At 44.4% G+C, this 144,179-nt stretch overlaps 1 protein-coding gene and 1 long non-coding RNA gene across 2 annotated transcripts; one reads left to right on the plus strand and one right to left on the minus strand.

The window, feature by feature from the left end:
- Positions 1–63,904: 63,904 nt before the first annotated feature.
- LOC138641515 (uncharacterized) lies at positions 63,905–103,144 on the minus strand. Its single transcript, XR_011313894.1, has 3 exons — positions 102,691–103,144; positions 64,420–64,538; positions 63,905–64,230 (listed from the first exon to the last, which is right to left on the minus strand). It is a non-coding gene; the product is annotated as an uncharacterized lncRNA (long non-coding RNA).
- A 1,562-nt stretch (positions 103,145–104,706) lies between these two features.
- MYC (MYC proto-oncogene, bHLH transcription factor) lies at positions 104,707–108,948 on the plus strand. The gene is made up of 3 exons (XM_069731894.1): positions 104,707–104,821; positions 106,261–106,961; positions 107,353–108,948. The coding sequence occupies exons 2-3, from the start codon at positions 106,283–106,285 to the stop codon at positions 107,943–107,945; spliced, it is 1,272 nt and encodes a 423-aa protein (XP_069587995.1). The 5' UTR covers positions 104,707–104,821; positions 106,261–106,282; the 3' UTR covers positions 107,946–108,948.
- Positions 108,949–144,179: the final 35,231 nt, after the last annotated feature.

The following is a 144,179-nucleotide window of genomic DNA, read 5'->3' on the forward strand; positions in this document are numbered from 1 at the left end:
CCGCAGGAACTGCGCCAACACGGGAGGTGAGTATAGGCTTTATTATGTTATCGGGGCCAAACATTTTGATCAAGAAGGGTTTGTCATAGTAGTGGACAACCCCTTTAACATTACAATCCTCCTTGTAAATCAATGTCTGACCTGATATAGGGCGATCACTAGGGATATCAGCCAAATCAGGGATGCCCATCTGTAGAAAGCACTGTTCAAAGTTTTTGCACGAGGTTTTGGTTCGTTGGGTCAGAGGGTTCTCATGGCGGAGAAACAGCTGGCTCTCGGATTCTTTCAGAAAATGCTCCTGGAAAAGGGCATACAAATGGTTGTCCTCCCGAAGGAAGAGTATGCCATAGCTTGATGATTTGGGGGAGGCGATGAATTACAGGAACCGGTTTAGCATTGCAGTCCCTACAGCGGCATGTACAGCACATAGCGCGTTTGATGTAACAATTGACCCCTCGTGACGCGATCAGGGCGTGCCATTGGTTAGCTATGACAGGGGTTGGTGTCTACTAAAGACCCTTGTGCCTGTCATGACGGTGGCTGCCATTCATATGAGACCATCAGTTTTTACAATATATCGCAATACTTTTATATTGTAGTATTTATTATAAGAGATAAGATGATCGAAGGCTCAAGTCCCGCTTTAGAGGACTAACAAAGTAAAAAAAAAGTTTTAAAAGGAGAATAAAACATTAACAAAACATAAACCTTTGAAAAACTCCACTTTTCTCCCAGTAAAAATAGATAAATTAAAGAAAAAAGAAAATATAGATTTGGTATCAACGTGTCCATAAACTTCCAACCTTTCAATATATAGAATAAATTAGCCAGATCTGTAAAATTGAATTGCCCAAATTGTGTTTTTTCAGCTAAAACTCGGCAAAAAAAAATGTAATAAGAAGCAATAAAAATTTCGTACCATACAAATTTTTACTTTTTTTTTTCATTACCTAAATTCTAAAAACAAATATATGCAAGTTTGGCATTGTGGTAATCATACTGACCTGGAAAATTATACTGCCCTAAAATCTTTGCTACACAATGAATACCATTGCGATATAAACAAACAAACAAGAAAAAAAAAACGATTGGAGAATTGTGGGGTTTTTTCACAATTTCACCGAACTTCACCGTTTTTCAGTTCATTATATGGTACAATAGATGGTGTCATTCAAAAGTTCAACTTGTCCTGGCAAAAAAAAAACAAAACAAGATGTCGTACAGCTATGTCGGCGACCACCAAAAAAAACCCAAAAGTTATGTCTCTTGGAAAGAGGGAAGGAAAAAAAAGTACAAAAATGAAAAATTGCTTTGTCCTAGAGGCATTAGAGGTGCCGACTGCTCTTCCTTTATAAATACGAATATTCCCCTTCATTCTACCAGATAATAACACCTAATTCTTATCCTGTGTTCATCCCAGGAGGAGGTTGTTATTTTGCCTCGGTGTGAATCCTTAATTACCTATCGTTACCGTATCCACGACTCACCCTCATGATAACAGCGGTGCCGTATATTCGAGGCTATTATTTCCGCACAGTTCGACGTTCAAAATATTTGTTCCTGTCTTATTAGTGGAGATAGGAAGAGAACTTATCAGCTGAGCTTTTAAAAATAGCTTTATCTCAAGAACTTGGCTTCCAGAACAAGAACATTAAACACAGGGAGGTGTTGGCAAATGATACCATTGTTCTAGTGAGGAAAAGCTCCATAGTGCTCTACGGGGTGACACACAGTGCCATAGCAGGGGCGCACACAGACAACTAAGGCAGTGAGGGCCACAGGGGCTAAATTCTCTGGGGTGGAGGTGGTCAATAAGATCTAGGACAACAGGACCAGCTCCTACGAAATTGTCACTGGGCGGCCGGCAAGCACCGGTATCATACATAGTAAGGGCAGATGCGGACGACCGTTTTCTCCACATCTGAGAAAATTGATGCAATTTACCAAGACTGGGATCCGATTTTCTCGGAGGCGGAGAGAAAAAAAAAGTTTCTCCATCTTCTCCATTCTATCAGTCTGTGAAAATCATCCGAGTGCGGTCCAATTTTTTTCCACGGACCCAAAGCGTTGGGCAAGTGCCATCCTATTCTCGGAGTCAAATCGTACATACTGTAAATTTTTTACTTGGACCACTGTATGAATTTCAATGGTATAATGAAAATCGGTGAAATTGCAAATGAAACAGTTAATGAAAGCAAAGGAAGGCAGGAAGGAAGGAAAGGAGAGAAGGAAGGAAGGCAGGAAGATTAGTGTATGAATGTGAATAAAAGTACTGAGTAATGAATGTGATGTCACGACTCTGTTGTCAGGTGTCCCAGTACCAGGTGAGCCTTCCCTGTCCCTACTGCTAAGGGCGCCCTAGGTCGCCCTGTTCCCCGGATTACTTCTGATGGTGAAGATGCCAGGGCCACATACCTTGCCTTAGCTCCTGAATCTGCCCTCAGTTTGTACCCTTCCACCACCCAGGGAAGAGGGGAGCAGTAGTGTACTGTAATACACCGTCCAGGTTAACAAGGTAATATGAACAGGGATAAAGGAAAATACCAATCATACAAATATACTTTCACAAACAACAGAGGTATATATTGGGAAATGGAGGATAGGGTAAAACCAAAGTAGGAGAAGAAAGGGAATTAGCACACACCCAAAACCTAGTAACAGTCACAGATAAATCTGCCAAAAGCCTTCTTCAATAAGAACCACCAACCAACAACCTCCAGCCATGCAACATAAGCTTTCTCTGACAATGAGTGTTAGCCAGGGCCCAGATTATATAGGAGATGGGAGTGGCTAACAGTGAACAGCTGAGGGCCTTAATGCAGGAAAGTTTCCAGGAGCGCTCAACTGAGAAGATTAACCCCTGCACTGCTAAAAGAAACCTGCACCATTTAATATGAAGGTGAAGTGATTCTAATCAGTGCATAAGTAGGAGAAATCAGATGCTGCGGTCTTCTGGCTCCTCTCTGTCGTGGTAAACCTGTAACATGTGAATTAAAGAGGAAGTTAAGTAGATAAAATCTAGTAAAAGATGAATAAATAAATGAATGAAAAATAATACAGCGAATTGACTATTAAATGACTTAAAATAAAGCAGTGAGTGAGTTAAACAATAATGAATGAGTGTAATGAAAGAAAGAAAGAAAGAAATAATACAAATGAAAGAAGGAATTTAAAATAGTGATCTTAAGCGTCATCATGAATGAAAAATGACAGTAAATAAAAGAGTACATTAACAATTGAGTGAATAAACAAATCACAAAAAAATCACTGAATGAAATAATGAAACAAAAGAATGAATGAATGAACATGTACAATTCAAAAACAATTTAAATGATAAATTAATATAATATTTTGATATTAATCCTTGCAGATTCCAGCTATCTTGGCTGCAGACTGATGTATCTTTGTTAGGCTGTGTGCACACGTTGCTGATTTTTCGTGGTTTTTTCGCGTTTTTTTTCACTATAAAAACGCTATAAAACCTAAAAAAACAGCATACATTATGCATGTCATTATTTAGAATGAATTCTGCAATTTTTTTGCACATGATGCGTTTTTTTCCGTGAAAAAAACGCATCGCGGTAAAAACCGCAGCACGTTCATTAATTTTGCGGATTTTTTGCGGATTTCCCACTATATAATGCATTGGGAAATGTCCGGAAAAATCCGCAAAAAAAACGCACCAAAAACGGGGTAAAAACGCGCAAAAAACGCATGCAGATTTCTTGCTGAAAATTTCAGGTTTTTCTGCATCTCTTGACAAGAAAAGCACTATGTAAAATAAACCGCATTTTTCATGCTTTTTTTAAACATACATTTTGGGTGCAGATTTTTCCCCACTCATTTTTAGGCCGGGATCACACATACGCGAGATACGGCCGAGTCTCGCAGATGACAACCAAGCTCTGGCGCCGGCACTCCGGAGCGGAGAGTGCAGCTCCATGTATTGCTGTGCCGCCGCATGCTCCGCTCCGGAGTGCCGGCGCCAGAGCTGGGTTCTCGCCTTTGAGACTCGGCCGTATCTCGCGTATGTGTGAAATTTGCAGCAAAAACGCTGTAAAAATTGACATAATGCATATTTAAATCTGCAATGAAAAAATATGCAACGTGTGCACGAGCATTCAGGAATCTCATTCACTTTGCTGGCAGGAGGAAATCCCACAGGTTTTGTGATAAATCGGCTTAAGAAAAATGCAACAAAAACATGACAAAACTGCAAGGTGTGCACAGACCCTTAGTATTACCGACATCTCTTAACCCCTGGCGCACCTGTCAGCATGTTAATGAGCTCGGCCTAACAAGCAGGGAACTATCAGCTCTTCCTGAGGATCAGGGCGCTACAATAGGGCGATTGTGTCTGCTCTGAGAATGGATCCTTCATGTTCCTGCAGCACAATCAGGTTATGAAAGTTGTTTTTTTTCTTTTGTGCCATGCCGCTATCTTATCTCCGTGCTGGAGTCTAGTAATTAGTAATCTCAGATAAGGGAATATTCAGTGAAACGCTGATCTCTCGCTGCTCCTCGCTTTCACTGTGTGTATTTTTATTTTTTTAAATGAAGCTCTCAAGCAGATGTATGTGTCTCTATGGTTACAGACTACAAACAGTCCCTGTGTAGTCTGATCCTGCTGTCATACTCCATTCAATCTTTTCTTTCCTACTTACAGATAAAAAAAAATGTTTACATTAAAGAGTTTGGACCATGGGTGTATCTATAGGGTGTGCGGCAATTGCAGTTACATCTGGGTCCTAATTTCTGAGGGAGCACCACAATCTCTCTGCTCAGTAGCGCTATCTCTATTATATATACATGTCACATTTGGACATTGGGAGGTCTCTATTGCGGTCCTGGAGCTTCAAAATGCCCCTTTTCTTTGGTTGATCCCATTTTGTAACTTGATCACAGAGTGATCTTGAGACAGCGCCACCACAGGTGAAATGAAGCATTACATAGCTCTATTTACAGGGAGTCTTTCACCCCCAAATCTCATAAGAAACCATTTATACATTCATATAGGGGACTTTTAAAAACTATACTTGTGGTTTAGATTTGACTTTTTGTGTTTTACATAAAAACTGCGTATGTAAGTAAAGGGGCTTTGGTGCACCCTTGGCATGGCCAAAGGTGTGGTACACCATCCTGCCCCCTCTATTCCAATCCTCCCCTTATGTTGATTGGCAGCGCTCACTCTGGAGTACGGCTTGATCTAAATCCTCAGTCCTGCGCACACTGACACTGTATTGACCGAGGGCAGACACAGTGTCAGTAAGCGCATACTCACTACCACGGCCCCACTCCCTTGTCTGTGTGAATGTCCCACTTCCCGGCAGTGCGCCTAGTGTGTGCTCCCCTGCTCTTAAAGGGGCATTTGCCCTCAGGGCCTATTGCTGAGAGGCATCTATAATATAACGCTGGGAGCGTCACTCTGTCCGAAGCCTCTATAGACTGCGCAAGCGCAAGCGCCGGCGCAGTCTGGGCCTCACAGAGCGACGCTCCCGGGAGATCGCGGTATGCGTAAGCACTGAACGCATACAGCGATCTCCACCGGAGAGTCAGGGACCGCCAGGAGGGAGGGTAAGTATACTCACCTTTCCCGGTTCCAGCGCTGCTTACGGCTCCGTCTCCCGGCTCCTCTGCTCCCGGCTCCGGAGGGCGCGGACTGCGCAGGCGCCGATTCCTGCTGCCGGAATCGGCGCCTGCGCAGTCCGCGCTTTCCGGCGCCATTTTCTTGAAGACACACTCCGGCTCCACTGCAGGTGTGTCTTCAAGAAAATGGCGCCGGAAAGCGCGGACTGCGCAGGCGCTGGTTCCTGCTGCCGGAATCGGCGCCTGCGCAGTCCCCGCTTTCCGGCGCCATTTTCTTGAAGACATACCTGCAGTGGAGCCGGACGATAGGTGAGTATGGTATTTTTTTTTTTTTTATATGGCAGCAGCATTCGGGGGCATATAATACAATGGTGGCGCAGGATGGGAGCAGCACATGACAGAACGGGCGCAGGATGGCAGCAGCACATGACAGAACGGGCGCAGGATGGCCGCAGCACATGACAGAACGGGCGCAGGATGGCCGCAGCACATGACAGAACGGGCGCAGGATGGCCGCAGCACATGACAGAACGGGCGCAGGATGGCCGCAGCACATGACAGAACGGGCGCAGGATGGCCGCAGCACATGACAGAACGGGCGCAGGATGGCAGCAGCACATGACAGAACGGGCGCAGGATGGCAGCAGCACATGACAGAACGGGCGCAGGATGGCAGCAGCACATGACAGAACGGGCGCAGGATGGCCGCAGCACATGACAGAACGGGCGCAGGATGGCCGCAGCACATGACAGAACGGGCGCAGGATGGCCGCAGCACATGACAGAACGGGCGCAGGATGGCCGCAGCACATGACAGAACGGGCGCAGGATGGCAGCAGCACATGACAGAACGGGCGCAGGATGGCAGCAGCACATGACAGAACGGGCGCAGGATGGCAGCAGCACATGACAGAACGGGCGCAGGATGGCAGCAGCACATGACAGAACGGGCGCAGGATGGCAGCAGCACATGACAGAACGGGCGCAGGATGGCAGCAGCACATGACAGAACGGGCGCAGGATGGCAGCAGCACATGACAGAACGGGCACAGGATGGCAGCAGCACATGACAGAACGGGCGCAGGATGGCAGCAGCACATGTCAGAACGGGCGCAGGATGGCCGCAGCACATGACAGAACGGGCGCAGGATGGCAGCAGCACATGATAGAACGGGCGCAGGATGGCCGCAACACATGACAGAACGGGCGCAGGATGGCAGCAGCACATGACAGAACGGGCGCAGGATGGCCGCAGCACATGACAGAACGGGCGCAGGATGGCAGCAGCACATGACAGAACGGGCGAAGGATGGCAGCAGCACATGACAACGGGCGAAGGATGGCAGCAGCACATGACAGAACGGGCGCAGGATGGCAGCAGCACATGACAGAACGGGCGCAGGATGGCAGCAGCACATGACAGAACGGGCGCAGGATGGGAGCAGCACATGACAGAACGGGCGCAGGATGGCAGCAGCACATGACAGAACGGGCGCAGGATGGCAGCAGCACATGACAGAACGGGCGCAGGATGGCAGCAGCACATGACAGAACGGGCGCAGGATGGCAGCAGCACATGACAGAACGGGCGCAGGATGGCAGCAGCACATGACAGAACGGGCGCAGGATGGCAGCAGCACATGACAGAACGGGCGCAGGATGGCAGCAGCACATGACAGAACGGGCGCAGGATGGCAGCAGCACATGACAGAACGGGCGCAGGATGGCAGCAGCACATGACAGAACGGGCGCAGGATGGCAGCAGCAAATGACAGAACGGGGACGCAGGATGGGAGCAGCAAATGACAGAACGGGCGCAGGATGGCAGCAGCACATGACAGAACGGGCGCAGGATGGCCGCAGCACATGACAGAACGGGCGCAGGATGGCAGCAGCACATGACAGAACGGGCGAAGGATGGCAGCAGCACATGACAGAACGGGCGAAGGATGGCAGCAGCACATGACAGAACGGGCGCAGGATGGCAGCAGCACATGACAGAACGGGCGCAGGATGGCAGCAGCACATGACAGAACGGGCGCAGGATGGGAGCAGCACATGACAGAACGGGCGCAGGATGGCAGCAGCACATGACAGAATGGGCGCAGGATGGCAGCAGCACATGACAGAACGGGCGCAGGATGGCAGCAGCACATGACAGAACGGGCGCAGGATGGCAGCAGCACATGACAGAACGGGCGCAGGATGGCAGCAGCAAATGACAGAACGGGGACGCAGGATGGGAGCAGCAAATGACAGAACGGGCGCAGGATGGGAGCAGCAAATGACAGGATGGGAGCAGCAAATGACAGAATGGAGGCGCAGGATGGGAGCAGCACATGACAGAACGGGCGCAGGATGGCAGCAGCACATGACAGAACGGGCGCAGGATGGCAGCAGCACATGACAGAACGGGCGCAGGATGGCAGCAGCAAATGACAGAACGGGGACGCAGGATGGGAGCAGCAAATGACAGAACGGGCGCAGGATGGGAGCAGCAAATGACAGGATGGGAGCAGCAAATGACAGAATGGAGGCGCAGGATGGGAGCAGCACATGACAGAACGGGCGCAGGATGGGAGCAGCAAATGACAGAACGGGCGCAGGATGGGAGCAGCAAATGACAGGATGGGAGCAGCACATGACAGGATGGGGGCGCAGGATGGAGCAGCACATACCAGGATGGAGACCATATACCAATATAAATGCTCGCCACCCGGGCGTAGAACGGGTTCAATAGCTAGTTTAATATAACACTGATCAATGCAATCTTTCTGTCAAAAGGTTTTAAAACATATTTTAAGTCAATTTTGGCTGCTAATTACGAATATGAACTCCGTTTTTGGCTATCACATCAGGATTTCGAGATATTTTCAATTTTTGATGAAAATTACTCCTTAATGTTTTATGATAAAAACACATGATTTTCGGTAATACATTTTGTATATTTTTAATCAAGGAATACCAAAGATTACAAAGTCTATGTACAGATAATCACATATACTTACAGAATTTAACTACAAAATATAAAAACCCATATATATGGCTCACAGATGAATGACAAATGGCCGTTATTTGAACTTTCTTTTCTTGGCTGATCTGTGATGTACGGCTTCTGGGTTGTCTCTCATCAAGCTCCAGCAATAGTCGGCCATCATATGCGAGTCCCACCGGCCTTGATACCGTTCTTCCAATGTTTTAATGTCCTGATGAAAACACTCCCCTTGTTCCTCGCTCACATCCCCAAGGTTCTCTGGAAAAAAGTCCAAATGGCTGTGTAAATAGTGAATCTTGATACTCATTCTCCATCCAAGATTTCGCAGACTCACTAGTAGCTCTTCCACAATCTCTTCATAGTTGTCTGCTTTGTTATTCCCTAGAAAATTCTGCACCACATTACACAATGCCTCCAAGCTTCTGTCTCATTCATTGATGTGATAACATTTGGGTCTCTCATAAGTGTTCTGATTTGAGGTCCATCAAATATTCCAGCCTTTTTCTTCTCTTCACTAAGACCAGGAAAAGTTGAACATATGTAGTTAAAGCATTCTCCACTGTGATTGAGAGCTTTGACGAACTGCTTCATCAATCCAAGTTTTATGTGTAAGGGAGGAAAGACAATGTCCTTCCTATCCACTAGAGCAGAGGTCCCCAACTCCAGTCCTCAAGGCCCACCAACAGGTCATGTTTTCAGGATTTCCTTAGTCTTGCCCAGGTAATAATTGCATCACCTGTGCAATGCAAAGGAAATCCTGAAAACATGACCTGTTGGTGGGCCTTGAGGACTGGAGTTGGGGACCTCTGCACTAGAGGATCATGGATGACATTCTTATCGCCAGATGCCAAACTCTGTCGCTGAGGCCATTCAGTTTTCACCCAATGCTCTGCTGTAGCTCTACTGTCCCAGTAGCACAGAAAACAAGGATGTTATCATAACAAATGGGAATTATGCATGTTCAAAGAAAACAAAGATATTCTCACATTTATTGGGAGACTAAATGAAAACTAAATTTACCTGAGTGAACCGTATAAACCGGCACTTTTCATACACTACTTATATTTATCATGGAATTCATGAAAATGGGCTATATACCTATAGCACAATAACGTGATGTGATAGAGAAATTATAAGGTCAGATTTGAATTCAGCACCCTCTAATTATTCTAAAACTGTTCTTAAAGTCCATGCCAGAAAAAAATTTGTTTGTAGACCAGTGTAATTGTGTACTTGCAAGATGGCTCCCAGACAATATTTGGGAGGCATCTTGTATAAAAAACTCCCCCCTTTACGGAGTCGCCAAGTCAAGCAACACAGAGATTCATTAGTGAGTGAGGTGGTCACCTAGTAAAGTTGTGAGGTCCCCTGTTCCTGGGGTGGCCAGTATTCTGAAGCCAAGGCACGTTTAGTCACTATGTAGTGAAGAGTCCTACCAGTGCAGTTGTGAGGTTCCCTGGTCTCGGTGTGGTTAATGTTCAGAAGCTGATGCACGTTTATTCACTAGGTAGTGGAGAGTCCTACCAGTGCAGTTGTGAGGTTCCCTGGTCCCGGTATGGTTAGTGCTCAGAAGCCAAAGCATGTTTATTCACTAGGTAGTGGAGAGTCCTACCAGGGCAGTTGTGAGGTTCCCTGGTCCCAATGTGGTTAGTGTTCAGAAGCCAAAGCATGTTTATTCACTAGGTAGTAGAGAGTCCTACCAGTGCAGTTGTGAGGTTCCCTGGTCCCGGTGTGGTTAGTGTTCAGAAGCCAAAGCATGTTTATTCACTAGGTAGTAGAGAGTCTTACTAGTGCAGTTGTGAGGTTCCCTGGTCCCGGTGTGGTTAATGTTCAGAAGCCAAAGCATGTTTATTCACTATGTAGTGGAGAGTCCTAACAGTGCAGTTGTGAGGTTCCCTGGTCCCAGTGTGGTTAGTGCTCAGAAGCCAAAGCATGTTTATTCACTATGTAGTGGAGAGTCCTAACAGTGCAGTTGTGAGGTTCCCTGGTCCCGGTGTGGTTAATGTTCAGAAGCTAAGGCACGTTTAGTCACTATGTAGTGGAGAGTCCTACCATTGCATTTGTGAGGTTCCCTGGTCCCGGTGTGGTTAGTGTTCAGAAGCCAAAGCATGTTTATTCACAAGGTAGTGGAGAGTCCTACCAGTGCAGTTGTGAGGTTCCCTGGTCCCGGAGTGGCCAGTGTTCAGAAGCTAAGGCACGTTTAGTCACTATGTAGTGGAGAGTCCTACCAGCGCAGTTGTGAGGTTCCCTGGTCCCGGTGTGGCCAGTGTTCAGAAGCTAAGGCTCGTTTAGTCACTATGTAGTGGGGACACCTACCACTGCAGTTGTGAGGTTCCTTGGTCCTAGTATGGCCATTGTCATTAACCCCAACTCCTGGTCCCGATATGGCCAGTGTACTGAAGCTGAAACTCTGGTCCCTGTGTGGCCAGTGTACTGAACCCGATGTCCCTGGTCCTGGTGCAGCCAATCTTGTACTCAATGTCCCTGGTCCTTGTGTGGCCAGTGCATAAACCCCATCCCTCTACGCGGCTGGTGCCAAAACCAGACTGCGAATCTGTCCATTCTGAATGTTTTCCGAATCCGTGTCAGTAACATTCTGTGGATGAGCCAGAACCTAGTAGTCTGAAAGGGCAATAGTCCTTATCAGTGTCAATAAACCTGACCCCAGCGGTCAGCAGGTGCAGTATCGGGGACTGCCTCGGAGTGGTACCTGGAAGCTATTTTCAGCCATACCTGATTCCACCCTCAGGAGCTCCAGTGAACATGTGGGTGCCACTTAGCTATGCCTCTCCTAGTCAAGACAGTGACTGTGGCACAGTGGGTCCACGAACCAAGTGCGCCACCTTCGGGCGTGACACCTACCATGTTTTATCGGTTGACTTTGGAAGTCATTCCTCTGGGGCCATATCTCTGTAAATGTTTTGCCTACGTAAACTGTTCACTTGTTAATAACCGTTTGGATTTTACACCTGTTTCTGGGTCACGTTTTTTATTTCAGGGTTTGTTTGACAATAATTGATACATTTTAATGATTCTCTCAAGGATTGCAGAATCAGGACTGCTTTCTTTTGAAAACAGTGCCAACACCAGCCCGAAAGTTGCGTTTTGAGATTGCAGCTCTGCCCCTTTCACTATAATGGACCTAAACTGCAAAACTAAACACAGCTCAATGACTGGAGCGGCGCTGTTTCGCCAAAGAACGGCAGCCATGTTTTACTAATCCTGGACCAATTCTTTAAAATCTTCATCAATGAAGAATTCTAATGCAAAAGTAAACAGTTTAACCCCTTAACCCCCAGAGCTTTTCTTGGTTTTACATTTTTGTTTTTCGGTCCCCTCTTTCCCAGAGCCATAACTTTTTAACTTTTCCGTCAATTTGGCCATGTGAGGGCTTATGTTTTGCGGGACGAGTTGTACTTTTGAAATACTCCAGTGGTTTTGGCATGTCGTGTACTAGAAAACGGGAAAAAAATTCCAAGTATGTTGAAATTGCAAAAAAGTGCAATCCCACGCTTGTTTTTTGATTGTTTTTTTTGCTAGGTTCACTAAATACTAAAACTGACCTGCCATTATGATTCTCCAGGTCAGTACGAGTTCATAGACACCTAACATGACTAGGTTCTTTTTATCTAAGTGGTGAAAAAGAAATTCCAATATTTGCTAAAAAAAAAAATTGTGCCATTTTCCGACACCTGTAGCGTCTCCATTTTTCATGATCTCAGGTTAGGTGAGGGCTTATTTTTTGCGCACCGAGCTGATATTTTCAATTATACCATTTTGGTGCAGATACGATCTTTTGATTTCCCGTTATTGCATTTTAATGCAATGTCGCGGTGACCAAAAAAAGTAATTCTAGCGTTTTGAATTTTTTTCTCGCTACGCCATTTAGCAATCAGGTTAATTCTTTTTTATTGATAGATTGGGCAATTTTGAACACAGCGACACCAAATATGTGCAGGTTTGATTTTTTTTATTGTTTTATTTTGAATGGGGCAAAAGGGGATGAATTAAACTTTTATATTTTTTTATATTTTATTTTTTTTTATTTTTTTACTTTTGCCATGCTTCAATAGCATTCATGGGAGGCTAGAAGCTGGCGTAGCCTGATCGGCTCTGCTACATAGGGGCAATGCTCAGATCGCTCCTATGTAGTAGAATTACTGCATTGCTACGACCACAGGGTGGAGCTCACAGCAATCTGGCATCAACAACCATAGAGGTCTCCAGGAGACCTCTGGTTGTCATGTTGACGCACCGCTGACCCCCGATCACGGGGATCAGCGGTGCGCGGATTTCCGGCCCGATGGCTGGAAGCGCTTGTTAAATACCGCTGTCAGAGTTTGACAGCGGCATTTAACTAGCTAATGCTGAAAACAGCTGACATGTCACAAAGCGACAAAGCGGGGGGTACTGACCTCGGACGTACTATTCTGGAGCGCCACCAGACACAGGGCCACGGGTTACTCGATCCGGGGTTGTCACGGTGGCTAGACCCGGTCCGTGACCCTGCTAAGGTGCGTCCAATGAAAGGTGATGGTGCGAGGTGCAGGGTGCGAGGAATAACGAGGACACAGGGTTGCAGTCTCTTTACCTTTTTACTGAAGGCTTCGGGATCCACAATCCAGAGCACTGCTAACAGGGCTGGCTGAGACCGGCCGGTCCGAAGGCACATCCAGAGTTCCCTTTGCAGGTGGGGATCAGTGTCTACCTTCTAGCACCTGTGTGTTGTAGTCCTTCCCTGCTGAGCACCACGGGATAGTCCTCACAACTGTCGTATCTGTTCTTCCTCTCTCCGTCCCCCAGATAATATGGATAGGACGCACCTTTATGACAGGTAGGCCTGGAGTTATTCTGGGACCCTAGCGACGCCCCTCTCCCACGATTGCCTCCTATGTCCATGTAGGTGATTTAAGGTAGACAGCCAACCTGTAATTAACTGTCCTGCCGCTGTTTGAAGTAATGCATGGAGTCTGTTACTTCCTCGGTGCTCCGGCTACGCGCCTCAGAAGGATGTTGCGACAGTCTTAGGGACACAACTCCTTCTGGTTCTATCTCCTACGTACTATGATCCCGCTTCTCACTTCTCCACAATATACTTTGCTTCGTGTCCTTCCTTGAGATGCCACCGCAAGGTAGTGCAGGCATGGTCCCGTAACAATCTGTCCTTTCTGCTAGGTACCTGCCAGGTTCCCACTTCTGACAGGTCCTCCCTGGAGCTCTCCCAGGCTGCGTCCTGTCCTAACTTCCTATCCAACCCCCAGTTTTACCAAAGTGTGAGGAGTGGCCTAATACATAGTGCCTTTTGCTCCCCCTGGTGGCCGGAGTGTGAAGTGTAATGTGTGACTGTGATACCTGGTCAGGTGAACTCCTTTAGTGCAATCAGACATAACACCACTCCCCTTAGCGGCAGAGCGACATTACTGCAACGACCAGGACTCTGGGGCGCTGCAATTCCATCTGAGGTCAGTAAGGGGTTATTATAGCTTGATGAAAATCATTGACATTTGACTGTATAGTGTCTTCTTAAATAGGTTGTCCACAACTTTTTGATTGATGGCTTATCGTTAGGATAGGCCATCAATGTCTGATTGGCAGATGTCGGACACCCAGCACCCCCGCTGATCAGTGGTTATCTGTGAGTACACTTATGGAGTTGGCCGTCTTCTAGTAGTGGCCTCCTCAGGTTACTACACATCTGTCTCTTATTGATTTAAATAGGAGGCGGTACAAAGTCTTGGCCACGACTAGAAGACGAAACAGCTCCGCAAGTGAGTACTTCCGGTGTCAGACCCTGGCCAATCAGCCGAGAGCCTAGCCTGCCAGCCAGAGAGCATATCAGCCAGCCATCAGCCATGTCTTCTTCTGGGAGCCCTCCTGAACATCGGCAGCGCACTGAGGTAAATAAAAGTTCTGTTTTTAGAGATTTTTTTTTGCCCTGTCTGTCTGTCTATCTATCTGTCCCATATCTATCTATTATATATACAGTATATATTTTATTAATTAATGTATTTATCAATCTCTCATTTTTGTAGGAAGATGCAGCATAAGAGGTGCTTCCAGAAGAAGACCGAAGGGGTGGAGAGAGACCTGGAGAGGGATCGCAATTGGTAAGTGTCTTGCATGCATCGCGGAAGCACAACCTCACACTACACCCAACACGTAAAAACAAAAGATCCTTACTGAAAGAACACTGCACACAACACATACAAACTGATCATTACAAACATCACACAACCTATACAAAATGATGATTATAGACATCACACTGCACACAACACATAAAAAGCCAATACACAAGCACAGAATTTTTTTTTTCTTATAGTCTTCTAATTCTGGTGCTCGAACCAGAGGTCCTCAGAGTGGCTCCCAGGGTCATCGGCATGAGAGTGCGGGCAGCCGTCATTGTGTAAGCATCTCCTTATTTTTTTTTTAACTTAATGTTGTTTTTAATGTAATGGTTTTTTTTTCTTCTTTTGGGCTTCACAGCGTGCTCCTGAGTCAGACGGTGAGGAGGTCAGGCTAAATATTGACCTCCTCATCGATCTGATCCGAGAGAGGGAGCCGCTGTCGAACATGGCTGACCGCCACCACGCTGATGTCATTGTGTCCCGTCGGCTCTGGAAGCAAGTCTGCGAACAGCTGGTAGACAACTGGGAGGACCTCGATGTTCGGGCCCAGAAGCAAGCACGTAAGTATACACAGTTCAGTTATGTTGATGGATTTAAAGTGTTGTATCCTAACCAATTTGTCTTTCTCCTTTTTTTACAGGTAAAAGGATTGTCAAGCAGTGGCGGTCAATCAGGGATCGCTTTAAGGAGTTCAACAAAGAGATGAGGGCCCCGAGTGGATCTGGAGGACGCAGGAGCAGATATAAATATGCTCAAGCCCTGTCGTTCCACAGGTCAACGATGGTGAGCCAAAGGTAAATATTACCCTCCACATTTAATAACCAATGTTTTACATGTCTAACCCTCTTTTGCTGTTTCAGCCAGGGCCATGCAATATGAGTATATTAATTAGATTTTCTTTTCTCTTTGTTCCACAGCACCGTCGGCAGCACTCGGGAGCCTGCAGCAGAGTTGAACCCTTCTGCGGCGATCCCTCAGGAGTCCGCCACCGCGGGACACTTCATCAGTCTTGGCCCCTCTGCACCTTCCCAGCCTTCCCTCATATCTGATCCCTCGGTCCCATCCACCAGCGCTGGAGCATCCTGGCCGGCTGCATTGCATGAATCTGCTGGTGAGGATATAGCTTTTCCTATACCCCACCCCTCTGATGCTGCCACCTCTACTACACCTGTGGCTTCGGGGCGGCAGCGCCAGAGGGGTCAGGTATAAAGCTATGCGCCAGAGTACTTGCACTTGAATGCATCCTTCCAGAACTGTCTCAAAATTTTGTCCGAGCAAATGGCTGCAGGTTTCAATTTGGTAAATAAAAGCATTGTCGAGTTGCATACACTTCTGCTACGGATGCATTCAGAAGCAAGTCAATCACAGAACCAAACTTTTTTCCGGTCGGTACTCGACCGCATGGATAAGCTATCTCCTGGTCAGCACATGCAAGTAATACAATTGTGCCAGTCTACTCTAACGCTTGTTACCTCTCAAGCCACCACACCTGCCCCCCCTCCTGCACCTTCTCCCCCCTCCTGCACCTGCCCCCCTCCAGCCACTGTCCCTCACTCCAGCCACTACCTTCATCCTGCCCCGTCCCAGCATCCTGCCCCATCCCAGCATCCTGACCCGAACCAGCATTGTGCCTGGTCCCAGTATCCTGACCCATACCAACCTCCTGCTCATGCCCAGTCCCAGCATCCTGACCCGTACCAATATCCCGCCCCATACCAGTTCCCTACAACATCTTCCGCGCCTCCTCTCCCTGCCCACTACCACAGTCTCCTTCACCCATCATGTCACTATCCAAACCCTGTTCTCCACCCATCACCTCTTCTGCCTCCCAATCCATCAACTACACCCCTCCATCATTTCAAATTCCAAATACAACTCCCAGTTTCCTGTCCACCCGTTTACTTTCTTTCTCCACCCTTTCACCGCTACCTACTGATCCTTCATCACCACCACATTCCTCTCTCAACACTCCCACTGTCGAAGTGTCCCAATCTGACAGCCCCTCCAGCAATATCTACACCCCAAATTATGCTAACTTATAAAAGGTATTTTTGTAAAAAAAATTTGTTGAATAAAACTGTTTTGGTAAAACAAAATTTGTATTTTATTTATAAGGTATAGTAATACATTTAAGAATGTGGCTAGAGGTTAAATACTTCAAACAGGTGCATAACCTTGGTAAAAGAAGGTAAAATACTTTGGGTACAACCCAATAGGTACACAACCTTGGTAAAAGAAGGTAAAATACTTTGGGTACAACCCAATAGGTACACAACCTTGGTAAAAGAAGGTAAAATACTTTGGGTACAACCCAATAGGTACACAACTTTATTAATATAAGGTTAAAGGTAAAGTACTTTGGGGGCAACACAAACAGGCACACAACTTTGCTAATACAAGGTTAAAGGTTAAATACTTTGGGGCAACACAAACAGGTACACAACTTGGCTACAATAAGGTAAAATATGGTTAACAAGGTCCAAGAAAAATTGTTCAAACTCTCTCATCCTGACAGTCTACTCTTCCTTCAGGTGAAGTAAAGTATTCTGCGAATTGGTCCCTCATTCGGGAAACTGCCACAGAACTTCTATATGTAATGTTGTTATAATCAGCCAAGGTGGTTTCTTCAGAGTGGTCTTCAATGGAAATATGTTCCTTGGATATCACATAATTGTGCAGGACAACACGCGCTTTCACCACCTCGTCAACAGTGTCAGTCTTCAAGTTTATAGCCGTCAATAGAACTCGCCATTTGGCGGTCAAAATACCAAAAGCGCACTCCACCATTCTTCGTGCTCGTGTGAGGCGGTAGTTAAAAATTCTTTTAGTTCACGTTAATCGACTACTGGAGTAGGGTTTCAGCAGGTGTTCCGATAGTTGGAACGCTTCACGCTTCATCCCCAACACAAACAAAAGACATTGGTGGCCCAAAGGTTTGAGGCAGTGGTTTTGGGGTATGGGGGGGGGGGAATTGGAAGGTGTTTCCATACAGATGGCGCCCCATTGCAGACAGTTTGAAAACTTGGGAATCATTGGAGTGGCCATACGCCCCAATATCCACCGCTATAAATTTGTACTCCGCATCGGCGATGGCCACCAGTACAATGGGAAAGTATTTTTTTTATAGTTGAAATATTCCGAGCCAGAACCAGCCAGTTTCACGATGCGGATATGTTTCCCGTCCACTGCGCCCATGCAATTGGGAAACTGACACACTTGCTGGAATTTCTCAGCTACTTCCAACCAACTCTCCATTGTGGGATGTGGTATAAATTCACCCACAGTGCACGGCAGGTGTGCTTGACAATTCCAGAGATGGTGGAAATCCCAATTCTGGGCTGGAAATGTAGTGACGAAAGGGATTCTCCAGTTGGAATCTGTGAATAAAAGCAAGGCAAACATTATTACAAAATACCAGCAATAACATTACAATTATAAGGCAGTATTAAACAGTAGGAGGTATGATAAAGAAGATTCTAAAAAAGAATTACCAGCAACAACATTAAAGTGTGCTTTACAGGATGAGATACAATAAAAATGGCTTACCGAAGAGTGACCATCAGACGCTCCGCCGGTGAAATTGAGAATCGGCAATACGTATCACTCCTTCGGATTAGATGTCCAATTCGGTCCACCAATAAATCGAAGTTCTCCGCTTTCATCCGCACATATGAGAGAAATTTCTCTGGGTCTCCTCGTAACTCCATGTACAGTGTAGAAAACACCCCACGTGTCATTCTCTGTGCCGCGATGGGGTGGATCCACAAACGTCGTCGGCGCAAACACATGATGCGTTGTCTCTCTCGCTCCTTCTCTAGAACAATTGTTTTCAAGCGATTCGCCTCCACAGTGAAATCCACGTTGCTCTTCAGAATATTCGCAATAACGACATCCATCGTGCTCTCCAAGCACTTGCTCCTCTACAACCTGTCACTGATGGGCTGTAGGAACACTGTATGTATAGTTTTCAGGGCGGCAATCACATTTTGGAGCCTCCCAGGGGCATTTTTAAAAACCGGATCCGTGAAAAAATGGAAAAAACGGATGACAACCGTATGGAAAGGATCTGGTTTTCCGCCGGATCCAGATATCGGATCTGTCGAAAAACCCGATCTGTTCCATATGGTTTTCACAAATTACGCCTACGGCGCAATGCCGGAATTGGCAACGGGCCAAAAACCTGATGTGTGAAAGTAGCCTAATGTGGGCGAGTGCATGGAGCTGATCAAGGAGCGCGACAAATCTGCAATTTGAATATGCGAATGACCTATTTTTCAATAATGGTTCGGCCCTGCAAAACAGTCCCGGTTTCTCATATGGCCCCTTGACAAAACTAATTAAAGAAGCCCTCCTCCTCCCATCAAAGTTTTTATCCTCTTAATATACAGCAGTCTTCATATTATATGGCAAGGTGTACTTACAATTGCTCATTTTGCCTTTCTACCCAGTTAATTTATTTTCCATCACTTTGATTACAAACCGACTGGCTGAATCCTTCTCTGCTCTATGTAGAAACAGGAAGTCTCTTTTCTCTGCATGAGTCATACCCTCTTGAACTCCTGACCCAGCTGCTCTCCCCTTTCCCTTCCAGCGACTTTTCCAGTGATGACTCATGAAAGGAAAAGCGACTTCCTGTTTATACATAGAGCTTAGAAGGAATCAGCCAGTCAGTTTTTAATCAGGTGATGGATAAGAGAAGAATTAACTGGATAGAAAGGTAAAATGAGCACCTACGCCCCCCATAGAAGCACCTTGCGAAACGCGCGTTGGAGCCTGAATCTCCTCTATTTTTAATCAAGTGATGAAAAAAAGAAGAATGGACTGGGTAGAAAGGCAAAATGAGCAATTGTAAGTACACAGTGCTATATAATATAATGACTGGAATATATTAAGAGGTTAAAAAAATGTATGGAAGGGCTTCTTTAATTGATGCCCTAAACTGCTATCCGGCCCACCTCAAGTGCAAAGATTGGACAAGGTAAATTTACTGTTATCCTTGTCCTTCATTGAAATGGAAAAGAACTACACCAGGCCATTTGATAAAACTTATCCAAAGCCATCAATATTTGTGTTTTTGTAAATTATTGTAGGGGTCTCACGTTTCTTCCATAAAGGCAGATGGAAAGTAATAAATAGGCTTGTGATATGTCAAAATCTCAGATTCATGGTTCATGTAGGAGACAAGTTGCAGCCGGAGAAGTTGACACTAGGGTTGAGCGACTTTTACTTTTATAGGATCGGGTCGGGTTTCACGAAACCCGACTTTTTCAAAAGTCGGGTCGAGTGAAATCGGCCGATCCTATAAAAAAGTCGGGGTCGGGGTTGGCCGAAACACGAAACCCAATGCAGAGCATTGGGTTTCCAATGGTTCGCAGGGTCTGAAGGAGAGGAAACTCTCCTTCAGGCCCTGCGATCCATATTTAAGTGTAAAATAAAGAATTAAAATAAAAAATATTGCTATACTCACCCTCTGACGCGCCCTGGTACTAACCGGCAGCCTTCCTTCCTTAGAATTAGCGCGTGAAGGGCCTTAGATGACGTCATGGCTTGTGACCGCTCGCGCGACCAATTACAAGCCGCGACGTCACCGAAGGTCCTTCAAGCGCTGATTCTTAGGAAGGAAGGCTGCGGGAAAGAAGCAGGGCGCGTCCGAGGGTGAGTATATTCCTATTAGGTATGTACTCACCCTCGGACGCGCCCTGCTTCTTTCCGGCAGCCTTCCTTCCTAAGAATCAGCGCTTGAAGGACCTTCGGTGACGTCGCGGCTTGTGATTCGCCGCGCGAGCGGTCACATGGGCGGTCGCGCGACCAATCACAAGCCGCGACGTCATCTAAGGCCCTTCACGCGCTGATTCTAAGGAAGGAAGGCTGCCGGTTAGTACCAGGGCGCGTCAGAGGGTGAGTATAGCAATATTTTTTTATTTTAATTCTTTATTTTACACTTAAATATGGATTCCGATACCGATTTCTGATATTGCAAACATATCGGAACTCGGTACCGGAATTCCGATACCAGATTCAGAAGATCGCCGACCTCATGGCCGACCCCACACAGGGGTCGGGTTTCATGAAACCCGACTTTGCCAAAAGTCGGCAACTTCTGAAAATGGCCGACCCGTTTCGCTCAACCCTAGTTGACACCTATATAATCTGTCTTTCCTGCTTGGAAATTTTGTTTTTAAGAATTGTGATGGCTCGAAACTTTTGGTGAACTGTAGAGGATGAAACTGAACTTGTATGAAGACCAAAATGTTAGCAAAGTCGAAGATCATCATAAAATTGGATGAAGACAACACCCAAAATCCAAAAATATTGGCCTATGTACAGACACAAAGAGGAGACATCTCCTCAAAAACAATCATCAAGTGATCACTACAGGTCCAGCTTATGGAATCCGCATCGATCGACTACTGGATGCAAAAGATACTGGCACCAGATGAGGTGCACAAGCTACAGGACTGACTGGTTGACAAGGAATCCCACTACATGCATTTTATAGAATCATTCTCTCTATCTTACTTCCTTCACATTTTATGTGTCACAAATACAATATAACCATCCGAAGAAAGAATGTCCGTTACTATACACTGATCATCACAATACAAATCCCAGTAACCACATGTTGTGCTCCGGCCTGGAAGAATTGCTGCAACCTGTCAAAGAAAAGAGCCATGTGAACAATATCATAAGAGATAATAGAAATTTCCATAGGCATGTGTAAGACTTAGACTTCATACTATAAAACAGTGAACCTTGTAGACCTCTAAAACAATTACAAAATTTATGAGCACTTTTGGATATTCAATAGCTCCAAGAGGCCTGCTCTCCTATATACAAGAGAATAGTTATGATTAGGGTTGAGCGAAACGGGTCGTTCATTTTCAAAAGTCGCCGACTTTTGGCAAAGTCGGGTTTCATGAAACCCGATCCGACCCCTGTGCGGGGTCGGCCATGCGGTACGCGACTTTCGCGCCAAAGTCGCGTTTCAATGACGCAAAAAGCGCCATTTCTCAGCCAATGAAGGTAAACGCAGAGTGTGGGCAGCGTGATGACATAGGTCCTGGTCCCCACCATCTTAGAGAAGGGCATTGCAGTGATTGGCTTGCTGTCTGCGGCGTCACAGGGGCTATAAAGGGGCGTTCCCGCCGACCGCCATGTTACTGCTGCTGATCTGAGCTTAGGGAGAGGTTGCTGCCGCTTCGTCAGAAGCAGGGATAGCGTTAGGCAGGGTCCATTAACCACCAAACCGCTTGTGCTGTAGCGATTTCCACTGCCCAACACCACCTTCGGTGTGCAGGGACAGTGGAAGCTACATTTTTTTTTTTTTTCCCCTCAGCGCTGTAGCTCATTGGGCTGCCCTAGAAGGCTCCCTGATAGCTGCATTGCTGTGTGTACGGCGCTGTGCAAACCAACTGCTTTTTTCAAAGCACAAATCCTCTTGTTCCTTCCTTTCTGCACAGCTATCTTTTTTGTTTGTCCACACTTTTTATTTCATTTGTGCATCAGTCCACTCCTTATTGCTGCCTGCCATACCTGGCTGAGATTACTGCAGGGAGATAGTAATTGAAGGACACTCCCTGTTTTTTTTTTTTTTTTTTTTTTTGTGGGAGATTAAGATTGACATTTCTGCTAGAGTGCCATCCCTGTCTGTGTCATCTCTCACTCAGTGGGCCATAGAAAGCCTATTTATTTTTTTGCTTGATTTGGGTTCTAAAATCTACCTGAAAAAATCACTACATCAATCAGTGGGAGAAAAATATTGGCCTCAGGGCTTGTGTGCCACTCCTGACTCCTGTGTGCATCATCACTCACTCAGTGGGCCATAGAAAGCCTTTTTTTTTTTTTTTGCTTTATTTGGGTTCTAAATTCTACCTGAAAAAATCAATAAATCAATCAGTGGGAGATTAATATTGGCCTTTGGGCTTGTGTGCCAGTCCTAAGCGTGCCATCTCTCTCTCTCAGATAGTGGGCCATAGAAAGCCTATTTATTATTTTTTTTATTGGGTTTATAAATTTTCCCTGGAACAAAAAAAAAAAAAGTGGGAGATTAATATTGGCCTCTGGGCTTGTGTGCCAGTCCTGAGCGTGCCCTCTCTCTCACAAATAGTGGGCCATAGAAAGCCTATTTATTTATTTTTTTTTGGTTTTATAAATTCTCCCTGAAAAAAAAAGGGAGATTAATATTGGCCTTTGGGCTTGTGTGCCAGTCCTAAGCGTGCCATCTCTCTCTCTCTCTCTCAGATAGTGGGCCATAGAAAGCCTATTTATTATTTTTTTTATTGGGTTTATAAATTTTCCCTGGAACAAAACAAAAAAGGTGGGAGATAAATATTGGCCCCTGGGCTTGTGTGCCACTCCTGACTCCTGTGTGCGTCATCTCTCACTCAGTGGGCCATAGAAAGCCTTTTTTTGTTTTATGTGTTTTCTAAATTCTCCCTGAAAAAATCATTTTATTTTATTTGGTTTCTAAATTCTTCCTGAAAAAATCATTTTATTCTATTATTTTTTTTTCCTAAAGTCTCCCTGAAAAAAAACAAAAAAAACAAATCAGTGGGAGATTAATATTGCCCTTTCTGCTTGTGTGCCAGTCTTGACTCCTGGGTGTGCCATCTCTCTCTCTCTCTCTCCAATTGTGGGCCATAGAAAGCCTATTATTTTTTTAGCTTGATTTGGGTTCCAAAATCTACCTGAAAAAATCACTACATCAATCAGTGGGAGATAAATATTGGCCTCTGGGCTTGTGTGCCACTCCTGACTCCTGTGTGCGTCATCTCTCACTCAGTGGGCCATAGAAAGCCTTTTTTTGTTTTATTTGTTTTCCAAATTATCCCTGAAAAAATCATTTTATTTTATTTGGTTTCTAAATTCTTCCTGAAAAAATCATTTTATTCTATTTTTTTTTTTTCCTAAAGTCTCCCTGAAAAAAACAAAAAAACAAATCAGTGGGAGATTAATATTGCCCTTTCTGCTTGTGTGCCAGTCTTGACTCCTGGGTGTGCCATCTCTCTCTCTCTCTCCAATTGTGGGCCATAGAAAGCCTATTTTTTTTTTAGCTTGATTTGGGTTCCAAAATCTACCTGAAAAAATCACTACATCAATCAGTGGGAGATAAATATTGGCCTCTGGGCTTGTGTGCCACTCCTGACTCCTGTGTGCGTCATCTCTCACTCAGTGGGCCATAGAAAGCCTTTTTTTGTTTTATTTGTTTTCTAAATTCTCCCTGAAAAAATCATTTTATTTTATTTGGTTTCTAAATTCTTCCTGAAAAAATCATTTTATTCTATTTTTTTTTTTTCCTAAAGTCTCCCTGAAAAAAAAAAAAAAACAAATCAGTGGGAGATTAATATTGCCCTTTCTGCTTGTGTGCCAGTCTTGACTCCTGGGTGTGCCATCTCTCTCTCTCTCTCCAATTGTGGGCCATAGAAAGCCTATTATTTTTTTAGCTTGATTTGGGTTCCAAAATCTACCTGAAAAAATCACTACATCAATCAGTGGGAGATAAATATTGGCCTCTGGGCTTGTGTGCCACTCCTGACTCCTGTGTGCGTCATCTCTCACTCAGTGGGGCATAGAAAGCCTTTTTTTGTTTTATTTGTTTTCTAAATTCTCCCTGAAAAAATCATTTTATTTTATTTGATTTCTAAATTCTTCCTGAAAAAATCATTTTATTCTATTAGTTTTTTTCCTAAAGTCTCCCTGAAAAAAAAAAAAATCAAATCAGTGGGAGATTAATATTGCCCTTTCTGCTTGTGTGCCAGTCTTGACTCCTGGGTGTGCCATCTCTCTCTCTCTCTCCAATTGTGGGCCATAGAAAGCCTATTATTTTTTTAGCTTGATTTGGGTTCCAAAATCTACCTGAAAAAATCACTACATCAATCAGTAGGAGATAAATATTGGCCTCTGGGCTTGTGTGCCACTCCTGACTCCTGTGTGCGTCATCTCTCACTCAGTGGGCCATAGAAAGCCTTTTTTTGTTTTATTTGTTTTCTAAATTCTCCCTGAAAAAATCATTTTATTGTATTTGGTTTCTAAATTCTTCCTGAAAAAATCATTTTATTCTATTATTTTTTTTTCCTAAAGTCTCCCTGAAAGAAAAAAAAAAAATCAAATCAGTGGGAGATTAATATTTACATTTGTGCTTCAGTGACAGTCCTGCGTGTGTGGCATCTCTCTCATTTGTTGCCACCAACAACAGAGTGTGTAACATTGTGCCTGATTTTCGTTGTGGTCTCACTCACCTGTAAAGGGGTAGCTAAATCATACTGAAGTTATAGCTCACCGTGTAATTTGTGTGACAGTAACAAATACCGTTAGTTTGTTTACGTTTTTAAAACAATGAGGAAGTCTGGTGGAAGAGGTCGTGGCCGGGGGCGTTCATTGTCAGCTGGTAATGAGGGTAGTGGTAGTGGTGGAGCATCAGCTGGTCGTGGGAAAAAAAATATTGCACCTAAGTCTGGAGCTGTGGAGCCAGGTTCGTCGTCTGGCTACACAAGGCCTCGAACGCTCCCTTTTCTGGGAGTAGGAAAACCGCTTTTAAAGCCGGAGCAGCAAGAGCAAGTTTTGGCTTATCTTGCTGACTCAGCCTCTAGCTCTTTTGCCTCCTCTCGTGAAACTGGTAAATGTCAAAGCAGCGCGTCGTTAGTGGATGTTCACGGTCAGGGACAAGTCGCTTCCTTGTCCTCTTCAGCAAAAACAACAACAGAGAAGAATGCAGCAGGCGACACAAGTGGTTACTCCATGGAGCTCTTTACACATACCGTCCCTGGCTTAGAAAGTGAAGCAGTTAACAGTCCATGCCCATTACAAGTTGAATCTGACATGGAGTGCACTGATGCACAGCCACAGCCAGACTACTATGCTGGTCCTTTGACTCAGACCACAACATTGCCCTCGCAGGGTGCTGATCAAGAATCAGACCCTGATGAGACTATGTTGCCCCATCACGAACGCTATACCACCGACCGACACGGTGACACAGACGAAGTTGCACACGAGCTACAAGAAGAGGTAATAGATGACCCAGTTCTTGACCCCGATTGGCAGCCATTGGGGGAACAGGGTGCAGGCGGCAGCAGTTCTGAAGCGGAGGAGGAGGGGCCGCAGCAGGCATCAACATCGCAACAGGTTCCATCTGCTGGGCCCGTATCTTGCCCAAAACGCGTGGCAAAGCCAAAACCTGTTGGAGGACAGCGTGGCCATCCGGTTAAAGCTCAGTCTGCAATGCCTGAAAAGGTATCCGATGCTAGAAAGAGTGCAGTCTGGCATTTTTTTACACAACATCCAATTGATCAGCGCAAAGTCATCTGTCAAAAATGTTCAACTACCTTAAGCAGAGGACAGAATCTGAAAAGTCTCAATACAAGTTGCATGCATAGACATTTAACCACCATGCATTTGCAAGCCTGGACTAACTACCAAACGTCCCTTAAGGTTGTAGCACCCTCGGCCAATGAAGCTAGTCAGCAACGCAACATCCCTTCCGGCAGTGTAGGGCCACCATTTTCCGCACCACCTGCAGTATCTGTGCAGGTTTCTTTGCCAGGCCAAAGCAGTCAGGGTCAGGGAATCACCAGTTTCTTAGTAGGAAACACTGCATCTAGGGCACCGGCGGCAACAATACCATCTCCCACCGTCTCTCAGTCTGCCATGTCCACCGGCACCCCCGCTAGTTCCACGATCTCCAGCTCTCCAGTCCAGCTCACCCTACATGAGACTATGGTTAGAAAAAGGAAGTACTTAGCCTCGCATCCGCGTACACAGGGTTTGAACGCCCACATAGCTAGACTAATCTCGTTAGAGATGATGCCCTACCGGTTAGTTGAAAGCGAAGCTTTCAAAGCCCTGATGGACTACGCTGTACCACGCTACGAGCTACCCAGTCGACACTTTTTTTCCAGAAAAACCATCCCAGCCCTCCACTAGCATGTTAAAGAGCGCATCGTCCATGCACTCAGGCAATCTGTGAGCACAAAGGTGAACCTGACAACAGATGCATGGACCAGTAGGCATGGCCAGGGACGTTACGTGTCCATCACGGCACACTGGGTGAATGTTGTGGATGCAGGGTCCACAGGGGACAGCAAGTTTGGGACAGTTCTGCCTAGCCCACGGTCTAGGAAACAGTTGGCTGTAGCCGTTCGCACCCCCTCCTCCTCCTCTTCGTCCTCCTGCAGAAGCAAGAGCTCGTCCACAGACCGCAGTCGCACAACCACTCCATCCGCAGCTGCCACTGTTGCACACCAGGTCTCCCATTATGGGGCAGCTACTGGCAAACGTCAGCAGGCTGTATTGGCTATGAAGTGTTTGGGCGACAACAGACACACCGCGGAAGTTCTGTCCGAGTTCTTGCAGAAAGAAACGCAGTCGTGGCTGGGCACTGTAGATCTTGAGGCAGGCAAGGTAGTGAGTGATAACGGAAGGAATTTCATGGCTGCCATCTCCCTTTCCCAACTGAAACACATTCCTTGCCTGGCTCACACCTTAAACCTGGTGGTGCAGTGCTTCCTGAAAAGTTATCCGGGGTTATCCGACCTGCTCCTCAAAGTGTGTGGACTTTGCTCACATATCCGCCGTTCGCCCGTACACTCCAGCCGTATGCAGACCTATCAGCGTTCTTTGAACCTTCCCCAGCATCGCCTAATCATAGACGTTGCAACAAGGTGGAACTCAACACTGCACATGCTTCAGAGACTGTGCGAACAGAGGCGGGCTGTTATGTTTTTGTGGGAGGATACACATACACGGGCAGGCAGTAGGATGGCAGACATGGAGTTGTCAGGTGTGCAGTGGTCGAAGATTCAAGACATGTGTCAAGTCCTTCAGTGTTTTGAGGAATGCACACGGCTGGTTAGTGCAGACAACGCCATAATAAGCATGAGCATCCCCCTAATGCGTCTGCTGATGCAAAGTTTGACGCACATAAAGGATCAGGCGTCTGCAGCTGAGGAAGAGGAAAGCCTTGATGACAGTCAGCCATTGTCTGGCCAGGGCAATGTACAGGACGAGTTAGCGGGCGAAGAGGAGGAGGAGGACGAGGAGGATGATGGGGATGATTATATTTGTAATGAGGAAGCTTTTCCGGGGCCACTGGAAATTGGTGGCGTGGCAAGGCCGGGTTCTGGTTTTTGGAGGGACACAAGTGACGTGGATTTGCCTGAAACTGCCCCTCAACCAAGCACAACCACAGATTTGAGAACTGGAACTTTGGCCCACATGGCGGATTATGCCTTACGTATCCTCAAAAGGGACACACGCATAACTAAAATGATGAACGATGACGATTACTGGTTGGCCTGCCTCCTTGATCCTCGCTATAAAGGCAAATTGCAAAATATAATGCCACATGAGAACTTGGAACTAATATTAGCAACCAAACAATCAACTCTTGTTGACCGTTTGCTTCTGGCATTCCCTGCACACAGCGCCCGTGATCGTTCTCACACGAGCTGCAGGGGCCAGCAGACCAGAGGAGTTAGAGGGGCAGAAATCAGAAGTGGCGTTGGCCAGAGGGGTTTTCTGACCAGGTTGTGGAGTGATTTTGCTATGACCGCAGACAGGACAGGTACTGCAGCATCAATTCAAAGTGACAGGAGACAACATTTGTCCAGTATGGTTACAAACTATTTTTCATCCCTTATCGATGTTCTCCCTCAACCGTCATTCCCATTTGATTACTGGGCATCAAAATTAGACACCTGGCCAGAATTGGCAGAATATGCATTGCAGGAGCTTGCTTGCCCGGCAGCTAGTGTCCTATCAGAAAGAGTATTCAGTGCTGCAGGTTCAATACTAACAGAAAAAAGGACTCGTCTGGAAACCCAAAATGTAGATGATCTAACCTTCATTAAAATGAACCACAACTGGATTTCGAAATCTTTTGCCCCACCTTGCCCGGCTGACACCTAGCTTTCCTATGTAAAGGTCTTGCCTGTGGACTATTCTGAACGACTTTTCCAATCTCGTAATTTGCAGCACCTGATTGTCCAGCATCCGACATGTTAACACCTCCCTAAATGGCCAAAGTCTCCACACGGGGCCGTGGTATCGCCACTTGGCGCCAGCACCCGTGAGAGTACTGTTTGTCTGAAGAGGTGGGTGTGCCCGCTTTTGGTCGACGGCACTGCCACTAGGTCCCTCATAGTACAATAAAGTGTCTGGCGGTGGTGGTGCGCACCCAACGTCAGACACACCGTTGTAATATGAGGGGCCCTGGGCCTGTACCGCCGGCCACAAGACAGTCCCCCCCCCCCCAGGTCAAACAGGGCTCTACGACTTGCAAAATTTTCTCTCACAGCTCCACCAATGTTTAGTCTATGCGCTGACATCCTTCAATGCCTGGCACTGTCAATACCATTGTATTGACATTTTTCTTATGTTAGGCCTTCGAAGCCTGTCTGCGGTCCCTCCTTCCACTAGGCCTCCACTGACCTGTCTACTGCTGCCCGTGTTCCCCTGGAACCAATTTTAAATTGCCTACAGCCAGCCCAATTTATTATGTTAGGGCTTCGAAGCCTGTCTGCGGTCCCTCCTTCCACTAGGCCTCCACTGACCTGTCTACTGCTGCCCGTGTTCCCCTGGAACCAATTTTAAATTGCCTACAGCCAGCCCAATTTATTATGTTAGGGCTTCGAAGCCTGTCTGCGGTCCCTCCTTCCACTAGGCCTCCACTGACCTGTCTACTGCCGCCCGTGTTCCCCTGGAACCAATTTTAAATTGCCTACAGCCAGCCCAATTTATTATGTTAGGGCTTCGAAGCTTGTCTGCGGTCCCTCCTTCCACTAGGCCTCCACTGACCTGTCTACTGCTGCCCGTGGACCCCTTGAACCAAAATCAGAAAATATAAAAATAAGTATTTTGCTTATAAAAAAGAAAATACTGGAGAGATATCAAATGCAGACATTTTAACATTAAAAACAAACACATACAACAAAAATCTGGTACAGTACTAAAAATGGCCACCAGCTACAATAACTTTCTCCTGCAAGTAGTTAACTGAAAGTTTTTTTCAATTTAAAACACAGATATGGCATCCACCGAGTGTTGTCCTGTCGCGTCTTCTTTATATTATTGCCAAGAAGATGCAAAACAATGAAAATAATAAAATCATTATTTAACAAAAAAATAGAGTAAGTCAAAACCACACTGCAAATAAACATTTATTACAAATAAAAAAGCAGGGCGCGTCCGAGGGTGAGTATATACCTAATAAGAATATAATCACCCTCGGACGCGCCCTGCTTCTTTCCGACAGCCTTCCTTCCTAAGAATCAGCCCTTCCGTGGTGTAGAGAGAGGGTTTGTTACACTCCAAGGTGTTCCCCAGGTTGCCTTTCCTGAGCTTCGATCTTCATGCTCTCGTTTAGTAGTTGTCGGAAAGTAGGCTGCATTAGGCCTACAAATTGGGTATCGGGTGGAGAGAGATGGTGTGTTACACTCCAAGGTGTTCCCCAGGTTTCCTTGCCATTGCTTCGGTCTTCCGACTCTCGTTTAGTAGTTGTAGAAAACTACACTGCATTAGGCCTACAAAATGAGTATCGGGTGGAGAGAGATGGTGTGTTACACTCCAAGGTGTTCCCCAGGTTGCCTTTCCTGAGCTTCGATCTTCCGGCTCTCGTTTAGTAGTTGTTGGAAACTACACTGCATTAGGCCTACAAATTGGGTATGGGGTGGAGAGAGATGGTGTGTTCCACTCCAAGGTGTTCTCCAGGTTGCCTTTCCTGAGCTTCGATCTTCCGGCTCTCGTTTAGTAGTTGTTGGAAACTACGCTGCATTAGGCCTACAAATTGGGTATGGGGTGTAGAGAGATGGTGTGTTCCACTCCAAGGTGTTCTCCAGGTTGCCTTTCCTGAGCTTCGATCTTCCGGCTCTCGTTTAGTAGTTGTTGGAAACTACGCTGCATTAGGCCTACAAATTGGGTATGGGGTGTAGAGAGATGGTGTGTTCCACTCCAAGGTGTTCTCCAGGTTGCCTTTCCTGAGCTTCGATCTTCCGGCTCTCGTTTAGTAGTTGTTGGAAACTACGCTGCATTAGGCCTACAAATTGGGTATGGGGTGTAGAGAGATGGTGTGTTCCACTCCAAGGTGTTCTCCAGGTTGCCTTTCCTGAGCTTCGATCTTCCGGCTCTCGTTTAGTAGTTGTTGGAAACTACACTGCATTAGGCCTACAAATTGGGTATGGGGTGTAGAGAGATGGTGTGTTCCACTCCAAGGTGTTCTCCAGGTTGCCTTTCCTGAGCTTCGATCTTCCGGCTCTCGTTTAGTAGTTCTTGGAAACTACACTGCATTAGGCCTACAAATTGGGTATGGGGTGTAGAGAGATGGTGTGTTCCACTCCAAGGTGTTCTCCAGGTTGCCTTCCCTGAACTTCTATCTTCAGGCTCTCATTAAATTGTGGTTAAACGGAACAACTGCATTTGGCGTACTAGTTGGTTTGGGGCCTACTATCGGTGTCTGCCACTCCTTGCTGTTCTCCTGGTTTCCTGTCCTGAAATTCCGTTTTCAGGCGCTCGTTAAGTAGTTGTTAATGTTAGACTGCATTTGGCCTACTAGTTGGGTTGGGGCCTACTATCGGTGTCTGCCACTCCTTGCTGTTCTCCTCCACTGAACAAAGCTGTGCCGCCTGTTTACTACGGTTGCCAATTTTGAACTGCATTTCGACTACTTACTGATTTGGGCCTACTCTCTGTGTCAGCCTCTCATTCCAGTTGTCCTCCACTGCAATGCCCCCTGGTTATTCCTGTGTTACCAATTTTGAACTGCATTTAGCCAACTTTATTCTTTGGGCCTATATCTGTGTTTCCTCCTCATCCTGCCCATTGCCCAGCCAGTGATAGATGAGTCTGCTGGTACTTTGACCCATAACGCAACATTCCCCGTGCACGCTACACAACAACATTGTGACCTTGCTGAAAGTCAGGTTGCTCTTCCCGCATACCATACCACCTTACACGGGGACAAAGAGGAAGGTGCAGATGAAAGTGCAGGTTCCTTCATCAGGTGGGGGGAGGAATACTAGTTGGCGACGTCACTGGCACAGGGCCTCTCATAGTACGCAAAAGTGTTGCTGCCGGTGGGAGGCGCCCCCGCCGTGCAAACACACCGCTGTACTTTGAGGGGCCCTGTGCCAGTGCCAATGCCAACGAGTGGGCCCCCCCTGCTTGCTCAGGTTCACAGCACTTGCAAAGTTGAAATACTTACCTCTCCCTGCTCCACTGCCGTGACGTGGTCCAGATTTCCTGGGCCCACTAATTACTTGAACCAGCCCTACCCACCACAACTTTAGCCAAATGACCCCCAATTTCAAATGCCTTACAATTATTATAAGGTAAATTACGCTTGACAAGCTTCATTAAGAAGAATGGATGGTTTTGACATTAAAATGGGCACTCTAGGTGTTTTCCTGGCCCCCACTCACTGCCGACTATGCTGCCCCATTGACTTGCATTGGGTTTCGTGTTTCGGTCGATCCCGACTTTACGTCATAATCGGCCGATTTCACTCGACCCGACTTTTGAGATAGTCGGGTTTCGCGAAACCCGGCTCGACTCTAAAAAGGTCAAGGTCGCTCAACTCTAGTTATGATAATTCCAACATAGTTCTATAAGACTATAGCCACTATAATACTGCTCCTATGTACAAGAATATAACTACTATAATACTGCCCCTATGTACAAGAATATAACTACTAAAATACTGACCCAATGTATAAGAATATAGCTACTATAATACTGCCCCTATGTACAAGAATATGACTACTATAATACTGCTCCTATGTGCAAGAATATAACTACTATATTACTGCCCCTATGTACAAGAATATATCTACTATAATACTGCTCCTATATACAATAATATAACTGCTATAATACGGCTCCTATGTACAAGAATATAACTACTATAATACTGCCCCTATGTACAAGAATATAACTACTATAATACTGCTCCTATGTACAAGAATATAACTACTATAATACTGCTCCTATGTACAAGAATATAACTACTATAATACTGCTCCTATGTACAAGAATATAACTACTATAATACTGCTCCTATGTACATGAATTTAACTACTATACTATAATACTGCCCCTATGTACAAGAATATAACTACTATAATACTGCCCCTATGTACAAGACTATAACTACTATAATACTGCCCCCATGTACAAGAATATAACTACTATAATACTGCCCCTATGTACAAGACTATAACTACTATAATACTGCTCCTGTGTAAAAGAATATAACTACTATAATACTGCCCCTATGTAAAAGAATATAACTACTATAATACTGCCCCTATGTACAAGACTATAACTACTATAATACTGCTCCCTATGTGCAAGAATATAACTACTATAATACTGCTCCCTATGTACAAGAATATAACTACTATAATACTGCTCCTGTGTAAAAGAATATAACTACTATAATACTGCCCCTATGTACAAGAATTTAACTACTATAATACTGCTCCTGTGTATAAAAATATAACTAATATAATACTGCCCCTATGTACAAGAATATAACTAGTATAATAATGCCCCCATGTACAAGAATATAACTACTATAATACTACCCCTATGTACAAGAATATAATTACTATAATACTGTCCATATGCACAAGAATATAACTACTATAATACTGCCCCTATGTACAAGAATATAACTACTATAATACTGCCCCTATGTACAAGAATATAACTACTATAATACTGCCCCTATGTACAAAAATATGACTTCTATAATACTGCCCCTATGTACAAAAATATGACTACTATAATACTGCTCCTATGTACAAGAATATAACTACTATAATACTGCTCCCTATGTACAAGAATATAACTACTATAATACTGCTCCTGTGTACAATAATATAACTACTATAATACTGCTCCTGTGTACAAGAATATAACTACTATAATACTGCCCCTATGTACAAGAATTTAACTACTATAATACTGCTCCTGTGTATATAAATATAACTAATATAATACTGCCCCTATGTACAAGAATATAACTACTGTAATAATGCCCCCATGTACAAGAATATAACTACTATAATACTACCCCTATGTACAAGAATATAACTACTATAATACTGCCCATATGTACAAAAATATAACTACTATAATACTGCTCTTATGTACAAGAATATAACTACTACAATACTGCCCCTATGTACAAGAATATAACTACTATAATACTGCTCCCTATGTACAAGAGTATAACTACTATAAGGCCGGTTTCACACGTCAGTGGCTCCGGTACGTGTGGTGACAGTTTCCTCACGTACCAGAGACACTGACTCACGTAGACACATTGAAATCAATGTGTCTCTGCACATGTCAGCGTGTTTTCACGGACCGTGTGTCCGTGTGCAAAACACGGAGGCATGTTAGTGTTCGTGGGAGCGCATGGATTACATGGACCCATTAACCCCTTCCCGACCTTTGACGCATACGCTGCGTCATGAAAGTCGGTGCCATTCCGACCCATGACGCAGCATATGCGTCATGGAAAGATCGCGTCCCTGCAGATCGGGTGAAAGAGTTAACTCCCATTTCACCCGATCTGCAGGGACAGGGGGAGTGGTAGTTTAGCCCAGGGGGGGTGGCTTCACCCCCTCGTGGCTACGATCGCTCTGATTGGCTGTTGAAAGTGAAACTGCCAATCAGAGCGATTTGTAATATTTCACCTAAAAAAATGGTGAAATATTACAATCCAGCCATGGCCGATGCTGCAATATCATCGGCCATGGCTGGAAATACTAATGTGCACCCACCCCACTCCTCCGATCGCCCCCCCAGCCCCCCAATCTGTGGTCTGCTCCCCTCGGTCCTGTGCTCCGCTCCCCTGTCCTCCTGCCCGCTCCCCCCGTGCTCCAATCACACCCCCCGTGCTCCAATCAAACCCCCCGCACTCCGATCCCCCCCCGCACAGCGATCCCCCCCCGTGTTCCGATCCACCCCCCCGTGCTCCGACGCCCCCCCCGTGCCCTGATCTCCCCCCCCTTATACTTACCTGGCCTCCCGGGGACCGTCCGTCTTCTTTCCTGGGCGCCGCCATCTTCCAAAATGGCGGGCGCATGTGCAGTGCGCCCGCCGAATCTGCCGGCCGGCAGATTCGTTCCAGAGTGAATTTTGATCACTGAGATAGGTTATATCTCAGTGATCAAAATAAAAAAAAAAAGTAAATGACTTCCCCCCCCCTCTTTGTCACCCCCATAGGTAGGGACAATAAAAAAAATAAAAAAAAAATTTTTTCCACTAAGGTTGGGGTAAGAACTAGGGTTAGGGTTAGGGGTAGGGTTAGGGTTAGGGGTAGGGTTAGGGGTAGGGTTAGGGGTAGGGTTAGGGGTAGGGGTAGGGTTAGGGGTAGGGTTAGGGGTAGGGGTAGGGTTAGGCTTAGGGTTAGGGGTAGGGGTAAGGGTAGGGTTAGGGTTTCGGTATGTGCACACGTATTCTGGTCCTCTGCGGATTTTTCCGCTGCGGATTTGATAAATCCGCAGTGCTAAACCGCTGCGGATTTATGGCGGATTTACCATGTTTTTTCTGCGCATTTCAATGCGGTTTTACAACAGCGATTTTCTATTTGAGCAGTTGTAAAACCGCTGCGGAATCCGCAGAAAGAAGTGACATGCTGCGGAATGTAAACCGCTGCGTTTCCGTGCAGTTTTTCTGCAGCATGTGTACAGCGATTTTTGTTTTCCATAGGTTTGCATTGAACTGTAAACTCATGGGAAACTGCTGCGGATCCGCAGCGTTTTCCGCAGCGTGTGCACATACCTTTAGAATTAGGCTATGTGCACACGGTGCGGATTGGCCGCTGCGGATCCGCAGCAGAGTTCCATCAGGTTTACAGTACCATGTAAACATATGGAAAACCAAATCCGCTGTGCCCATGGTGCGGAAAATACCACGCGGGAACGCTGCGTTGTATTTTCCGCAGCATGTCAATTCTTTGTGCGAATTCCGCAGCGTTTTACACCTGTTCCTCAATAGGAATCCGCAGGTGAAATCCGGACAAAAAAAAATGGAAATCCGCGGTAAATCCGCAGGTAAAACGCAGTGCCTTTTACCCGCGGATTTTTCAAAAATGGTGCTGAAAAATCTCATACGAATCCGCAACGTTGGCACACAGCCTTAGGGCTAGGGTTGGGTTGGAATTAGGGTTGTGGTTAGGGGTGTGTTGGGGTTACGGGTGTGTTGGGGTTAGGGTTGTGGGTAGGGGTGTGTTGCGGTTAGGGTTGTGATTAGAGTTACGGCTACAGTTGGGATAAGGGTTAGGGGTGTGTTGGAGTTAGAATTGAGGGGTTTCCACTGTTTAGGCACATCAGGGGGTCTCCAAACGCAACATGGCGCCACCATTGATTCCAGCCAATCTTGTATTCAAAAAGTCAAATGGTGCTCCCTCACTTCCGAGCCCCGACGTGCACCCAAACAGTGGTTTACCCCCACATATGGGGTACCAGCATACTCAGGACAAACTGCGCAACAATTACTGGGGTCCAATTTCTCCTGTTACCCTTGTGAAAATAAAGAAATGCTTGCTAAAACATCATTTTTGAGGAAAGAAAAATGATTTTTTATTTTCACGGCTCTGCGTTGTAAACGTCTGTGAAGCACTTGGGGGTTCAAAGTGCTCACCACATATCTAGATAAGTTCCTTGGGGGGTCTAGTTTCTAAAATGGGGTCACTTGTGGGGGGTTTCTACTGTTTAGACACACCAGGGGCTCTGCAAACGCAACGTGACGCCCGCAGACCATTCCATCAAAGTCTGCATTTCAAAAGTCACTACTTCCCTTCTGAGCCCCGACGTGTGCCCAAACAGTGGTTTACCCCCACACATGGGGTATCAGCGTACTCAGGAGAAACTGGACAACAACTTTTGTGGTCCAATTTCTCCTGTAACCCTTGGGAAAATAAAAAATTCTGGGCTAAATAATTATTTTTGAGGAAAGAAAACGTATTTATTATTTTCACGGCTCTGCATTATAAACTTCTATGAAGCACTTGGGGGTTCAAAGTGCTCACCACACATCTAGATAAGTTCCTTTCGGGGTCTAGTTTCCAAAATGGGGTCACTTGTGGGGGGTTTCTACTGTTTAGGCACATTAGGGGCTCTGCAAACGCAACGTGACGCCCGCAGAGCATTCCATCAAAGTCTGCATTTCAAAACGTCACTACTTCAATTCCGAGCCCCGGCATGTGCCCAAACAGTAGTTTACCCCCACATATGGGGTATCACCGTACTCAGGAGAAACTGGACAACAAATATTGGGGTCAAATTTCTCCTGTTACCCTTGGAAAAATTAAAAAATTCTGGGCTAAATAATTATTTTTGAGGAAAGAAAATGTATTTATTATTTTCACGGCTCTGCATTATAAACTTCTATGAAGCACTTGGGGGTTCAAAGTGCTCACCACACATCTAGATAAGTTCCTTTCGGGGTCTAGTTTCCAAAATGGGGTCACTTGTGGGGGGTTTCTACTGTTAAGCCACATCAGGGGCTCTGCAAACGCAACGTGACGCCCACAGAGCATTCCATCAAAGTCTGCATTTCAAAATGTCACTACTTCACTTCCGAGCCTCGGCATGTGCCCAAACAGTGGTTTACCCTCACATATGGGGTATCAGCGTACTCAGGAGAAACTGGACAACAACTTTTGGGGTCAAATTTCTCCTGTTACCCTTTGTAAAATAAAAAATTGCAGGCTAAAAGATCATTTTTGAGAAAATAATTTTTTTTTTAATTTTCATGGCTCTGCGTTATAAACTTCTGTGAAGCACTTAGGGGTTCAAAGTCCTCACCACACATCTAGATTAGTTCCTTTGGGGGTCTAGTTTCCAAAATGGGGTCATTTCTGGGGGATCTCCAATGTTTAGGCACACAGGGGCTCTCCAAACGTGACATGGTGTCCGCTAATGATTGGAGCAAATTTTCCATTTAATAAGCCAAATGGCGTGCCATCCCTTCCGAGCCCTGCCGTGCGCCCAAACAGTGGTTTACCCCCACATATGGGGTATCAGCGTACTCAGGACAAACTGGACAACAATATTTGGGGTCCAATTTCTCCTATTATCCTTGGCAAAATAGGAAATTCCAGGCTAAAAAATCATTTTTGAGGAAAGAAAAATTATTTTTTATTTTCATGGCTCTGCGTTATAAACTTCTGTGAAGCACCTGGGGGTTTAAAGTGCTCAATATGCATCTAGATAAGTTCCTTGGGGGGTCTAGTTTCCAAAATGGGGTCACTTGTGGGGGAGCTCCAATGCATAGGCACACAGGGGCTCTCCAAACGCGACATGGTGTCCGCTAACAATTGGAGCTAATTTTCCATTCAAAAAGTCAAATGGCGCGCCTTCCCTTCCGAGCCCTGCCGAGTGCCCAAACAGTGGTTTACCCCCACATATGAGGTATCGGCGTACTCGGGAGAAATTGCCCAACAAATTTTATGATCCATTTTATCCTACTGCCCATGTGAAAATGAAAAAATTGAGGCGAAAAGAATTTTTTTGTGAAAAAAAAGTACTTTTTCATTTTTACAGATCAATTTGTGAAGCACCTGAGGGTTTAAAGTGCTCACTAGGCATCTAAATAAGTTCCTTGGGGGGTCTAGTTTCCAAAATGGGGTCACTTGTGGGGGAGCGCCAATGTTTAGGCACACAGGAGCTCTCCAAACGCGACATGGTGTCCGCTAACGATGGAAATAATTTTTTATTCAAAAAGTCAAATGGCGCTCCTTCCCTTCCGAGCCTTACCATGTGCCCAAACAGTGGTTTACCCCCACATATGAGGTATCGGCATACTCAGTAGAAATTGCCCAACACATTTTAGGATCCATTTTATCCTGTTGCCCATGTGAAAATGAAAAAATTGAGGCTAAAAGAATTTTTTTGTGAAAAAAAAGTACTTTTTCATTTTTACGGATCAATTTGTGAAGCACCTGGGGGTTCAAAGTGCTCAGTATGCATCTAGATAAGTTCCTTGGGGCGTCTAGTTTCCAAAATGGGGTTATTTGTGGGGGAGCTCCAATTTTTAGGCACACGGGGGCTCTCCAAACGTGTCATGGTGTCCGCTAAAGAGTGGAGCCAATTTTTGATTCAAAAAGTCAAATGGCGCTCCTTCCCTTCCAAGCCCTGCCGTGCGCCCAAACAGTGGTTTACCCCCACATATGAGGTATCAGCGTACTCAGGACAAATTGGACAACAACTTTCGTGGTTCAGTTTCTCCTTTTACCATTGAGAAAATAAAAAAATTGTTGCTAAAATATATTTTTTGTGACTAAAAAGTTAAATGTTCATTTTTTCCTTCCATGTTGCTTCTGCTGCTGTGAAGCACCTGAAGGGTTAATAAACTTCTTGAATGTGGTTTTGAGTAACTTGAGGGGTGTAGTTTTTAGAATGTTGTCACTTTTGGGTATTTTCAGCCATATAGACCCCTCAAACTGACTTCAAATGTGAGGTGGTCCCTAAAAAAAATGGTTTTGTAAATTTCGTTGTAAAAATGACAAATCGCTGGTCAAATTTTAACCCTTATAACTTCCTAACAAAAAAAAATTTTGTTTCCAAAATTGTGCTGATGTAAAGTAAACATGTGGGAAATGTTATTTATTAACTATTTTGTGTCACATATCTCTCTGGTTTAACAGAATAAAAATTCAAAATGTGAAAATTGCGAAATTTTCAAAATTTTTGCCAAATTTCCGTTTTTATCACAAATAAATGCAGAATTTATTGACCTAAATTTACCACTAACATGAAGCCCAATATGTCACGAAAAAACAATCTCAGAACCGCTAGGATCCGTTGAAGCGTTCCTGAGTTATTACCTCATAAAGGGACACTGGTCAGAATTGCAAAAAACGGCAAGGTCTTTAAGGTCAAAATAGGCTGGGTCATGAAGGGGTTAAAGTCAATGGGTCCGTGTAAAACACGTACCGCACACGGACGCTGTCCGTGTGCAGTCCGTGTGCCGTGCAGGAGACAGTGCTACAGTAAGCGCTGTCCCCCCCACGTGGTGCTGAAGCCGCCATTCATATCTTCTCTTCAGCAGCGTTCGCTGGATAGAAGATATGAAAAATCCTTTTTTTTTTTTTTTCCGTGTTTAACCCTCTGTCACATACAACTGATCTGACAGGCGCTTCTCTTTTACTTTCATTTCTCCTTCCTCACCAGATTGTGAGGAAACCCCCTCCCTCCAGGTAGTCTCCTGTCTCTTGAAGGTCTGTGAAACCTGATATCACAGTTGGATTTCAGAGCTTCAGGGGAGAGGATATAGCTGCACAGATCTCTCAGGCTCATTGTATGTGAATACGTCACATTCAGTAAGGTTGGTATTTTATGTTTTTATTCATCACAATAGTTTATTTAGCTTGTTTTATGAATGTATAGCACAAAATGTGAGGATATTTCATAGAAATAAGGGAGATTTTATAAAAGAAAGTGTGCTGCTCAGGCATATACAGTAGTTCCCTAACATATTCCTTCTCTTGCTTCAGATTATCTGCTGAAATGGAGAGGAAAATGTACAATTTATCCAAACAACTTGATGTTGAGGAAGTAACAAACATGCTGTTAGATGATAGAGACCTCACACTGAATGAGGATTTAGGAGAGGAAAGTGAGATTGATTCTCATGATGAGGTGGAAGAATGTGTCCTGGATTCTGAAACAGAGCAAGATGGTGACAGTGGTGAGGATGAAGAAGTTGGATCATATTATATTGGAAAAGATAAAAATACTAAATGGAACAAGAAGCCATTCCAGAAAAAACGTAGGGAACCTTTAAACATTATTACTCAACTTCCTACAGTAATAGGAACTGCACGTAATGCAAAAACTGCAGTTGAATGCTGGAACAGTATATTTACAGATGACATTCTGGACTCTATTGTCACATATACCAACCAATATATAGACATTATAAAGGACAAGTACATCTGCAACAGAACCATCAAGCCCACAGATGAAATAGAACTGCGCGCTTTTTTTGGATTACTGTACCTTGCAGGAGCTTATAGGGCAAATAGACAAAGTTTGGAGGAACTTTGGGGTAAAGATGGGGATGGAGTTGAAAAATTTAGCCTTGTTATGTCCATAAACAGATTCAAGATTCTAATTCGTTGCCTTCGGTTTGACGACAGAACTACCCGAACCGAACGCAAAACACATGACCAACTTGCTCCAATTCGTGATATATTTCAAAGATTTGTTGTAAACTGTAAACAAAGTTATTACCCTGGAGAGAATCTCACTATTGACGAAATGCTCCCTGGTTTTCGTGGTAGATGTGCCTTTCGTCAATATATTCCATCAAAGCCAAACAAATATGGAATAAAAATGTATGCCCTTGTTGATGCCAGTAAGACCTACACTTACAACCTGGAAGTTTATGCAGGAAAACAACCAGAAGGTCCTTACTGTGTGAGCAACAAACCCATTGATGTTGTAAAAAGACTGGCTGAACCCTTATTTGGATCGGGTCGCAATATTACAGCTGACAATTGGTTTACAAGTTGTGATCTGATTGATTATCTGAAAATTCAGAAGCTGTCATATGTGGGAACTGTAAGACAAAACAAAAGGGAATTGCCGCCACAGTTTGTAAGTGTGAAAGAGAGACAACAGTACAGCAGTATGTTTGAATTCCATAATGGAAAGGCTTTAGTTTCCTATGTACCACATGCCAAAAAAATCGTACTTCTTCTATCAACACTTCATGATGATGCTGCCATCGATCCTGGGACTGGGGCAGAAAAAAAAACCGGAGATAATTACATTTTACAATGCCACCAAAGGTGGTGTGGATACAGCAGATCAGATGTGCTCCACTTTCAACGTCAGCAGAAACATCAAACGCTGGCCAATGGTCATATTTTTTGCTATGTTGAATTTGGGTGGTATTAATTCACAAGTAATTTATCTTGAAAACAAGCTTGAACCACTCCGTAGACGATTGTATCTGAAAAAATTGGCCCATGAACTAGTACTTGAAGAGCTACGCAGGAGAAGCGTGAAAACAATCGGTATCCCCTCTCGCCTTCAAGTTCAGCTCAAAAGGTTCCGCCCAGAAGATGATGGTGAAAAGTCACCATCTGCACCACCTCACAAAAGGAGATGCACCACCTGCCAAACAGAAAGCGGAACCAGAAGGCTTTCAAATTATGAATGTCTCAAATGTCATAAAGCAATTTGCCTGACACATGCAAAAATGGTGTGTAATTCTTGCTATTTGCTCTGCAAGTGTGACTTTTCTGGGGAAACCTCAGCATCTACTTCTGATTGAATATGTTTTTAATAGTACTTAAGGTACCTTAAAATTAAGTTTGTGTTCAAAAATTTTCTTTGTACATTTTTTTGAGAGAGTCGAACTGGGGACTATTTGGCGGGAGTTTTGAAAAGTTTGTATTTCATAGTTATTAGTTTTATGTTAAGTAAATGTTTTTTTTGCAACTGATTATGTGTAGTCTCTTTTATTACATCCCTATGAAGGTCACTGATCACTTTTAGAGCACTGAAATTGCAAACATTAGATATTATAGGTATTTTTCCAGCAGGCGCCTGACAGGCACATTGTATGTGAACTCGTTAGTCCGAATATTGTATGTGACGGAGGGTTAAAATAAAGATCCCTGTCCCGCACCTTCTCCTGTATGAGCGGTCACGTGGTGCCGCCGATTACAGTCATGAATATGCGGCTCCACCTCCCATAGGGGTGGAGCCGCATATTCATGACTGTAATGGGCGGCACCACGTGACGCTCACACAGGAGAAGGTGGTGCGCGGGGAGGACGCTGTGAGGGAGCCGGGTGAGTATTTTATTAACAGAGGGGGGGGGGCGCACAGAGGGTGGGAGGGGGGTGGGGACAGGGATCTTTATTTTAAACACGAAAAAAAAAAGGATTTTTCATATCTTTCATCCAGCAAACGCTGCTGGAGAGAAGATATGAATGGCGGCTTCAGCACCAGATGCACGGGACAGCACTTATCTCTAGCGCTGTCTCCTGCACGCTCCATGTGGTACCCAGTCAGCACACGGGCGGCACACGTGTGCCGCACGTGTGCCACTCAGATGGCCTACGTGAGCTCACGGACACGGATAATTCCGGTACCGATTTTTCCGGTACCGGAATTATCTGGACGTGTGAGACTGGCCTAATACAGCTCCTATGTACAAGAATATAACTACTATAATTCTGCTCCTATGTGTTATGATCTGGTGGCTTAGGAGCAGCATGTGACGTACTCTGGAGAAGGTGGTACCTGTACTGACCGCAGACCCTGAACCTAGCAGCGCAACTAGACGTAGCCGTGGGATGTACCTAACACTCCCTAGACACCTCGACACAGCCTAAGGACTAACTTCCCCTAAAGATAGAAACGGGAAAACTATCTTGCCGCAGAGAAAATCCCCAAAGGATAGACAGCCCCCCACAAATATTGACTGTGAGAGGAGAGGGAAATGATATACGCAGACATGAAATCAGGATTTAGCAAAGGAGGCCTTTCTAGCTAAAAAGAAAGAATAGGACAGAGTACTATGCGGTCAGTATTAAAACACTAGAAAATATCCACCACAGAAAATACAAAATCTCCACATCTGACTAAAGACATGGAGGGTATATCTGCATCTCCAGAGATACCGCTTGGCTGCAAAAAATCCCAACACAGACAAAGCTGGAAAAGACAAAACATGAAAATGCACAGAACTATAAGGCCCACTGCATGTGGACAGCAAAAACAAAGCCAGAACTTATCTTTGTTGAAAAGAACAGCAAACAGGAGAGACCAGTCAGGGATGTGAATCCTCCAAAAACAATGGACAACTGCCACTGACTAAAGGATCAAGCAAGACTATATAGCGCAGTCCAAATTGCAATTTGTCCAAGTGGACACACCTGATAAATGCTGCGATCCAAAGACAGCAGCACTACCACTCATAACCACCGGAGGGAGCCCAAAGAGCAGAATTCACAACACCTATGTACAAGAATATAACTACTATAATACTGCCCCTATGTACAAGAATATAACTACTATAATACTGCTCCTATGTACAAGAATATAACTACTATAATACTGCTCCTATGTACAAGAATATAACTACTATAATACTGCTCCTATGTACAAGAATATAACTACTATAATACTGCTCCTATGTACAAGAATATAACTACTATAATACTGCTCCTATGTACAAGAATATAACTACTATAATACTGCTCCTATGTACAAGAATATAACTACTATAATACTGCTCCTATGTACAAGAATAAAACGACTATAATACTGCTCCTATGTACAAGAATATAACTACTATAATACTGCCCCTATGTACAAGAATATAACTACTATAATACTGCCCCTATGTACAAGAATATAACTACTATAATACTGCTCCTATGTACAAGAAAATAACTACTATAATACTGTTCCTATGTACAAGTATATAACTACTATAATACTGCCCCCTATATACAAGAATATAACTACTATAATACTGCTCCTATGTACAAGAATATAGCTACTATAATACTGCCCCTATGTTAAAGAATATAACTACTATAATACTGCTCCTATGTACAAGAATATAACTACTATAATACTGCCCCTATGTTAAAGAATATAACTACTATAATACTGCCCCTATGTACAAGAATATAACTACTATAATACTGCCCCTTTGTATAAGAATATTACTACTATAATAATGCTTTATTTTATATGACTTTTATTGCTTGATAAGTCAGGATGTGTCAGTTATGTAAATCTGTATCTTTTGCCTGTTTTATAGATTTCATAAAACACAGGAAATTCCATAAGATGAAAGAATGTGAAAGACGTGATTACTCCTCGGCTCTGCCATTGTCGCTGTCACTCTTGTACGTGGCATTTTGTCTTCTTCCCTTTTTATACCGCTCCGTGTATTAAGCATGAGGAGGTTTCCAAAATCCCTCTCTTGTTCGCCTTTTATTTAATCATTTAGCGCATATAACACTCTGACCTTTCACAACGTTCACTTTTTGAGCAAAACAAGAATGTTAATCCCATCTCAGCACTTTATGGGACGTCATTAGCATACAAATAGGCCATCAATAACCAATTAGAATCTTCATCTTGGAAAGCAAAGACTGCAATAGAGAGAGCTGCAATAACCGGCAGCAAGGAAATGTGCAGCAGAGCGATGTGCAAGCATCACATGAGCAGGCATAAAATATACCGAACCGAAATTCACAAAACTGCTTCATGCATGGCATACTGGGAAATAATCTATCTATCTCATATCTATAAGAAAAAATTGTTACATCCAGTGTTACCTCCAATAATATGCAAAGTTTTCCTAACCACCGATCCAGTGACCTCCAAACATAGAATCAAAAAAAGGAAAACAGCACAAAAAAATTAAAGATTGTAATATCCTTTCTCAAGCCTTGAGAAAGGATATTACACCCAAAACGTTGCCACGCCGTTCAGGCATTAAAGTTCACTTTTTTCTTTAATTTTTTTGTGCTGTTTTCCTTTTTCTGATTCTATCTCATATCTATCTATCTATTATCTACAGGTGCTTATCCCAAAAAAAAGGTCCCTTAGTCTGTTTCAGTAGCTCCACAATCATGGGGAAGACTGCTGACTTGACAGATGTCTAGAAGTCAGTCACTGACACACTCCACAAGGAGGGGAAGCCACAAAAGGTCATTGCTAAAGAAGCCGGCTGTTCACAGTGCTGTATCCAAGCATATTAATGGAAAGTTCAGTGGAAGGGAAAAATGTGGTAGAAAAAGGTGCACAAGCAACTGGGATAACCGTAGCCTTGAAAGTATTGTTAACAAAAGACCATTAAAAAATTTGTGGAAGATTCACAAGGAGTGGACTGCTGTTGGAGTCATTGCTTCAAGAGCCACCACACACAGACGTGTCCAGGACATGGGCTACAAGTGTCGCATTCCTCGTGTCAACCCACTCATGACCAATAGACAACGCCAGAAGCGTCTTACCTGGGCCAAGGAGAAAAAAGAACTGGACTGTTGTCAGTGGTCCATGTTGTTGTTTTCAGATGAAAGCAAATTTTGCATTTAATTTTGAAATCAAGGTCTGGAGGAAGAGTGGAGAGGCCACAAGCCAAGCTGCTGGAGGTCTAGTGTGAAGTCTCCACAATCAGTGATGGTTTGGGGAGCCATGTCATCTGCTGGTGGAGGTCCACTGTGTTTTATCAAGACAAACGTCAGCGCAGCCGTCTACCAGGACATTTTAGAGCACTTCATGCTTCCCTCTGCCGACAAGCTTTTGGAGATGGACATTTCATTCTCCAGCAGGACTTGGCCCCTGTCCACACTGCCAAAAATACCAATACCTGGTGTAAAAAGAACAGTATCACTGGGCTTGATTGGCAACAAACTCGCCTGACCTTAACCCCATGGAGAATCTATAGGATATTGTCAAGAGCGGTGTTTCCCAAACTCCAGTCCTCACGGACCCCAAGGGTCATGTTTTCAGGATTTCCATAGTGTTGCACAGGTGAGTCAATTACTGATGCGTTGATGATAGTTCCACTACTTGAGCAATACTAAGGAAATCCTGAAAACATGACCCGTGGGGTCCGTGAGGACTGGAGTTTGGGAAACACTGGTCAAGAGGAAGATGAGAGACACCAGACCCAACAATGCAGCCGAGCTGAAGGCTGCTATCAAAGCAACCTGGGCTTCCATAACCCCTCAGCAGTGCCACAGGCTGATCGCCTCCATGCCACACCGCATCGATGCAGTAATTGATGCAAAAGGAGCCCTGACCAAGCATTGAGTGCATTTACTGAACATACATTTCAGTAGGCCAACATTTCAGATTTTAAAATCATTTTTCAAGCTGGTGTTATACAGTATTCTAATTTACTGAGATAATGACTTTTGGGTTTTCATTGGCTGTAAGCCATAATCATCAACATTAACAGAAATAAACACTTGGCATAGATCACTCTGTGTGTAATGATTCTATGTAATATATGAGTTTCACTTTTTGTATTGAAGAACTGAAATAAATTAACTTTTTAACGATATCCTAATTTTGTGAGACGCACCTCTATCTATTATCTATCTATATATCATTTCTTTATCTATCTATCTATCTATCTATCTATCTATCTATCTATCTATCTATCTATCTATTATCTCTTTATTATCTATCTATTATCTATCTATCTATCTATCTATCTAGTATCTCTTTATTATCTATCTATCTATTCATCTCTCTACCAGTATATATTATCTATCTATATATTATATATCTATTATCTAATATCTATCTATCTATCCATTTTTCTATCACTTATCTATTTATCTGTCTACATTCCTCAACAATTAAATTACACTTCTCTGGCACCTGATGGAGGAGTCTGTGATTGGTGACTCCAGGAGAACATTACCCCCTGACTGCATTGTGCACCCTGTACATATGCTGGAGGAGGATAATGATATGGGCTTGTTCAAGGGTCGGCCTAAGCTCTTTAGTTCTATTGAAGGAAAATCGTAATGCTTCAGCATAAAAATTGTTTTGGACAACTGTATGATATCGTGTGAGGATCAGTCATTGTCTCCAGCGCTGATGAGTGGTAGGTGAAGGGAAGTAGACCAGAGTCAATGGAGGATAGAAAAAGTTGAGTATAAAGTTTTATTTTTGAACCCCTCTGCTTATTTTTCTTAGGGGTCTGGAGAGATCTTAGAGCTTAATTGTCATGATCCAGACCGGATTTTGAGTCCTGTTTTCCCTTTTTTCCGGTCTGATCATGTCAAGAGCTAACCTAATTCAGCCTCTGTCTGGACTCAGGTTGGCTATTTATCGCTGCTGCTTCCTGCAGGTAATGTCAGTTATAGTTTTTGCCTAGGGCTGCTGTAGCTAACTCTGATTGCTCTGATTTGTCCTTCTGCATTTGCAGTCTGAACCCGTGACTCTGTTTTCCCCTATTCCTGTCTGGACTCCATGTTTCCCTTTAGTGTGCTGACTCCCTGGTTTTGACTTGGCTTGTATCCTGACCTGCTTCTGTCTTTTGTATTTTTGCTCCTGACCAGAAACAGACTTTCTATGGATCCACTCCATACCTTGGCGGATCAAATGACTAGTTTGACACAAGTGATGCAGGATCTGTCTGTGGAACATAGGGCCTTAGCCACATCTCATAACCACCTGCAAAGAGAGCTTTCTGACATGGTAAAATCTTTGCAGGGATCTTCTTCCCAGTCTGTCTGTAAGCACTCTGACACTGTTGATGTCTCATTGCATTCTCCTGAACCTACGGTCCGGCTCCCAGATACTCTCTCCGGGGAAAAGGAGAGGTTCCGTTCGTTTAAGGAGAGATGCAAGTTATTGTTTTCTCTTAGATCCTGATCTTCTGGAGATGAGAGTCAGTGAGTGGGGATAATCATTTCCTTACTTTGCGAGGAACCTCAATCATGGGCTTTCTCTTTACCAGCTTCTGCCCCTGAACGGGTGTCCGTGGACAAGTTATTTGAGGCCCCAGGACCTATTTTTGATGAGCCTGACTGGGTCAGAGTGGCAGAGGACTCAATCATGAGTCTCTTTCAGGGTAAGCTCTCAGCTGAATGATATAGCTCCGAGTTCCATCTATGGTCCATTGAGGTGTCCTGGGATGACTCTACGTTGAGATGTCAGTTCAGGAGAGGACTGTCGGGTCACCTGAAGGATGCTCTAGCTCTCCATCCACCACCGAGCTCATTGGGGGAGGCTATCACTCAGGTTATCTGTATGGATCGGAGGCTGCGGAAGAGTTACACAGTGACAGGTTCCATTGCTCCCTGCTAATCCTGTTGTTTTGCCACCGTCTGAGCCTATGGAGGGGGGCCACCAACATCAAGGAGAAGGAGAGGATACGGCGACATGAAGGAAAGCTGTGTTTTCACTGCGGAGATCCCGGACTTTGGAAAAAGGACTGTTCCCTCCTGCCCACCGACTAACAAGCAGCTGAGTCTGGGTGATTGTCGAGGAGGTCATCCAGACTCTCAAATACCGTTTTCCTCATTCTCCAAAGTATTGTTGGAAGTGGAACTTAGTTGTGAGAGTTGCTTTACGACCACTTCTGCTTTTGTGGACTGCAGGTCATCCATTAAATTTTTTTCACTCTGACTTGGTGACCAAGTGTAAGTTAGGGACAGTTAGGCTGGAGACTCCTATTCATATTGTTGCCATTGACAAAACACCGCTGGCTAAGAATGTCATTAAATTTGTCTCGGAGGAGTTTCTCCTTAAAGTGGGTTCCTTGCACCAGGAACGTATTTCATATTTTGCTCTGGACAAACTGCCTGCGGGACTGTTGTTGGAGTTCCCCTGGTTACAGTTACATAACCCTGTGATAGATTGGGAATCTCGGGACATTGTCAAATTGGCTCCTAATTATGTCAAAAGTTGCCTTACTACTTTTCTTCTTTCATTTGTTAATCTAGAATAGGGCTGAGCGACTTTTCTTTTTATAGGATCAGGTTTGGTTTCACGAAACCCGACTTTTTCAAAAGTCGGGTCAAGTGAAATCGGTCGATCCTATAGAAAAGTCGGGGTCGGGGTCGGCCGTAACACGAAACCCAATGCAGTGCATTGGGTTTCTAATGGTTTCAAGGGTCTGAAGGAGAGGAAACTCTCCTTCAGGCCCTGGGATCTATATTTAAGTGTAAAATAAAGAATCAAAATAAAAAATATTGATATACTTACCCTTGGACGCGCCCTGGTTCTCACCGGCAGCCTTCCTTCCTAAGAATGAGCGCCTGAAGGACCTTCGATGACGTCGCGGCTTGTGATTGGTCATGTGAGCGGTCACATGGGCGTCACGCGACCAATCACAAGCCGCGATGTCATCTAAGGTCCTTCAGGCGCTGATTCTGCTCTTAGTGGGCATCCAGGAATCTTGGACACTCGTAGAGCTATTGCTAGGCTGTTTTGGTGGTCCTCTATGGCTTCTGGTGTCACCGTGTTCTTGGCTTCCTGTGATACTTGTGCTGTGCTAAAAGCTCTCTTAACCGGCCAGTGAATTGGTGCCATTGCCAATTCCGGATAGACCATGGACCCATTTCTCCACTGACTTTATCACTGATTGCCCTCCTTTCAATGGCAAAACTGTGGTCTAGGTGGTGGTGGATAGATTCAGTAAACAGGCACATTTTGTAACTTTTGCGGGACTGCCTAATGCTGAAACACTTTCTAGGTTGTTTGTTGAGCACGTGGTACAATTGCATGGTGTGCCTTTGAATGTGGTTTCAGATACATTCAGGTACATTTTGTGTCCAAATTTTGGAGGGCTTTTGTAAAAGGTATGGATGATAGGCCTTCTCCTCGGCCTATCATCCCAAAACCAATGGTCAGACGGAGAGGACCAATCAGTCTCTTGAACAAATGTTGCGGTGTCTTGCCACGTCCCAGCAGGATGATTGGTGTTCTTTGTTACAAGTGGCTGAGTTTGCTTTTAATAGTCATATTAATCAGTCCACGGGCAGCTCCCCGATCTTTTGTAATTATGGCTTTTGCCCCCTTTTTGGTGAGTTTTCCAAGATGGACTTGGGGTGTCCAGGGGCTGAATCGGCCATTCAGCAGCTGAGGGAGGTATGGAGTGAGGTCCAGATGAACATTGGGGAAGCTCAAGGCAAACATAAACAGTTTGCGGATAGGCGATGATCTGCAGGACCCATATTCCTGGTGGGAGATAAAGTATGGTTGTCTGCCAAGAACATTTGGCTGAAAGTTCCTTCTGTTAAGCTAGGTCCCAGGGTTATAGGTCCTTCTGAGGTAACTGAGGTTGTCAATTCAGTTGCCTTTCGCTCTCATCTACTGTATCTCCGTCGCTTCGGATCCCAAGTGTGTTCCATAAGTCCCTCCTGAAGCCATTTGTTCTTTCCTCTGATGGGTCTCCATCCCCTCCACCTCCGGTTTCTGTGGATGGGCAGATGGAGTATGAGGTGGAACAGATTGTGGATTTGCGCATGGTCTGCAGTTCGCTGCAGTATTTGGTCCATTGGAGAGGTTACGGTCCTGAAGATCGATCCTGGGTCCCGGCGTGATCAGTTCATGCAGATTGATTAGTTTGGGTGTTTCATGCGTGGTATCCTGTGAAACCTGGGGGTCTGGTGGCCCCCCTTGAGAGGAGGGTACTGTGATAATCCAGACTGGGTTTTCAGTCCTATTTTCCCTTTTTTCCGGTCTGGTCATGTCAAGAGTTAACCTTTCTCAGCCTCTGTCTGGGTTCAGGTTGGCTATTTATCGCCGCTGCTTCCTGCAGGCGATGTTAGTTATTGTTTTTGCCTAGTGCTACTGTAGCTGACTCTGATTGCTCTGATTTGTCCTGCTGTGTTTGCTATGTGAACCCGTGTCTCTGGTTCCCCTATTCCCGTCTTGACTCCGTGTTTCCCTTTAGTGTGCTGATTCCCTGGTTTTGACTTGGCTTGTATCCTGACCTGCTTCTATCTTTTGTCTTTTGTCTTATTCGCTCCTGACCATTACTGACTCCCTGGCTTGTCTCTGACCATGAGTTTGCTATTCCTTTGGTACTGCGCTACAGTCTAGGATTTTACCCTGCTTGTTTGACTTTTCTGCTGCAACCTGTGGTAGCCTCACTGCTGCACTGCAGGCCAGCTCTGTTTAGGTGCAGTCCTGGTTCGACTCTACTGCCATCTAGTAGAGCCTGAACCTACCTGCATTGTAGCAGCGTGACATTAATAAATGTCTTTTACTGTATCTGGGCATACTCAACTCACATTGGAAAAAAATTGCACCAGGGCCATAGAGTGAAACAATATTTATGCGCTTGTGTAAAGAAAAAGTCCCATTTGGAAAACCAATTTTGTAAATTAGGATATGCTGGCTTTTATTGGGATTACTGAGTGTCAAAGATACCATTTTTCCACCTAGTGGTGACTGCCAGGAGACAACATAATGGAATTCGAGGAGGTATTCCAATCTCAGTGAATGATGGCAATTCTGTGCTATATTCCATCTCCTAATAATTGGCCAGAGTTCAAATTCTGGGATCCACGCAATTTTGAGAATGAAGAAATTAACCACAAGAGAATGTTGGACCTAAAAGTGAAATGATGATAAAGCTGGAGGTTCACTTTAATATTCCTTTACTCACTCCCCATAACATTAAAGTATGAATTTATTAAGATGGATAATTAGGGATTTGTCAACCCTTAGTTTCTGTGATTAACCCTGTACATAACTATCACTTCCATCCGCCTCCTTGGCACATATAATGCTGGGATGATGTACTAAGCAGCAGATGTTTCCCACAAATCCCTCATTGACTTCAGGAGACCCCGCAGCTCATAGATTCAATGTTTATTTTACTTATTAGTATGCGCTGGCTGTTTAAAACAAAGAGTATCACAACTCATTGACTTCCGAGTCCCCCAGGGCGCTGTATGCAAAAATGTACTCCTGCTGAAGACATATCAGATACAATAAGGTTAATTAATGTCATTTAATATGAAGACTCTTACGGATATTTAAATTATGAATATAATTTGCATAGTGCATTTCATGCAAACAGGATTAAAGGGGATAGTCAAGCATTTTTTTTTCAACCTGAGGTTGGACCCCAACTGTTCGAATAGTCTATATCCTCAGAGAACCCCTGCATGTATGGCCATCTTAAATTAAGGGGTTTGTTAATGGGGTTCTAATATAGTTCTTGATTTGAACTTTGTTTTGGGCAGATTCGATCAAATCAGCCAGCAAATTTGTTTTGGTCGAATAAAATAAATTCGGTCTAAAATTGCATCTGCCCTGAAAAGATGAAAAGTCTTTTATTATATGCTATGAGGTTTCTCCAGAACTAAATCATAATAAACGGAGGGTCAGGAAGAGGTTAAAAATTACTTTCCACCTCAGCTTCACCCCACGGTCTTCCACTCAAAGTATTTGATCTTTAACATCTTCAGTCTTCTCATCTTTGGTCTTCCACTCTTCTCGTCTTCAGTATTCTTGTCTTCAGTCTGTCCATCTTCAGCTGTCTCATCTTTGGTTTTACATTCTTCTTTTCTTCAGTCTTCCTCTCTTCAGTATTCCCATTTTCAACCTTCCTGTCTTTGGTCTTCTCATCACTGGTCATCTCATGTTTGGTCTTCCATTCTTTTCATCTTCGGCCTTCTCATTTTTAGTCTTTTCATCCTTGGTCTTACACTCTTCTCGTCTTAAGTCTTCTCATCTTTGGTCTTACACTTTCCTTTTCTTTGATCTTCTGTCCTGAAAATTTTGGCACTGACCAGACCTCTTAACGTGGTCACATTGATGTGGTCATATTGTGAAGCCTAGGAAGCACCAGAAGATCTTGGACAGAAGACTAAAGACGATAGATATTTCATACCTCGCTGTAGTAATACCATACACAATATCCCACATCCCGGCTTCAGAGGTACACTGCGCATGCTCGAAAGTTAAGAAGATAGCTTCCAGTCATGCGCAGTGTGCTTCTGAAGCCGGGAAGCATACACCGGGATTCAGAGATGCAATGATGTTGCCGAAATGACACAGGGGCGTGATAACATGAAAAGAGGGCTGACTAGTCTGGGGAAACAAATGCCCCATTGACTAGTCAAAGCCTCATTAGCTTAGCAAACAGGGACATTATAAATGCTTTTTTAAAGCATTAATTTAACTGAATTACGTTATACAGGGCTGATTAGGTAGGCAGTTTATTCATACATAGGTGAGTGCTGCTGGGTTAGAGGGCATGGGGGACCTGAGAAGTTCCCTTTAAACTCATTTTACTGTTCAATTCTCTGGACCCTCTGCTCCCAACAGTCACCACTCTGGTTCTCATTGCATCTTCTTATCACTGCCACTTGCTCTGAAATCCTGGGCCTATTCTCACTAGGGCTTGACTTACAGAACTAATGAGACTCAGCATAGTTCTGTGCCTTCACATGCAAGATTGCGGTGTACGTCATGATGTCTTGAAGTCATAACCTTACGCGTGTTTTCACGAAACCATCCTGGGCCTCATCAGAGCCTGTTGTCCAAGACCAATGAGAAGGTGCCCATGGATTTTGTACAAGTGGTGGTGATAAGAAGATGCGACAAGGACCGGACGGGTGATTTTGAAGAGTTGAGGGACTGAAGTAAGGCGAGTATTTTTTATTTTATTTTTTACAGCTAACACTTTTTATACCCTGGATCTGTACAGACCCCACAGCACAATACGAGAAGGGACATTTAATTAGCAAAGAATAACTTCTCTACGAATCAATTTTCAAAGAAAATGTGGACGTACAGCGAACTCTAATTTTGACTTTTATGCACATTTCTACTATGGGTAATTGATGGATTTTCATGAAGTTGGTAGTTCAAGCCCCATGTTGGGTTGAGTGATGAGTAGATGGAGCCCATGAAATCTCAGTATTCCTCTCTTCAAGGTTGGGTTTGTTACATCTTCGACTCCTTTCATATTTCTCCAGACCTTTTTAGAAATGTCTTCTTCCGAATCCTAAATGATGTCATAATCCTTCAGAGGAGTTGTTCAACATATCACTTCTCAGTAAGACATACAAGTACATCCAAATAATTGTTTAGTGAGAGGATTATGGAAACTCAATAGGACTGACAGGAGGGCTCCGAGGTGGATCAAGAGATTATGGGCAAGACATGTAAAACTGTCCTGAACAGTGGAGCCGAAAACAGACTGTATTTCCATAGTGGTGATAATATCGGTGGAGCTCAACATGTCCTCCTTGTCTGCAAATGATCAGGAGGCTAATTTGCATATTCCAGGTGCCTTCTGGGAGAAGCGAAGTCTCCCTAAGCTAGAAGATCGTTGGGTACAGCCGGGACCAGCTGCTTCGAAAGCATCACCAAACCAGGGATTCAAGCTTCAGGAGGCTAATTTGCATATTCCAGGTGCCTTCTGGGAGAAGCGAAGTCTCCCTAAGCTAGAAGATCGTTGGGTACAGCCGGGACCAGCTGCTTCGAAAGCATCACCAAACCAGGGATTCAAGCTTCAGGAGGCTAATTTGCATATTCCAGGTGCCTTCTGGGAGAAGCGAAGTCTCCCTAAGCTAGAAGATCGTTGGGTACAGCCGGGACCAGCTGCTTCGAAAGCATCACCAAACCAGGGATTCAAGCTTCAGGAGGCTAATTTGCATATTCCAGGTGCCTTCTGGGAGAAGCGAAGTCTCCCTAAGCTAGAAGATCGTTGGGTACAGCCGGGACCAGCTGCTTCGAAAGCATCACCAAACCGAATTTTTGCCTTTAGGACATTATTGCAAGAGAGCTTGGCTGAGTAGATTACACAAGAAGGAAAACACACAGCAAGTCAGCAGGATCTAGGAGCAACATGGCAGATGTGACAACCTACATGGTGAGCTGCAGCATGTGCTACATGTTCACAGATCGACCAGAAGAAGAATCCAATTTCACCTGTCAGAAGTGTAGACTAGTGGCCCTTTTAGAAGAAAAGGTGCGGGGTCTGGAAGAAAGAATAGCAACTTTGAAACTCATCAAAGAGAATGAAGACTTTCTAGACAGAACAGAAGCATCTCTACTGGTCACAGAAGGTGCAAAAAGTGTCAGAGAACCTCCAAAAGCAGATGAGTGGAAGCATGTGACCAAAAGAAGCAAGAAGACCATGGAGAAATCACCAACCACACAACTGAAGAACCGATATCAAATCTTTGTAGAGGATGAAGATGGCACACCTAAGAATGAAGCAATACCAGCAAGCAAAAAAGAAAAGGGCACACAGCAACAAGTGACAGCAAAAAGTACAGCCAAGAAGCAACGAAGAGTGGTGGTGGTGGGAGACTCACTACTGAGAGGCACCGAAGCAGCCATCTGCAGACCGGACATAACTGCAAGAGAAGTATGCTGCCTTCCAGGTGCGATGATCAAGGATGTGACCGATAGGATACCAAAGCTCTTCAGCTCCAAGGACGTCCACCCATTTCTTCTGATACATGTAGGCACCAATGACACGGCAAGGAAGGACCTACCGACAATCTGCAAGGACTTTGAAGAGTTGGGGAAGAAAGTAAAGGAACTGGATGCACAGGTAGTTTTTTCTTCTATCCTTCCAGTAGACGGGCATGGCACCAGGAGATGGAACAGGATCCTTGATGCAAACAACTGGCTAAGACGATGGTGCAGACAACAAGGATTTGGATTCCTGGACCACGGTGTGAATTACTGGTATGATGGACTCCTCGCCAGAGACGGACTACACCTCAACAAACCTGGGAAACACACATTCGCCAGAAGACTCGCTACACTCATCAGGAGGGCGTTAAACTAGAAGAAGAGGGGACGGGAAGAAAAACATTAGACTCGAACAAAGACGACCCAGGAAAACATACTCAGAAGGGAGGTAAGAACATTTCTAAAACAATCCACAGTGAGGAGATTGGAACAAAACAAAATCCTCTAAACTGCATGCTCGCAAACGCCAGAAGCCTGACAAACAAGATGGAAGAACTAGAAGCAGAAATATCTACAGGTAACTTTGACATAGTGGGAATAACCGAGACATGGTTAGATGAAAGCTATGACTGGGCAGTTAACTTACAGGGTTACAGTCTGTTTAGAAAGGATCGTAAAAATCGGAGAGGAGGAGGGGTTTGTCTCTATGTAAAGTCTTGTCTAAAGTCCACTTTAAGGGAGGATATTAGCGAAGGGAATGAGGATGTCGAGTCCATATGGGTTGAAATTCATGGAGGGAAAAATGGTAACAAAATTCTCATTGGGGTCTGTTACAAACCCCCAAATATAACAGAAAGCATGGAAAGTCTACTTCTAAAGCAGATAGATGAAGCTGCAACCCATAATGAGGTCCTGGTTATGGGGGACTTTAACTACCCGGATATTAACTGGGAAACAGAAACCTGTGAAACCCATAAAGGCAACAGGTTTCTGCTAATAACCAAGAAAAATTATCTTTCACAATTGGTGCAGAATCCAACCAGAGGAGCAGCACTTTTAGACCTAATACTATCTAATAGACCTGACAGAATAACAAATCTGCAGGTGGTCGGGCATCTAGGAAATAGCGACCACAATATTGTACAGTTTCACCTGTCTTTCACTAGGGGGACTTGTCAGGGAGTCACAAAAACATTGAACTTTAGGAAGGCAAAGTTTGAACAGCTTAGAGATGCCCTTAATCTGGTAGACTGGGACAATATCCTCAGAAATGAGAATACAGATAATAAATGGGAAATGTTTAAGAACATCCTAAATAGGCAGTGTAAGCGGTTTATACCTTGTGGGAATAAAAGGACTAGAAATAGGAAAAACCCAATGTGGCTAAACAAAGAAGTAAGACAGGCAATTAACAGTAAAAAGAAAGCATTTGCACTACTAAAGCAGGATGGCACCATTGATGCTCTAAAAAACTATAGGGAGAAAAATACTTTATCTAAAAAACTAATTAAAGCTGCCAAAAAGGAAACAGAGAAGCACATTGCTAAGGAGAGTAAAACTAATCCCAAACTGTTCTTCAACTATATCAATAGTAAAAGAATAAAAACTGAAAATGTAGGCCCCTTAAAAAATAGTGAGGAAAGAATGGTTGTAGATGACGAGGAAAAAGCTAACATATTAAACACCTTCTTCTCCACGGTATTCACGGTGGAAAATGAAATGCTAGGTGAAATCCCAAGAAACAATGAAAACCCTATATTAAGGGTCACCAATCTAACCCAAGAAGAGGTGCGAAACCGGCTAAATAAGATTAAAATAGATAAATCTCCGGGTCCGGATGGCATACACCCACGAGTACTAAGAGAACTAAGTAATGTAATAGATAAACCATTATTTCTTATTTTTAGTGACTCTATAGCGACAGGGTCTGTTCCGCAGGACTGGCGCATAGCAAATGTGGTGCCAATATTCAAAAAGGGCTCTAAAAGTGAACCTGGAAATTATAGGCCAGTAAGTCTAACCTCTATTGTTGGTAAAATATTTGAAGGGTTTCTGAGGGATGTTATTCTGGATTATCTCAATGAGAATAACTGTTTAACTCCATATCAGCATGGGTTTATGAGAAATCGCTCCTGTCAAACCAATCTAATCAGTTTTTATGAAGAGGTAAGCTATAGACTGGACCACGGTGAGTCATTGGACGTGGTATATCTCGATTTTTCCAAAGCGTTTGATACCGTGCCGCACAAGAGGTTGGTACACAAAATGAGAATGCTTGGTCTGGGGGAAAATGTGTGTAAATGGGTTAGTAACTGGCTTAGTGATAGAAAGCAGAGGGTGGTTATAAATGGTATAGTCTCTAACTGGGTCGCTGTGACCAGTGGGGTACCGCAGGGGTCAGTATTGGGACCTGTTCTCTTCAACATATTCATTAATGATCTGGTAGAAGGTTTACACAGTAAAATATCGATATTTGCAGATGATACAAAACTATGTAAAGCAGTTAATACAAGAGAAGATAGTATTCTGCTACAGATGGATCTGGATAAGTTGGAAACTTGGGCTGAAAGGTGGCAGATGAGGTTTAACAATGATAAATGTAAGGTTATACACATGGGAAGAGGGAATCAATATCACCATTACACACTGAACGGGAAACCACTGGGTAAATCTGACAGGGAGAAGGACTTGGGGATCCTAGTTAATGATAAACTTACCTGGAGCAGCCAGTGCCAGGCAGCAGCTGCCAAGGCAAACAGGATCATGGGGTGCATTAAAAGAGGTCTGGATACACATGATGAGAGCATTATACTGCCTCTGTACAAATCCCTAGTTAGACCGCACATGGAGTACTGTGTCCAGTTTTGGGCACCGGTGCTCAGGAAGGATATAATGGAACTAGAGAGAGTACAAAGGAGGGCAACAAAATTAATAAAGGGGATGGGAGAACTACAATACCCAGATAGATTAGCGAAATTAGGATTATTTAGTCTAGAAAAAAGACGACTGAGGGGCGATCTAATAACCATGTATAAGTATATAAGGGGACAATACAAATATCTCGCTGAGGATCTGTTTATACCAAGGAAGGTGACGGGCACAAGGGGGAAGTCTTTGCGTCTGGAGGAGAGAAGGTTTTTCCACCAACATAGAAGAGGATTCTTTACTGTTAGGGCAGTGAGAATCTGGAATTGCTTGCCTGAGGAGGTGGTGATGGCGAACTCAGTCGAGGGGTTCAAGAGAGGCCTGGATGTCTTCCTGGAGCAGAACAATATTGTATCATACAATTATTAGGTTCTGTAGAAGGACGTAGATCTGGGGATTTATTATGATGGAATATAGGCTGAACTGGATGGACAAATGTCTTTTTTCGGCCTTACTAACTATGTTACTATGTTACTATGTTACTATGTTAACATGGTGAGGCCCATTACTGTGTACAATCTGCAAAACTCAATTACACTTGAAGGGAACATGTCAGCACATATACCGTAGGAGAAAAGGTATGCCTTATAGACACCTATCCTCCAATAACAATAGAAACCTTTATCTTCTAGAACTCCAATGTGCCAGTCATGAGAAATCTAAGGTACAAGCCATTGTACTTCTAATCTCCATAGGGAACGTGAAGCTCTTGTACTATATACTTCAATACTGTGGCTGGAGTTTGTAGCGGTTCCAAGATGGCAGCAACGAGGGCCGTAAATTAGGGGAGGGATGATGGTTGCCCAATTTTGAAGGCACAACTTGAACGTCAATGTCAAAGATTAACAAATGCTCTTAAACAATCAGACCTAGCTGTGATCACTGGTGGCAGTGGCAGATGACAGCTGCTTTGGGCAGTCTCAGCTCCTGAGCCTGCTACATTCAACTGGACATAATAGCAAATAATAAAGTAATACATTTATCAATAATACCACTATACAGGTAATGTGTATTTTCACTTTACATTTACTGAGCAAAGCTCATTATGCAAAAGTCAAAATGACCAACATCGCTATGTAAGAGACAAGTAATACCACCAAACCATGACCAAATTTTAACAGTATGTACCGCAGTGACTGAATAATACCACCATACTCTTTCTGAACAAAACCTAGCATATTAAGGCCAATATTACCAACAATACCGTTATATAAGGGACAAATAATACCACAGTGACCATGACGTGGTAGATACCAGTTGTGCAAACCATGCAAGTGAATATTGTACATTTAAAGAGAACCTGTGACTTGCTCAAAAATAATGATTTGTAAAAATCCCTGCGCTTCACCGATTCTACCACTCTTTTCCATTTTGTGCAGCGTCGCTCCATTGCTGAAATATTCACATTTGTAACTTTTGGAGTGCAGTATGTGAAATCTCTGCTTGCAATTCAACTGGGTATTTTTTCAGCGCCTTCTCTGTGGAGCAAGTGTTTTTTACCCCTTCCCTCCCAAATACAGCCATCACAGCTCAGCAGCTGATCTAGTGGTCCTAAGGCATTGCCAAGCTGTGATTGACAGCATCTAGGAGGGAGGTAATAAAGCACACACCTTCAGAGAAGACTGTGAAGAAAAGGCCGGTTGAACTGCGAAGCGGCGATTTCTATTTTCATTCTATGAATGCATAGAGGGAATTTTATCAAAACTGGCGCAAAGTGGAACAAGTGGCCATAACAGGTCTTTTTTAAACAAAAAAAAAATTCTATATTATTATTTGGCACAATTTGAAGCCAATAGGATTGGCTTCAGTCATCCATTGGCATTTTCTATGCTTTTGGTTGCCAATTTTTTGTAACGTCTGACCTTAGCCCCCTTTTGATGACCCCATATTGTATATACAGTACTAAGTTGAGGAGTGAGGATTTCAGTCACCTAGTTTAGGTATTAGAAGTAATGGCATAAGATAAATGAGTACATATTAGGTAGAGTCAGATGTAAGTGGAGTCTCGGGAGGCAGAAGTCCCATAATCAGAGCACAAATCAATCCAGTAATCAGACGTCGGTGATTTATTACAGATTCCTGCTGTCTCAGGATTCCAGGATTTTTACTTCTACTGTGAGGGTCAATATCACAGTCCTGGTGGACCTAAGTGATTGGCAGCACTGGTTTCTCATCTGTCCTCATTGAGTCTGTTATTGGCACCTGTCTCAGACCCATTATTATAACAATATATTAGGAACAGGCATTTAGGAATGATGATGTACCCAGGACTGAGAAAGGGAAGATGTCTTCTGTCCAAACATCCCGGAAGTCTCAGAACCCCCCGTATAAGCTCTCCTGTCATTCGAATAGACGCCATGTCATAGAGTGCTTTCCCTGTTAGGGCCACATATGGCTAAATTTGGGGGTCGAGTTAGTGGAATGCACACACAGGGACAGCAATAGCAGCTGCACTTGGCTCCGGTGTCAATGGTAAGGGCGCAAGTGTCTCTCTGCCCCGATACCTTCAAAGTCCTCATAAATCTTTCCATACTACTCTGTGCCAATTATCATATGTTTCATCAAAGTTGATTTTCAAAATTGAATATACTGTTATTATATGTAAAATATGGAGTTAAAACTATTGTTAAAAAAACTACAAGAAATAGCACATAATAGCTGGGGGTCAGTGCAAATTTTGTACTGGGGCAAAGGAGAACATAAAGTGTTGTCCATTGCCTTCATAATGTCCCCTATAATGGCCTCCATAGTGACCCCCATTGCTCCAAAATGTGCCCAGTAATAGCGTCCATAATGTCCCTCATTGCCTCATAATGACACCCATAATGGCCTCTATAGTGTCCCCCATAATGGCCTCCATGATGTCCCTCATTGCCTTATAATGACACCCAAATTGGCCTCTATAGTGTCCCCCATAATGGCCTCCATAATGTCCCTCATTGCCTTATAATGACACCCATAATGGCCTCTATAGTGTCCCCCATAATGGCCTCCATAATGGCCCTCATTGCCTCATAATGACACCCATAATGGCCTCTATAGTGTCCCCCATAATGGCCTCCATGATGTCCCTCATTGCCTTATAATGACACCCAAATTGGCCTCTATAGTGTCCCCTATAATGGCCTCCATAATGTCCCTCATTGCCTTATAATGACACCCATAATGGCCTCTATAGTGTCCCCCATAATGGCCTCCATAATGGCCCTCATTGCCTCATAATGACACCCATAATAGCCTCTATAGTGTCCCCCATAATGGCCTCCATAATGTCCCTCATTGCCTCATAATGACACCAATAATGGCCTCTATAGTGTCCCCCATAATGGCCTCCATGATGTCCCTCATTGCCTTATAATGACACCCAAATTGGCCTCTATAGTGTCCCCCATAATGGCCTCCATAATGTCCCTCATTGCCTCATAATGACACCCATAATAGCCTCCATAATGTCCCTCATTGCCTCATAATGACACCCATAATGGCCTCCATAATGTCCCTCATTGCCGCTTGTCCCCCATAATGGCCTCCATAATGTCCCTCATTGCCTTATAATGACACCCATAATGGCCTCTATAGTGTCCGCTATAATGGCCTCCATAATGTCCCTCATTGCCTTATAATGACACCCATAATGGCCTCTATAGTGTCCCCCATAATGGCCTCCATAATGGCCCTCATTGCCTCATAATGACACCCATAATGGCCTCTATAGTGTCCCCCATAATGGCCTCCATGATGTCCCTCATTGCCTTATAATGACACCCAAATTGGCCTCTATAGTGTCCCCTATAATGGCCTCCATAATGTCCCTCATTGCCTTATAATGACACCCATAATGGCCTCTATAGTGTCCCCCATAATGGCCTCCATAATGGCCCTCATTGCCTTATAATGACACCAATAATGGCCTCTATAGTGTCCCCCATAATGGCCTCCATGATGTCCCTCATTGCCTTATAATGACACCCAAATTGGCCTCTATAGTGTCCCCCATAATGGCCTCCATAATGTCCCTCATTGCCTCATAATGACACCCATAATAGCCTCCATAATGTCCCTCATTGCCTCATAATGACACCCATAATGGCCTCCATAATGTCCCTCATTGCCGCTTGTCCCCCATAATGGCCTCCATAATGTCCCTCATTGCCTTATAATGACACCCATAATGGCCTCTATAGTGTCCGCTATAATGGCCTCCATAATGTCCCTCATTGCCTTATAATGACACCCATAATGGCCTCTATAGTGTCCCCCATAATGGCCTCCATAATGTCCCTCATTGCCTCATAATGACACCAATAATGGCCTCTATAGTGTCCCCCATAATGGCCTCCATAATGGCCCTCATTGCCTTATAATGACACCAATAATGGCCTCTATAGTGTCCCCCATAATGGCCTCCATGATGTCCCTCATTGCCTCATAATGACACCCATAATGGCCTCTATAGTGTCCCCCATAATGGCCTCCATAATGGCCCTCATTGCCTCATAATGACACCCATAATGGCCTCTATAGTGTCCCCCATAATGGCCTCCATAATGGCCCTCATTGCCTCATAATGACACCCATAATGGCCTCTATAGTGTCCCCCATAATGGCCTCCATAATGTCCCTCATTGCCTCATAATGACACCCATAATAGCCTCCATAATGTCCCTTATTGCCTTAAAATGTCCCCAGTAATGACCTCCATAATATCCCTCATTGCCTCACAATGTCCCCTGTAATGGCCTCCATAATGTCACCCATTGCTCCGTGATGGGGTTGACTTTACAGACACGTGACTGCTGCAGCCAATCACTTTCTGCAAGTGCTACTATTGCATCACCACTGGGACCAGTGATTGGTTGCAGCTCTCACATTGCCATTCCAACTGGTAGAGGAAGCGCAGAGACTGGTGGAGACACTGGAAGTGTTACGAGAGGAGCGGCGGGGGATCGGTAAAGAAAGTATGTTTTCTGGGTTTGTTTTTTTTCATCATATTAAACAAATCAGAAGTGGAAAACCCCTGTAAAGGAGCTGTACCAACTTTTCAATGTCGTAATCCCCATTTTGGTGGCGGGTCTCCAGAGATCAGGAACTTATCACGTTTCCTATGGAAGTAAAGATACTCGTGACTCCTCTGTTATTAGCATATACCCTCCTGAATTCCCAAATATCTGCATATCTGATTCTGCAAATGTTTTCAGGCTCTCGGATCTGCACAGAATCAGCCTCCGTGTTCTTCTACTGCTTGTATCAGTTCGGTAGAAAAAAAAAGAAACTAACACATAATGAAAAGCAGGACTACATGGGGACGAGCTTGTTGATTAAGCAGATTTTGATCTTTTATCACAAATGCTTCCTAAGCAAGAAAACACCCAACAATATAAATTAGCTCAGCTCATTTACTGCCTGCACAGGAATCCCAAGGTGACAGATTTGCATTTTTGGATGATGAGCTTCGCTCTCCCTCTGAATCGCTGGAACATGTTGTTTGCTGCTGTAAAATTGAACAAAGAATGAAACAATTACTCTATGACAAAAGAACGAGATGGCACGTCCGTTACCCGGAGGAGCCGAAGAAGACGCAAACCAGGGGCCCTTATTGGTTTTGCAAAATCTCCGAATTAATTTGAAGTGGAATTACTGTAGCAAACTTTGTTCAGATTTCGTAGATTTCAAGAGTGGTAACGTGGCATGGGGAATTCTGCAAAAAAACACAAAAAATTGATCAGCACCTCCATATAGTGTGAACAGGTGCAAGCTGTAATGTATAACATACAAAAAAAAAGGGGGCTCAGCAGCACTCTCTAAGGACCAAGCAAGATATATGCAAACACGAGATCTAGACTGCATGGTTGCTGAATAAAATGTACTCTCGAAAAGAAATACTTACAAAAATGAAGGTTCTTAGCGCATAAATTGGCCGATTCCTGTGTGCCCATCAACCACGGCAAGGTGACTCTTCTCTGTTCGGTCCTGTCATCCTAAACATGACTCTCTTGGGCCAGAAGCCTACAATTTAAATGGGGCAAACATTGCTCTTTCGGGTTATAAACCTACAATTTGAAATGACCAGGTAAATTGTAGAGAGAGGCAAGAGAGGCATGCTAGGCTTTCCGCCCCAGAACTTCTAACACTTTTCTTGCCCCTCTCTGGATCATGCTATCCATTGCCTTTGTCTACGCTCACTTTAGGGACACCAAATTCATGAGTACTCAGATCAAAGGTCCACTCTAGCTGCAAGCTCGGCCTTATCTACAAACACTACATACTTACATTCTGATGTCTGTCGCGTCCCTCGGCGTTCTGCTTCCCTGCACTGTCAGCGTCGGCCAGCCGTAAAGCAGATTACAGCGGTGACGTCACCGCTGTGCTTTACGGCCAGCCGACGCTCACAGTCAGTGCAGGAAAGCACAGCGCCGGGGGACAGACACCGGAATGTAAGTATGTAGTGTTTGTTTTTTTTACATTAGCACTGGTAACCAGGGTAAACATCAGGCATATATATATATATATTAAACCCGACAGGGCACACCTGTGAAGTGAAAACCATTCCCGGTGACTACCTCTTGAAGCTCATCAAGAGAATGCCAAGAGAGTGCAAAGCAGTCATCAAAGCAAAAGGTGGCTACTTTGAAGAACCTAGAATATGAGACATATTTTCAGTTGTTTCACACTTTTATGTTAAGTATATAATTCCACATGTGTTAATTCATAGTTTTGATGCCTTTAGTGTGAACGTACAATTTTCATAGTCATGAAAATACAGAAAAATCTTTAAATGAGGTGTGTCCAAACTTTTGGTCTGCACTGTGTATATATCTATATATATATCTATCTATATAGATATATATATATATATATATATATATATATATATTTAGCATTCTCTGGGGTCTAGAAAGACCACAAACCATTATTAGGGGAATTAAATTGGAGGAGAATATCTCCTCTGCCACTCGAATTTCACAGGAAAACCAATGCAAACAGGCAAATTTGTTTTTTGCCTGATCTGCTCATCTCTATTGGAAATGTAAAAGTGACCTCAGCATATCTGACTATATGGGTAAATGGTTGGCAACGGCTCTTCACTCCTGTGCTGTCACACACTATCTCTATTGTTTCTTCAGAGTTTTATTTCCCCTATCTTCCCCCTATATTCCCCCTTTCTTCCTCTATCTCTTTGGCTAAGCTATGATGTTTTATCACTATACAGGTTCACCACAAAAATAGCTTCTGCATTCCCTGCCTTTGCTTTTTCACACGCTGTGATATTCCTTCTTGATCGGATCTGCTATGCCATGTTATGTGATAGCTACAAAGCAGTATGGTGAAGCCCACTCCGATGCACTTAGCTTTCTGTGGCTTCACTTTAGGCTATTCATGAGAATCGATCTGCAAATTGATCAAACTCGCTGGGTTCAGCAAATTCTTAAAAGTTCGACCAAACTGCTTCACTCATCACTAGACTCCACTTTTTAAGGTTGGCAAGAACAATACAGAGCAGTAGTTAGACTTTGTTTCACACAGAGCAAAAGTTAAACCAATGAACAGTGGTTTTCTAAATGGGACAACTTCTTGGAGAAAGCAAGACAAATGGATATAGCAGAATATCCGCATACTTATTCCCGGGCACTGGTGTCATACTATGACGGTCTTTGTTAAGGAAGGGGAACCTTAAACTTCCTGGAACTGGGACCTTAACTATCCCTGTCCTGGTGGTACTCTGGAAGGTAGAGAGTCCTGAGTCTCTGACCTTATTATGCTTCTGTTAAACCCTGATCTGTCCCTTCCCTCACCCCATGAGGCATGGGACAGAATGTAAGGTAAACAAGGCAGAAAAGGCATAGCAGGGATAACAGAATACCTCTACCACATAAAAGCATTAATCAACAATAAGGAGGAGGATAGGGACAGGGAGGAATAAACTTAATGGAAACAGGGACCAAGAGATAAACACACACGTACTACTACAAACCACAGATCACTACTACAAGAACTCTACTCCACTTAGGTTTGGAACACAGCACAGGAAGACAAATCTTTCACCAGCAGGGACAAGAAGGTCTGGCCAGTGTTTATAGGAAGAGGTAATGACCAGACCAGAAGCATCTGAAATGGAGCTGCATGTTTCTGACCAGCATAGAAAGTGTCGCTAACCTCTTCAGCACTAGAGGAAACTAAATCCATTTAATATGGGACACAACTTACACCATTTCTAAAGAAGACCTGCAATTAGTTACCCGACGTGACCATCTAACCCCAGGTCTTCCAGGTGGACGTGACCCCCTCGTGACAACTGGAGATTGTGCATAATTTGTAAAAGCAAGTCAATGACATCTCATGACTTCTACATTTCCTAAACTGTGATGTTAGCCCGTAGAGAAGCCCCCATATTATTTCTGTACGGTCACATTTGAATAGACGTCAGCTCCACTCACTGTTCTGCCTCCATAAATCTTTGTACCGGCTCCCCGTTTATATATACAGGAAACAGGTAATTAACGCCAACTCCATAAAAGTTTATAGATAACCTCAATGAATAAGTATTCCATGTAAATACGACTGTTACATCTTTTATCAAGCATACATTACACAACTTGCTGTCGTTGAACTTTCGGTGGCAGCAGATGGTAGATGGATTTGTAGGATGTATCGGGCGGTTGTCCCTATTATACGGAAACATTCTCCAGAATGTTCAACCGTAATTGACCGGAGGAATAAAACGCTGAGTAAATATGGAGAAAAATCCCTGTAATTATATGACTACTATCAACTCAACTCGTATGTCATGAGGCAGAGTTTCAACATCCCTGGATACCACTAACTTCATGTATAAAACTTGGGAATAAGTTTTCTTTTTATACTGATTTCTGAACAGAAATCTGCACACAAAATTCAATGTTCAATTCCGTAGCAGAAATACAGAAGTTAGTCCAGATTTCTACATTGGATTTTTGGTCAAATTAGTGTTGAATAATTGCAATTTTTTTAAGATTAGTTTTTTTTTTAAATCAAGTTGTGTAAAAATTTCCCATTAACATCAATTCTTTGTGCAGAAATTTATTGCAGATTTTACACTTCGCAATCTGTGTCAAAACCTCTTCAAAAGGCTTTTTTCGTGGATAAATCTGACCCATGTGCTTTTAAAAATCTTGTCCACTTTGCTGCTATTATAATAATAATCTTTATTTTTATATAGCGCTAACATATTCCGCAGCGCTTTACAGTTTGCACACATTATCGTCGCTGTCCCCGTTGGGGCTCACAATCTAAATTCCCTATCATACTGATAGGGAATTTAGATTGTGAGCCCCAACGGGGACAGCGACGATAATGTGTGCAAACTGTAAAGCGCTGCGGAATATGTTAGCGCTATATAAAAATAAAGATTATGTATAAGTATGACTTTGCAATGTGGGAGGAAACCGGAGTACCCGGAGGAAACCCACGCAAACACGGAGAGAACATACAAACTCTTTGCAGATGTTGTCCTGGGTGGGATTAGAACCCAGGACTCCAGCGCTGCAAGGCTGCTGTGCTAACCACTGCGCCACCGTGCTGCTATTGTACTATGCTGTAGAGTTTCCACCTAAAAAAAAACGAAAATCTGCAGTATATTGACCATGTGTGAGTATGGCTTTACCCAAAAAATACAGCAGTTTCCTAAAAAAAAAAATGTAATGCCTGTTGAGATGGCCAATAACTTTTTGGCCACCTTTTTAATACACTAAAAAAGTATTTATCTAGCTGGCACTTTCAGTCAATGAAAAATAATGTCACTTGATCAAAAATTTTACCAAAATTTTGACTGCTTTACAGCTATAGGTTTTGTATTTGTATTCGGACATCAAATTCATTAATCGTCGCACACCACTTAATGAATTCGGTGCAACTTTTGTGTGTCGTGCGCCGTACTAGAAATATTACTCCAGTCGAAAAGTGGAGTAGCATTTCTTGCACCAAAATTTTGTAATTTTTCAAAGCTTTTATGTCACTTTTCTGGCATGAAAGCTTTGATGAATCGGCCCCTATGTACAGGTCCTTCTCAAAAAATTAGCATATAGTGTTAAATTTCATTATTTACCATAATGTAATGATTACAATTAAACTTTCATATATTATAGATTCATTATCCACCAACTGAAATTTGTCAGGTCTTTTATTGTTTTAATACTGATGATTTTGGCATACAACTCCTGATAACCCCAAAAACCTGTCTCAATAAATTAGCATATCAAGAAAAGGTTCTCTAAACGACCTATTACCCTAATCTTCTGAATCAACTAATTAACTCTAAACACATGCAAAAGATACCTGAGGCTTTTATAAACTCCCTGCCTGGTTCATTACTCAAAACCCCCATCATGGGTAAGACTAGCGACCTGACAGATGTCAAGAAGGCCATCATTGACACCCTCAAGCAAGAGGGTAAGACCCAGAAAGAAATTTCACAACAAATAGGCTGTTCCCAGAGTGCTGTATCAAGGCACCTCAATGGTAAGTCTGTTGGAAGGAAACAATGTGGCAGAAAACGCTGTACAACGAGAAGAGGAGACCGGACCCTGAGGAAGATTGTGGAGAAGGACCGATTCCAGACCTTGGGGAACCTGAGGAAGCAGTGGACTGAGTCTGGTGTGGAAACATCCAGAGCCACCGTGCACAGGCGTGTGCAGGAAATGGGCTACAGGTGCCGCATTCCCCAGGTAAAACCACTTTTGGGCTACAGAGAAGCAGCACTGGACTGTTGCTAAGTGGTCCCAAGTACTTTTTTCTGATGAAAGCAAATTTTGCATGTCATTCGGAAATCAAGGTGCCAGAGTCTGGAGGAAGACTGGGGAGAAGGAAATGCCAAAATGCCTGAAGTCCAGTGTCAAGTACCCACAGTCAGTGATGGTGTGGGGTGCCATGTCAGCTGCTGGTGTTGGTCCACTGTGTTTCATCAAGGGCAGGGTCAATGCAGCTAGCTATCAGGAGATTTTGGAGCACTTCATGCTTCCATCGGCTGAAATGCTTTATGGAGATGAAGATTTCATTTTTCAGCACGACCTGGCACCTGCTCACAGTGCCAAAACCACTGGTAAATGGTTTACTGACCATGGTATTACTGTGCTCAATTGGCCTGCCAACTCTCCTGACCTGAACCCCATAGAGAATCTGTGGGATATTGTGAAGAGAAAGTTGAGAGACGCAAGACCCAACACTCTGGATGAGCTTAAGGCCGCTATTGAAGCATCCTGGGCCTCCATAACATCTCAGCAGTGTCACAGGCTGATTGCCTCCATGCCACGCCGCATTGAAGCAGTCATTTCTGCCAAAGGATTCCCGACCAAGTATTGAGTGCATAACTGAACATTATTATTTGATGGTTTTTTTGTTTGTTATTAAAAAACACTTTTATTTGATTGGATGGGTGAAATATGCTAATTTATTGAGACAGGTTTTTTCGGTTATCAGGAGTTGTATGCCAAAATCATCAGTATTAAAACAATAAAAGACCTGACAAATTTCAGTTGGTGGATAATGAATCTATAATATATGAAAGTTTAATTGTAATCATTACATTATGGTAAATAATGAAATTTAACACTATATGCTAATTTTTTGAGAAGGACCTGTATATGGAATTCGTGGGGAATCTGTTGTTTGCCATTTTGGATTCGACCAGGACTTTTTCCTGACTCTGCCTTTAGATCGCTCCATCTCATGGGAACAAATCAAATATACAACAATCATTTTTCTTCTTCCAGCCTCATATATGCACACACTTCCCTATGCTGCTTTGCTTCTACACCCATTGTCATTATCAGTGCCCCATATAAAGTAACAGCGACTCCTGTGCTAGAGCTCCCACATAGGAATAATTCCCCCATTGTGGCCATTACAAGCCAATAAAGGTACCTTTGCCTCACTTCAATTGCACCTTAGTAGAGCAACATGACCTAGTCGTTACTCCCAAAAAATAATTGTTGCCTCCTTTATGCCCATCAAAAAGGACTAATTCCCCCCCATTGAGACCTACATTAATGGCACACCACCTTTTTGCCCTCCACAGCAGTGATCCCTCTTCGTAATAGTAGTAATTCCTTCTTGTGCCTCCCACGGGACATTAATGTCCAAAAAAGCAATTATATGTCCTTTGGTTCCCAAAATTAATTATCCACTTTTTTTTTTACCTTTGTGCACCCCCATGGAATAATATACCTATTTGTGCCCATACACAGTAATGATTTTCTCTGCTCCCAATTCTTTGTGTTCCCCACAAAAATATTATCCATACTTTCCAACAGTAGAGATTTTTCAAGGATAATACTGCTATTGGAGCACAGAGGGGTGAGTATTATCTAAACCCTGCCCAAAAGTGGTTATTTTGGGGGCATCTCAAGTCTTTTTGGGCATTGGGCTTAAATATACTGATTTTACACTTGGAAAAATTGGTATGTAAAACTTAATATTTCCCACAACTGTTCTTATGGTAAGTGGTGCACCTAAAATGGCCAAAACAAATCATGGAGCAGATAGCCAACAACTCCTTACTCCATTATAGTGTTACAGTTCCACCCCTCAGTGTGTTGAATTGCAGTTACTGACAGCTCAGCTGTACAATCTGGTACAAGGGTGTGCTAAAGCTGTCAGTACTTTGATTGACAGCTCAGTATCCAGTCTAGTGCAGGGGCATGTCCAGCTGCCAGCGTTTTGATTGACAGCTCGACCGTCCAATCTGAGACTGGGAGGTGCTGGCTGTCTCCAGGTGTTCATTGTCCCAGGTAACATAGTAACATAGTAACATAGTTAGTAAAGCCGAAAAAAGACATTTGTCCATCCATTTCAGCCTATATTCCATCATACTAAATCCCCAGATTTACGTCCTTCTACAGAACCTAATAATTGTATGATACAATATTGTTCTGCTCCAGGAAGACATCCAGGCCTCTCTTGAACCCCTCGACTGAGTTCACCATCACCACCTCCTCAGGCAAGCAATTCCAGATTCTCACTGCCCTAGCAGTAAAGAATCCTCTTCTATATTGGTGGAAAAACCTTCTCTCCTCCAGACGCAAAGAATGCCCCCTTGTGCCCGTCACCTTCCTTGGTATAAACAGATCCTCAGCGAGATATTTGTATTGTCCCCTTATATACTTATACATGGTTATTAGATCGCCCCTCAGTCGTCTTTTTTCAGACTAAATAATCCTAATTTCGCTAATCTATCTGGGTATTGTAGTTCTCCCATCCACTTTATTAATTTTGTTGCCCTCCTTTGTACTCTCTCTAGTTCCATTATATCCTTCCTGAGCACCGGTGCCCAAAACTGGACACAGTACTCCATGTGCGGTCTAACTAGGGATTTGTACAGAGGCAGTATAATGCTCTCATCATGTGTATCCAGACCTCTTTTAATGCACCCCATGATCCTGTTTGCCTTGGCAGCTGCTGCCTGGCACTGGCTGCTCCAGGTAAGTTTATCATTAACTAGGATCCCCAAGTCCTTCTCCCTGTCAGATTTACCCAGTGGTTTCCCATTCAGTGTGTAATGGTGATATTGATTCCTTCTTCCCATGTGTATAACCTTACATTTATCATTGTTAAACCTCATCTGCCACCTTTCAGCCCAAGTTTCCAACTTATCCAGATCCCTCTGTAGCAGAATACTATCTTCTCTTGTATTAACTGCTTTACATAGTTTTGTATCATCTGCAAATATTGATATTTTACTGTGTAAACCTTCTACCAGATCATTAATGAATATGTTGAAGAGAACAGGTCCCAATACTGACCCCTGCGGTACCCCACTGGTCACAGCGACCCAGTTAGAGACTATACCATTTATAACCACCCTCTGCTTTCTATCACTAAGCCAGTTACTAACCCATTTACACACATTTTCCCCCAGACCAAGCATTCTCATTTTGTGTACCAACCTCTTGTGCGGCACGGTATCAAACGCTTTGGAAAAATCGAGATATACCACGTCCAATGACTCACCGTGGTCCAGCCTATAGCTTACCTCTTCATAAAAACTGATTAGATTGGTTTGACAGGAGCGATTTCTCATAAACCCATGCTGATATGGAGTTAAACAGTTATTCTCATTGAGATAATCCAGAATAACATCCCTCAGAAACCCTTCAAATATTTTACCAACAATAGAGGTTAGACTTACTGGCCTATAATTTCCAGGTTCACTTTTAGAGCCCTTTTTGAATATTGGCACCACATTTGCTATGCGCCAGTCCTGCGGAACAGACCCTGTCGCTATAGAGTCACTAAAAATAAGAAATAATGGTTTATCTATTACATTACTTAGTTCTCTTAGTACTCGTGGGTGTATGCCATCTGGACCCGGAGATTTATCTATTTTAATCTTATTTAGCCGGTTTCGCACCTCTTCTTGGGTTAGATTGGTGACCCTTAATATAGGGTTTTCATTGTTTCTTGGGATTTCACCTAGCATTTCATTTTCCACCGTGAATACCGTGGAGAAGAAGGTGTTTAATATGTTAGCTTTTTCCTCGTCATCTACAACCATTCTTTCCTCACTATTTTTTAAGGGGCCTACATTTTCAGTTTTTATTCTTTTACTATTGATATAGTTGAAGAACAGTTTGGGATTAGTTTTACTCTCCTTAGCAATGTGCTTCTCTGTTTCCTTTTTGGCAGCTTTAATTAGTTTTTTAGATAAAGTATTTTTCTCCCTATAGTTTTTTAGAGCTTTAATGGTGCCATCCTGCTTTAGTAGTGCAAATGCTTTCTTTTTACTGTTAATTGCCCAACTACTTAACTGGACTGTTAGTCCCAGACCTCTGCCAGATGTACACTTAGCTTCTGTGTGGTTTGTCACTCTGTGCCTAGTGTTCTGTTTGTTGATCTTTCGTTGCCTGACCTTGGACCTCGTTCTGACATCTGTGTCTTTAACCCCTTTGCTCTGATCTGCTATCCTCCTGGTATTCTGTTCCCTAAACGTTGCCTGACTCTGCCTTTGTCTCTTCCTTCTGTTTATGTCATACCTTCCTAGCTTTAGATCTCGAACCACTTACCTATCCTATCTCATGGCTTGGCCGTGAGAAGTGACTCAGTGTCACCCATAGTATTCAACCATATACATATTTTGAGGGCGTAAATATAGCTGAATTCATAGTTTCCGAGGACAATAGTCAAAAAATTCCAGGGCATGTGCCCAAAATGCCCCCACTTGTGAAAAAAACCACTGTTCTACAGAAGACAAATGATAGGTATGTCAACATGAAGGACGGTTGAGGTGGAATTCCCCTCTAAGGGCAACTTTTCAGGTCTGATTTCTGTCCATGCCAAGATGAAGAAGCGAGTGTATGAAGTATTCTCCGAAGAGGTAAAAACAGACATATCTAGAAATCAAACTGCTTGGATACTGAGATATGGATTGTTAAACATCTTTCCCTTTCCGAGATGCTTCACATTAAATTTTCATTGTATGCAGATGAAGTCTTCTCTGGCAGACACTGCTCTCCAGTATGTAAAATTCTCATTCCCCTCTTCATTTTTTTTTTTTAATCCTTTCTTGATTTTCATTCACTTTTGTGCAGACTGCGGAGACTTTGATGCTCACGACGGCGTAAAATGTCTATTAACCGAGCGCACTTTGTAAAGAAAATAGGGGGAGGGCATCTTCGTGTAATATTCATGTTGCCTTTTGGCAGCGGGAAATTATCTTGGGAACCGAACAGCAAGCGTGACATCCCGACAAAGATTGCTGTATTATCGGAAAAACCTGCATTATTACTTTAGAATATCCTGACGGCTGGGGATAGTGCCGCTCTCAGAGGCCTCCTATAAAAATACTAGGATGCAATATCCATAAAACGATAATGCTTTCGCCAAATTGCCTTATTTTTCAGTATAAGGTTACGCCGTCCTTCATCTTTCTTTATACGCCTTAAATTATTGAAATGGGAAAAATTGACAAGATTTGGAAATTTAGTTTAGCGAGCGGAACCCATATTTACGACTGCGCTGGGGTAAGGAATAAGAATCCCGTTTCCAATGCTCAGCAGCTTTTCTAGAAGAATTTTGCCAATGTCATAAGCGTGAAGGTAAATACATCAGACTTAAAAGTATTTTTCGCATCTCCATTTTTCGTGATCTCGGGTTGGGTGATGGCTAATTATTTGCACGCCGAGCTGATGTTTTAGTGCTACCCTTTTGATCGCCCGTTATTGTATTTTACAATTATGGTGTTTTGACTTTTTTTCTCGTTACGCCGTTTAGCATTCAGGTTAATCCATTTTTTTATTGATAGATTTGGTGGTTCTTAACCTGGTGATATCAAATATGTGTATGTTTAGTTTTTTTTATTGTTTTATTTTGAATGGGATGAATGGGGGTGATTTGAACATTTATTTTTTTTTTTTTTATATTTTTAAAAACTTTTTTTTACTTTTGGTATGCTTCAATAGTCTCCCGATCGCCTCTCATACATACAGGCCATGATCAGATCGCCTGTATGTAGCAGAATTACTCACTTGCTATGGGCACCGACCACCGGGCGTCGCTCATAGCAATCTGGCAGTCACGACCATAGAGGTCTGCAGGAGACCTCTGGTTGTCATGCCAACTCATCGATGACACGCGATCACGTGACGGGGGTCACCAATAGGTGGATTTCCGTCGCCCTTGCCGGAAGAGCGTTTTGAATGCCGCTGTCAGGGTTTGACACTGGCATCTAATGGGTTAACAGCTGCGGGACGATTGCGATTCCTCCTGCAGTTGTTAGCGACACATGTCAGCTGTTCAAAACAGCTGACATGTGCCGGAAAACATGTGGGCTCGGTGCAAGATCCCACATCAAGGGGAGGGAGTCCAACATCGGCGTACTATTACGTTGGAAAGGGGTTAAAAAAAACTAATTTTCGAGTACAATATTTTGGAGGATATCCATAAGTTATCCTGAAAAGACTGTCTCTGTTCTCGGAGGACTCGGTCCATCTATTCATCTTAGGCCGGTTTCACACGTCCTTATATTTCCGGTACCGGTAAACACAGTCCTGGAGATATCAGTGTCTGTGTGTCTATGTGTCTGTGTGTGTACTTTGTGCGGCACACATGTGGCAACCGTGTGCTGCATCAGTACTCAGTACCACACGGACGGCCGCCGGGGAAGCAGCGCTACAGTAAGCGCTGTTCCCCTGCATGTGGTGCTGAAGCTGGCTGTCATCCCTTCTCCCCTGCTCACAAGCAGGGGAGAATGAAAGAATGAAAAAAATGACATGGGTGCCCCCCCTTAGTTTATTAAACCAACCAGACAAAACTCATAGGTGCGGGCTCCTATTTTCAGGCTGGTAAGGGGCCATGGATATTGGCCCCCTAGCCTAAAAACAGCAGCCAGCAGCTGCCCAGAAAAGGCGCATCTATTAGATGCGCCAATTCTGAAGCTTTGCCCGCTTCTTCTCACTTGCCCTGTAGCAGTGGCAAGTGGGGTAATGAGGGGTTAATGTCACCTTCCTATTGTAAGGTGACGTTAAGCCCGGCTTAGTAATGGAGAGGTGTCAATAGGACACCTCTCCATTACTTATCCTATAGTTGTTAAAAGGTTAATAAAACACAACACAGTAAGAATAAAGTATTTTATTGAAATCAAACCCAACAAAGTTTGCCATCATTATTAGTCTGCCATTCCAAGCGAAGCCCTCGATCTCCTGTAAAAAGAAGTCAAAATAAAAAACCAACAATATACCATACCTGTCCGCCATACAGTCAAGTCCCACGCCGTAGTCCATATCTAGGGGAATGTACAGTTTACAACCGGGAGCAGTGCTAATGCAACCGACCCCAGCTGTAAACTACTGGGGAATTAATAAAAAGCAGTAAAAGTAAATTATTGGACATATGGAATAAAAAATTCAAAAACTTTTTTCTTTTTATTGTACAGACATGCTGAGGATGCAATTGGGTAATTTGCACCCTGTAAAGAAAAAGAAATGCCTCTGAAGTTACTTCTTATGCAGTCATTTAAAGGGAATCAGTCAGCAGGTTTTTGTTATGTAATCTGAGGACAGCATGTTATAGGGGCTTAGACATTGATTTCAGGGATGTATAACTTATTAGGCTGTGTGCTGTTGTTTACTTTGTAGGGGTTTTACTCACTCGGGTGCGACGGGAGGAAAACAGGAGGCTTGTTTCTTTAAAAGTTCATAAACACCAGAAGCAAAACATAAAATAAACAGCCTTCAGATCAGGCAAATACAACACAAAATGTCCATAGCAGGGCTCTGCTCTGCCAGGCCTGCGGGCACACAGGCTCGGTTAGTGTCCAGTTCTCAGGCTCGGTCTGGAGCCAAACACACAGGAGGCCTTCTCCCTTCCAACAAAAAGACCATGTGCCAAACAACAGCCTCTATTATATAGGCTGTAACCACACCCGGAGGTGAGGTATGTGGGTAGCCAGACACACCCGTCTCTCACAGCTACCCACAACCCGGCCCCAGGTGCACCAAGTGCTTACGTGCACGTAAATACTCCGGATTACATCACAGAGAGCAGCCATCTCTGTGACACATACCTCCCATCGACTACACGGCCATCACCCTCCTTACATACCTCCCCTCTCCCTAAAGCAGTGGGGCTTGGCACTTTCTTTTACCTGACAAGGGATTCTTGAGAGGGCATCGGCATTACCACGTATCTTCCCTGCTCTGTGTTCTACATGGAAGTTGAAATCTTGCAGGGCTAAGAACTAAGGGTGACTCTAGCATTTTTACCCTTTGTTTCCCTCATCCACCAGAGTGGGGTATAGTCGGATACCAATCTAAACTTACGTCCTATAAGATAGTACTATAATGCGCCCACCCACCCACTTTATGGCCAGGCACTCCTTCTCTATGACCAAATAATTCCTCTCACATGAGGAAAGCTTCCTACTCATGTAGAGAACAGGGTGCTCCTCCGCGTGTATCTCCTGAGAAAGGACTGCTCCTAAAGTGACCAAGTCCATAGCAATTCTCTCAAATGGTACTTCAATAATGGGCAATGGCACGAGTGGACTTCAAAAGTGAGAGGTGGGGGCGGTTAACTGACATGTAGGGCAGGACCTGCTATAAGTTACAATTTCATGGTGACACTCGGGCCAATAGAACCGGTGCACAATCCGTTCTCTCGTTTTTCCACTCCCATATGTCCCCCCAAGATGTGTGAATGTGCAACACCTACTGTCTATAGAGGCCCAGTACTATTAACTGTTCCACCAACTTCTCCCTCACTTTCGTGACCCAACAGCTTCTCCCTCACTTTCGTGACCCAATACAACTCCAAACTCATCATAAAATAGGGAAAACTTATGTGCAACCCCATTAATGACAGTGACATTATTGAAGGCTTCTTTCAGACTTGGGTCCCTATGTTGGGCAGTCCAAGAATTCTCACTGGTCAACCCTAACTCCGGAATGTCAGAATCAGGGGACCCTTCCTCCTCATCCCCCACAAGGACACAAAAGGCAAATCCATCTGCCTCTGGGTGTGGTGATACCATATGAGGGTTCATTGGTTGCCTATTTGCGCAAGTAAACTCAGAAACCTTCCCCCACAGATCACAAAATAAACAAAAGTCCTGGCCTATAATTATAGGGTATAACAAGTCCTGAATGACGCCGACCTCAGTACCGCTGGCCATTTCAATGTACACTCTGGCCTTAGTGTAGTCCTTAGCATCACCATGAATGCACCGCATGCCGACTTTTCTCTGGATCAGTTGGAGCAGAAAGGTGGCCCTCACAAGGGTCACTAAACTCCCAGAGCCTAGCAGAGCCATTACTTCCTGCCCATTCACCTTCACAGGACATACTTGAGGTCCCTCACTGGGTGGACAGTTCACACTGTAGGCTGAATACTCATAATATGAACATCGGTGTCCTATGTTGCAGTCTATCTGCTCGGGGCCAGGGGACAAAAGGCGGCTATATAACCTGGGCAGTGGCACCTCCAGCAAACAATATCACCCATAGGGATATTGGGCACACCTCCCCCGCCCTTTTGGACCTGTGATGCCCCACCCCTTTTGGGCCTCTGCCCCCTGTTGGGTCCCCCAGTATGGAGTGGGCTGCCTTCCCATGGAACCTTTAACCCCCTGGTATCTCTCGACCAGTCTGACTAGTTCATCGGCATTCCAGGGATCACCCTGGGCAACCCAATTCTGTACGGGCCTCGGCAGGGAGTGCACAAACCAGTTCATCACCACCCGTTCTACAATCTGTGCAGGCGTAGAGGACTCTGACTGCAGCCAATTCTGGACCAGGTGCAACAGGTCAAACATTTGGGAGCACAGTGGTTTGTCCCGGTGATGCGCCAATGGTGAACCTGCTGCGCCCTGAGAGTCATTGTCATCCTCAAGCGTGCAAAAATTTCAGTTTTACGCTTGCCATACTCTTTGGTGTAATGCAAAGCTAAATCATAGTACGCTTTCTGGGGTTCTCCCATCAAGTATGGCGCCAGTAACGCTGCCTATTGCTCTGCCCATTGCTCTGGCGGGAGTTTCTCCCTCTCGGCGACCCTTATTGCCTTCCGGATGTGAGCGTCATCAGCCGGACTTGGGGTTGGGGTGCTCGTCCTGCCCTGGATGGCGGTTGCCAGAAGCTGCATCTGCTGCTGTTGCTCCTTCAAGCTCTGCTGGATCTGCTGTAACAACAGCCTGTTGGTCTCTTGCTGTTGCTGCTGCGACTGGATCAGGGGTTTTATCAGGTCATCCATTTTGTCTGGCGATGCTTGCTGGCTTGCAACAGACTTAACCCAGGACATGCAGTCCCTCCTGTAGCAGTCTCATGTCTCTGCTGGGAACGCTGCCCGCATGTCTAACATCAATTGTAGGGATTGAACTCAGTCGGGTGCGACGGGAGGAAAACAGGAGGCACGTTCCTTTAAAAGTTCATGGGGAGTTTATTGCTTCATAAACCCCAGAAGCAAAACAGAAAATAAACAGCCTTTAGATCAGGCAAATACAACACAACATGTCCATGGCAGGGCTCTGCTCCACCAGGCCTGTGGGCACACAGGTTGGGTTAGGGTCCAGTTCTCAGGCTTGGTCTGGAGCCAAACACAGAGGAGGCCTTCTCCCTCCCAACACACAGACCATGTACCAAACAACAGCCTCAATTATATAAGCTGTAACCACACCCAGAGGTGAGGTATGTTGGTAGTCAGACCTGCCCATCTCTCATAGCTACCCACAACCCAGTCCCAGGTGCACCAAACGAACCTGTTAGTGTTTACGTGCACTAAAGAAAATACTCCAGGTTACATCACAGAGAGCAGCCATCTCTGTGATATCTCCCATCGACTACACGGCCATTAGCCTGTTTACAACTTACAATTAAGGTTTTATCACCGGGACATTATTATTGCCCTGACTAGCTGCCTTGTCTGACCACGCACCCATCGTGTCATAACCAAGTATCATCTCCTATCTCAGCAGTGGGGAAATTTATATTCCTTGAAGAAAGATTTTACCTGTAAACTAAGAATCAGTCCAGAAATGGATTTCTCTTATAAGAAATATTACAAAGTCGCTTATTTTCGTGGGTCCTATTGATTTATAAAAATAAAATTAAAGTGACGGTTACTATTTAAATTACGTTTACAAAGAGTCCCATCACTCCCGGGTGTCCCTTCGTGCCTCTCCATCAACTGCACTTAATAGCCGACAGTGAGATAATAGGGTGCAGTGCAATAGATGCAAAACAAATGCTCTGCTAATATCTCGCGATCCCCCATCAACCTACCCCACAAGCTATGCTCCTCTCTACTCATATAAGTTGACATTAAAGGAGTATTCCAGTTAGATAATTTTTAAACAGCTAGAATGGGTTAAAATATTAAAATAAGTAATACTCACCCTACCGGACCCCCACTCTGACACTTCCCAGTCCACAGTGATCGACCGCAGAAGTCATATGTCATTGCTGTCGGAGAAAGCACCAAGACCGACTCGGAACAGGGAAGCCTCAGAACATGAGAGGTGCGGGATCGGTAACGAGAATATGACTACTGCTATTATTTTTACCTGGCTGGAAAACCCCTTTATATTACAGCCTAAAATCAATGGGCCATCCAAAATGGTGAATGTCATTCCGTGATGGTGTTCTTCTAAACACTTCAAAAGTGATTGATGTTGAAAATGGGGTTGTAGTTGGTTGGAATTTTAGGATCCCCTTGTTCTTTGATGGGCCAGTCAAAATCACGGGGTCATCTTCTAGTGGAACTCTTTAGTCAAGCCTAGCTCCTCATTTTAGAAGTGCTTCTCACTAAATTAGAATATCATCAAAATGTTAATTTATTTCAGTTCTTCAATACAAAAAGTGAAACTCGTATATTTTATAGAGTCATTACACACAGTGATCTGTTTCAAGTGTTTATTTCTGTTAATGTTGATGATTATGGCTTACAGCCAACGACAACCCAAAAGTCATTATCTCAGTAAATTAGAATGCTTTATAACACCAGCTTGAAAAATGATTTTAAAATCCGAAATGTTGGCCTACTGAAATGTTTGTTCAGAAAATGCTCAATACTTGGTCGGGCTCCTTCTGCATCAATTACTGCATCAATGCGGCGTGGCATGGAGGCGATCAGCCTGTGGCACTGCTGAGGGGTTATGGAAGCCCAGGTTGCTTTGATAGCAGCCTTCAGCTCTTCTGCATTGTTGGGTCTGGTGTCTCTCATCTTCCTCTTGACAATATCCCGTAGATTCTCTATGGGGTTAAGGTCAGGCGAGTTTGCTGCCAATCATTGTAGTCATATTGGAGCTCCAAATATGAACATTGAGGATACACCGCAGCCATTGTAATCAGGTCTCCAGAGGTTCCTATAATTTGATATTAATGAAGCATCCTTCTAGACCTTTGAACTATTGTCCTGCAAGTGTTCTGAGAGTTTCCTACCTGCCAAGTTCACTATAGTAGAGCACAACATGTTAAAAACAAAATTGCCAAGTAAAATCAATTTTCCACAGTCGTAATTTGCTAGCTCATAATGTTCATCTCCACCTCTCCCCAAAGAGAGGACACTGTGTGAGAAGGTTCAGCAAAGTCTCTGACTCCACCAAGTCCAAGAATTTCTTCATGGTTAAAACATATGAGTAAAAAAAGAAGAAAACGTAACAACAAACTCTAAGTAACGCTTTAAAATCTTGAAAAAAAATATTTTTGAGTTTCAAAGTAGCGTCACCTCATTGGCTTGAAAGAACCTAGGGCCATTAAGTGTGCACAGCACTCTGCAGATGTGTCGGATAACTATGGACAAGTGGTTACACCTCACCTTGTAACAGATGCCGCCATTTGTCGAAGCGTCAGGCCAACAACTCTCTCAGGAACGGCATAAAGTGGAAAAGAGCAACTCAGTAGAGACCGTCTACACAAAGTCACATTGTCAGAGGCGATATTTGGCTCCAACCCTTACCACCTCTAAAGTTATATATGGTGATGGTCACTGGGGTCCTAAGCAATTCCTCCAACGTGCAGGGATCACTGGTGACTTTAAAGGGAACCTGTCACCTGAATTTGGCGGGACCGGTTTTCGGTCATATGGGCGGAGTTTTCGGGTGTTTGATTCACCCTTTCCTTACCCGCTGGCTGCATGCTGGCCGCAATATTGGATTGAAGTTCATTCTCTGTCCTCCGTAGTACATGCCTGCGCAAGGCAATCTTGCCTTGCGCACGTGCAGTATGCTTTGCCCAACTGCGGGCAAAGCCAAAAAGCATTAGTGAGCATGCGCCGGCGCACTATGTCCCGAAAGTATTTCGCTGTGTTCCGGGACATAGTGTGCCGGTGCATGCGCACTAATGCTTTTTGGCTTTGCCCACAGTTGGGCAAAGCATACTGCACGTGCGCAAGGCAAGATTGCGCAGGCGTGTACTTCGGAGGACAGAGAATGAACTTCAATCCAATATTGCGGCCAGCATGCAGCCAGCGGGTAAGGAAAGGGTGAATCAAACACCCGAAAACTCCGCCCATATGACCGAAACCCGTCCAGCCAAATTCAGGTGACAGGTTTACTTTAACTAACTCCGAGTGCGCCAAAGCTACGCCTAATGTCAGGTTCAGATGAGCATCCAATTTCTACCCTAAAAATTAACGACGTGGCCACTGGACCGTGTCCTGCTAATTGTTTTGCACCAACTCTTCCTATTGAAATCTGCTCCACTATGACTTGGGTGTGACTGCACTCTGCACCCTCTATAGCCAGGTAAGAATGAGGCCGACTAGGATCACTACACCACTATGGGGATTATAAATGAGCCCCCTGGAGGCAAGGTAACAGGGATAGCTCAGGACAGGAGTTCACCCGCATAGGAGGCACTAGCATTTGGTAATAAAAATGACAGTAGGTAAAACAGTAGTAGATGAGGCATGAGAAGCCGCCATTTTAGTTAATGCGGAATTGTCAACAGATTTCATGATAAACAAATTGCACAGATTAGTAAATTAACCCCCTGGACCCGATGAAGCTGTATAGTCCTGAGTCTAAAAAAAGACAATTTTATGAGTCTAGTTATAAAATAAGCAAGCTCATAAGTCATAGTGTCTTCAGCCAGATCTCAGCAAAAGCAGGTGAAAGGGACATTGAGGAGCTGTCTATCAGACTAGGTGGGCAAAGATTAAGCAGCAAGAAAGAGGGGCACTGAGGAGCTGTAAATCAGTCTAGGTGGGCAGAGATTCAGCAACAGGGAGGAGGGACACTGAGGAGCCATCAATCAGGCTAGATGGGAAGAGATTCAGCAGCAGGGAGGAGGGACACTGAGGAGCCATCAATCAGGCTAGATGGGAAGAGATTCAGCAGCAGGGAGGAGGGACACTGAGGAGCCATCAATCAGGCTAGGTGTAAAGAGATTCAGCAGCAGGGAGAAGGGGCACTGAGGAGCCATCAATCAGGCTAGGCAGGAAGAGATTCAGCAGCAGGGAGGAGGGAAACTGAGGAGCCATCAATCAGGCTAGGCGAGAAGAGAGTCAGCATCAGGGAGGAGGGACACTGAGGAGCCATCAATCAGGCTAGGCGGGAAGAGATTCAGCAGCAGGGAGGAGGGACACTGAGGAGCCATCAATCAGGCTAGGCGGGAAGAGACTCAGCAGCAGGGAGGAGGGAAACTAAGGAGCCATCAATCAGGCTAGGCGAGAAGAGAGTCAGCATCAGGGAGGAGGGAGACTGAGGAGCCATCAATCAGGCTAGGTGGGAAGAGACTCAGCAGCAGGGAGGAGGGACACTGAGGAGCCATCAATCAGGCTACTCGAGAAGAGAGTCAGCATCAGGGAGGAGGGACACTGAGGAGCCATCAATCAGGCTAGGCGGGAAGAGACTCAGCAGCAGGGAGGAGGGAAACTAAGGAGCCATCAATCAGGCTAGGCGAGAAGAGAGTCAGCATTAGGGAGGAGGGACACTGAGGAGCCATCAATCAGGCTAGGCGGGAAGAGACTCAGCAGCAGGGAGGAGGGAAACTAAGGAGCCATCAATCAGGCTAGGCGAGAAGAGAGTCAGCATTAGGGAGGAGGGACACTGAGGAGCCATCAATCAGGCTAGGCGGGAAGAGACTCAGCAGCAGGGAAGAAGGCACCGAGGAGCTGACAATCAGGCTAGAGTTAAAGAGCTTAAGCTGCAAGAATGTGTGATACTAAATAGCTGACAATCAGGATGGGTGGGCGGTGATTCAACAGCAGGGAGGAGGGACACTGAAGAGCTGACAATCAGGCTAGATGGGCAGAAATTGAGCAGCAGGGATGAAGGCAGTGCTGAACTGTCAGTCAGACTAAATGGGCAAAGAATCAAGCACAGGGAGGAGGGGCACTGAGGAGCTGTCTATCAAGCTTGGTGGGTGGAAATTCAGCAGCAGGGAAGAGGTGCACTGAGGAGCTGTCAATTATGCTAGGTGGGCGGTGGTTCAGCAGCAGAGAGAATGGGCACTAAGGAGCTGTCAATCAAGCTGAATTTCACAAGCAGCAGGGTGAAAGGACACCGAGATGCTGTCAAACAGACTAGATGTGTATAGTTTGAGTTTAGGCTTTCAAAGGGGTTTAGACAACTATTATGACATGAATTTCCACAGTAAGCACACCCGTATCATCAGGTCAAAGGGATCTATATATGCGCTATGGCTGGTCTGACCCAGGTCCTTGGCCTGAAGTATAATGAGATGATGCAATCAGTGAGTGTCATTTACAACCCAAGCTTATCACCGGCTGGATTGTTACAAATCTCACATCTGTCATTGAGGAAACTGACTCACATAAAGCAAATCTACCTGGAATCCTCCACTCACTTTCACTCCCTTTATGTATGAAATGTGCACCGAGGCTAACAATCACGTGAGCCATTGATGGAGCCCATAACCGTCGCCGGGGCGCACAAACATAAATCTAGATAAGTCACACTCCTCATTACTTTTACTTTCTAACTACAATGAAATGAAAGGCTCCGAACATAGAGAGGATATTACTCATCACATCGGCAAATACATTAAATAAACTGAACCCTCAAGTGGGGATGTAAATAAACCAACGCATTGCTCCATATTTGCTGGTTTACGACATTTCTCTTGTCCGTTCAAGTCATTATATCCAGAAATATGTACACAGCACTGGAGCTATTAGATGACGGTTATCATTTCATTTTACGTATAAAGCCTCTCATAATTAATTTCATGAAATATCTGTATTTCGGGGAGAGAGCTGTAAATTATCTGTATAGTTGTAAAGCTAAATGATAATATTATGGGATGCCTGCAGTCACCACTAGGGGGAGCTCCCTGAAGACAGATATAAATAATGTATTAATCTAATCACAGTTAGCTCCCCCTAGTGGTAGGAGCAGGAATCAAGAATTTTATCATGAGCTTCTTGAGTAACTGCGCAGGGAATTTGGGATCTCTGCAATCTCTGGATACTATAAATCCTTTATTTTATTATGGATCATTATACAGATATGGATGAAGATGTGTTTTAAATTCAGACCATAAGAACTGTTATCCATGTAATCTATGAATTTTAGCACAAGATGTTAAAGGGGTTGTCCAGAACTTTAACATTAATGGCCTAGCCTTAGGATATCTGATCAGTGCGACACCTGCCACCCCCACCGATCAGGTGTTCCTGTTACCGGAACTGCTCAGTTGCTTAGCTGCACAGCTCCACCGACTGCATAGTGGACGCATATGGGTACTGCATATCCAATCAATAGGGGATGGATGTGCAAGTACCTGGCAGCAGCCACTATGCCATCATCGCAGCTGAGCAGTTCCAGCCGACACCAGGAACAACTGATCAGCAGGGGTGCCGTGTGATGCACCCCCACTGATCAGATATCCGAAGGATAGGCTATCAATATTAACCATGCTGTTGTCTTCGGTCTGGGGAGACCGATTTTGAACTTTGGTATTTTTTGGGGTGTTCAAGATGCGGTTCTGAAACTTGTGGTTGATTGACTTAAATGAGGATGGGTCGGCCGGCCACGGGTTTCAGAGCCGCATCTTGAATATTTTAAAGAATATTGAAGTTCAAGGTCGGTCGTTTTTGACCGAAGACAACAGCAGGGTTAAAGTCCCACACAACCCCTTTAAATATAGAATGGGTACCCTGGCACATACACCAATCCCTCTGCACTGACCTTAAGGGAATTTTTGACTCTATTTTCCCTCTGGAATGAGGAGGGTCCTTGAAGCCCCTTAAGGTCGCCATAGTGGTGGTCACTTATATTTCCTTGAGTTCTAAAGGTCAATATTTATGGCCATTTAGTGATACAATTGCCAGCATTGTATGACGGGGTTGTTCTGCCATTTAGGATTTTGGAAAAGCGGGGTGACTAACAACAGTGGTAAAACTCTATCTCCTCTTCTTCACCAGCAGAACGTTCTCATCTCTTAGTTATGGCAGAATGTCACAGTGTCAGTGATGCTGCAGATAATGAGCAATGTCAGGGCTGCAAACAGGATCCGCATTCCAATGTGAGAAATCAGAGTATCAGAGCCGCCGCCGCCGCGGCCACCGCCGGCCTTCCTCTGCTGCAGAGGTCAATGGTAAACTTTAGCCAGCTGCCAGGTTACAGGAAACTGTCTTATCACACATCCTCTTACATAACATCACACTCATCAGGAAAAAACGAGACTGAAAAATAATTTAGAACCAAATGTATAGCAGCAATGATACGCTAACCTTAATAACTGTTTTATGTGCGCAGCTCCAATACTGATCTGTGCAGCTCCGCGGTAACAGCCCGACTGCATGTAATGTCGTGTGTCATTCAACCCACTAACCTCAGATGACTGTTGGATCAGGCAGCAATTTTTTTTTTTTTTGTAGTCCGTTACGACGGAGAAACAAAGGTCTGCATGGGAGCTGTGTACATAAAACGGAGGTGTATAATAAAGGCTGTGTAGAAAGTTGTTTTTCTTGGAAGCGTAGTGTGATTTTAGAACAGGGAAGACATGAAGCAGATTGACGGCACTTAGTACACGCCAGTCCTCATCTCCGGCTGCTAGATTAATCAGACTTTTCTGTAATAACTTTAGGTGGAGGCCCTTTTAAAGGGGTCGTGAAGGTCGTTTTGTTTTTTTTAGTCTCAGTCCCCATGTCAACACTGATCGCCTCCATGCAATGCCGAATTGATGCAGTAATTTATGGAAAAGGAGCCCGACCAAGTATTGAGAAGCACTTGTATACAGTATATCTATCTCTTTCTGTTTTTATCTATTATCTACAATACCGATTCCAAAAAAGTTGTGACACTATAAAATGTAAAGAAAACAAGAATGCAACGATTTGGAAATCTCTTATAACCAGCAGAACATAGAATAGATCAGATGATGAACGTTGGACATTTTTCCATTTCAGTTAAAAAAAATGAACTCATTTAGAAATTGATGGCAGCGACGCATCTCTAAAAAGTTAGGACGGGGTTAGAAAAAGGTTGGAAAAGCAAGTGGCACTGATGAAAAACAGCTGGAAGGTCAATGTTCAACCGTTACATGACTATATATAAATAACATGTTAGAGAGGCAGAGTCTCTCAGAAGCAAAGATAGTCAGAGGTCACAGATCTGTGCTCAACTAAGTCTAAAAATTGTGGAACAATTTCAGAACAATGTTCCTTAGTGTAAAATTGCAAAGGCTTGAACATCGCACGACCTACAGGACAGAATATCATCAAAAGATTCTATAGAAATCCATGAGCACAAGGACAAGGACGATTGTCAGTTCCTTTGATGCTCATGATCTACGGTTTCTCAGGCGGCTCTGCATTAAATACAGGCATGATTCAGTTGGGCAAATCACTGTATGGGCTCAGGAAAACTTCCAGAAATTATTGTCCGTGATTGTAGCTCACCATGCAATCCACAAATGCAAACGAAAGCTCCATCATGAAAAGAAGAAGCCGTATATTAGCATAATACAGAAATATTGCCGTCTTCTCTGAGACTAAGCTCATTTTTAATAAATGGAGGCAAAATGGAAAACCATTCTGTGTTCTGATGAATAAAAATGAGAAATTATTTATGGAAACCATGAACATTGTGTCCTGAAGACTCAAGAGGTGAAGGACCATCCAGCTTGTTACAGAAGAGAGGGACCATCCAGCTTGTTACAGAAGAGAGGGACCACCAAGCTTGTTATTGAGGAGAGTGACCATCCAGCTTGTTATCGAGGAGAGGGACCATCCAGCTTGTTATCGAGGAGAGGGACCATACAGCTTGTTATCGAGGAGAGGGACCATCCAGCTTGTTATCGAGGAGAGTGACAACCCAGCTTGTTATCGAGGAGAGGGACCATCCAGCTTGTTATCGAGGAGAGTGACCACCCAGCTTGTTATCGAGGAGAGGGACCATCCAGCTTGTTATCGAGGAGAGGGACCATCCAGCTTGTTATCAAGGAGAGGGACCATACAGCTTGTTATCGAGGAGAGGGACCATCCAGCTTGTTATCGAGGAGAGGGACCATCCAGCTTGTTATCGAGGAGAGGGACCATCCAGCTTGTTATCGAGGAGAGGGACCATCCAGCTTGTTATCGAGGAGAGGGACCATCCAGCTTGTTATCGAGGAGAGGGACCATACAGCTTGTTATCGAGGAGAGGGACCATACAGATTGCTATCAGCACACAGTTCTGTATCTCTGATGGTTGGGGCTGCATTAGTGTCTATAGCAGGGATAGATCACACACGGAAGGCGTCATAAGTCCTGAGGGATTACAACAATATCTGCTCCATCCAAACAAAATCTGTTTCAGGAAAGACCTTGCATATTTCATAAGACAATGGTAAACCACATACTGCACCCATCACAGCAGCACGGCTCTGTAGAAGACATTACCTGACCGCCTACAGTCCGCACCTTCCACCAATAGAAAATATTAGGCTCTTTATCAAACAAAAAATCGGCAAAGACCCCAAATTGAGAAGCAGCGAGAATCTGACATCAGACAAGAATGGGACATCGTTCCTCGCCCCAATAATCCAGCGATTGTCTCCTCACCTCCCAAACATTTACAAACTGTTGTAAAGATAAGAGAACATGCTACATAATGGTGGACACAGCCCGGATATGACTTTTTTGAGAAGTGTTGCTGCCATCAATTTCTAAATGAGTTACTTTTTTCAAATAGATTGGAAAAATGTCCAACGTTCAACTTGCAGACCCATGGAAGTTCGGGTTGTGGTACTCAACTCTAACTTTAATCCAAAGTTTGGTTCATGTACCAGAACTGTTCCCAAACTTGAGCCAGAACCCCGATGAAATGGACTTAGACCCGTAGTTTGGATCTGGGGGAAACTCTCTCTCTCCTCCCTCTCTCTCTCTTCCCCCTGAACTCTGGACACTGCAATGGTCTTTCGGGAGAAGTTCGTGCTCTGTATTTAGCGCCAGACATGAACTGCCCGGTATGAAGCCCGAGCTTAAAGGTTGGGTTTGCTCATCTCTACTCATCTGTTCTATGTTCTGCTGTGAATAAAATTTGAGTAGAAGAAATTTCCAAATCATTGCGTTCTCATTTTCCTTATATTTTACAACTTTTGGGAGCTGAGGTTACATTAATTCCTAAGCCCATGTATACAACATATGGCAGTGAGACTTTTTAATTGTTAGATTAGAAATGTTGTGTCCATGGGCTTGGAATAAATACCATTTTTACCTTTTTTTTAAAAAAAAATGGGAGTGCTGTCAGTTTTTATTATATGTATGCAATAGAAGAAAAAAAAAAGGAAGTAAATCCCCAGCGTGAAACTTGGAAAAAAGTTAAATTTATTTACACAAATCCATTAAAATCCTTGATTCATAGTGGTACAGCAAATGATGGAGAATATGATACGACCAACGCGTTTCGACCTGTTAAGGTCTTAATCGTGGTACCATACACAGAAGCGCTTGTTTGGCCAAACGCTCCAGCATTCTCTATGAGAAATCCACCAACCTACACATCAGCCAGCGGCGTATCTCAGATACAGTAACAAGGTGATCGGTAGACCGAAATCAGACATTCACGAGTAAAGTCTTTCTAGGCCATCAGTCTGCCAGCACCCCTATAGCCATTAGATCATTGGACAAACTTGTCAATATTAGCGGTTTCAGTCTGATGTGTATCGGGCCATTAAGAGAAGCAGAAAGTCAGCTGCAATATGCTCAAAGCCCCAAAAAATAAGCCACTGATGTTTTGGGATTCTGTTATGTGGATAGATGAAATATACACAGGAACATTTCTGGCCTATTGATCAGCGGTATATCTGGAGGAGTAAAAATTAAGCATCTGCTCAATCACACTGACTAAAGTTAAGCATGATGGTGGCTCAGTGATACCAAAGATGAAGTTTGGTGGTAGTTGAGTGATGCTTACTGTTATGAAGGCAATCCAGTGACACAGTGTGCCAGCAATCAGAGCACATACAGTGATCTGACAATAACCCAAAAACAATAGAACGAGCTCTGAGACGTGGAATCTCTGTAGACCGCAATACCTGAACCTATCCTAAACACAACTAAAGGCAGCTGTGGATTGCGCCTGTCACTACCTATGCAACTCGGCACAGCCTGAGGAGCTGACTAGCCTGAAGATAGAAAAACAAGCCTGACTTGCCTCAGAGAAATACCCCAAAGGAAAAGGCAGCCCCCCACATATAATGACTGTTAGCAAGATGAAAATACAAACGTAGGGATGAAATAGATTCAGCAAAGTGAGGCCCGATATTCTAGATAGAGCGAGGATAGCAAAGAGAACTTTGCAGTCTACAAAAAACCCTAAAGCAAAAAACCACGCAAAGGGGGCAAAAAGACCCACCGTGCCGAACTAACGACACGGCGGTACACCCTTTGCGTCTCAGAGCTTCCAGCAAAACGAATTGACAAGCTGGACAGAAAAAGTAGCAACAAAAGCAAAGAAGCACTTATCTAAGCAGAGCAGCAGGCCACAGGAAAGATCCAGAAGCTCAGATCCAACACTGGAACATTGACAAGGAGCAAGGAAGACAGAATCAGGCGGAGTTAAATAACAAAGCAGCCAACGAGCTCACCAGAACACCTGAGGGAGGAAGCTCAGAAGCTGCAGTACCACTTGTGACCACAGGAGTGAATTCAGCCACAGAATTCACAACAGTACCCCCCCCCCTTGAGGAGGGGTCACCGAACCCTCACCAGAGCCCCCAGGCCGACCAGGATGAGCCACATGAAAGGCACGAACAAGATCTGGAGCATGGACATCAGAGGCAAAAACCCAGGAATTATCTTCCTGAGCATAACCCTTCCATTTAACCAGATACTGGAGTTTCCGTCTAGAAACACGAGAATCCAAAATTTTCTCCACAATATACTCCAATTCCCCCTCCACCAAAACCGGGGCAGGAGGCTCAACAGATGGAACCATAGGTGCCACGTATCTCCGCAACAACGACCTATGGAATACATTATGTATGGAAAAGGAGTCTGGGAGGGTCAGACGAAAAGTCACAGGATTGAGAATCTCAGAAATCCTATACGGACCAATAAAACGAGGTTTAAATTTAGGAGAGGAAACCTTCATAGGAATATGACGAGAAGATAACCAAACCAGATCCCCAACACGAAGTCAGGGACCCACACGGCGTCTGCGATTAGCGAAAAGTTGAGCCTTCTCCTGGGACAAGGTCAAATTGTCCACTACCTGAGTCCAGATCTGCTGCAACCTGTCCACCACAGAATCCACACCAGGACAGTCCGAAGACTCAACCTGTCCTGAAGAGAAACGAGGATGGAACCCAGAATTGCAGAAAAATGGAGAGACCAAGGTAGCCGAGCTGGCCCGATTATTAAGGGCGAACTCAGCCAACGGCAAAAAGGACACCCAATCATCCTGGTCTGCAGAAACAAAACATCTCAGATATGTTTCCAAGGTCTGATTGGTTCGTTCGGTCTGGCCATTAGTCTGAGGATGGAAAGCCGAGGAAAAAGATAGGTCAATGCCCATCCTACCACAAAAGGCTCGCCAAAACCTTGAAACAAACTGGGAACCTCTGTCAGAAACAATATTCTCAGGAATGCCATGCAAACGAACCACATGCTGGAAGAACAAAGGCACCAAATCAGAGGAGGAAGGCAATTTAACCAAGGGCACCAGATGGACCATTTTAGAAAAGCGATCACAGACCACCCAAATGACTGACATCTTTTGAGAAACGGGAAGGTCAGAAATGAAATCCATCGAAATATGTGTCCAAGGCCTCTTTGGGACCGGCAAGGGCAAAAGCAACCCACTGGCACGTGAACAGCAGGGCTTAGCCCTAGCACAAATCCCACAGGACTGCACAAAAGCACGTACATCCCGCGACAGAGATGGCCACCAGAAGGATCTAGCCACTAACTCTCTGGTACCAAAGATTCCAGGATGACCAGCCAACACTGAACAATGAAGTTCAGAGATAACTTTACTAGTCCACCTATCAGGGACGAACAGTTTCTCCGCCGGACAACAATCAGGTTTATTCGCCTGAAATTTCTGCAACACTCGCCGCAAATCAGGGGAGATGGCAGACACAATGACTCCTTCCTTGAGGATACTCGCCGGCTCAGATGAACCCGGAGAGTCGGGCACAAAACTCCTAGACAGATCATCCGCCTTCACATTTTTTGAGCCCGGAAGGTACGAAATCACAAAGTCGAAGCGGGCAAAAAATAACGACCAACGGGCCTGTCTAGGATTCAAGCGCTTGGCAGACTCGAGATAAGTAAGGTTCTTATGATCAGTCAATACCACCACGCGATGCTTAGCTCCTTCAAGCCAATGACGCCATTCCTCGAATGCCCACTTCATGGCCAGCAACTCTCGGTTGCCCACATCATAATTACGCTCAGCAGCCGAAAACTTCCTGGAAAAGAAAGCACATGGTTTCAACACTGAGCAACCAGAACCTCTCTGTGACAAAACCGCCCCTGCTCCAATCTCAGAAGCATCAACCTCGACCTGGAACGGAAGAGAAACATCTGGCTGACACAACACAGGGGCAGAACAAAAACGATGCTTCAACTCCTGAAAAGCTTCCACAGCAGCAGAAGACCAATTAACCAAATCAGCACCCTTCTTGGTCAAATCGGTCAATGGTTTGGCAATGCTAGAAAAATTACAGATGAAGCGACAATAAAAATTAGCAAAGCCCAGGAATTTGTGCAGACTTTTCAGAGATGTCGGCTGAGTCCAATCCTGGATGGCTTGGACCTTAACCAGATCCATCTCGATAGTAGAAGGGGAAAAGATGAACCCCAAAAATGAAACTTTCTGCACACCGAAGAGACATTTTGATCCCTTCACAAACAAGGAATTAGCACGCAGGACCTGGAAAACCATTCTGACCTGCTTCACATGAGAGTCCCAATCATCTGAGAAGATCAAAATGTCATCCAAGTAAACAATCAGGAATTTATCCAGATACTCACGGAAGATGTCATGCATAAAAGACTGAAACACAGATGGAGCATTGGCAAGTCCGAACGGCATCACTAGATACTCAAAATGACCCTCGGGCGTATTAAATGCAGTTTTCCATTCATCTCCTTGCCTGATTCTCACCAGATTATACGCACCACGAAGATCTATCTTTGTGAACCAACTAGCCCCCTTAATCCGAGCAAACAAGTCAGATAACAATGGCAAGGGATACTGAAACTTAACAGTGATCTTATTAAGAAGGCGGTAATCAATACACGGTCTCAGCGAACCATCCTTCTTGGCTACAAAAAAGAACCCTGCTCCCAGTGGTGATGACGATGGGCGAATATGTCCCTTCTCCAGGGATTCCTTCACATAACTGCGCATAGCGGCGTGTTCAGGCACGGATAAATTAAATAAACGACCCTTAGGGAATTTACTACCAGGAATCAAATTGATAGCACAATCACAATTCCTATGCGGAGGTAGGGCATCGGACTTGGGCTCTTCAAATACATCCTGATAATCAGACAAGAACTCTGGGACCTCAGAAGGAGTGGATGACGAAATAGACAAAAATGGAACATCACCATGTACCCCCTGACAACCCCAGCTGGTTACCGACATAGAGTTCCAATCTAATACTGGATTATGGGTTTGCAGCCATGGCAACCCCAACACGACCACATCATGCAGATTATGCAACACCAGAAAGCGAATAACTTCCTGATGTGCAGGAGCCATGCACATGGTCAGCTGGGCCCAGTATTGAGGTTTATTCTTGGCCAAAGGTGTAGCATCAATTCCTCTCAATGGAATAGGACACCGCAAAGGCTCCAAGAAAAACCCACAACGTTTAGCATAATCCAAATCCATCAGATTCAGGGCAGCGCCTGAATCCACAAACGCCATGACAGAATACGATGACAAAGAGCACATTAAGGTAATGGACAAAAGGAATTTGGACTGTACAGTACCAATAACGGCAGAGCTATTGAACCGCCTAGTGCGTTTAGGACAATTAGAAATAGCATGAGTAGAATCACCACAATAGAAACACAGTCTGTTCAGACGTCTGTGTTCTTGCCGTTCTACTTTAGTCATAGTCCTGTCGCACTGCATAGGCTCAGGTTTACTCTTTAGACAATACCGCCAAATGGTGCACAGATTTACGCTCGCGCAAGCGTCGACCGATCTGAATGGCCAAAGACATAGACTCATTCAAACCAGCAGGCATAGGAAAACCCACCATGACATCCTTAAGAGCCTCAGAGAGACCCTTTCTGAACAAAGCTGCCAGCGCAGATTCATTCCACAGAGTGAGTACTGACCACTTCCTAAATTTCTGACAATATACTTCTATATCATCCTGACCCTGGCACAAAGCCAGCAAATTTTTCTCAGCCTGATCCACTGAATTAGGCTCATCGTAAAGTAATCCGAGCGCCAGGAAAAACGCATTGACATTACTCAATGCAGGGTCTCCTGGCGCAAGAGAAAATGCCCAGTCCTGAGGGTCGCCGCGCAAAAAAGAAATAATAATCAAAACCTGTTGAATAGGATTACCAGAAGAATGAGGTTTCAAGGCCAGAAATAGCTTACAATTATTTTTGAAATTAAGAAACTTAGTTCTATCACCAAAAAACAAATCAGGAATAGGAATTCTTGGTTCTAACATAGATTTCTGATCAATAGTATCTTGAATCCTTTGTACATTTGTAACGAGATTATCCATTGAAGAGCACAGACCCTGAATATCCATGTCCACACCTGTGTCCTGAAACACCCAAATGTCTAGGGGAAAAAAAAGACTGAACACAGAGCTGAGAAAAAAAAATGATGTCAGAACTTCTTTTTTCCCTCTATTGAGAATCATTAGGTTGGCTCCTTGTACTGTTATGAAGGCAATCCAGTGACACAGTGTGCCAGCAATCAGAGCACATACAGTGATCTGACAATAACCCAAAAACAATAGAACGAGCTCTGAGACGTGGAATCTCTGTAGACCGCAATACCTGAACCTATCCTAAACACAACTAAAGGCAGCTGTGGATTGCGCCTGACACTACCTATGCAACTCGGCACTGCCTGAGGAGCTGACTAGCCTGAAGATAGAAAAACAAGCCTGACTTGCCTCAGAGAAATACCCCAAAGGAAAAGGCAGCCCCCCACATATAATGACTGTTAGCAAGATGAAAAGACAAACGTAGGGATGAAATAGATTCAGCAAAGTGAGGCCCGATATTCTAGATAGAGCGAGGATAGCAAAGAGAACTTTGCAGTCTACAAAAAACCCTAAAGCAAAAAACCACGCAAAGGGGGCAAAAAGACCCACCGTGCCGAACTAACGGCACGGCGGTACACCCTTTGCGTCTCAGAGCTTCCAGCAAAACGAATTGACAAGCTGGACAGAAAAAGTAGCAACAAAAGCAAAGAAGCACTTATCTAAGCAGAGCAGCAGGCCACAGGAAAGATCCAGAAGCTCAGATCCAACACTGGAACATTGACAAGGAGCAAGGAAGACAGAATCAGGCGGAGTTAAATAACAAAGCAGCCAACGAGCTCACCAGAACACCTGAGGGAGGAAGCTCAGAAGCTGCAGTACCACTTGTGACCACAGGAGTGAATTCAGCCACAGAATTCACAACAGCTTACTGTCACAGGGTGACCGCAACAGAGAGGGGCCAGAAGACTGCAGCGTCTGATTGCTTCTACTCCTGCGCTGAAAAGAAGCACTTCTCCTTCTTTTTAAATAGTTTTTTTTTTTTTTTTTGGCATAACAGGGGTTAATCAGCCATGTTGGAAACTCTGGGAGTATAAGCTCTCAGCTGAGCTCAGTAAGCCACTCCCATTGACTTTATAGTTTGGGTTCTGATTCAAACCCATGTCAGAGATAGCTTTTGTTACATGGCTGGGTGGAGAGGTGTTTATATGAGGACTTTTGGAGGAGTTATCGGTGACTGTTGTGTGGTTTGTAAGTGTGATAATTCCCTTCCCTCCTCTTACTTTGGTTATTCTCCCATTCTCCACTCCCGATGCATTCCTCTGTTGTATGTGAGTGAATATTTGTATGCTTGGTATTTCATGTTACCCTTGTTTGTGTTGCACAGTAGTGCCCCTCTTCCCTTGGTGGGGGAAGTAAACAGACAGAGGGCTCATTCAGGAGATAAGGCAAGGGTGGTGGCCCTGGCATCTTCTCCTTCAGAAGTATCCCGGGAAATAGATAGAGCTAGGGAGCCCCTAGTGATAGGGACAGGGAAGGAGCCTCTGGTCCCAGGTCACCTGACTGCTGAGTCATGACACTTACAGTTAAGCTTGGCAATGGCTCAATTATGCCCACAGTGAAGCATGGTGGTGGTTAGTGATGCCTACATTGAAATATGGTGGTGGCTCAACAATGATTTGGGGAAGCTTAGTTTCCTCTGTCACTGGATATCTACAGCATGTAGAAGGCAAGATAAATTTAATAATGTATCATAAAATTCTAGGAGGAAATGTCATGCCTTCTGTGAAGAAGCTGAAGCTTGGGAATCATTGGACCTTCCAAATGACAAAGGTCTCAAGCATACCTCAAAATCCATCAAGGCTTAATTTCATAAGAAGTCCTGGAAGATTCTGGGGTGGCTGTTACAATTGCTGATTTGATTGCCATAGAAAATGTTTGGTGGAATGTGAAGAAGGCAGTTCCATCAAAAATATTAGTGACCTTGAGCCATTGTCCATGAAGCTAAGATTTCTCAGTAATGCTGCCAGAAACGGTGGTCTAGCTATGCATCATGTTTTCAGCAGGTTATAATAGTCAATATTACAGTAGTGCAGTATGTAGCCCAAATCGTGGTCCCCTATGAAGCTTAGCTTGTGGCACAGAAAAGCCAAAATGGTAGCAACAAGAGTCTTCAAATACACAGGTTTAATGATCTTTACATGAGTGCAGATATATTAATTCATAACTAGTCAAACGGCAAAAGACTTTATTAACATTACCATGTAGCACATCATTTGACAAGGTATGGAATGCTAATACTAATAACAGTACATAAAAACATCACCAGAATCACCATCTGTACATGAATACATAGACAGAACCACCATCAGTACATGCATGCATCACCAGAACCCCCATCAGTACCATCAGTACATGAATACAGCATCACGAGCACCATCATCAATATATGAATACAGAACCAAAACAATCATCAGAAAATGAATACAGCATCATAACTATCATCAGCACAGAAATACAACACAACTGTCATCAGTACATAAATACACCAAAACCACCATCAGTACATGAATACATTGCTAGACCCATATTTAGTACTGAAAACTTCATCAGAACCATCATCTGTACATGAACACAGCACAATACCATCTTCAGGATATTAATACAGTAACAGAACCACAGTCAATACATGAATTCCGCACCAGAATCAACATTACAACATGAATACAGAACCTGAACCATGATAAGTAGAGGAATACAGTACCAAGTTTAGTACAGTGATCAATTACTATGTCAGCCCTCCACCATATACACTTATAATGCCTGAACGTTCAACTCCCAGTATGTCCTTAACAATGATAAAAATATGCTGGGAGTTGTTGTTACCAGCTATTATCAGACTGCAGACCATACAGGAACCACAGTACTGACTAGACGCAGTCAGTAATACAAGTAAACATTTATATTCCGGTATCTTAATGTTTTTTTTTCTCTGATTGGAATCATTTTCTTCTTCTCTTCTCTATTTTATCCAGATGCCATGATGACTTTTCACATCCACAGCTCGTCTCTGCAGACTTCCATCCTTTCTGGTCTTCTGCAATCACAGTCTTAAAATTAACAGTGTGCTTACAATGGCCACTGAATCAAAAATATCAGCCCTGGCTGTGCAACTGAATAATTGCCTCTGATTGTGCTTTCTGCGCAAAAATGTCACCCACATTGTTCGTCTTATGGTACAACGACACTGACTTCTTCTTTAAAATATTGCTTCCATACTGTCTTCCTTTATACACTATAATAGCTACACTGTTCACCCTTATGAACTATAAGCACAGCACTGTCCTCCTTTATGAACTATAAACAGATATTGCTTCCACACTGTCTTCCTTTATACACTATAATAGCTACACTGTTCACCCTTATGAACTATAAGCACAGCACTGTCCTCCTTTATGAACTATAAACAGATATTGCTTCCACACTGTCTTCCTTTATACACTATAATAGCTACTCTTCACCCTTATGAACTATAAGCACAGCACTGTCCTCCTTTATGAACTATAAACAGATATTGCTTCCATACTGTCTTCCTTTATACACTATAATAGCTACACTCTTCACCCTTATGTACTATAAGCACAGCACTGTCCTCCTTTATGAACTATACACAGCACAATGACTGCCTTTATGAACTATAACCACCACACTCTCAGACCTTATGAACTACGACTGTCCACTCATTTGAACTATAAACATTACACTGTCCTCTCCAATGAACTATAACCACTATAGTGTCCGCCTTTATGAACTTTACCCTCCACACTTTCCATCTTTATAAACTGTAATCCCTACACTGTCCTCCTTTATGAACTATAAACATCACAGTCACAAGCGGCCTCCTTTTCATACTGTCCCATCTATCTCCACACTGTTTCCCCCACACTAGCCCTCTTTCAGGATGTGCATTCACACTGTCACTCCTCAGGCTGCTCCTATTTCCACACTGTACTACACTAACATTGCCCCCTCTCTACACTGTGCCCCTTTTTCACTCTGGCCCCTCCACACTACCCCCAACAACACGCCCTCTATCTCTACTGCACTCCTTTTCATTATTTCATCCCTTTGCATATTGCCTCTCTATACATTGCTCTCACACTAACCCTACCTCCTTACACGTTCCTTGTTTGTACAGCTCCCCTACAGAGTGCTTACCTTGCCACCATCCTCACCACCGCCACCATCCTCATCACCACCACCATCCTCACCACCACCACGTCAGTAGCATGATCAGTTGACCTCACCATGCTTCTACAGTACATATTGCCTGGATCCTGGAGGTGCCGATGTAACACCCATATTGTCTATTGTATTTGCATCTGAACACCAAGATCAGGAAGCCAGTGTTCTATCTCAGGGGTCCCCAACTCCAGTCCTCAAGGCCCACCAACAGGTCATGTTTTCAGGATTTCCTTTGCATTGCACAGGTGATGCAATTATTACCTGGGCAAGACTAAGGAAATCCTGAAAACATGACCTGTTGGTGGGCCTTGAGGACTGGAGTTGGGGACCCCTGTTCTATCTGGTCTCCACGCAGGGAGTCAACACCAAGTTCGGGCAACAGTTGAACCCCACTCTTCTGGGACTTTCCAGTTGATACAATATTATATATGTCGGCCTGAATATCCCATCCTCATATTGCACAAATACTTGTCCTGTTCTCTATATAAATATCCTCTTCAACTTTCCTAATAGCTCAAACATTAGAAATTGCAACATATAGGAAGCACTAATGGAAGTAAAAGGTCAAAAATAAATCCGAGCTGGTTATTGTAGAGCAATCTGTATAGTGGATGACGTGTGGCAGCTAGATGGCGCCAAACTCTTACAGAAAACTGAGGGAAACCAGCACAGGGCAAAAATGGTGCAAAGGGACAAAGGGAACAGACAAAAGCAAATTGTGTCAATTACATGTAATGCTGCGATCCATAGGGCTGATTTACGGGGTACGACGTGTGCGGCAACAAAATAACACTAAGGACAATATCTAGATATTTAGTAAATACCTTATGTCTTACAATGGAAAATATTGCAACACTGTAGCAGAATTATGGGGAAAGAAAGAAAGAAAGAAAGAAAGAAAGAAAGAAAGAAAGAAAGAAAGAAAGAAAGAAAGAAAGAAAGAAAGAAAGAAAGAAAGAAAGAAAGAAAGAAAGAAAGAAAAGGGGGGAAGGAAAGGAGGGAAGGACGGAGGGGAGGAAGGAAGGAGGGAAGGAAGGAAGGAAAGAGGGAAGGACGGAAGGAAGGGAGAGAGGGAGGAGGGAAGGAAGGAGGGAAGGAAGGAAAGAAGGAAGGAGGGAGGGAAGGAAGGGACGGAAGGAAGGAGGGAGGGAGGGAAGGAAGGAAGGAAGGAAGGAAGGAAGGAAGGAAGGAAGGAAGGAAGGAAGGAAGGAAGGAAGGAAGGAAGGAAAGAAGGAAGGGAGAGAAGGAGGGAAGGAAGGAAGGAAGGTGGGAAGGAAGGCAGGAAGGAAGGAGGAAGGAAGGAGGGAAGGAAGGAGGGAAGGACAGAAGGAAGGGAGAGAGGGAGGAGGGAAGGAAGGAGGGAAGGAAGGAAGGAAAGAGGGAAGGACGGAAGGAAGGGAGAGAGGGAGGAGGGAAGGAAGGAGGGAAGGAAGGAAAGAAGGAAGGAGGGAGGGAAGGAGAGAGGGAGGGAAGGAAGGAAGGAAGGAAGGAAAGAAGGAAGGGAGAGAAGGAGGGAAGGAGGGAAGGAAGGAAGGAAGGTGGGAAGGAAGGCAGGAAGGAAGGAGGAAGGAAGGAGGGAAGGAAGGAGGGAAGGACGGAAGGAAGGGAGAGAGGGAGGAGGGAAGGAAGGAGGGAAGGAAGGAAGGAAGGAAAGAGGGAAGGAAGGAAGGAAAGAAGGAAGGGAGAGAAGGAAGGAAGGAAGGAAGGTGGGAAGGAAGGCAGTAAGGAAGGAGGAAGGAAGGAGGGAAGGAAGGAAGGCAGGAAGGAAGGAAGGAGGGAAGGCGGGAAGGAAGAAAGGAAGGAGAGAGGGAAGGAAGGAAAGAAGGAAGGAAGGGGGGAAGGAAGGGGGGAAGGAAGGAGGGAAGGAAAGATTAAATACTCACATAGTAATGTCACCTAATGGTTTTTAACATCAGTCCTTTGCACCCCCCCAATGCCCTCCTAATATTAATATTGTACGATGATTAATATTTGCTGACTTGTTAAATAAACCACTAGGCTGACGAGGAATCTTGGCTGAAATGGTGTGAAGCAAATAAGAGCTCCGGACACTTACATCAGACATTTCATTAACTTTACACCCAGAAAGAAAACGTGAACGTTCTAACAGCGGCCAGATATAGAGGAGCGGTTGTGGCCCCTTCCTCCATTACTGGCCTTGTGTCTTCCTTGCATCCACCCTGACCGGACGAGATCCGCCAGCTCATTATTACCTTTTACCTTCCCTACATATTGTGACGCTGCTGTGACACCAGTATTTACAATTGGGGTAAATGCGTTGGGTCACAATGACTGAATCTCAGCATATCGGCCAATGATCGCAAATCTTCACAATGTGCAACCAATGTTTGTAATGGGATAATTACATCACTGGGAGGGTCCGGGGGGGATCTGGGGGCTTCAACCACTTCTGATGGCCTAATGGGGGGTGGCCATTGCTTCTCCTTATGGAAACCTTTTATCCAAGGAGGTTTTTAGCTTTTATTCTTCTTTTCCATTGATAAACAGCGCACAAGTGTTGTAAATAGTTAACAAGTGTGGCTGCAGTGTAAATCGTGGGGGTGAGGAAACCCTGAGACAGGAGGGGAATTCGGGTTATTTCTAGGGGTTCCTTCAACTTTAACAGCAGCGGCTTATAGCTCCTTGGTATTTTTGAGATAGACACTCAGTATGATTATATCCACATATTATTACATAGACCTCTTAGGCCTGATGAAGCCGTTGTACTTACTGTGAAAAAATCCATGCTCAAACGGCTATACAATCCTCATATTAAAGTGAGTGTATTATGGGTCCAGCTAAAACCATATAATCCCCAAATTAAATGAGTATTTCCAGAGTCCAGCCAGAGCTGATACGATTGTTTCATTTGTGGATTGTTCTCCCATTCTGGCATTTATGTCTCTCCCTCATCGGAGCCATAGAGCTGGACTCAGAAAATACTCATTTTATCATTAGGCAATAAAGCTTTCAAAGAGCATTGTGCAGCCCTTCTGGCGTGGATTGTCACAGTAAGTACACTAGGCTCATCAAGTCCTAGATATCTAACAATGTATATGTACAGTTTGTACTTTATGGAATCTGGTAACAGATCCCTGCAAACTGTACAAAAGGCGCAACTGCGTGACAAACCCACGTCTACTGCATCGGTGTGAAGGATGTGTTGGCCTTTAAGGCTCTGTCTTCCTGTGAGAGCCTTCCATCCTACTGTTTGCTCATTTCTTTTTTTTCCCCCCCTCTTGTTTAGCAGCAGTGTAATTTGGCCATTTTCCTGGAATGATAATCCAGCTTCATCCTTCCTTACCCTGAATTACCTTAGTCATGAAGTGAGGTCCTGTGCAGTGCAATCACTCATCAGCAGCACTGTGTGCAGGAGACGTCTGCCCCTCCCCCTCCGCCACTAGGGGGCGATGTGGCTTCATCAATCCAGGCTTTTAATAGGAGTGGTCGCATCATAGGGAACTGTGAAAGCTCTGCCTGATCTGGTCACTGTCTCCATACAATAGGAGACTGCCAGTGACTCTCAGAGGCTTGTGTGATAGATAGATAGATAGATAGATAGATAGATAGATAGATAGATAGATAGATAGAATGTAAGTCCGCAAGGACAGGGTCTTCTCCCCTCTGTACCAGTCTGTCATCATAAATTTGTGTACTGTAAATGATATCTATAACTTTGTATGTAACCCCTTTCTTATGTACAGCACCATGGAATTAATGGTGCTATATAAATACATAATAATAAATAGATAATAGATCAAAGATAGATAGATAATAGATAGATAGATAATAGATAGATAGATAGATGATAGATAGATAGATAATAGATAGATAGATGATAGATATGTAACCCTTTCTCATGTACAGCACCATGGAATTAATGGTGCTATATAAATAATAATAATAAATAATAATAGATACATAAATGTTCATTAAAAAAATAAATTTTGGTTTCAGAAATTAATTCTTGTGCATTTTATGAATGAAGCATCCCCGGCGCCCTGTTCTTTACCATTAGAGGTAGATAGGGTCTCTGGTCTTTCAACCTTATGTTGATGTAAAAAAAAAATTCCCAGACAGGTTACATGTAAATTGCAAGTGTTATGCAACTTACACTAAAGACTTTGAAGACAATTTTGTGCAAATTGAGACCAAAAATCCAATCGGGTTGGATCGTGTCACCGGCACACTGACAATCAGATACAATCTTGCATTCCGACCCCGTGATCTGTGGAGTCCAAGTTTCCATGGCGCGTGTATCTACATTTTAGGCTCATGAGGATCAATTAATATAATCAATCATAAACTGTATTATTTTACAGAAGACATTGAGGTAATGCAGATTACTGTAAGGATCGGGGGTGATCATAGCATTGGCGGTAAAGGGCCCCTCCTTCACAACCAAAGCAGGGAGAATTGGGGGGCCCTCCTCTGTCTGAACCGTCCAGTCCTCAGGATATATACATTAGCATTAGAAGAGGGCCCCTGTGTAAGAACAGTGTATGGGCAATAATGGATCTGTGAAGGTGGTAGTGCCCCCCTCTTGATATGTCTGCTGCCCCTGTACAGAAGTCTTTATAACATACATTGATCTATTATACTATGCTGATGATGGAACTTGCGTGTTCCACTGAGCCAGGAAACAGTTAATCTTCCTCTGCATCCTCCCAAGGGAAAGTGATGGTGCAGGAAGTGCGAGCGCCCCCTAGCGGGCATCATTGTGAGACAGAGCAGGTATGTGACCCCTCTCCTGGAGAGTGCTGGACCTGCAGTGATCGCCCACCAGGACACTGCCAGTAACTCTGCCCTGTCACATTCCGGTGAGCTCACCATTAGCTAACGTTGCCCCTGCGGTCGCCGGCAGCAGCGGCCTTCCTGGGGATTTACAGATTTGTATTTATTTGTTTATCTTCCAGCTGCGGACGCGGCGGCGGTTGCCCGGCAACAGCAGCGGTTTAGAACGTTCGGAGCGCGCACTTGCTACAATGTTGCAGCCCGGCCCACGTGACCGCACTCTGCGTTCTCTGCGCCCGGCGCTGCGGGGCCCGGACTGTTCCCCCGGCGCTGCGGCTCTGCCGGTCCCGGCCTGTTCCCCCGGCGCTGCGGCTCTGCCGGTCCCGGCCTGTTCCCCCGGCGCTGCGCCCCGCCCCCCCAGCTGGCGCAGTTAGCATTGTATCCGGCACGCAGGGAGTTAACCCTCCCTGGCTCCAGCACTACATGACCGCACACCCCGCCGCCGCTCCGCCCCGTCCACCCCGCCCTCTAAGATTTGGCGCGAACCGTGGGCCGGGGCTCCCGGTATATATACCCGCTCCCTGCTCCTTCTCGCGACTTTGTGCTCGGAGTCTGCTGCAGCGAGCTCGGTGCTCAGCCCGGATCTAGGGGGGAGGAGGAGGGCGGCTCTCCGGCTGTGGATTATTACCGGAGTGTGGCTTGGCTCGCAGGGTAAGGGTCCTGGCTTTTATCCCTCTGCTCCCCGTGCTGGGAGCTGGCACTGTGTCTGGAGGGGCTTGTGGGACTGGGTGATGTTATGGGGGTGAGGCGGCTCTTGTCTTTTTGGGGGGCTTGTTTAGGGTGAATATTAATATATCTGGGACGGGGGTCTTCTCGCCTTGGTGACTTATGTGGGATGGGTGCTGGCTCGGGTGGCTGAGGGTCTTGATCTGTCTTTTAGGGGCACCTTATGTTTAGGTCTCCTTTATGGTACAGCTGTCAGTCTGGGGGTGCAGTGAGATTTGACAGGGTAGTTGTCAATGTTGGGGTGCACCCACCCCCAATTCATCCAGTAGTTATATAGTGTGTGTATAGTCATGTCTACAGACCCCATTCATCCAGTAGCTATATATTGTATATAGTCGTGTCTAGAGGCAGGAGGGGGCTGTCATAGTGCAGGGGTCTTCTAGGGTGTTAGGGGTAGGCACCCCCCCATTCATCCAGTAGCTATATATTGTATATAGTCGTGTCTAGAGGCAGGAGGGGGCTGTCATAGTGCAGGGGTATCCTAGTGTGTTAGGGGTAGGTACCCCCCCCCCCCATTCATCCAGTAGCTGTACATTGTATATAGTCGTGTCTAGAGGCAGGAGGGGGCTGTCATAGTGCAGGGGTCTTCTAGGGTGTTAGGGGTAGGTACCCCCCCATTCATTCAGTAGCTATATATTGTATATAGTCGTGTCTAGAGGCAGGAGGGGGCTGTCATAGTGCAGGGGTATCCTAGTGTGTTAGGGGTAGGTACCCCCCCCCCCATTCATCCAGTAGCTGTACATTGTATATAGTCGTGTCTAGAGGCAGGAGGGGGCTGTCATAGTGCAGGGGTCTTCTAGGGTGTTAGGGGTAGGTACCCCCCCCATTCATCCAGTAGCTGTACATTGTATATAGTCGTGTCTAGAGGCAGGAGGGGGCTGTCATAGTGCAGGGGTCTTCTAGGGTGTTAGGGGTAGGTACCCCCCCCATTCATCCAGTAGCTGTACATTGTATATAGTCGTGTCTAGAGGCAGGAGGGGGCTGTCGTAGTGCAGGGGTCTTCTAGGGTGTTGTCAGTGCGGAGAGGGGCTCCATTGTCAGTGGCGGGGCTGGCTTTGGCACTGGGGGCCACTGTCTGGCTGTCAGTGTAGCAGTCTGGGCTTGGCGGTGCCTATCCTATATACTCAGCGTAGTACTGGGGGCTGAACTCTCCGTGTGATCCCCCTCCTTCCTGCACAGCCGGCTTTTTCCTGGACGGTGCATGCCTGACACTCGCTCCTTTGTTCCCAGGGAAAGTTTGAGACCCCGATGTATCACTGCGGGGCTGGAAGTCGCTGTCTAAGTGACAGCCGTGGCTTTGTAGCGGTGTCTTTACTGTGCACTTCTTTCCATCCAGTCTAATCACATGTTCGTTCTTCTTGCAGGTCACCAGTAAAGGAGTTCACCATGCCTTTAAACTCCAACTACCAGGGCAGGAATTACGACCTGGATTATGACACTATGCAACCGGTCTTCTACTTTGACGAAGATGAGAACTTCTACCAGCAGCAGTACAACCGTCTGCAGCCTCCGGCTCCCAGTGAGGACATCTGGAAGAAGTTTGAGCTCTTGCCCACCCCGCCACGGTCCCCCAGCCGTAGATCTAGCCTGTCCAGCCTCTTCCCGTCTACTGACCAGCTAGAGCTGGTCACAGAGTTCCTGGGAGGGGACATGGTGAATCAAAGCTTCATCTGTGACCAGGATGACGAGACGTTTGTAAAGTCCATCATCATTCAGGACTGTATGTGGAGTGGATTTTCGGCAGCAGCCAAGCTGGAGAAAGTGGTGTCTGAAAAGCTGGCGTCCTACCAGGCTGCTAGGAAGGAGAATTCTGTATCCTCCCAAAATCAACAGCAGCAAAGCCCACAGAAGTCTCCTACCAGCCAGGGTAACCTCAGCCCCATAGGAACCAGTAGGACCAGCAGCGGATACCTACCGGATCCAAGTTCTGAATGCATCGACCCTTCAGTGGTCTTCCCTTACCCGTTGAATGATAGCATCTCCAAAGTTGGCTCTCCATGCTTGGTTCAGGAGCTTAATATGGACACGCCGCCCATCAGCATCAATGGCTGCAGCTCTGAATCTGGTGAGTACATGACTTGAGTGTTGACCTGCTGCAATGCCATGGGTGTGGGGGGGGTAGTATTCAGCCTGGTCACCGTTGACTGTGCCCACTACTGGTGTGGTGAGGGTGGGGTTCCCGTAGCGTCTATGTGCCTGATCTTTCCCAGCTGTTGGAAGTTGTCGCTTTGTAGATCTGCAGCACTGCAGTAGTGGGTGGGGTTTCTAGTGAAAGTGGTTTGGGCAATGAATGAGTTTAGGGCAGAGACGCGCCACGCTTTCGAAGAATGCTGCGGACAATGACTTATCTCTTGACTTTGCCTTTGTTGCTTCTTATCTTCCGATGACTGGCTTTTTGCTCTTCATAGAAGCAAATGATGATCTGCATTGCTAACTTGTCTCCATTCTTTTTCCAGAAGAGGAACAAGAAGACGATGAGGATGAAGAAGAGGAGGAGGACGATGATGATAATGAGGAGGAGGAAGAAGAGATTGACGTTGTCACCGTTGAGAAAAGATACACTGCATCCAAGAAGGACTCCCACCAGTCCAGACCCCACCATAGCCCTCTGGTCCTGAAAAGGTGTCATGTCCCGATCCATCAGCACAACTACGCGGCACCGCCTTCCTCCAAAGTGGACTATCCTTCCTCCAAAAGGGTCAAACTCGAAAGCGGCGGCAGAGTTCTCAAACTGATCAGTAACAACCGCAAGTGCTCGAGTCCCCGGTCGTCCGACAGCGAGGAGAACGACAAGAGGCGGACGCACAACGTTTTGGAGCGACAGAGGCGAAACGAACTCAAGCTGAGTTTTTTTGCCCTCAGAGACCAGATCCCCGAAGTAGCCAATAACGAAAAAGCCCCCAAAGTCGTTATCCTTAAAAAGGCGACGGAATACGTCATCTCCATGCAGGAAGACGAGCGGCGGCTCCTCCGGGAGTCCGAACAGTTAAAACTCAAAAGAGAACAATTAAAACAGAAACTCAAACAGCTCAAGAGCTCGAGTTTGTGAACTTTTCTCTAGAATATCCTATTGGACTTTTTTTTTTTTTTTTCTGAACTGTGACAGTCTATTTCAAGGTTGTCTTATCGAAATCCTACGAGATCTTATAGACTAATGGACAAGTGCATGCAAAGGATTGATAAAAAGAAAACAAAACAAAAAACTACACAACCTTGGCTTGGTCTTCGATAAAGATTTTGCCAGCACCTTAATACTGCCTCAATATATGAATGAATATACGGGAAACAGAACTTTTTTTTGTTTTGTTTGTTTCTTGTTTGTTTGTTTTTACATATCTTTGTATTTAAAACTTTATTTTTCTTATAAACAGATACTGAAGTTTTGCTCTAAATAGCTTTTACGATGATTATATCCGACATTGCTGACTTGTAATAATATCTTTAACAAAATCTTTATAGATGTAACTTGTATTAATATTCACTTCTAACACCTGGCAAAACAACAACAAAAAGGGGCAAAGTTTAACATCTCTGCTTGTTACTGCCGTTATGCCTTTAATTCAACTTTTTTTAAATTTTTATTTTTTTTATTTTGGTTGTGTTTTTAATATTCTATTATAAAAGTTGTCATTTGGTTAATATTTCTATATTTGATCTGACCGTGCAAAATTCTGAAGACCTGATGAAGAAAGGTGCTGACCAACATGTCGTTGTTTAGATGTGATTTCATATGAAAAACATAAACAAAGTTAGACCCTTTCCCTCCCCTCTTTTTTTGTTGAAGATTTGGTCTTCGAGGGACGAAGGAAAAGGGGCTCGAATTTGGGTTTATTCTCTATATTGGTTCTCTTAATGATATTATAACATGCTGGCGGTTTTAAAAAAAAAAGAGAAAAAAAAATTCATCAATGTCTTTTATATAAGGCTTGTTTGCTTAAATTTAAACTATATATTGGGCTGTGCCCAGGTTGATATAGTGGCCTTTAACGTGGCAAGCTGTTTGGAATAAGCTTCAGAAAATAAAACAGAAAAAAAAATCAATTTAAACATTACCTTCTTTTTGGTTTGTGGTTTTTTTTTTTTTTGCTCTGGGATTTGTTTTTAAAGGTCATGTGTGAAAGCTACCATCTTCTATGGACTTGGTCTACAGAGCCTAAACGAGACGTGGCCACAATCTGTTCTCGTTTTGGCTCCAAGAGTGAAAGTTTCCATTTGCTAGGTGCAGAAGAAAGTCAAGATGTGGCAAAATACTTTCTAATTTAGATGTCCATGAAACTCGTTGGAGTATAAACTGATGTTGAAACAGTAGGGATCTTCAGACCTGAACTCTACACCACCATATAGATAGGCCTATGAGGCAGTCTCTCATCCCACTGCTCTCAAGTTCTTCAGAAACTCTTCCCTTCATGTATGGCAGGGGTTTGACACTTTCCACTACCCTAGTGAACAACTTTCAAACTTCTTGCCCAGAAACTCGTGGCATTTTATAGTTTTGGATCCCTATAGTTGTGTGAACCCAGCCTTTAGTTCCAAAACCTCAGTTAACCTTCGTAAGGTAGCGAATTGTGCTCTTAAAACACCCAACTAATATTTATGGCCGGTATCAGGCGTTAACAATCTTGAGTCAATAGACCAGTGTTCCTCCAACTCCAATCCTCAAGAGCCACCAACAGGTAGTGTTTTTTCGGAATTTCCTTAGTATGGCCCAGGTGATGGAATTCTAACCTGGGCAATGCTAAGGAAATCCTGAAAACATGACCTGTTGGTGGCTCTTGAGGATTGGCGTTGGGTGAACACTGCCATAGACCGTGTTGGCCAGATCGGTCATGAGTCTTCGGACCCGAACATGACAACCTCTTTATGAGGCTGTTGTGTTCTGGTCAGGAGCTCGGCCACCAGTCTGAACATCATGGTTCCTACTCGGTCCATGAATAATTGACATGTAAAATCATCTGTGGTTGGTGATGAGTTGGCCGCGTGTGCCATGGATGGTCAACATGCCTGGACCATGATAAACTTTTGACAAGTCGGTGTGTAAGACGTCTTATATGGTCACTTGGTGACCTGGTGTTATCTTCCCTTCCCAAGTTGAGTTCAGCAAGTCGTTCTTAATTCTGCCATTCCAGGTCATCTGGCTTCGTCTTTGACACAGTTTCAGATCCTACAACGTTATAGGCCGTTCGCGATGAGCAAATACAGATGTCTCTGTCACCCAGACACTGTGTAAAGCCGGTTAGTTGTCTGGTGGTGTTCTGTGCAGCTCGTCTCCAGTGAATGGCAGAGTTGCTTTACTCATGGCCGTTCTTGACAGTGCAGCTGTTGGAAAGGGAGGGCCATCAACAGCTGGTGGACACATCATGTCATGAGAAGAGCGGCAGCAGGTGTCAAGCCCAACTGCGGGCTAAAGCTGCAAGGGGGTAAACAAGGGGTCATTGTTATGAGACCCCTCATGTGAAAAAAAGCCCATAAATCTAGGACACATGTCATGTGTCTGTGCCTTACCAGGTACAAGCCGGCTATGACTAAGGAGATCCAGGCTCCTCTTCCTCAAGAACCCTAAGGCCGTATTCACATGGAGGATTTGCATATTGCATATCTGACATGTTTTACGGTATGATCAGCAGTATGGGGGCTGAGGTTGGATTTCTGCTGCAGATTTGCACAAGGATTTTTTTTTTCTTCTGTTGCATAAGAAGAAGATTGTCGAAATTCCATATGTGGGGAAACATGCTATCATTGGATTCCTATGCAAACGGAAGAGTAAATTGACATTTCTGTAATGCTGTTCCTTATATCTGAAGGGGGGGATACTCTTACAGCTGTTTTTGGGTACTATTAAAGGGGTTGTACCCCACTACTTCCGGAGGGTAGTTGATGTATGGTCACTGGGGATCTGACCTGGATGACCTCCATTGATCCAGAAAAGTCGCCTATGTGAATGGAAATGTTGTGCACGTACATAACCATGACCTCTCCATTCACTTCTATGGGACTAACCGAAACGCTCTCAATCACTCCCATAGAAGTGAATGCAGTGGTGGTCTCGCATGCGCACCACCTAGCAGGACTTTACGAGAAGGGACAATAAGATGCCACATGGTCGCACCCTATGAGTTACACAGAGTATAACAGGCCAGACAGGGTTCTCTATGCCGCCATATTCGGTCCATTAACCTGCAAGGAACTTTTCTTGGTCACTGTAACTGTGGATGATGGATTATGGAGCGCTGCTCAGCACATTCCTGGGATAATGAAGAAATGCATTTTTTTGACAATGGAGCACATCTAGGTTTGTATGGCTGCCAAAGTAAAAAAAAAAGGGTAAATTACATCATCTCAGGACATCTGGCTTTACCTGTCCTCCCCAAAAATAGGTGGTGGTGCCCTGGTGTGCCACGGCCGGAGGTGGAGAATAATTGGGGGCAGATCGCATTGCAGTCCTTGTGAACAGCTGGTGAGAATGAAATCCAAGGAATGTTCTGTTATCACAATCAAATTTGTTATTTCAACATTTAAAATATCCCATTACTGAGCGGTGGCCCCGGCAGGGGAGGTTACCGGGCATAGGGCTCCTTCTGTGCTGGCCCTGCCAGGGGAGGTTGTTACCGAGTGCAGTGCTCCTCTGTGGTGGCTCCGCTGGGGGAGGTTGTTACTGGGCGCAGAGCTCATCTGTGGTGGCCCTGCCGGCGGAGGTTGTTACCGGGTGCAGGGCTCCTCTGTGGTGGCCCCGCCGGGGGAGGATGTTACCAGGTGCAGGGATCCTCTGTGGTGACCATCCTGGGGCTGATGGTTGGAGAAGCTTGGGATTTCTGTCTGGCTCCTGCGTGGAGGTGGCCCTGCTGGGGAAGGTTACCGGGCGCATTGCTCCTCTGTGGTGGCCCTGCCGGCGGAGGTTGTTACCGGGTGCAGGGCTCCTCTGTGGTGGCCCCGCCGGGGGAGGATGTTACCAGGTGCAGGGCTCCTCTGTGGTGGCCATCCTGGGGCGGACGGTTGGTGATGCTCGGGATATCTGTCTAGCTCCTGCATGGAAGTGGCCCTACCGGGGGAGGTTACTGGGGTGCAGGGCTCCTCTGTTGTCGCCGTCCTGGGGCTGATGGTTGGAGAAGCTTGGGATATCTGTCTGGCTCCAGCGTGGAGGTGGCCCCGCTGGGGAAGGTTACCGGGCGCAAGGCTCCTCTGTGGTGGCCCCGCTGGTGGAGGTTGTTACCGGGTGCAGGGCTCCTCTGTGGTGGCCGTCCTGGGGCAGATGGTTGGTGAAGCTCGGGATATCCGTCTAGTTCCTGCGTGGAGGTGGCCCTACCGTGGGAGGTTACCGGGCCACAGCGCTCCTCTGTGGTGGCCGTCCTGGGGCGGATGGTTGGTGAAGCTCGGGATATCTGTCTAGCTCCTGTGTGGAGGTGGCCCTACCGGGGGAGGTTACCGGGGCGCAGGGCTCCTCTGTGGTGGCCGTCCTGGGGCGGATGGTTGGTGAAGCTCAGGATATCTGTCTAGCTCCTGCGTGGAGGTGGCCCTACCGGGGGAGGTTACCAGGGCGCAGGGCTCCTCTGTGGTGGCCGTCCTGGGGTGGATGGTTGGTGAAGCTCAGGATATCTGTCTAGCTCCTGTGTGGAGGTCGCCCTACCGGGGGAGGTTACCAGGGCGCAGGGCTCCTCTGTGGTGGCCGTCCTGGGGCGGATGGTTGGTGAAGCTCGGGATATCTGTCTAGCTCCTGCGTGGAGGTGGCTCTACCGGGGGAGGTTACCGGGGCGCAGGGCTCCTCTGTGGTGGCCGTCCTGGGGCGGATGGTTGGTGAAGCTCGGGATATCTGTCTAGCTCCTGCGTGGAGGTGGCTCTACCGGGGGAGGTTACCAGGGCGCAGGGCTCCTCTGTGGTGGCCGTCCTGGGGCGGATGGTTGGTGAAGCTCGGGATATCTGTCTGGCTCGTGCGTGGGGTAATGTCGTGAAATGCAGGAAACAGCTGGACGCTTTAGGAAACGTGACTCTTCAGGGATTCCTCCATATTTGCTCTTCATTATTTTCGACCATCAGCTTCTTCCTGACACAATGGGGCAATTTACTAATTCTGTCCCAGCTATAGGCACAAATATATCTGCGGCTCGTAATGGATGATAGCAGAGAACAACAGACGTTTCTGTGTGACATGATGGCATATCCCTTGGTTTGTCACTTTGTGATACATTTTTGTATCTTTGCCGTCAAATTTAACCCTTACGCCGCTCGCCCACATAAAAAATGTTTCCAAAATAAGTAATAACGACCGTGACGTCACATTATGTACCAGATTGTATCATACGGGGATACGTGCAGGTATTCTAGAGATTGAGCTAGTGTATCTAAGTTTCCATGGGGTGGTACAGTTTTCCTGTTAAGCTCGTCACCATCATATGTAATATAGTCTGCAAGGACGGGCTGGTGTATCTAAGCCTGTTAGGTTTGATACAGTTCTGTTGTGCAGCTGTATCTTAAGTTTATCATGTACTGATTACCAAGAGCTGGTGTATCTAAGGTATCATTTCTATCATGTGTGATACTGTTCTGCTGAGCTGATGTATCTAAGCCTATCGTGTCTGATACTGTGTGTTAAGCTGCTGTATCTAAATCTACCATGTGATAATAGCTGCTGAGCTGATGTATCTAAATCTACCATGTGATAATATCTGCTGAGCTGATGTATCTAAGCCCGTCATGCTTGATTTAGGCTGCTGAGTTGGTGTGTCGTGTGATACGGTCTCAGATTATCAGACAGCACTACAATCCTCATTATAAAACATTCATTGTGAGGGGAGACGGTGTATCTGAGCTACTGTATCTAAGCCTATTGTGTGTGATACCGTGTGGCTGATGTGATGTTTCTAAGCTTATCATATGTGATACTGTGCGGCTGATCTAATGTATCTAAGCCTATCATATGTGATACTGTGCTCCTGATCTGGTGTATCTAAGCTTATCGTGTGTGATACTGTGCTCCTGATCTGATGTATCTAAGCCTATCATATGTGATACTGTGCGGCTAATCTAATGTATCTAAGCTTATCATATGTGATGCTGTGTGGCTGATCTGATTTATCTAAGCCTATCGTGTGATACTGTGCTTCTCATCTGATGTATCTAAGCCTATCGTGTGATACTGTGCTTCTCATCTGATGTATCTAAGCCTATCGTGTGATACTGTGCTGCTGATATGATGTATGTAAGCTTATCATGTGTGATACTGTGTGGCTTATCTGATGTATCTAAGCCTAACATATTTGATACTGTGCTGCTAATCTGATGTATCTAAGCTTATCATTTGTGATACTGTGCAGCTGATGTATCTAAGCCTATCATATGTGATACTGTGCGGCTGATCTGATGTATCTAAAGTTATGTGTGATACTGAGCATTTTGACTGGTGTATCTAAAGCTGTTGTGTTTTATACTGCCTGGAGATCTGGTGTATCTAATCCCATCCAGTGTGATACTGTCTCAGAGCCCTCATCCTGTAAAATTCATGAATTTCAGTACAATGTAACCTCCCAAAAAAATGTGCATCTGAGCCAGTGTATCTAAAAATATTGTGTGATACTGCCTCCTGAGCTGGTGTATCTAAGCCCGTTATGTGTTGTACTATTTCGCAGAATCACATAGCACTACAATCCCCATCATGTAAGATAAAGAGTTATCTCTAGAGAAATGCTGCATCTGAGCTGCTGTATCTAAGCCTGCTGACCTGATGTATCTAAACCATCATGTGTGATACTCTCTGCTGAGACTTTGTATCTAAATATCTGTGGACAGGTACAAGATACGCCTGTGGTGTGATTTAACCCTCCTAAGCCGGTGTATCTAAGCTTTTCCCGTGTGATACCTTGGGAGCCACAGTAACGGCGCAGTCGTCTATATGTTATAATTGATTATTTCTATGCCATTTACAAGGAGGGAAAACACAATCCATGGCCAGCGACAGTGTATTCTGCACAATGGCCCTTTTTAGGCTTTTGCCGGTCTAAGAATTTATTGACGCCGTCCCTTTAAGACTTGTTTAAACAAAAACCTTTGCTGACTTTACTGCTGTCACATTCCAGACACAATGCAAAATGGAGGAACCTAGTGAGCGGCCTCCGGCGTCATGGGTCCCAGTGACCTCTGGGTGTGCAATGCATCATGGGCCAGGGAGGCCGAGCGGCCCGATAGAGCGTCAGATCGGGGGTCCGACATTAGTGTAGAGGAGCGCTCCACATTACACTCATGACCCTTTGATTTCACCATGTTATCCCAAATGATGTCTGTTTTGAAGTTAGAAGTCCTACAATTAGAAGCCCCTTATTAAAGGGATTGTCCACCTTCGGGGACATTTTTTTCATGCGTACTCAAATGCATACATTTCCATTTAAAAGTAATTTTTGCAATTGGGTTTCTTTAAATATTTTGCACCGCTCGGCTTTTACAGGTTCTTTGTTTCCTGCAAATTCAACTTTGATGTGGTCATAAATCAGCTGAGAGGAGCCTAAGGTCCTCCCCAAGGTCCCCATTTACTTGAAACCACTAAAACAATGTAAAACCTGCCAGGATTATTCAGTCATTTATGGTGGTTTTACTTTAATTAGATTTCAGTATTATGTGGAAACTATATGGCAGTATTATAGGGTCTCTTTAATGGAGTAATATTTGCCTACGGCATGGTAAATGGGAACCTTATGGTAGTATTAAGTGGTAACTAAATGACGATATTCTGTTAACTCTTCAAGAGAGTAATATTTGGATACAGCATATTATATGGGCATTAAATGTGCAATGGGCTGTGCAATATACTGCGTGGGCTGTGCAATATACTACATGGGCTGTGCAATATACTACGTGGGCTGTGCAATATACTTCATGGGCTGTGCAATATACTACGTGGCTGTGCAATATACTACGTGGGCTGTGCAATATACTACGTGGGCTGTGCAATATACTACGTGGCTGTGCAATATACTGCGTGGCTGTGCAATATACTACGTGGCTGTGCAATATACTGCGTGGGCTGTGCAATATACTACGTGGCTGTGCAATATACTTCGTGGCCTGTGCAATATACTACGTGGGCTGTGCAATATACTTCGTGGGCTGTGCAATATACTGCGTGGGCTGTGCAATATACTACGTGGCTGTGCAATATACTACGTGGGCTGGGCAATATACTACGTGGCTGTGCAATATACTACGTGGCTGTGCAATATACTGCGTGGGCTGTGCAATATACTTCGTGGGCTGTGCAATATACTGCGTGGGCTGTGCAGTATACTACGTGGCTGTGCAATATACTTCGTGGGCTGTGCAATATACTACGTGGGCTGTGCAATATACTACGTGGGCTGTGCAATATACTTCGTGGGCTGTGCAATATACTGCGTGGGCTGTGCAATATACTACGTGGCTGTGCAATATACTACGTGGGCTGTGCAATATACTGCGTGGGCTGTGCAATATACTACATGGGCTGGGCAATATACTATGTGGCTGTGCAATATACTACATGGCTGTGCAATATACTACGTGGGCTGTGCAATATACTTCGTGGGCTGTGCAATATACTGCGTGGGCTGTGCAATATACTACGTGGCTGTGCAATATACTACATGGCTGTGCAATATACTACGTGGGCTGTGCAATATACTTCGTGGGCTGTGCAATATACTACGTGGGCTGTGCAATATACTTCGTGAGCTGTGCAATATACTACGTGGCTGTGCAATATACTACGTGGCTGTGCAATATACTTCGTGGGCTGTGCAATATACTACGTGGCTGTGCAATATACTTCGTGAGCTGTGCAATATACTACGTGGCTGTGCAATATACTACGTGGCTGTGCAATATACTTCGTGAGCTGTGCAATATACTACGTGGCTGTGCAATATACTATGTGGCTGTGCAATATACTTCGTGGGCTGTGCAATATACTACGTGGCTGTGCAATATACTACGTGGGCTGTGCAATATACTACGTGGGCTGTGCTATATACTACGTGGGCTGTGCAATATACTACGTGGGCTGTGCAATATACTACATGGGCTGTGCAATATACTGCGTGGGCTGTGCAATATACTACGGGGGCTGTGCAATATACTACGTGGGCTGTGCAATATACTACGTGGGCTGTGCTATATACTACGTGGGCTGTGCAATATACTACGTGGGCTGTGCAATATACTACGTGGCTGTGCAATATACTTCGTGGGCTGTGCAATATACTACGTGGCTGTGCAATATACTACGTGGGCTGTGCAATATACTACGTGGGCTGTGCTATATACTACGTGGGCTGTGCAATATACTGTGTGGGCTGTGCAATATACTACATGGGCTGTGCAATATACTACGTGGGCTGTGCAATATACTGCGTGGGCTGTGCAATATACTGCGTGGGCTGTGCAATATACTATGTGGGCTGTGCAATATACTACGTGGGCTGTGCTATATACTACGTGGGCTGTGCAATTTACTACGTGGGCTGTGCAATATATTACGTGGGCTGTGCAATAGGCTGTGCAATATACTTCGTGGGCTGTGCAATATACTACGTGGGCTGTGCAATATACTACATGGGCTGTTATATACTACGTGGCTGTGCTTTATACTACGTGGCCGGCCGCGAACAATCAGCGACAGGCGCAGTCCGAATCCTGTGTATTCGATGTATTATTCAAAAATCTTCATAAATAAACTACATACATATTCTAGAATACCTGATGCGTTAGAATTGGGCCACCATCTAGTGGAAGTATAATGTGGAAACTATATGACATTCTTATTTGTATACAGCAAATTATACAGACACTGCATAGTAGTGTTATGTGGGATTTACATGACAGTTTTATCTGGCTACAGCATAGAGATTAAATGAAAATATTATGTGGGAACTATATGGCAGTATTATGTGAACTTTGTAAGAGGTTATTATTTGGATGTAGCATATTATATGGACACTATATGAAAGTATTATGAGGGATGGGAACTATATGGCAGTATTATGTGGACTATATAAGACGTTGTTATTTGGATATAGCATATTATATGGCCACTAATTAAGTATTATGTGGGAACTACAGTATATCATGGTATTATGTGAACTAAAGAGAGTGACATATGAATGGACACTATATGAAAGTATTACGTGCAAGCTACATTGTATAGCAGTATTATACGGACTAAATAAAAGAGAATTATTTGAACATGACATATTCTATGGAACCTATATGAAAGTATTGCGTGGGAAGTATATGGCTGTATTATGTAGATTACATAAGAGAGTATTATATTGTATAAGGAATGTTATTTGTATGGCATATTATATAGACATGGTACAAGAGTGTTATTTGGATATAGCATAATATTTGGCAGTATTATTTTTGTACTACAAAGTAAGCTGCAAATGGCTCTTCGTCAGCTTTGATGGCCAGTGACAAAAGGCGATGCTTTCTTCAGGATTTTGGTAAGGACTATATACCGCAATAAGAGGGTCACATAGGAGACGTGCTCCAGTGATAATAATCCTCCCTCCATGACTCTTATTCCCAGCATTTCCCGCATCTAGGGCGTGATCTATCCCACTACAGGCACAGACAGGACTCTGCTAGAAACTTGGCGTGGAAGCTTACAGCCCACACGCATGATTGTGCGAAGTTTGGTGGAGCCGCGGCCTCTCTGAGCATATGGTTTACATGATAATCGCTAAGAGTTTACTCTGCACCTTTATTTTTTTTTTTTAACAGTCGGCAATCTCCACCATAGATCAGTCAGCCTCCAGTATCTGCGACCATCTAATCTCCATGACGGCCTCCAGAGGAAAGACTGAACAAAGGATACCCTTGTATATTGCAATGCTAAGCAGCTTTTTACTGCCAACTGGTGCAGAAAATGCACTGCCCTAGCAAAAGGCCGGTTCTCAGCCTCAGCACATTGTCACTACGTACAGCGATGGATATGTATTAATCGACGAGGGAGGGACGTGAGCGTCCAAGAGTCTATAGACGTGTTCCTCAAAGGGAGGGAGGGCGTCTACTAGACGGTGGCTGAAGAAGCTCCTGGATGAACGTTAGGTACCAGAAACTGATAATCGAAGGCGAAGAAAGAGTTAATACAAAGAACATATACAGTACTGGGTAAAATATAAAATTTGGGCATAGGCTTGAGAACGGATAGTAGGACACAAACATAGGCAAGATCACTTTGATGTTCATACCGTTTCAAGTTCTTGCCTCTATAGAAAGGGTATATGGACCATGGTGGGTGACCATGTGGCTTTTTTGTGATCCCAGGAGATTGGTTGGTCCCGTATTCTTAGCTACTAGGTGCAAGAATCCCCTCTATGAGAAAGAACGGTGGGAGAGAAGAGGAATGGGCCCAAGGGTCATGGAATGGGAAGCCAATTATGCTGGAGCCCTACTAGATCGGCTGTTGTTACTTCACCATACCACATGGTTCCATAAACGCGCCTCACTGTGGTTCATTGCTCTGATTTAAGGCCTTGTTCACACCATGATAGTGGGCTCAATATTTCTATGCAGGAAATGCTCCCAACGTATTTATCCGATAGAGCCATCTATAAACCATAGGTTTCCATGTTAAAAAATGTCTACCATATTGTTTACAATGATATGGCTGACAACAGCCCAATGGAAGTCAAACGGGCAATATTTTGGCCTTCTTCGGAACCTTATCAGGAGATTTTCCTGGCTTACAAGCTAAGCAGCCACCCCAGGACCAAAGAGAGGCTGATAAAATTAAACCCAGACCTGACCAGGACAGGAAGGAAGCAAAACCCCGTCCTGGATCATGACAACACAAACATGTATTAACTATAACTAATGTATAATTCGGTGGAGGTCCGACAGCTTGGAGAAGATTTATGTGACTACCACTCTAGTCCCTATCTATGGGAGTTTGGATCATAAATGTTTGGTGCTTACAAGATCTAAAGCTTGTTGGATCTCTGGATTGCATGATCCGGTCACTTTTAGTGCTCTTATGCTCCTCCAATGCTGCCGATACAGAGCTGCCTCTGCTTGCAGCATTGGAAAGAGCACAGTTTGGACCAGCCGTGCTGCCAGTCAGAACCGACAATTATCAGCAGTGTATTGCAAGCTGGATTTCGGGAGGTAGAGAAGTGGTGCCCTCCCGAAGATAAAACATGAGAAAGACTCTTTAAAGCACTTTTCAGTAGAGTTTACTTGTTGTCTTCATGTAATTAGAGCCACGTTCTATGGTGATAATTAGTTTAATGAACTAATTGAACCAGCAATTAACTTCATCTTTATTGTATCATTTGTGATTAGGTAACTAGTTAACTAATTTTTCCTTGTATATATAGATACTAGGGAGTGGACTATGAGTATTATTTGTCCTTAATATTTGGCAAGCAGCAGTCCAAATATGTTTGAGCTGTTACTTATCAACAAAGGGGATTTATTATGATGGAATATAGGCTGAACTGGATGGACAAATGTCTTTTTTCGGCCTTACTAACTATGTTACTATGTTACTATGACGTGACTGGTGGGTTCCAAGGCCAGATCTTCATATGGAGGTTGATACTGTTGATATTGACTAGCTGTTCCGGTAACGTGAACTTATATTCTCTTCAGTCTAAGTGAGGACAAAAATGGTGGTCAGAATGGAGCATTGGTGGCATGGTGGCGGTGGTGGTGAGGCTATCACAGATTTGGCATTTGGGCCTTGAAGCTTTAAGCCATTTTGGACTAAACATGGTCTCGCCTACCATATGTGGTGTTTTCCTCATATGACAAAAGGGCCTTTGACATCCTCAAACGCCAGGAGCTAAGTACTAGTATAACCTCTGCATAACCTATAGGTGCGCCTCTGGAGGTGATTACCCCTGGTCTACAGGAAGATGACCTCAGTTGTCCATATTGATTAGATGTTCTGGTAATGTGTCATTCATATCCCTTTCCTGTACCTCCATGCTGTCATTGAGGCCAAAGTGTTATTCAGAAGGTGATGATGGATGAATAGTGATGATAAGCTACTAAATGTTCAATGAGGGATATATCCATCACATTAGTCCCTTGGGTACTGGTTGGTATTCTCACTGAAACTGCTGGGATCGAAGTTACCTTTGATCCAGACAGATTAAGTCTTTGGATGCCACAATCATTATGAACCACGGCATGTAAGGTGTTTGACAGATGGAGAAGGCTCCTTCTGACTGATGCCATTCAATTGCAGGTTGCCATTGTGATAAAAGCACAAAACTAAAGGTCATATCTAAAGTCTATAGGATGGGTCACTTGGTGGTTTTAGACTTTTGTTTCAGTTTTACCATGAGAAACAAAACAATAAATAGTTTAATGGTTTTTATATTCTCCTTCTGTTAGTTGGTCACTTTGTTAAGAGTTTTACTTCCTTACTGGAAATGTTCATGGATGAGCAGATCTTCTCCACCTCGCCATTCTCTATGGTGATGAATGACGCAGGCAGATCTATGAGTTGGAACAATTACATACTATGTGACCTTAGAATTTGGTCAAGACATTTATTGTAGCTTTTCTCAGTAGGTGATATGAAGTAACAAAGTTTGAACTTCTTTAGGTAACCATAGGGGGTAAACCCTTTAGGACAAAAAAAAAAAAAGCTCAACAGGAGGGCAACAAAGACCAACACTTCACAATTAACTTAAGGTTCTCCGAACAATCCTCTTCACAAAGTCTATTGGAGACCTAAAGGTATTAATGAATGCAAAGCGGTCACCTCCCTGCCGAACAAAAGGATTGTCCATTGAAATTCCATCTGATGGATCCTTGTTTTCCCCAACATTATCTATCAGAGGAGGATTAGGAGGCCATGGTACACATCAGAGTGTAGGAGGATCCCACCGATATTGGTTGGTTCATCCAACTTTAGTCTAATGTACAAAGGAGCCTTAAAGGATATTCGCCTTTTCTATACTTGGTCCAATATTTTTAATATAATAACACTTCTAAATTCCACAAAAGGCTTCATGATCAGATTTCTATTGAAAACCAAATTTTATGGTTGCCCACATTTAATGATTCTCGATTTGTTAAACTGACCATATATATCCTATGTAACCCAACTCCACCCAAAACATGCATGCTCAGGTCGGTTCAGCAAAGCATGCTCATCTATTCCAAAGTGGAAAATTTAACTATATTCCCATACACATTTGATCAATGACGGATGGGATTAGCTAAAAATCTTACGTTCGTCCTGACTCCCCCAACAAATAGTGTTAGGAAAGATAAGAATTAGGTAGATAGACATCAATCATCGACCCTTTTGTGTTCTTTGGGAGGTAGGCCACATAGGCGTACAGCAACCACTTTCTCTTCTCTCCCCATAGAGAACATATAATCACTTGGTCGAGCTGAACGTTCATGTGCATGGTGAAATCGGGAAAGATCATTATTTCATGTGTCTTCCAAAAGGTGACCATATTGAAATTTAACATGCCCGATTCTATGTTCCAAGAGACAACACGATGGTTGTTAGCTAATTGGCATTAAGGCCCTCAAGCTTACTAGGCTAGACAGGAAAAGCAGTCTAACATATATGGGGGCCTCCTGACTCTTTCGACATATCATGTTGAGGCGGAAAAAAAGATCCAACCTGTCCAATTTTGGATTGCTGATTCTTTTGTTCTCCTCAAGATAAGCCATCAGAGGAGTCTTGCAATAGCAGTAGGGAACATAGTAGTGTTTCTCTCTATGGAGGAGTTTGGAGAGATAACAGCCAGACAAACGATCAACTGAACTATCTTTGGAGTGATGGCTATCTATTGTGCATGGGGGCCCCTTGTCAATCCCTCCAAAGTGGGTTCAGGCAAGTTCTTTCTAAAGTGTATGGACAGCTTAAAATGAGCAGGATGACAAATATTCGATGAGTCTAGTATCTCTACACTTATCTCCTAGAGCTCCATAGCTAACTGAACACTTTGTTGAGGTCTACATCATGGCCACACTTTTGTTTTAGTGTTGGCTCATAAACCCACAGGTTACTCCACTTGAGAAAGGCTTTGTGCTTGATTAGTCCTTAGTTTAATCATACATAGTAACATAGTTAGTGAGGCCGAAAAAAGACATTTGTCCATCCAGTTCAGCCTATATTCCATCATAATAAATCCCCAGATCTACGTCCTTCTACAGAACCTAATAATTGTATGATACAATATTGTTCTGCTCCAGGAAGACATCCAGGCCTCTCTTGAACCCCTCGACTGAGTTCGCCATCACCACCTCCTCAGGCAAGCAATTCCAGATTCTCACTGCCCTAACAGTAAAGAATCCTCTTCTATGTTGGTGGAAAAACCTTCTCTCCTCCAGACGCAAAGAATGCCCCCTTGTGCCCATCACCTTCCTTGGTATAAACAGATCCTCAGCGAGATATTTGTATTGTCCCCTTATATACTTATACATGGTTATTAGATCGCCCCTCAGTCGTCTTTTTTCTAGACTAAATAATCCTAATTTCGCTAATCTATCTGGGTATTGTAGTTCTCCCATCCCCTTTATTAATTTTGTTGCCATCCTTTGTACTCTCTCTAGTTCCATTATATCCTTCCTGAGCACCGGTGCCCAAAACTGGACACAGTACTCCATGTGCGGTCTAACTAGGGATTTGTACAGAGGCAGTATAATGCTCTCATCATGTGTATCCAGACCTCTTTTAATGCACCCCATGATCCTGTTTGCCTTGGCAGCTGCTGCCATGACCCTGGGTGAAGGTGAACCTTTGCCATTTTTCTTGCCAGAGAAGAAAGTCTAATATAGGTTTCCAATTAAGTTGCAGAGATGATTTGGCATGATTGTACCGAACCATCTCTACTACTTGGTTGGAATATTTCTGATGGTCACCAGAACATCGACATCCAGCAAATATGGATCTATAACAATGCAATAAATGGCAAATGTGGTGAGTTATAAGTGAATTGTGCTAATCCATTGTATATCTATACCTTTACTGTTTGTACTCCTAGAAAAGTATGATCAACAGTTGCATGCTATGGCTCATAGTTCAGCTGGGTTTGCGAAAATTAGCTGAGAAAAAAGTTTCACCATATGATTTTTGTCTAGCCAAAGAATTACAAAAATTGTTAAGAGTGTGGTCATTTAACCTACTAACTTATCTGTTATGAAAGGTAATTCAGTACCACAATGGACATAGAGGTCAGCGCACATACAGTGACCTGGCAATAACCCAAAAAACAAGAACGAGCTCTCAGACGTGGGAACTCTGTTGACCGCAATCCCTAATCCTCTCCAACCACACTAAAGGCAGCCGTGGATTGCGCCTATGCAACTCGGCACGGCCTGAGAAACTAGCTAGCCTGAAGATAGAAAAATAGCCTACCTTGCCTCAGAGAAATACCCCAAAGGAAAAGGCAGCCCCACATATAATGACTGTGAGTTAAGATGAAAAGACAAACGTAGAGATGAAATAGATTTAGCAAAGTGAGGCCCGACTTTCTAAACAGAGCGAGGATAGGAAAGATAACTTTGCGGTCAACACAAAACCCTACAAAAACCACGCAAAGGGGGCAAAAAGACCCTCCGTACCAAACTAACGGCACGGAGGTACACCCTCTGCGTCCCAGAGCTTCCAGCAAGCAGGTAAAAACAAATATACAAGCTGGACAGAAAAAAACAGCAAACAAAATAGCAAAGAGGAACTTAGCTATGCAGAGCAGCAGGCCACAGGAACGATCCAGGAGGAAACAGGTCCAATACTAGAACATTGACTGGAGGCCAGGATCAAAGCACTAGGTGGAGTTAAATAGAGCAGCACCTAACGACTTCACCACATCACCTGAGGAAGGAAACTCAGAAGCCGCAGTACCACTTTCCTCCACCAACGGAAGCTCACAAAGAGAATCAGCCGAAGTACCACTTGTGACCACAGAAGGGAGCTCTGCCACAGAATTCACAACAGTACCCCCCCTTGAGGAGGGGTCACCGAACCCTCACCAGAGCTCCCAGGACGACCAGGATGAGCCATATGAAAGGCACGAACAAGATCGGGAGCATGGACATCAGAGGCAAAGACCCAGGAATTATCCTCCTGAGCATAACCCTTCCACTTAACCAGATACTGGAGTTTCCGCCTTGAAACATGAGAATCCAAAATCTTCTCCACAATATACTCCAACTCCCCCTCCACCAAAACCGGGGCAGGAGGATCAACAGATGGAACCATAGGTGCCACGTATCTCCGCAACAATGACCTATGGAATACGTTATGTATGGAAAAAGAATCTGGAAGGGTCAAACGAAAAGACACAGGATTAAGAACCTCAGAAATCCTATACGGACCAATAAAACGAGGTTTAAACTTAGGAGAGGAAACCTTCATAGGAATATGACGAGAAGATAACCAAACCAAGTCCCCAACCTGAAGTCGGGGACCCACACAGCGTCTGCGATTAGCGAAACGCTGAGCCTTCTCCTGGGACAAAGTCAAATTGTCCACCACATGAGTCCAAATCTGTTGCAACCTGTCCACCACAGTATCCACACCAGGACAGTCCGAAGACTCAACCTGCCCTGAAGAGAAACGAGGATGGAACCCAGAGTTGCAGAAAAACGGTGAAACCAAGGTAGCCGAGCTGGCCCGATTATTAAGGGCGAACTCAGCCAAAGGCAAAAAGGACACCCAGTCATCCTGATCAGCAGAAACAAAGCATCTCAAATATGTTTCCAAGGTCTGATTGGTTCGTTCGGTCTGGCCATTAGTCTGAGGATGGAAAGCCGAGGAAAAAGACAAGTCAATGCCCATCCTACCACAAAAGGCTCGCCAAAACCTCGAAACAAACTGGGAACCTCTGTCAGAAACGATATTCTCTGGAATGCCATGTAAACGAACCACATGCTGGAAAAACAATGGCACCAAATCAGAGGATGAAGGCAATTTAGACAAGGGTACCAAATGGACCATCTTAGAGAAGCGATCACAGACCACCCAAATGACTGACATCTTTTGAGAGACGGGAAGATCTGAAATAAAATCCATAGAGATATGTGTCCAAGGCCTCTTCGGGACCGGCAAGGGCAAAAGCAACCCACTGGCACGAGAACAGCAGGGCTTAGCCCGAGCACAAATCCCACAGGACTGCACAAAAGTACGCACATCCCGCGACAGAGATGGCCACCAAAAGGATCTAGCCACTAACTCTCTGGTACCAAAGATTCCAGGATGACCAGCCAACACCGAACAATGAACCTCAGAGATAACTTTATTCGTCTACCTATCAGGGACAAACAGTTTCTCCGCTGGGCAACGATCAGGTTTATTAGCCTGAAATTTTTGCAGCACCCGCCGCAAATCAGGGGAGATGGCAGACACAATTACTCCCTCTTTGAGGATACCCGCCGGTTCAGATACACCCGGAGAGTCGGGCACAAAACTCCTAGACAGAGCATCCGCCTTCACATTTTTAGAGCCCGGAAGGTATGAAATCACAAAGTCAAAACGGGCAAAAAACAACGACCAACGAGCTTGTCTAGGATTCAACCGCTTGGCGGACTCGAGATAAGTCAAGTTCTTATGATCAGTCACGACCACCACGCGATGCTTAGCTCCTTCAAGCCAATGATGCCACTCCTCGAATGCCCACTTCATGGCCAGCAACTCTCGATTGCCCACATCATAATTTCGCTCAGCAGGCGAAAACTTCCTGGAAAAGAAAGCGCATGGTTTCATCACCGAGCAATCAGAACCTCTCTGCGACAAAACAGGCCCTGCTCCAATCTCAGAAGCATCAACCTCGACCTGGAACGGAAGCGAAACATCTGGTTGACACAACACAGGGGCAGAAGAAAAACGACGCTTCAACTCTTGAAAAGCTTCCACAGCAGCAGAAGACCAATTGACCACATCAGCACCTTTCTTGGTCAAATCGGTCAATGGTTTAGCAATACTAGAAAAATTGCAGATGAAGCGACGATAAAAATTAGCAAAGCCCAGGAACTTTTGCAGACTTTTCAGAGATGTCGGCTGAGTCCAATTATGGATGGCTTGGACCTTAACAGGGTCCATCTCGATAGTAGAATGGGAAAAGATGAACCCAAAAATGAAACCTTCTGAACACCAAAGAGACACTTTGATCCCTTCACAAACAAAGAATTAGCACGCAGGACCTGAAACACCGTTCTGACCTGCTTCACATGAGACTCCCAATCATCCGAGAAGATCAAAATGTCATCTAAGTACACAATCAGGAATTTATCCAGATACTCTCAGAAGATGTCATGCATAAAGGACTGAAACACTGATGGAGCATTGGCAAGTCCGAATGGCATTACTAGATACTCAAAATGGCCCTCGGGCGTATTAAATGCAGTTTTCCACTCATCGCCTTGCTTAATACGCACAAGATTATACGCACCACGAAGATCTATCTTGGTGAACCAACTAGCCCCCTTAATCCGAGCAAACAAATCAGATAACAATGGCAAGGGGTACTGAAATTTAACCGTGATCTTATTTAGAAGGCGGTAGTCTATACAAGGTCTCAGTGAACCATCCTTCTTGGCTACAAAAAAGAACCCTGCTCCTAATGGCGACGATGACGGGCGAATATGCCCCTTCTCCAAAGACTCCTTCACATAACTCCGCATAGCGGCGTGCTCAGGCACAGATAAATTAAACAGTCGACCTTTTGGGAATTTACTACCAGGAATCAAATCGATAGCACAATCACAATCCCTATGCGGAGGTAGGGTATCGGACTTGGGCTCATCAAATAAATCCCGGTAAACAGACAAGAACTCTGGAACCTCAGAAGGGGTGGATGATGAGATAGACAGAAATGGAACATCACCATGTACCCCCTGACAACCCCAGCTGGACACAGACATGGATTTCCAATCTAATACTGGATTATGGACTTGTAGCCATGGCAACCCCAACACGACCACATCATGCAGATTATGCAACACCAGAAAGCGAATAACCTCCTGATGTGCAGGAGCCATGCACATGGTCAGCTGGGTCCAGTACTGAGGCTTATTCTTGGCCAAAGGCGTAGCATCAATTCCTCTCAATGGAATAGGACACTGCAAGGGCTCCAAGAAAAACCCACAACTAGTGTTGAGCGATACCGTCCGATACTTGAAAGTATCGGTATCGGATAGTATCGGCCGATACCCGAAAAATATCGGATATCGCCGATACCGATATCCGATACCAATACAAGTCAATGGGACATCAAGTATCGGAAGGTATTCTCATGGATCCCAGGGTCTGAAGGAGAGGAAACTCTCCTTCAGGCCCTGGGATCCATATTAAAGTGTAAAATAAAGAATTAAAATAAAAAATATTGTTATATTCACCTCTCCGGCGGCCCCTGGACATCAGCGGGAGGATCCGGCGTCCGGCACGGCTTCTTTCTTCAAAATGCGCGCCTTCAGGACCTGTGGAATGACGTCCCGGCTTCTGATTGGTCGCGTGCCGCCCATGTGACCGCCACGCGACCAATCAGAAGCCGCGACGTCATTCCTCAGGTCCTAAAAGGCGCTTATTCTAGGACTTTAGCTGAGGAATGACGTCGCGGCTTCTGATTGGTCGCGTGGCGGTCACATGGGCGGCACGCGACCAATCAGAAGCCGGGACGTCATACCACAGGTCCTGAAGGCGCGCATTTTGAAGAAAGAAGCCGTGCCGGACGCCGGATCCTCCCGCTGATGTCCAGGGGCCGCCGGAGAGGTGAATATAACAATATTTTTTATTTTAATTCTTTATTTTACACTTCCGATACCGATACCCGATATCACAAAAATATCGGATCTCGGTATCGGAATTCCGATACCGCAAGTATCGGCCGATACCCGATACTTGCGGTATCGGAATGCTCAACACTACCCACAACGCCTAGCATACTCCAAGTCCATCAAATTCAGGGCACCGCCTGAATCCACAAATGCCATGACAGAATACGATGACAAAGAGCAGATCAAGGTAACGGACAGAAGAAATTTTGACTGTACCGTACCAATGGTGGCAGACCTAGCGAACCGCTTAGTGCGCTTAGGACAATCAGAGATAGCATGAGTGGAATCACCACAGTAGACACACAGCCCATTCAGACGTCTGTGCTCTTGCCGTTCAACTCTGGTCAAAGTCCTATCGCACTGCATAGGCTCAGGTTTAAGCTCAGGTAATACCGCCAAATGGTGCACAGATTTACGCTCGCGCAAGCGTCGACCGATCTGAATGGCCAAAGACATAGACTCATTCAGACCAGCAGGCATAGGAAATCCCACCATGACATCCTTAAGGGCTTCAGAGAGACCTCTTCTGAAAATAGCCGTGAGCGCACCTTCATTCCACTGAGTGAGTACGGACCACTTTCTAAATTTCTGACAATAAATCTCTATTTCATCCTGACCCTGACACAGAGCCAGCAAATTCTTCTCTGCCTGATCCACAGAATTAGGCTCATCGTACAGCAATCCGAGCGCCAGGAAAAACGCATCGATATTACTTAATGCAGGATCTCCTGACGCAAGAGACAATGCCCAGTCCTGAGGGTCGCCACGCAAAAAAGAAATAACGATCCTAACTTGTTGAACTGAGTCACCAGAGGAGTGAGGTTTCAAAGCCAAAAACAGTTTACAATTATTTTTGAAACTCAGAAATTTAGTTCTATCTCCAAAAAACAAATCAGGAATAGGAATTCTCGGTTCTAACATAGAATTCTGAACCACAAAGTCTTGAATACTCTGTACTCTTGCCGTGAGCTGATCCACACATGAAGACAGACCTTTAATGTCAATTGCTACACCTGTGTCCTGAACCACCCAAATGTCTAGGGGAAAAAAAGGCAAAACACAGTGCAGAGAAAAAAAAATGGTCTCAGAACTTCTTTTTTCCCTCTATTGAGAATCATTATCACTTTTGGCCTCCAGTACTGTTATGAAAGGTAATTCAGTACCACAATGGACATAGAGGTCAGCACACATACAGTGACCTGGCAATAACCCAAAAAACAAGAACGAGCTCTGAGACGTGGGAACTCTGTTGACCGCAATCCCTAATCCTCTCCAACCACACTAAAGGCAGCCGTGGATTGCGCCTAATGCTCCCTATGCAACTCGGCACGGCCTGAGAAACTAGCTAGCCTGAAGATAGAAAAATAGCCTACCTTGCCTCAGAGAAATACCCCAAAGGAAAAGGCAGCCCCCACATATAATGACTGTGAGTTAAGATGAAAAGACAAACGTAGAGATGAAATAGATTTAGCAAAGTGAGGCCCGACTTTCTAAACAGAGCGAGGATAGGAAAGATAACTTTGCGGTCAACACAAAACCCTACAAAAACCACGCAAAGGGGGCAAAAAGACCCTCCGTACCAAACTAATGGCACGGAGGTACACCCTCTGCGTCCCAGAGCTTCCAGCAAGCAGGTAAAAACAAATATACAAGCTGGACAGAAAAAAACAGCAAACAAAATAGCAAAGAGGAACTTAGCTATGCAGAGCAGCAGGCCACAGGAACGATCCAGGAGGAAACAGGTCCAATACTAGAACATTGACTGGAGGCCAGGATCAAAGCACTAGGTGGAGTTAAATAGAGCAGCACCTAACGACTTCACCACATCACCTGAGGAAGGAAACTCAGAAGCCGCAGTACCACTTTCCTCCACCAACGGAAGCTCACAAAGAGAATCAGCCGAAGTACCACTTGTGACCACAGGAGGGAGCTCTGCCACAGAATTCACAACACTTATCATCAGTAGTAAGTTACTTTTTGGGGGGCCTTTATTTTTTTCGTTTTCTGGCCAAAATTTGTAAAAAACAGAAAAACTTTTCAAAAATGGAATATGAAGCATTTTTTTCAAATTTTTGATGGACTTACTATGAAAGAAGGACAATAAAATTAACCCCTTTCCGGCATCAGGCGTAGATTTACGCCGATGTCGGACTCCCTCCTTTTGATGTGGGCTCCGGTGGGGAGCCCACATCTTTCCCGGCACATATCAGCTGTTTTGAACAGCTGACATGTGCCCGCAATAGCCGCGGGTGGAATTGCGATCCACCCGCGGCTATTAATTCGTTAAATGTTGCTGTCATGCGCTAACAGCGGCATTTATCATTCGCTTATGGCAATCGCAGCTGAAATCCGCCCACTGGTGACCCGCATAATGTGATCACGGGTCACCAGTGTGTTGACATGACAACTTGAGGTCTCCTGGAGACCTCTATGGTTGTCAGTGCTGGCTTGCTGTGAGCGCCACTCAGTGGTCGGAAGTCATAGCAAGTGAGTGATTCTGCTATATAGAGGCGATCTGACCATTGCCTGTATGTAGTAGAGCCGATCGGGTTATGGCAGCTTCTAGTCTCCCATGGAGGCTATTGAAGCATGCCAAAAGTAAAAAAAAATGTTTTTAAAAATATCAAAAAATTAAAAGAATATAAAAGTTCAAATCACCCCACTTTCGTCCCATTCAAAATAAATCAATAACAAAAAATCAAACATACACATATTTGGTATCGCCACATTCAGAATCGCCCGATCTATCAATAAAGAAAAATATTAACTGATTGCTAAACGGCGTAACGAGAAAAAAGTCAAAACGGCAGAATTATGTTTTCTTTGGTCGCCACGACATTGCATTGAAATGCAATAGCAGGCTATTAAAAGAATGTATCTGCACAAAAATGGTAGAATTAAAAACGTCAGCTCGGCACGCAAAAAATAAGCCCTCACCCAATCCGAGATCACAAAAACTGGAGACACTACGGGTATCGGAATATGGCACAATTTTTTTTTTTTTTTACAAAGTTTGGAATTTTTTTCACCATTTACATAAACAACAACCTAGTCATGTTTGGTGTCTATGAACTCATAATGACCTGGAGAATCATAATGGCAGGCCAGTTTTAGTATTTAGTAAACCTAGCAAAAAAGCAAAACAAAAAACAAGTGTGGGATTGCACTTTTTTGCAATTTCAACGCACTTGGATTTTTTCCCATTTTCTAGTACACGACATGCTAAAACAAATGGTGTCGTTCAGAAGCACAACTCGGCCCGCGAAAAACGAGCCCTCACATGGCCATATTGACGGAAAAATATAAATAAATAATGGCTCTGGGAAGAAGGGGAGCGAAAAGCAAAAACTCAAAACCGAAAAAATCTCCGGGGCTTAAAATACAGCTGAAAGGAATGCAAATGCTTATACAATCAGTTTTTAATTTGGTGAAGTAGTCATAAAAGGAAAACCAGCTCATAGTGCCAAAATGGGTCCAAAACCCCCCTCTATGCCATAGGAAGATGTCATAATTATTTTTCGTATGGAACAAATTAAGCCAGAGATGTCACTCGAAGATGTCACCAAGCTATGACTTTTCTACTTTGGACACAACATACGAAGAGAACAATCACTGGAGAAGGACATCATGGTTGGAAGAATAGAAGGGACAAAGCGAAGAGGAAGACCAGCGACCCAATGGCTTGATACAATCACGATAACGGGAAAGAAGACCCTGGTGGACCTATCTAGATCGATCTCCCACAGATCATCATGGCTCGAGATCAAGCTGAAGGCCTTTGAAATAAAAATGGTCCAGTTGAAGGCGAGGAGGCCACAGCATAGATTTGGTATCGGAAACCAAAAGATTGACCTGACACCTTTGACTCAACAAAAACTTTAAAAGTTATTAGGGTCTATCAGATGTCCTATAACATGTTAGTGACCTGTGCTCCACACGTGAAGTGGAAACAAAGAGGGATGTGGAGGGCACCCCATGTATATAACTACGAGGGGTTCACCATGGGCAAAAAATGCAACGTGAAGTAGACATTGTTATATCGTTGAGTGTCTGCTCCACCTACAACACGCTTACAACGACACAAAGATGCCGTCTTAAAAGCTTTGATCTCCGGGGAATTGTTAAGAGCATTAGAGCTCATTAATAAGACAGTACTAAGATATGTGACGGCTGCGCGGTCATTAGGACAACTGAGAGGGGAGGGGGGTGACTTTTGGGAATTGCTCACAAACAGTAGAATTACAACAGGACGGCAATAAACATCGACAAAGCCATTAGGAATCCGGAAAGAAGGAAAAGATATCAGCATCCTCATACATTATACCGGCCAAACAAAGATTTCGAAGACTCAGACTATCTGATGTCAATGTAAATGTGGCTCAATTAAACACCAGCCTAGTCATCGGCATCAAACATATAAAAGTCTATAAATCCCAAAACAGCAACTTTGCATAAATTTGCATGTTGAACTTTTGAGAAAATACAAAACAAAAGAAAAAAATGTGTATTATTAGCAGGAATACAACAAGAATTAAAAGTGGTCACCCTCACCCACTCAGAAATGCATCCAATAAAGAGAGACTAAATAGCTGGCGCTTGCAAATTTTCACTATACCACCTAAAATAAAAAAAAACCTTCAAAACTACTGTAGAGCTTAGGGGTTAATAATCTTTTGTTTCCTAATGGCGAAGGGTGTCATTATTATTTATTTATAGAGCACCGTTAATTTCATGGTGCTGTAAATGAGATGGGGTTAATGCTGAATACTTTTGGATAACATGATGGCTTTTGGATGAATTATACCATCCCAGCTAGGGAGGCATAGGGTGGTCTTTGAGGTCTAAAGATATTGACTCATTAGAGACCACCCCTTTTGGCATGCAGCCACTATTCGTAGGTTTAGAGGATTTGGACAGCTAGGAGGCTTAATAGTAGCATGATGAATGATATTTAATGAGTCCTGTTCATCTACATTCATCTCCTATCGCTAAATGAAGATGTCGTTGAGGTTTACCGGTCACTTAGCAGAGATCAATTGGATTTTTCTTTCACTGCTGTCCCATAATATCACCACAGTTTACTCCACTTGAGATAAGATGGCCTAGTATTTGATTGACCCCTACCCCAGTCCACGACCCTAAAGGTACCGTCACATTAAGCGACGCTGCAGCGATATACAGTACAGACCAAAAGTTTGGACACACCTTCTCATTTAAAGATTTTTCTGTATTTTCTTGACTATGAAAATTGTACATTCACACTGAAGGCATCAAAACTATGAATTAACACATGTGGAATTATATACTTAACAAAAAAGAGTGAAACAACTGAAAATATGTCTTATATTGTACGTTCTTCAAAGTAGTCACCTTTTGCTTTGATGACTGCTTTGCACACTCTCGGTATTCTCTTGATGAGCTTCAAGAGGTAGTCACCGGGAATGGTCTTCCAACAATCTTGAAGGAGTTCCCAGAGATGCTTAGCACTTGTTGGCCCTTTTGCCTTCACTCTGCGGTCCAGCTCACCCCAAACCATCTCGATTGGGTTCAGGTCTGGCGTAGCACCCCATCACTCTCTGTCTTGGTCAAATAGCCCTTAAACATCCTGGAGGTGTGTTTGGGGTTTCTGTCCTGTTGAAAAATAAATGATGGTCCAACTAAACGCCAACCAGATGGAATAGCATGCCGCTGCAAGATCCTGTGGTAGCCATGCTGGTTCAGTATGCCTTCAATTTTGAATAAATCCCCAACAGTGTCATCAGCAAAGCACCCTCACACCATCACACCTCCTCCTCCATGCTTCACGGTGGGAACCAGGCATGTAGAGTCCATCCGTTCACCTTTTCTGCGTCGCACAAAGACACGGTGGTTGGAACCAAAGATCTCAAATTTGGACTCATCAGACCAAAGCACAGATTTCCACTGGTCTGTCTAGTCCTTGGGTTCCTTAGCCCAAACAAGTCTCTTCTGCTTGTTGCCTGTCCTTAGCAGTGGTTTCCTAGCAGCTCTTTTACCATGAAGGCCTGCTGCACAAAGTCTCCTCTTAACAGTTGTTGTAGAGATGTGTCTGCTGCTAGAACTCTGTGTGGCATTACCCTGGTCTCTAATCTGAGCTGCTGTTAACCTGCGATTTCTGAGGCTGGCGACTTGGATAAACTTATCCTCAGAAGCAGAGGTGACTCTTGGTCTTCCTTTCCTGGGGCTGTCTTCATGTGAGCCAGTTTCTTTGTAGCGCTTAATGGTTTTTGCCACTGCACTTGGAGACACTTTCAAAGTTTTCCCAATTTTTCGGACTGACTGACCTTCATTTCTTAAAGTAATGATAGCCACTCGATTTTCTTTACTTTGCTGCTTTTTTCTTGCCATAATACAAATTCTAACAGTCTATTCAGTAGGACTATCAGCTGTGTATCCACCAGACTTCTGCACAACACAACTGATGGTCCCAACTCAATTTGTAAGGCAAGAAATCCCACTTATTAAACTTGACAGGGCACACCTGTGAAGTGAAAACCATTCCCGGTGACTACCTCTTGAAGCTCATCAAGAGAATGCCAAGCATGTGCAAAGCAGTCATCAAAGCAAAAGGTGGCTACTTTGAAGAACCTAGAATATATGACATTATTTCTGTTGTTTCACACTTTTTTGTTAACCCTGCTGTTCTGTTCGGTCTGGGGAGACCTATTTTGAACTTTGGTATTTTTTGGGGTGTTCAAGATGCGGTTCTGAAACTTGTGGTTGATTGACTTAAATGAGGATGGGTCGGTCGGCCACGGGTTTCAGAGCCGCATCTTGAATATTTTAAAGAATATTGAAGTTCAAGGTCGGTCATTTTTGACCAACAGAACAGCAGGGTTAAGTACAGTGGGGCAAAAAAGTATTTAGTCAGTCAGCAATAGTGCAAGTTCCACCACTTAAAAAGATGAGAGGCGTCTGTAATTTACATCATAGGTAGACCTCAACTATGGGAGACAAACTGAGAAAAAAAAATCCAGAAAATCACATTGTCTGCTTTTTTAACATTTTATTTGCATATTATGGTGGAAAATAAGTATTTGGTCAGAAACAAACAATCAAGATTTCTGGCTCTCACAGACCTGTAACTTCTTCTTTAAGAGTCTCCTCTTTCCTCCACTCATTACCTGTAGTAATGGCACCTGTTTAAACTTGTTATCAGTATAAAAAGACACCTGTGCACACCCTCAAACAGTCTGACTCCAAACTCCACTATGGTGAAGACCAAAGAGCTGTCAAAGGACACCAGAAACAAAATTGTAGCCCTGCACCAGGCTGGGAAGACTGAATCTGCAATAGCCAACCAGCTTGGAGTGAAGAAATCAACAGTGGGAGCAATAATTAGAAAATGGAAGACATACAAGACCACTGATAATCTCCCTCGATCTGGGGCTCCACGCAAAATCCCACCCCGTGGGGTCAGAATGATCACAAGAACGGTGAGCAAAAATCCCAGAACCACGCGGGGGGACCTAGTGAATGAACTGCAGAGAGCTGGGACCAATGTAACAAGGCCTACCATAAGTAACACACTAAGCCACCATGGACTCAGATCCTGCAGTGCCAGACGTGTCCCACTGCTTAAGCCAGTACATGTCCGGGCCCGTCTAAAGTTTGCTAGAGAGCATTTGGATGATTCAGAGGAGTTTTGGGAGAATGTCCTATGGTCTGATGAAACCAAACTGGAACTGTTTGGTAGAAACACAACTTGTCGTGTTTGGAGGAAAAAGAATACTGAGTTGCATCCATCAAACACCATACCTACTGTAAAGCATGGTGGTGGAAACATCATGCTTTGGGGCTGTTTCTCTGCAAAGGGGCCAGGATGACTGATCCGGGTACATGAAAGAATGAATGGGGCCATGTATCATGAGATTTTGAGTGCAAACCTCCTTCCATCAGCAAGGGCATTGAAGATGAAACGTGGCTGGGTCTTTCAACATGACAATGATCCAAATCACACCGCCAGGGCAACGAAGGAGTGGCTTCGTAAGAAGCATTTCAAGGTCCTGGAGTGGCCTAGCCAGTCTCCAGATCTCAACCCTATAGAAAACCTTTGGAGGGAGTTGAAAGTCCGTGTTGCCAAGCGAAAAACCAAAAACATCACTGCTCTAGAGGAGATCTGCATGGAGGAATGGGCCAACATACCAACAACAGTGTGTGGCAACCTTGTGAAGACTTACAGAAAACGTTTGACCTCTGTCATTGCCAACAAAGGATATATTACAAAGTATTGAGATGAAATTTTGTTTCTGACCAAATACTTATTTTCCACCATAATATGCAAATAAAATGTTAAAAAAACAGACAATGTGATTTTCTGGATTGTTTTTTCTCAGTTTGTCTCCCATAGTTGAGGTCTACCTATGATGTAAATTACAGACACCTCTCATCTTTTTAAGTGGTGGAACTTGCACTATTGCTGACTGACTAAATACTTTTTTGCCCCACTGTATATAATTCCACATGTGTTAATTCATAGTTTTGATGCCTTCAGTGTGAATGTACAATTTTCATAGTCATGAAAATGCAGAAAAATCTTTAAATGAGAAGGTGTGTCCAAACTTTTGGTCTGTACTGTAGACAACGATGTCGATTGCTGCAGCGTCGCTGTGTGGTCGCTGGAGAGCTGTCACACAAACAGCTCTCCAGCGACCAACAATGCCGAGGTCCCCGGGTAACCAAGGTAAACATTGGGTTACTAAGCGCAGGGCCGCGCTTAGTAACCTGATATTTACCCTGGTTACTATTGTAAATGTAAAAAAAACAAACACTACATACTTACATTCCGGTGTCTGTCGCGTCCCTCGCCGTCAGCTTCCCGCACTGACTGTGAGGGCCGGCCGTAAAGCAGAGCACAGCGGTGACGTTACGGCCGGCGCTCACAATGGTAACCAGGGTAAATATCGGGTTACTAAGCACGGCCCTGCGCTTAGAAACCCGATGTTTACCCTGGTTACCAGTGAAGACATCGCTGGATCGGCGTCACACACGCCGATTCAGCGATGTCAGCGGGTGATGCAGCGACGAAATAAAGTTCTGGCCTTCTAGCTCCGACCAGCAATGTCACAGCAGGATCCTGATCGCTGCTGCGTGTCAAACACAACGATATCGCTATCCAGGACGCTGCAACGTCACGGATCGCTATCGTTATCGTTGATAAGTTGTTCAGTGTGAAGGTACCTTAAGATTAAACCTTTTTCTTGAGAGGAAAGTCAAATCTGTGTCTTCACCACCCATTAGGGACAACCCCTTTTGGATTATAGTCACAATGCTCAAAAACTTTCCATCCTACAGAACCCACTGCTTGACCACATGTACGCAGCAGATTTTTCCAGGATAAGCTATGACTGGCCAAACATTTCAGATGCATGCCATCAATGTATTACAAGGATGGCTCGAATCCACCAGGATGGGAGACAGTCTTGTAGGCTAATTCTCCATGCTGGCTCACCAAGGGAAGTCCTGAACAGGTACTTCTTTCCCTCCATTCATTCATATGCCTGATGAAGTCAACACCATCATAACCCTGGTGGCCTAGTGGTTGGGTAGAGAAGCGATTGGCGCCAGACTCCCTGATGGACTAGGGTAGTGAAAGTTATAATTATTAGTTTGTGTAGAGTGGATTAATCACCTCCCATTTCTTGTATTGATCTTCACTGGTGGTCTGGGATGTCTGCAGCCAAGCCGCTTTACTCTAGGCCGTAAGGCACAACTTTGTGAACTTTTATGGAATGGGCCACACCTTTCATGAGAATTCCAACTATTGGTTGACTTGAAGGTTTTCTACGGAGAATTAAGCCCCCCATACATAATAGAAAGCTGTCAGCTAAAGCACGGTTTAGCTGATCATTCGGCTGGCAGCCATCTTGCCTGACTCTCCTATATACAGGAGCGAACAAAACAAGTGGCAATCCTAGAGAACAAAACAATTGGCAATCCAATTTCAGACATTCTGGATCCTTATCTCCCCTAACATCATCAGGCGGGAGAGAGTGGATGGACCCCATACACATTGGATTATCAGATGAAACCCTGAATATTTGTGATCTGGTCAACCTTAGTTTCATGTGTATGGGGGTCTTTATAAGATGCTAGAATGTTCACCATCATCTCCTCCCCTTACTCGCGAACTCATTGAAACAATAACACTACACATAGGGGCGAAAGCAACTCTACACAGCGCAAAGTTCACAGCCAACATCTTACTGCACAAATGTCAACAGAAGACACCAAGAATAGGGCCAAAGTCAACACAGAGAGGACATAGGGTTCACCCCGGCCTGTAGTAATTCCTCTTTGGTTGTGCAGTAGTAATGAATTATTAATGCAAGCGTCTTTTGTCAGCCCCTATTACGAGGACAAGGATATACAGATCCAATACGGCCTGGAGATGACAAATGTGTTGATATTTCTAATTATGTGGGATCAATGGCTCACTGTGCCATTCACGGAGCTGCATTTGTGTAATAATGATGACTTCAGAAAACAACAAAAGGCCGGTGAATAATGACCTCCGGTCTGGAATTCAGATCTTTTAACTCTAACATTCTAGGTACTTTTATTTTGCTAAAGGCAACACTTGCAGGGGATGACTATCAGTGGGCGATGTGAGCGTTCGTTCACTCAACCTGCTCCATCAATGGGCAAGCCCCTGCTTAATAATAGTCACGCCCATGCTTTGTAACCTCTTCCCTAGTTACTTATTTTATGGTACATGTGAAGATGAAGAGATTATGAGTTTATCCAATACATAGATGTTTAGATATGAAGATGTCCAGCCCACCATTGGGAAACAGAAGGTCCTTTATACTTTTTTCAAGAAGTAATAAGCCGAGAAGTTCTTGCCCTTCTTGAATTTGTTATAAAAATTATTATTATACCTGTTAGATACACATGAGATGTTGGTTCCTCTTCAGAACAAATCTAAATAATACTCTTTGCAGATGAGGTCCCCAAGTGTGGCATTGGGTGACCGATGCTTAAAGGGATTGTCTACCTCTTCAGGCTTCAAAATGTAATTATGGTGTTTCCGATCTTCTCTAGGCAATGACCTCTTGGGTGAATCCAAGACTAGCGGCACATTTCCAGTTGTACTTGCCCAAGAGAGGAAGATAGCGTTTGGCACAAAAATGTGATGTGAATAAAAATTAATCATTATACAATAAAACTCTATAAAAGTTTCTAATTTATTTGCTGTCAGCGAACGGGGCTTTAATTGTGGACATATATGTGTTAAAAAGAAATCCTGTTCCTGTGCCGATCTCGTGAGCTCTCTTTTCGAAAAAGCCTTCAAGCTGTGTAAACAGGGCAAAGTTTGTAGGTGTCCATTCACCGAGAGCAAGTAGAGATATTGAAACCAGGGATTGAGGATATGCTGTATTAGTTAAGTAAACCACTGCCATCTATATATATAATTGTCTAAGGGTTTTTCTGCCTGTCTGTCTGTCTGTCCTGGAAATCCCGCGTCTCTGGCGTCCTCGACCAATCAGCGACGGGCACAGCATGGCGACGATGATGTCATAAAGGTTGCCTCGACCAATCAGCGACAGGCACAGTCTGCCGCGAATTCGCCTCGACCAATCAGCGACGGGCACAGTATCGACGTAGATGTCATAATGGTTGCCATGGCGACGATTATGTCATAAAGGTTGCCTCGACCAATCAGCGAAGGGCACAGTCTGCCGCGAATTCTGGAATCATCATTGTCCATATACTACGGGGACATGCATATTCTAGAATACCCGATGCGTTAGAATCGGGCCACAATCTAGTGTATTAATATTGTAGTCCCTCTGACCCGGTACACCGCCATCCAGGTGGTAATAAACCTCCCTATAAATTCATGCATAAAAATCGGTTCCAGCTGTGTTTATTCTGCCACGACGGTTCTAATTTGCATGTATCATAACAATGAATAACCCCAGACAAAGCCGAAACCTGTTCCTAGGTAATCTTTATTAGCTTTTTTTTAAAAAAGAAAAACTCTCCATCTTTCCCGGTCTGGCAGCAAACACAGCAGCTCCCTGATGCTGCCCTACTTTCACTTAACAGCCGGTGAGTTGCACAAGACTTTCCAAAGTTTTCACACGCCGGAATCAAACAATTATAAACATGTTCGTCTGTGCACGTCCTGAATATAAGTTCTAGCTAATTACAATGTCGGGATAATTGGCTTGAAGCACTGTCATGTGGAGCCGTTGTGGCTGCGTTAAATATTCACCGGATTCAAGGATTTGGCTGCTGTCGGCTGTATAATAACTTGTACAACCAGTACAACCCCACGCTCATTACCATAGACTGGCTGCCAGAAATGGAAAGCGCAGAGCCCACAGTTATGTTTACATGGGTTTTAAAAATATTTAGGGGCCATTTAAGGAGCAAAAGATTACTGGGTAGCCCAACTCTAAAGTGAAAGCCAAGAGCCAAGCCCTGTCTTCAAGGTCGGCATGGAAGAAATCCATGTTGTAAAAATACACAGCACGGACTGCTGTTGATCACAATAGACTTTCCAACTCTTGCCCAATTAGAACTTCAAGCCACATGCTGTCAGTGCATGCTGAGATTTGTAGCTATGAAACCAATGGAGAAGCACACATGATAGATCACTGGTGAAACCATGAACATAACTAATGATGGAAGGAGAAAAGGATCGGGAGGTTGGAATTTCAACAGCCAATCCTTTTGTTTTCTTATATCTCCACATTGAAAGCTCATGAATGCTTGGCCAAATCAAGTGGTCTTGTGTATGGAAGAGTTGGGAGAGATAAATGTCTGCCGATCAAATGATTATCGGTGTATGGCCAGTTTTAGAAGAAAAGTGCACTAGGCACACCTATAACGAATGGACCACCATAAACCTTCAGCACTTTATAAGAAGGCTAGTCACTTGTGTGCGTGGTGAGGTAACACAGGAACCCTTTATTATTATTATTATTTATTATTATAGCGCCATTTATTCCATGGCGCTTTACATGTGAAGAGGGGTATACATAATAAAAACAGGTACAATAATCTTAAACAATACAAGTCACAACTGGTACAGGAGGAGAGAGGACCCTGCCCGCGAGGGCTCACAATCTACAAGGGATGGGTGAGAATACAGTAGGTGATGATAGAGCTGGTCGTGCAGCGGTTTGGTCGATCGGTGGTTACTGCAGGTTGTAGGCTTGTCGGAAGAGGTGGGTCTTCAGGTTCTTTTTGAAGCTTTCGATGGTAGGTGAGAGTCTAATATGTTGTGGTAGAGGTTTCCAGATTAGGGGTGATGCGCGAGAGAAATCTTGTATGCAATTGTGGGAAGTGGAGATGAGAGGGGAGTCGAATATGTCATGATTCACACCGTGACTGTTACCCCTGCGTCACGGATTGGGGTGACCTTAGGCCAACAGACAGCTATCACATGTGCAGGGGGGCTTATCTTAGTTATCCCTCCACTGCTACCAATGTGATGAAAACACACACAAGGCTATTGGCCTATCAGTTTACAGCAGGGGCTTATTCTAGGTATCCCACTGCTCTTCAATATAACTCGAACTGCAGGGATTTATGTATATCCCGCTTTACAGTTCCACTTGAAAACTTGCAACTCTCTGGCGCCCCCCTTACCCTCAGGTCAGGATGTAACCCTTTCCATTTAAGTGTCCATGCTGGTTTATTGGTACTTCGTAAACCATGCCACAAGCAAAAGAAAATGAACGGACTTTCAGTGTAGGCAAAACAAAGTAAACAGTTCTTAACAAAGTCACTTTAGAGACAGTCCAGGACACCCAGGCTGGATAGCATCCAGAAAACCGGCTCAGTCTGAAAATAAGGCACGTAGGCCTTCTTACCTACACACACACACACACACACACACACACACACACACACACACAGAGCATGTGTCAAACAAAATTAATCCATTCTACACTGTGAACCATGCCTTGGGAAAGGGTATGTGGGCAGCCAGACCCACCCATCCATAATCCTTCCTGTAAAACCTGGATCAGACGTACAAAACAAGCCTCTTAGTACTATGTACACTAGAGCAACACTCCAGGTTTACATCACAGAGGACAACCACCTCTGTGACACATAACTCCCATCAACTATGTGTCCGGTAGCCACCTTATAGCCTATTTAGTTGACAGCTGTGCCTTCCAGCCGTTGACTTGGTCAAGCGTACATGTTTTAACAAGAGAGGGGTGCAAGCAATCAACAGACTCCCCCTTATCTATCATGAGTACAAAGGAAAAGTTATGTGAAACATAACATGCCTCATCCTTCCACCCCTCCCAACATTATCTGTCACAGAGAGACAGGAGACCTCCGTAAGCATAGTTGGATGATCCTTCGATTCTACTGTGTATGGGCACCATTAGGCAATGGAGCTCTACCCATGATATGTTCTCAATTGGTCCAATAGTTCTTCAGAAGGTATGCAAAAGTCAACATGCACTTTAATATATACCATTGTTGCAATATTTTTATAGAAATAAACATTAATGAGTTTACGAATCCCCATGGGGGGAAGAGGGCAATACTGCACGGAATTTCTTGTACTAGTTATCTCAATGTCATGAGCTGTAAGACAAATTGTAACTGAAAGGGGTACCATTGACCCTGATGTCCTGGGCAGCTGGAAATTGCATAACCGCTCCACGCTTGGTGCCCAAACCAATCTGATGGCAGATTTATTGGACCAAAGTACATGAGGGCGCAGTGAAAAACTGCACAACTCCCAGAAAAGTTGGCAAATCTTCAGAGCACCTTAAAAGCCTCTCGGAAGACACTAAACCTTTCATATCTGTGGCTCTAGGTCCAGACTCAAGTCGAGTGATCAGAAGCACAATCAGGAGACATAGAATAGTCTTGTGACTTCTAAAAAGTGTGCATTGTTATTGCAAAATGTTGGTGACCTGCTAAGAAGGTTGCCAGGGTTGACTTCATTTTATTTCAGGCCAAATCCCATACAGACGATATTTTTTTACAGACAGGGCAAAAAAAGTGCTCTATTTTTGCGGACTGTCCTGGAATTTCTGGATGGCTCGCAACCCTGCATGTTAACATCCCCCCATGAAAGTCGGAAAGTATGTCACGAGGTAGGACATAAGCTGAAGCCCCGTCAACCTAAGGATGACTCTGGTAATATATAAACTTCTTCATATAGCAGCGGTCATGGATAACTCGGCTCGGGCACCCAAATTTTTAGAACATTTATAGTTCAGACGATAGAACTCTTTTAAGTCTTGGATTATGGAAAACAACGTCTCATGAATCATTTAATCTTAAACAATTACCTGAAAATCCATTTCTCACATATGTTAGCGAAGCCTTTTAATTGAAAGGATCATTGATGGATGTAACAATTACTGCAGGATCTTATCGCCTCAGGCAAAACACACCTACAAGTGAATAATGTTAATGAGTTTTACACATTAAAATTCAGGGACAACAATGACCCGCGAGCAACGTGACACCGGTATTTAGCAGCTTGTTCTAAACCTTGGTTTTTGACCTTTCT

The sequence above is a fragment of the Ranitomeya imitator genome, chromosome 6, assembly GCF_032444005.1.
Source record: "Ranitomeya imitator isolate aRanImi1 chromosome 6, aRanImi1.pri, whole genome shotgun sequence".
NCBI classification, from domain to species: domain Eukaryota; kingdom Metazoa; phylum Chordata; class Amphibia; order Anura; family Dendrobatidae; genus Ranitomeya; species Ranitomeya imitator.

Bases quoted from the DNA above. Each gene is read 5' to 3' on its own strand.
- MYC (XM_069731894.1), top strand. From the start codon at position 106,283: ATGCCTTTAAACTCCAACTACCAGGGCAGGAATTACGACCTGGATTAT. The intron at 106,962-107,352 runs GTGAGTACATGA...TTCTTTTTCCAG, and splicing joins TGGCTGCAGCTCTGAATCTG to AAGAGGAACAAGAAGACGAT.